General features: G+C 40.7%; 4 protein-coding genes and 1 pseudogene across 9 annotated transcripts; 2 read left to right on the top strand and 3 right to left on the bottom strand.

Annotated features, from left to right (window-relative positions):
- Window positions 1-15,528: 15,528 nt before the first annotated feature.
- Window positions 15,529-15,982, bottom strand: LOC118621826 (60S ribosomal protein L32-like). The gene has a single exon (XM_036249229.1). The coding sequence runs from the start codon at window positions 15,980-15,982 to the stop codon at window positions 15,575-15,577; it is 408 nt and encodes a 135-aa protein (XP_036105122.1). The 3' UTR covers window positions 15,529-15,574.
- A 9,092-nt stretch (window positions 15,983-25,074) lies between these two features.
- On the top strand, window positions 25,075-51,730 carry LRP11 (LDL receptor related protein 11). Its single transcript, XM_036247966.1, has 7 exons — window positions 25,075-25,904; window positions 27,780-27,937; window positions 35,420-35,561; window positions 38,201-38,326; window positions 39,034-39,237; window positions 44,854-44,949; window positions 50,275-51,730. Exons 1-7 carry the CDS (start codon window positions 25,286-25,288, stop codon window positions 50,427-50,429), a joined length of 1,500 nt encoding a protein of 499 aa, XP_036103859.1. The 5' UTR covers window positions 25,075-25,285; the 3' UTR covers window positions 50,430-51,730.
- On the bottom strand, window positions 44,946-122,484 carry PCMT1 (protein-L-isoaspartate (D-aspartate) O-methyltransferase). Of its 6 annotated transcripts, XR_004957584.1 has the most exons (11): window positions 122,229-122,457; window positions 102,947-103,051; window positions 101,724-101,755; window positions 87,385-87,489; window positions 85,000-85,120; window positions 82,766-82,851; window positions 79,163-79,332; window positions 55,447-55,493; window positions 52,388-52,440; window positions 50,250-50,348; window positions 44,946-45,200 (listed from the first exon to the last, which is right to left on the bottom strand). XR_004957584.1 is itself a non-coding variant. In XM_036247969.1 (9 exons), the coding sequence occupies exons 2-9, from the start codon at window positions 110,748-110,750 to the stop codon at window positions 64,944-64,946; spliced, it is 723 nt and encodes a 240-aa protein (XP_036103862.1). In that variant the 5' UTR covers window positions 110,751-110,847; window positions 112,546-112,566; the 3' UTR covers window positions 64,074-64,943. The 6 variants fall into 6 exon arrangements, 3 of the variants coding, with proteins under 3 accessions (XP_036103862.1, XP_036103861.1, XP_036103860.1); XR_004957585.1 differs by lacking the exon at window positions 52,388-52,440 and having other exon boundaries at window positions 44,947-45,200; XM_036247969.1 differs by lacking the exons at window positions 44,946-45,200; window positions 50,250-50,348; window positions 52,388-52,440; window positions 55,447-55,493; window positions 122,229-122,457 and adding exons at window positions 64,074-64,956; window positions 110,660-110,847; window positions 112,546-112,566.
- A 2,425-nt stretch (window positions 122,485-124,909) lies between these two features.
- On the top strand, window positions 124,910-140,399 carry NUP43 (nucleoporin 43). Its single transcript, XM_036248371.1, has 8 exons — window positions 124,910-125,050; window positions 125,358-125,480; window positions 127,099-127,176; window positions 129,347-129,527; window positions 131,488-131,623; window positions 132,721-132,872; window positions 135,561-135,683; window positions 139,963-140,399. Exons 1-8 carry the CDS (start codon window positions 124,931-124,933, stop codon window positions 140,190-140,192), a joined length of 1,143 nt encoding a protein of 380 aa, XP_036104264.1. The 5' UTR covers window positions 124,910-124,930; the 3' UTR covers window positions 140,193-140,399.
- LOC118621092 lies at window positions 126,156-126,709 on the bottom strand (annotated as a pseudogene).
- Window positions 140,400-144,179: the final 3,780 nt, after the last annotated feature.

The raw sequence follows: 144,179 nt of genomic DNA, 5'->3' as shown, positions 1-144,179 counted from the left end.
CCTCAGACAAGGGGGATAAAGTACCACTTGGTGGAGGAAGGGGTAAGGGTCACTTCACAGATGAGAAGGCACTGGTTATAAAACTGGGTGGTGTGGAGGGAAGCAGTAATTGGTGCTGGGAAGTGGCTGGTGAAGTGAGCCTCGGAGGGGCTGCAGGTCCATAATCCACTAGCTGAGTGCCCCGGGAGGTTTAAGGGTTGAGAGAAGTGGGGATGATGGAGGATTTGGGTGGAAATGTCCTGTGAGTACAGTAGGGACATGAGATGGTCTGTGTTACTACCCTGACGAAGTACCACTGTTCTGAAGCCTGGGGTCTTTGGACAGGGGCTCCCAGTTCCCCAGAAATAAGACTTGAATCTGGGCAGGAGAGCCACCTGGGGATGACCTGTGTGTGCTTCAGCAGTTTCTTGCCACGCCTTCTTTCCCTCCTGTCTTCTTCCTTGGAGCACGTGCCCCACATCACATGTTCTCCCTACCCATGCTTTCGGTCCCTCTTCTTTCCCGAAAGGCGCAACCTGCCCCTGATGCCAGGGCAGAAATGAGCCTGAGGAGGGCACTGAGGAGGGCACTGAGGAGGGGCAGAAGGTCCAAACCACCTGAATGTTCTCCAACTGCCTTGAGTACTCCATCCCTTTCTGGAAGCTTAAGGCCCCCCACCCCTCTCTCCCCTCCACATCTCCCCTCTCCCCATTGAAGGTTCCAACCCCACACTCACCACCTTGCACCAGGAGACAGACCACTGCACAGGGGCAGTCCAGCAGCACCGCCAGAAGAACCAGGAGGACGAGAATGAACTTGGAGCGCGAGATCCCCATTTCCAGCAGGAGTCCTTAGTGTGACTCTACTTTGGCAGGTAGCGTGCCTGTTCCAAGTGCCTGGAAAAGAGCCTGGAGTGAGGTGAGCCACTGTGTCAAGGCGACTAACTGCCACTTGGGAACCATGCCATGCTGACAACCCCATAAAACCGGACCATTGTGCCACCAACCTCATCTTGAGCCACCAGGCAAGCTACTCTACCCAACACCCCCCACCCTTCTGTTGTCCTTCAACCCCAGCCCCCCACAGCCACAAACTCACCTCACCTCTCTGCCCCAGGAGCCCAAAGGAGGGGAAGGAGCAATGCCTCCTTAACCCCAGACCCGCCCAAAGGAAACTTGAGCCAGGCCCCACAGCGCGGAGACGGAGGTGGTCAGAATGTTTCCTGGGTCAGGACCCAGCAGTGCCTTGAGCCCAGAGCCTGGCCACAAGCCAGATGCCCAGGCCCTGCTACTGTCTCACAACACCGGTCCCCACCCCAATAAACTCTCACCTCACCTTGCCCTGCCTGCCCAGGAGAGGGGAAGGAGGGATGTCCCTTAAGGATGAGGAATCTAGCCCCACGGGGGCTCCATGGTGGCCCGCTCCAGCCCCACCCCGGGCCCAGAGCCCCGGAGCCGCGGCGAGCCCAGGAGCGCCTCGCCCAGAACGAAGGAACGAAAGTCCACCTGGGAACCGCAGGGAGCCCCGGAGGCGCCTGAACGCGGCTTCGCTGGTCCCCGTAGCCACTCCCCAGCGCCGGTCCCCACCCCCACACCTCCCAGCCCCCTTCTTGCCTTGCCAGCCCAGGAGAGGGGAAGGAGGGATGTCCCTTACGGAATGGCGGCTCCATGGTGGCCCGCTCTAGCCCCACCCCTGGACCCAGAGCCCAGGAACCCCCGCGCCCACCTGGGAAGGGCGGGGGAGCTGCGGAGGCGCCTGAACTTGGCCACTCCGGTCCCGCGGCCACTCCACAGCGCCGGTCCCACACCGCTTCTGGTGACACCAACCCAGGAGAGGGGAGAGATGCCTGCGCCAGACAGACCGCGCCCCAAGGGACGTGACCTGCCCCGCCCCCCGGGAAGGGCGGGGGAGCCGCGGAGGCCCCTGAACTTGGCGGCGCAGGTCCCGCGGCCACTCCACAGCGCAGGTGCCTACCCTCACAACTCCCTGCCCCCCTTCGGGCGACACCAGCCCAGGAGAGGGGAGAGATGCCTGCGCCACGCCAGACCGCGCTCCAAGGGGACGTGACCAGCCCCGCCCCCCGGCGCAGCGGAGACTTTCAGAAGTTGTGCCCTGGACCGAGCAGCGCCGTAGGGGCGAGTCCCGGCCCGTGGCCGAAGTCGTCCCCAAACACCTGCCCCCGCCCCACAAGCTCTCACCCCGCCTCTCCCAATCCGGTCCAGGAGAGGGGAAGGAGGGATGCCGCCCTAATGCCGGACAAATCTAGTCTCGTGAGAGTCTGAAGCACCGCCAGTACCCAAAGCCGCCAGGAGCCGCCAGGAGCCGCTACCTTCCAGAAGCTTCAGCCCCGCTTCACTACACAACACCGGTCCCCAGCTCTCTCACATTCTCACCACCACCACCACCACCACCACCATCCCCCCCAGCCCGCCGGCCACCTGGGCACCTGGGCACCGCGGGGTAGCAGCGAGGGAGCCTGTCCTGGAGAAGCCTGGGCCGTGCCGTCTTTACACAACTCCTGTTCCCACCCACTCCCACCCACTCTCAACCCACCTTCTAGTCGCACCAGGCCAGATGAGGGGATGAAAAGATGCCTCCCGAACACCAGACTGGAGCCCAGAGGAAAGGCGACCGGCTAGGTCCCGCCCCGGTGAAAAGTGAATCACTCAGACGTCAGCAGGGGTGTGGAGAGCGCTGTGGGACCTTTTTCGTAGCTCTGCCTGCATACGTTGGGAACCCTAGCTGCAAACACTTCTTTCACCTGCTTCCCCTCAACAATTACTGCTCCCAGCTCACCCAGTTTTATTACCCAGTTGTTTGGGGTCCCATGAATACCAGTGCCTCAAAACCTTCCTATCTGTGAAGTGACCTTAACCCCTTCCTCTACCAAGTGGCACCTTATCCCCCTTGCATGAGGACACACTAGCAAAAGCATTCTGCCCTGAAGCTAGAGCAAGTAGTACAAAAAACACATTCGTCCCAAACACATTTTGCATTTACTGAGAATGGCAACAGAATATAAAGATCATAAGTTTAGGCAAGAATCTGCAAACTTTCTGTAAAGGACAGATTGTGAATGTTACCATCTTTGCAGGTCACTTAGTATCTGTCTCTGTACACACTACACACCTCCACCTTTATGGTACAATAGCAGTCAAAGACAACATGCAAAAAAGTGGGGGCCAGATATGGCCACTGTACTACTTTGCTGACCCAACATTTAGAGTGTATAGGGTGTCACAGATATGGTGCCCTGTGCAACCTGTCTGCTGTGTGTTGAAGAGTCAGAAATGTTCCCTACTCTGCCTGTACCTTCTGAGTGGAGTGAATGTGAGAGGAAGTGGGTCCCCCACCTATGGCCCATTGCTCCACTCCTTTCTGTAGACTGGATTCCTTAGTCAAGGAGGCCTGTGAGACACTGCAGGAAGTCATAGGTGTGAGCTGAGGGTAGTGCTGGTGCAACACTTTTGATGTCATGATCTGGACCCCCTGCTTTGGCATCTTATTTGTTCCCTGTGATCCTGCTCATTTCAAAGCCCAAAGAAGCACTTCTATTTCATGACTGCTGGGCCTATCTGACCTAATGACCCTCATGATGGACAACTCTGATAGCTCACACCCAGAGGCCTCATCTTTACCAGGTCCCAGTACTTTACCAAGAGCCTCTTTAAACGATATGGATTTACATGCTACAAGTGACATGGCCTTGCTTCAGAACACTAGGGGTCTGTGTTGTGATTCTCTAGCAGGGATGCCATGAAGTCCCCATAGCACCTTGTCCTGCAACAGATACCTCTCTTGTCATAATTTTGCTGTGTCTTGTGGCCCAGGAACAAGATCCAGCCACATTCATCCATTCAAGTATTGTCTATTGCTGCTTTCATGCTATAACAGCAGAGCTGAGTAGTTGAAACAGATTTCTGGGTCTGCAAAGCCAGAAGTATTTCATATACACCCATTTATAGAAAGTCTTCAGATTAGGCTGGCAATTAAATAGAGCTAGGAAAGGGATCACATCCCCGTATCCTTAGGGTTTAAGGTTGGTACCCTTCTCTGTTATTTCATCAAGGATAAGACGCCCTGCCGGTTTGTCTCAAGAGTACAGCATCGGCCCACGGCCCAATGAGTCACAGGTTCGATTCCAGTCAAGAGCATGTATCTCCGTTGTGGTTAGTCCTCGGCCCTAGTCAGGGTAGGGCCTTGCAGGTGGCAGCCAGTTGATGTGTCCCTTTCATGTCGATGTTTCTCTCTCTCCCTTTCTCTCCTTCCCATTCTATCTAAAGATAAATTTAAAAAATCCTCAGAAGATTAAAAAAAACAAAAAAACAAAGAAATAAGATACTATTTTAACAATCTATTTGAGAAAAAGAGAAGAAAATATAAGAAGGTTGTAAGGTAATTCCAAAATGGCAGCAGAGTGAATGGAAACTACACAGAGGATCTCCCAGGACTAAACTGGATTACAACTAAAATAAAGACAAATCATCAGGAAAAAGAAACAGGAAAGCAGCTGGAGAGGATCATATAACCAGGTACACTGAATCAAGCCTGGTAGGTCTGCAGAGGCACAAGAGGGTGGACTGGGAGCCCACAGACAACAGTAGTCTTAGCTGTGAGCAGCTCTTTGGGGGTTAAAATACCAAGCCAGCTCTACAATACAGAGGGCCAGGAGAGAGCACTAAATTAGCTACAGCCACTCACCTTGGGATCTGGCAGAGGGTGGACTGGACTGGAACTGTGTGGGGACACTCAGGATTTGGAGGGCACTCAGTTTTTGCTGAGTCATGGCCACACAAACTGGTGGCCATCTTGCTCCTTCCTAGAGCTCTGGGAAGAAGCAGCAGCTCCTCCCTCGGAGATTTAATTTCTCCATCTGGACTCCATCCATCTGGACTCCTTAACAACCAGCATCTGCCCTACTCTCGGGAAATCCTCGTACAGAGCACCCGAGGAAGTTTTTCCTTCAACTAAGAACAAAAGCTCTTAAATATCACATGATCTCACTTATTTGTGGAATATAATGAACATAACAGTCTGAGGAATGGTGTAGTCCCAGGGAAGTGGAAGTGGGGTACAGACTGACAATCCCCAGAAGAGGGGGTGGGGGGAGAGATAAACCACAGAACTTATATGCATGTATGCATGAACACTGGACATGGACAACAAAGGTGGGGACAGGGTGGGGAGAGAGGGGAAGGGGGTGAATCAGTGGGGGAAAAAGGAGAAACATCTGTAAGAAAAATTAATTAATTTTAAAAATAAATAAAAACAAAAAATAAATAAAATGTGATGCATTTTTTTAATGTTTTCTTGGATAATATTCGTGTATGTTTGTATGTTTGTCATTGCTGTCTCCCAACCACAAGTGACTAAATATATGTGCTGTAAAATAATAAAGCAAAGACTAGGCAAAAAAGAAAAAGTACACACAACAACACAGAATCTATGTGATGAACCGAAAGCAGTTCTGAGAGGGAAGTTCATAGCACTACAGGCTTACCTCAAGAAACAAGAAAAATTTCTAATAGACTATCTAACCTCACAACTTAAAGAATTAAAAAGCAAACAAAAAGAAAACCCCAGAACAAGTAGAAGGAAGAAAATAGTAAAGATCAGAGCAGAAATAAATGACATAGAGACCAAAAAAACAATTCAAAGGATCAATGAAACAAAGAGCTGGTTTTTTTAAAAGATAAACAAGATTGATGGACCCTTAGCTAGACTCACCAAGAAACAAAGAGAGAGAACCCAAATACACAAAATCAGAAATGAAAGAGGAGAAGTAACAACTGACACCACAGAAATACAAAAGATCGTTAACAACTACTATGAACAATTATATGGCAACAAAGTTGACAATCTCAGCGAAATGGACAAATTTCTAGAAACACACAGTGTCCCAAAACAGGACCGGGAAGAGATAGAAAACTTGAACAGACCAATAACAACTAAGGAAATTGAAGAGGTAATCAAGACTCTCCCAGCAAACAAAAGTCCAGGCCCAGATGGCTTCACAGGGGAGTTTCACCAAACTTTCAAAAAAGAACTAACACCCATTCTCCTCGAACTATTTCAAAAAATTCAAGAAGAAGGAAGACTTCCAAACTCGTTTTATGAGGCCAGCATAATCCTAATTCCAAAACCAGATAAAGACACTACAAAGAAAGAAAACTACAGGCCAATATCCCTGATGAACATAGATGCCAAAAACCTGAACAAAATACTAGCAAATCGGATCCAGCAATATATCAAAAAATTATTCACCATGACCAAGTGGGACTCATCCCAGGGATACAAGGCTGGTACAATAGTCACAAATCATTAAATGTGATACACCACATAAATAAAATGAAAGAGAAAAACCACATGATCATATCAATAGATCCTGAAAAAGCATTCAACAAAATCAAACATTTATTTCTGATAAAAATGCTCAGCAATGTGGGAATGGAGGGATCATATCTTGACATAATAAAGGTCATATATGAAAGACCTACAGCCAACATCATACTCAATGGGCAAAAAGCATTTTCCTTAAGAACAGGAACAAGACAGGGTTGCCCACTTTGCCACTCTTATTTAACATAGTACTGGAAGTACTATGTCCTGGAAGCAATCAGACATGAAGAACAAATAAAAGGGATCCAAATTGGAAAGGAGGAAGTGAAACTGTCATTTATTCACAGATGACATGATATTATACATAGAAAACCTTAAAGACTCCATCAAAAATCTACTAGACTTAATAAATGAATTTGGCAAAGTAGCAGGATACAAAATTAATGTCTGATCACTGTGGCTAAGACTTCCAGTACTATGTTGAATAAGAGTGGTGAAAATGGTCTGGCCAGCCCTGGCCAGTTTGGCTCAGCGGTTAGAGCATCGGCCTGCGGTCCGGAGAGACCCGGGTTCGGTTTCCGCTAAGGGCACGTACCTCGGTTGCAGTTTGTCCCCGGCCCTGGTTGGTCGTGCGGGTGGCAGCCACTCGATGTGTCCCTTTCACATCGATGTTTCCCTCTCTCTCTCTTCCTCTCTCTCCCTCCCACTCTATCTGTGCAAAAAAAAAGAAAAAAGAAAAAGAAAATGGTCTGGCCAGTGTGGCCTAGTGGTTGAGGGTGGACCGACGCACCAAGAGGTCACTGATACGATTCCCAGTCAGGACACATGCCCAAGTTGTGGGCCCGATCCCCAGTGGGAGGCATGCAGGAGGCGGCCAATTGATGTTCTCTCTCATCAATGTTTGTCTCTCCCTCTTGCTCTCAGTTTCTCTCTGTAAAATCAAAAAAGGAAAAAAAAAATTTTTAAAGAGTGGTGAAAGTGGACATCCCTGTCTTGTTCCTGTTCTTAAGAGAAATGCTTTTAGTTTTTGCCCACTGAGTATGATGTTGGCTGTGGGTCTGTCATGTATGGCCTTTATTATGTTGAAGTATGATCCTCCTATTTCCACTATGCTTAGAGTTTCTATCAGCAATGAGTGTTAGATTTTGTCAAATGCTTTTTCAGCATCTATTGATATGATCATATAATTTTTATCTTTCATTTTGTTTATGTGGTGTATCACATTAATTGATTTGTGAATATTGTATCATCCTTGCATCCCTGGGATAAACCTCCCTTGGTTGTGGTGGATAATATTTTTGATATGTTACTTGATCTGAGTTGCTAATATTTTGTTGAGGATTTCAATATCTATGTTCATCAGGGATATTGGCCTGGTATTTTCTTTCTTTGTAGTGTCTTTATCTGGTTTTGGAATTAGGATTATGCTGGCCTCATAATAAAAGCTTGTAGCCCTGGCCGGTTTGGCTCGGTGGTTGGAGCGTTGGCCTGTGGTACAGAGAGACCCGGGTTCGGTTCCCGCTAAGGGCACGTACCTTGGTTGCAGTTTGTCCCCGGCCCTGGTTGGTCGTGCGGGTGGCAGCCACTCGATGTGTCTCTTCACATCAATATTTCTCTCTCTCTCTCTCTCTCTTCCTCTCTCTCCCTCCCACTTTATCTGAACAAAAAATGGAAAAATGTCCTCTGGTGAGGATATAAAAAAATAAAATAAAATAAAATAAATAAATAAAAGCTTGGAAGTCTTCCTTCCTTTTGAAGTTTTTGGAATAGTTTGAAGGGAGTGGGTGTTAGTTCTTCTTTGAATGTTTGGTAAAACTCCCCTGTGAAGCTGTTGGAGCTTGGGCTGTTGTTTGCTAAGAGAGTCTTGATTACATCTTCAACATCCTTAGTTGTTATTGGTCTGTTCAGGTTTTCTGACTCTTTCTGGTTGAGACTTGGAAGATTATATGATTCTAGAATTTTGTGAATGAGACCTTAACTTTCCAGGAGGAAAGGGAATTGGGGAGCAGGGGGAAGGCAAAAGACCAGGTTTAGAAACTAGGTGTCAATAGTAAGGATTAAAAGGTGGCTGGGCCTCCATGGACACCTGGGGCTTGGGCACTCAGGCAGCTTCTTTCTGGTACCTGAGCCTGCTGCTGAAGAACTACAGACATTCTACAAAGTACAAAATCACAAAGTTCAAACATCCAATCAGAAAATTTCTGGACATACTAAAACGCAAGAAAATGTGGGTCATAATCGAGAGAAATCAGTAGGAACTTGTGGAGGGCGGCTAAGCCAAGGTCTCTAGTTCCTGTGGTGTTTGCACGGTCTTGCCCAGGAGCCTTTAGTTCCTGGTCCCCTGTTGACCCTGCATGCTGGAAAGTCTCATGCAGAAGCATCTGCCCAAGGTTTCTTGTAAATCCTGTGTGCTGGCAAAGCCCAGGCAGAAGCGTAATGAGCCGAGGGCAAGAATGTATCAACAGACTAGACCTGAGCTCAGAGGCCAATACGAAACATCTGGGGTTTGAAGACAAAACTTTTACCCCTACCCCTTCAATTGGCTATATAGTAAACTTGCTGAGCTAACTCGGGGTCACTGTTTCTCCATCAGAGAGCAGTGTCCCACCTAGCCCCAGCTTCTCTCTATATAATGTCTCTGTGTCTTTCTTAGTCTCCCGTTGTCCCTACTCAGGCCTGGTTCTACTTGCTGTGCAGGTTGTGGACTCAGAAATCAACAAGATTTCTGCAAAAGATAATCTCATGCAAAAGATGGAAGTTCACACTGAGGCCCAGATGTTATCAGTGTGATAACAATTTGACCAAAATTGTCTTTGTGGTTAACAGACCTGAGGCTTTGTTCCTAAGATTATTTGATGCGGAATGCTTCTCCATATGGAACACAAAATTTCAAACACTACAGTTTTCAAAAAAATTGCCACAAGGGACCAGTGGTCAGCTCTGGTATTATGGAAAAAATGTATTTATGCTACATGAAAATTTTCTAACTCTGATTTCATATAAGTGTGAAGTGTCACTATTAGCAGGTACTCTCAGAACACTCAAGTATAGTCAAGATCCAGGCACTTATACAGTGGCTCATTCTGTACACAGGGAAACTCACAAGAATATGTATGTACTTGGATCCCAGAACTCAGAGATATCAAAGAGAATCTTAAGAAAAGCTGAAGTAAGTGTCCAGCCAGAGGTTCCAGCCTCCAAACAACTTTTATCAAGCATAAAGAAAGAATCAGAAAAACACAGTGAAGTAGAACTATGCAAATTTTTGCCTATTAAGTGGACACCTGGCTTTCATACTATTATTGGGGACATAGTAATAGGACTTCTGGGAAGATGCAAAAAAGAATCATCATTGTAACCCTGGAACTCACTGGCACAGCTTATTCAAATGCATGTGCTTAACTTAGTGAGACCTTCAAGGAACTTAAGGAGACCTCCAAGGAACTTAGTGAGAATATCAAAAACATTAAAAAGGACCAGTCAGAAATGAAGGATGAATTAACTGAAAAAAAGAATAATTTACCGCGAATAAATAGTAGAGTAGGTAAAGCAAAGAAGCAAACCATCAATTTGGAATATAATGAAGCAAAACACACCCAATCAGAGAGCAAAAAGAAAAAAGGAATCCAAAAAACTGAGAATAGTGTAAGTAGTCTCTGGGACAATTTCAAGCATGCCAACATTTACATCATAGGGGTGCAAGAAGGAGAAGAGAGAGAACAAGAAATTGAAGACCTATTTGAAACAATAATGACAGAAAACTTCCCTAACTTGGTGAAGGAAACAGACATACAAGTCCAGGAAGCACAGAGTCCCAAACAAGATGAACCCAAAGAGGATCACACCAAGATACATCATCATCAAAATGCCAAAGGTTAAATACAAAGAGAATCTTAGAAGCAGCAAGAGAAAAGCAGTTCGTTACCTACAAAGGAGCCCCCATAAGACTGTCAGCTCATTTCTCAAAAGAAACTTTGCAGGCCGGAAAGGAGTGGCAAGAAATATTCAAGGTGATGAAAAGCCAACGACCTACAACCAAGGCTAGTCTATCCTGCAAAACCATCATTTAGAATTGATGGACATCAATTCCCAGACAAGAAAAAGCTAAAGGAGTTCATCACCACCAAACCAGTATTATATGAAATGTTGAAGGGTCTTCTTGAAGCAGAAGAACAAAAATATGAACAATAAAATGACAAGTAATACATATCTATCAACAATTAAATCTACAAACAAAATGAGCACGCAGAACAGGAACAGACTCAGAGAACTTTTTTTTTTTTTTTTTTAATCCTCACCCAAGGACATTTTTCCATTTTTTGCTCAGGTAGAGTGGGAGGGAGAGAGAGGAACAGAGAGAGAGAAACATCGATGTGAAAGGGACACATCGAGTGGCTGCCACCCGCACAACCGACCAGGGCCGGGGACAAACTGCAACCGAGGTACGTGCCCTTAGCGGGAACCGAACCCGGGTCTCTCAGGACCACAGGCCGATGCTCTAACCGCTGAGCCAAACTGGCCAGGGCTCAGAGAACTTTTTGTTGCTTGCTAGATGGTAGGGGTTGGGGGATAGGTGAAAAAGATGAAGGAATTAAGAAGTACAAATTTGTTGTTAGACTGATGAACCTCAAAGGAAGTGGGGAGAGAGGGCAGGATGAGATAAACCAAAGAACTTCTATGCATACACAATGGACACCAAAAATAGTGTGGGGAAAGCAGGAGGGGGGCAGGATTGGAAAGGAGGGGGTCACTGGGGGAAAAAAGGGGAACATCTGTAATACATTCAACAATAAAGATGAGTTAAAAAATAAAATCAATGAAAAATAACAATAAAAAACAAATGCTGTTTTCTTATGTAAGAAGCTATACTGAAGTAGAAGTTCTATCAATTCTAAAGTTAATATTCTGAATAAATACCAATTTTTTATAATAAAGAAAGAATGAAGTTCAACACTCTCCTTACACCTACAATGGGAGGAAAATATTTTTCTCTCTACCCTTCTGAGTAATAAAGACAGATTAACAAGAGAAATACAAACAGAAATTCATTAACATATATACCTTTTGTATACATGAGAGATACTCAGGGAATGTGAGTAACTCGTGAGGTACTTAGAATTCAGGATGAAATATCTTAATAGAGAAGGGGGATTGCCTGGCCCGTGTGGCTCAGTGGTTGAGCATCGATCCATGCACCAAAAGATCACTCATTCTATTCAGATAAACCAAAGAACATGCCCAGGTTGCAGATTCAATCCCCAGTAGGGCATCAATGGTTCTCTCTCATATCAATGTTTCTTCCTCTTTCTCTAAAAATCAATAAAAATATATTTTTTATAAAAACAGGGAAGGGGGTTGTACCACTCTTAAGGCAGAATAAATTATTTTTAGGAAAGATGAATGGGCCCTTAGAAAAAGAGCTTTGAGGTAAGAGAGTTTGTGACCAAATCTGTCCGGGTATAGTATCCACTTCTACTCTCCTCTCCTGGGATGACAGTCTGTCCTCCCTGGTAGATGACACTCTCAGGAGGGGATTGATGACAACTGAGTTCATTTTGGAGGATCTATCTCTAGGCAGATACAGCTGAAAGTCTCTCCCTTCTTCTATGGTTTCCATGTGCCTACAGTTCAAAATAGTATGTCAAAGCAGCATGTTTTGGGAAGGCACATTCTGCCATCCTTCACACCATACACAAAAATGAACTCAAAATGGATCATGCATATACCTATATATATAAAATAAAACTATGAAACAATTGAAAGAAAACATAGAAGTAAATCTTTGTGATCTTGTCTGGCAAAACCTTCTTCAATACACCTATAGCACAAATGACAACAGGAAAAGTAGGTTAATTTGACTTCTTCAAAAGTTAAAATGTTTGTGCTTCAGAAAACATCATGAAAATGAAAAAACAACCTAAAGAAAGAAATCTTTTCCAGTCATGTCTCTGGTAAGGAACTGGTATCCAGAATATAGAAAGAACTCTTATACTTAATATAATGATAAGCAACTCAATTGCAAAACAGACATTTCTCCAAAGAATAACAAAAATAAACATATGAACAGATGCTCATATTATTAGCACTCAGGGAAATACAATCAAACCCACAAAGAGATAGCACTTTATACTCACTATGTGGCGATCATCAAAAAGACAGCAATGTTAGGGAGGATGTGGACAAATGGAACCCTCCTGTGTGGCTGGGCCAAGCTGCGTGAAGGAAGACCGTGTGAAGTGAAAGAGTGCACGTGTGCTGGGCACACCTGTGTGTCTGCGACTGCGGAGGTTCGAGAGTGAAAGTGAGGACGTTATGGATGAGGTGCAGGTAGAGGATGTTGCTAGCGAGGTGTTGGTGGTGACCTGCTCTGACTTGTGGCAGCCTTGGTCACAGTCACAGAGATGTGAGGGCTGTGTGCTGACGTCCTTGGGGTTTGAATAACTTGAGCCCCACCCACACCTCATGGGACTAAGCTGGGTTTTGCTCCCCGGAGACTTTGCCCAGAGACTCTAAGCAATTGCATTCTCCTCAACGCAAAGGCCAGGCCTGGACCAGCAGAGTCTAGCCCCCACCCCATCTCACCTCCACATACGCAGGGAGGGGGTGTTTCTGAAAGCGTTTCCTCCAGCCTCTCCTGGGAGCCTCTCCTTGGGCTCAGTTCTGAGTCCAGCTTCAAACCCACTGAGGAGATTTTAGGGGACAGGTTACCTTGGCAGGTTACAAAACATTATTGGCATATAATTCAAATAGTAATGACAGGGCATATTGTTCAAATAAACTTAAAACTGAAGGGCTGTTTTAAGTCTTTTAGCATATATAGGGTTTCTTACTTAGAGACCCCACAACACATACATCATATCACATTTTTAAAAACATAGATAGTCGCCCTGGCTGGTTTGGTTCAGTGGTTAGAGCATCGGCCTGCGGTCCAGAGAGACCCGGGTTTGGTTCCCACTAAGGGCACGTACCTCGGTTGCAGTTTGTCCCCAGCCCTGTTTGGGTCCTGCAGGCGACAACCACTCGATGTGTCCCTTTCACGTGGATGTTTCTCTCTCTCTTCCTCTCTCTCCCACTCTATCTGAACAAAAAAATGAAAAAATGTCCTCGGGTGAGGAGAAATAAATAAATAAATAAATAAATAAATAAAAACATAGATAGTCAATTTAATTTTTGCTGAAAAATTTGCAAAAATATTTAAATTTTCAAACTTCCAGTCAAGATGCCTGCGTAGGTAAACGTGGTACCATCCTCCCACAACCACATCAAAGTTACATCTAAACTACAGAACAACCATCATTCAGAACCGCCTGAGATCAAGCTGAATGGAAGTCCTACAACTACGGAATTAAAGCAGCAGCCACATCCAGACAGGGCGGAGGGGCGGAGGGGCGGAGGGGCGGAGGGGCGGAGGGGCGGAGGGGCGGAGGGGCGGAGGGGCGCAGAGAGTCCCAAACAAGATGAACCTCAAGAGGCCCACACCAAGACACATCATCATCAAAATGCCAAAGGTTCAAGACAAAGAGAATCTTAAAAGCAGCAAGAGAAAGGCAGTTAGTTACCTACAAGGGAGTTCCCATAAGGCTGTCAGCTTATTTCTCAAAAGAAACTTTGCAGGCCAGAAGGGAGTGGCAAGAAATATTCAGAGTGATGAAAAGCAAGAACCTACAACCAAGATTACTCTATCCTGCAAAGCTGTCATTTAGAATTGATGGCCATATAAAGAGTTTCCCAGACAAGAAAAAGTTAAAGGAATTCATCACCACCAAACCGTTATTATATGAAATGTTGAAGGGTCTTTTTGAAGAAAAAGATAAAATATATGAACAAACAAAATGGCAATGAATATGTATCTATCAGCAATGGAATCTACAAACAAAATGAACAGGCAGAACAGAAACATTCTCATAAATACAGAGAACATTTTGTTGGTTGCCAGATGGGAGGGGGGTTGGGGGAATGGGTAAAAAAGGTGAAGGGATTAAGAAGAACAAACTGGTTGCTAGACTGACAAACCTCAAAGGGAAGGGGGTTGGGGGTGGGAAGAAATAAACCAAATAACTTATATGCATAACCAATGGACACAGACAACAGTATGGGAAAAGGAGGGGGGGGGAATAGGAAGGAGGAGGTCAATGGGGGAAAAATGAGGAACATCTGTAATCCATTCAATAATAAAGATTTTAAAAAAAGAATATTTAAATTTTCAATTTTGAAGTTATCTGGCCAGGACATGTAGAAAAATTTATCAGTCCAGAGACTTAAGATTATTGCTCTTTACACACTTGTACTCTATATATATTTTACCTTAATAAAAAGGTAAAACAGCCCTGGTCAGTTTGGCTCAGCGATTAGAACGTCGGCCCGTGGACCAGAGAGACCTGAGTTCATTTCCCGCTAAGAGCATGTACCTCAGTTGCAGTTTATCCCCAGCCCCGGTTGGGGTTGTTTGGTGACAACCAATTGATATGTTTCTCTCACATCCATGTTTCTCTCTCTCTTCCTCTCTCCCTTTCGCTTTATCTGAAGATGAATGCAAAACAAAAATAAGTCCTCGGGTGAGGATTAAACACAAAAAGGTAAAACAAAAGTTATTTGGTTACATGTAAATCATTTATTTATGGTGGACTGTGATCTCTGGGCTATGATTCTGTAAATCTGGGATTTTTGCCAAGTGAGAAAATCGAACCTACACAGCACTGTCACAGGGCATGACCTTTTATAAATACTAAGATAAAAAAATCAATTAAAGAATGCATAGAGTTTAAAATAACAAGCTTATCTTGACCATTGTCCCCATTTACATACTCTTCCCTGAAATAACAAATATTAGCAGTTTGGCATGTGTTCTTTTTTTCCCATGACTTCTTCTATGCAAATCATACAAATACAAACCCAGTTTTAATTTGGTAAGATTAAAATATACACATAGTTTTGTAAAGTACTCCCTTACCTAGCAGTGTGTTTAGGACATTTTCCCACATCAGTGCATACTGATTTCAGCAATCATATGTCTAGGTCTATCCCATTTTCTTAGATTAATTATTAACAGTGCCCGCTTTTACTATCAAAAGTGGCCTAATTTGAACAATAAATTATTTGGTCTCCTAATAGAAAGCCACATCATTAATTCATAGCAGTTTATAAAGCCATGATTTTTGTCCTCATTACCCTATAAGTGAATACTTAGATAGCACCCTTTTTTTTTGGCAGAATTTTATGGCTTTATTAACACAAATACAGTGTGTACACAATCTGTCTATTCATTTTCTTCGCTGCGCAGCCTGGCATTGGGATTGGTGACTCTGGTGGCCATCTGGGCTGCTCTTTCCACAATAGCTTTGCGATTCTTTGAGGAGACGTTGTGAGCAATCTCAGCACAGTAAGATTTGTTGCACATCAGCAGCACTTCAAGCTCCTTGACGTTGTGGACCAGAAACTTACAAAAGCCACTGGGAAGCATGTGTTGTGTTTTCTTGTTGCTCCCATAACCAATGTTGGGCATCAAGATCTGGCCCTTGAATCTTCTGCACACCCTATTGTCAATACCTCTAGGTTTTCGCCAGTTCCGCTTAATTTTGACATATTGGTCTGACTGGTGCCGGATGAACTTCTTGGTCCTCTTTTTGACAATCTTGGGTTTCACAAGGGGACTGAGGGCAGCCATGGCGCCTAGTAGAAGATTGCTGCCAACTCCGTAGGCAGCACCGAGGAAGAGCGATAGCACCCTTTTTGATATTATAACACAGGCTGCAGTGAACATATGCAGTACATATATCTTTGTTCATGTGTATGAATAATTCTATAGGTTAAATTCTGTAAATCCAATTGTGAGGTTAAATGGTATATACATTTCCATTTATCATATACTATCAAATTGTTCTCTATAGAGCTATACCATTTTCTACTTACATCAACAGCACCCATGTCCCTATACCCTTACTGACCAAAACTACATATTTCATTTGGGGGGGGGGGAGGTGCCACCATTCACTTTTATTTTGTGCAGTAAATGAATCATCTAGGATACTTTAGAATGGAAATTATCATAGGGCCTTATCAATGACACTGGAGGATTCTGCCTTATACCCTTTGTCAAGGAGAACATTCTTTTTTTTTTCCCTCAATTTTTTTTCTTTATTCATTTTAGAGAAGAAAAGAGGGAGAGAGAGATAGAAACATCGATGAAAGAGAACATTGATTGGCTGCCTTCTGCATGCCCCTCACTGGGGATTGGGCCCAGCACCAGGGCATGTGCCCTGACTGGGAATCAAACCAGTGACCTCTTGGTGCATGGGCTGATGCTCAATCACTGAGCCACACAGGCCGGGCAAGGGGACCATTCTTTTTTTTTTTTATCCTCACTGAGTGTTGTAACCCAAGAGAATCAACCTCACTCGGACACAAAGTAATTTTGAATATTTGGAGCTTTATTACCTGCGTAGGGACCGCAGCCAACCTTCACAGAGGAGAACTGCAGCACCACGTAGCAAACTTTCAGCCCTTTTATAACCAGGGTTAAACAAGCACTAATTAGTAAATTTGTGACAGAGCCAGGTGTAGTACATATATTCTTAAAAAGGAGGCTTCAGGCCTGGCTGGTTTGGCTCAGCGGTTAGAGCATTGGCCTGCGGTCCCCAAGACCTGGGTTCAGTTCCTGATAAGAGCATGTACCTCAGTTGCAGTTTGTCCCCGGGCCTGGTTGGTTGTGTGGGTGGCAGTCACTCGATATGTCCCTTTCACATCGATGTTTCTCTCTCTCTCTCCTACTTTACCTGAACAAAAAAAAAAAAAAAGGAAAAAATGTCCTAAGGTGAGGATTAAAAAAAAAAAAGGAAGCTTTAGTTTCTCCTTATTTACAGCTGAAGAATGTTACTTTTCAAATTCCCAATGGAGGTCAAACTCTGGTTGATTTCTCACAGGGCTAAAGCCGCCTATAACATTCCCCACTGGTCTTATGTACAGATCAAATCTTTGATTCCTGTTGTTCATCTAATAGCAATGAGAGGCCAGGATTAATACTTTGACAGATTAGACCCTCTCTCTTATGCTGAGAGGCGCTTTCCTAGAAATAGGAGTATGAGGGGGCCTGCTAGAGCAGAGAGAAGAGTAGTGAGCCAGGGGGACCAGTTATAGCTAAGAACCTGAATACTCTCTCTCTGATGACTCCTGATCTATTAGCATATAAACAGCAAGCTTCCCCTAGTGCTGCACATAAATCACCTTGCTGCAGGAAGAGGTATGGTGGTCAGACTAAGTATGGTCTGTCCCACCGGGGTTCAAGGTTCTAAGGGTGGGGTCTCTTTAGCCAAACCCAGTCCCCTGGGTTGTATGTCTGAGTCGGGGATGGCAGAGGTTGTCCTTCAGGTCATTGAAGGAGCTGTCGAGTCTTGTCTCAAAGGAGTTGACTAGCCTGTGAGAACTTTAAGAGGTCTTGGTTATGTAATCCAGCAAGCTGTTCAGAACTAAGCTTAGATAAAATGGGCAGGGGTCGCCCGAACATAATTTCAAATGGGGATGGGGTGAGTTTCTCTAGATAAGGTGAGCAACGGGTGCGCAGTAGTGCAAAGGGCAAGAGACTTACCCAATTTTCACCCGTCTCTAAGTGTAGCTTAGTTAGTGTTTCCTTTAGAATCCTATTCATTCTTTCTACTTGTCCTGAACTCTGAGGCCTGTAAATACAATGTAATTTCCAATCCATCCCTAAGGGTTTTGCTAGTAATTGAGATATTTTGGCAATGAATGCCGGACCATTGTCGAACCCCAATGCTAAGGGAAGGCCAAATCGAGGGATGATCCCAGAGAGTAGACGCCTGATGACGATATGAGCAGATTCCCCTTTTGTGGGGAATGCTTCGGTCCATCTCAAATAAGTATCAAAGACAAGTAAATGTTTGTAGTTAAATTTTCCTGGTGTCATGTCGGTGAAGTCTAATTCTCAATGTTTCTAGGTTCTCATCCACGTTCACGGGTTCCTGAGGCTGGGGGTACTGGTGGGCCTGCGTTTACTTTTGCGCAGGCCAAGCATCTAGCAACAGCTGAAAGACTAAGAGCGCTGTGGCTGCAATGGCTCATACAGTTTGGCCAGCCAGAAGCGACAGGATCAAGTCTCTTAGAAGATAGGCCACTGGCCTTTTCCATGGCCCTAGGGTTTGGGTTAGGACTCCTTTTTCAATTCCCCTTGTTTCAGCTACCAAGAGCTGGAAAGGCTTGGTAATGTCTGGTAAGGCTAGGGCTGGAGCAGAGGTTAGGGACCTTTTGAGTTCCTCAAATACCTTTTATTCTGTCTCAGTCCAAATAAGTTCAGTGCCCTTTCCCCCAGTGCTGGAATACAGTGGTTTTGCTATTTCCGCAAAGCCTAAAATCCATGGTCGGCAATATCCAATAGTCCCTAGGAATTCCCGTACCTGTCTCTTGGTGGCTGGAGTCGGAATCCGGAGGATGGCTTCATTCCTGCTGTTCAAGAGGGACCTCGTACCTTCCTTTAGTTGGTATCCTAGGTAGGTTGCCTCCTGTGTGCATAGTTGAGCCTTTTTGGCTGATACTGGGTAACCCAGTTTCTGCAGTTCCTCTAGGATGGCTCGTGTCGCTTCTAGGTATTCCTGCAAGGAAGAGGCTGTGAGAAGGAGGTCATCTACACATTGTAGAAGGGTTCACCTGTGGATGGCTTTCTCGGAAGCTGAGGAGGTCCCTGCTGAGAGCTTCATCAAACAGCGTTGGGGAGTTCTTAAATCCTTGTGGCAGGCGGGTCCATGTCAACTGTCCAGAAAATCCCCCCTCAGGATTCGTCCATTCAAAGGCGAAGATGGGTTGGCTCAAAGGTGATAAAGGCAGGGAGAAGGCATCCTTCAGGTCCCGGACCATGTAGAAGGTCCTGGAGGGCAGTATGAGGCTCAAAAGGGTGTAAGGATTAGGCACAGTAGGATGTACGGTTTCCATCCTAACATTTACCTCACGTGAGTCCTGGACAGGGCGATAGTCTCCTGTCCATGGTTTCTTCACAGGCAATAGGGCGTGTTCCAGGCTGACTGGCAGGGCCGGAGAATACCTGCCTGTAATAGTCTTCTGATATGCTTAGCAATCCCAACCTTAGCTTTTTGGGGAATTGGATACCCATATGGGGGGTAGCTGAACTCAAGAGTTGAACAATTATTGGCAGTTGGTGTGCAGCTAAACCTGGGTGGTTAGTTTTGGCCCATACACCTGGAATTTCATCCTGCAATTTCCTTAATAGGTTCTGGTTATTTGGTCTCTCAGGGTCCCCTTCATATAGTATGTATTCCTCTGATATGGGAACTGACACCATAATTGTCTGTGGTGTCTCCCCTATAGTCAGGGTGGATTCTCCATTTGCAAAGGATATGGAGGCCTTTGGCTTCTGCAGCAGGTCCCTTCCAAGGAGAGGGTAGGGGCAGTCTGGCATGACTAGGAAGGAGTGTGTTATAGTCCCCTTACCTAGGTCAGTGATTCGTGCTCGTGTCCGAGGATAGGATTTGGGCTTCCCGGTAGCTTCTATAATGGAGGTCCGTTCAGAGGTAAGGGGTCCATGGGGCTTCTTGAGTACTGAGTAAGTGGCTCCTGTGTCAACTAGAAAATCAATAGGTGGCCCCCAACTGTCAAAGTTACCGTAGGCTCCTGAGGGCCAAGTTTGTAGGAGCCTTGGCCTCTTCATTCTTCCTCCTCCAAGAGGATGCCAGGGGAGTCATTAGCCTGTTCTCTCTCCTTCTTCATGATCCCCTTAGGGGATTCATTCTTCCAATGTCCCTTTCCTTTACAATGAGCACATTGGTCCTTGTTAAGGGGAGGCCTTCCTTTCTTTTCTTTTTGGTTTCCTTGGGGTCCATTCTTATAGCGACCTTGTGGAGTGATTTTTCTGCCCTGAGCGGCTAGTAGAATTTTAGCTAGCTGCTTTGTCTGACCTGTTATGGGATCATCCCTATTCAGGAAGACTTTTAGAGCAATTTCTAACTATTCACTAAGATTCTTTCCTTCAAATCCTTCTCTTTTGTAATTTATTTCTGATTTCTGGGGCCGACTGGGAGACAAAAGCTATGTTAACAATACGTTTATTCTCATTTGCTTCTGGGCCCAAGGGAGAATAGGTCCGGTAGGACTCAAAGTCTTTCTAGGAAGGCTGCAGGAGATTCATCCCTGCCCTGTAAAACCTCACGTATCTTATTGAAGTTTATGGGCTTCTTAGCTGCTGCCCTTAGACCCCTAAGCAGAGACTGGCGATAATGGTGTAAGGCCTCCTGCCCTGTGTTGGAGTTGGGATCTCAGTTAGGGGAAAGTGTGGGGAGTTGTTCCTCTATTTCTTGGCAGTGCGATTGGGTGTCCCCTTCCCCCTCCCCCAAAAGGCTTTTCGCGGCTTCCCTATATATTCTCCCTCTCTCTTCTGACGTAAATAACGTCTGCAAAACATGTTGACAATCGTCCCATGTAGGTTGATGGGTATGGAAAATAGTCTCCATCAAGATTAATTCTTGGGGCTTCTCCAAAAAGGAGGGGTTTTGGTGCCTCCAATTGTATAAATCACTAGTTGGAAAAGGGACATAGATATAACGCTGTCCTGGAGGCGCCCCTGGCTGTGGGGCACCTCACGGAGAGGCAACAGTGGGACCGAAGAGTCTGGGATTTCTTCCCTTTTACTGTAAGGGGTCCATGGGGCTTCTTGAGTACTAAGTGGCCCCTGTATTAACTAGAAAATCAATAGCTGGCCCCCAACTGTCAAAGTTACCGTAGGCTCCTGAGGGCAGGTATGTGGGGGACCATCTGTATGTGGGGGACCATCTAAATTCGGGGGAGGAGCCGATTGATGGGCCTCAGGAGGTCCCTGTGGATAAGGGGGAGGATTTAGTAGCCCCTGGATCGGGTCCCCAGGGTCCTCCAGCAACACCGGGTAGAGTCTATTCTGAGGGCGTGGCTCTGGCGGCAGACCCTCGGGGTTTTTCGAGCCCTTTGAGGGTTGCTCAGGAGGCACTTCCCCTTTTGGTCTCAGCGGGGCTCGCATAATAGTGCGGCCCCCAATTTTGGCTTTCATTTCTTTCCCCTCCATTTTTGAGGGTGCTAAGCACTTTCTTAGATAGCCCGGTTTGTCATGGGCTATATCTATCCACACATCTATATATACTTGTTGGTCGGGGTGTGGGACCTTATATATCATAGCTCTAATAAGGAGAGGTCAAATGACCCCTCAGGTGGCCAGTCTACACCAAACGACGGCCATTCTAATTCACACAGGGTCCTGAGGACGCCTGGATCCGCTGGCTGCCCGTGGTCACAGGAGCGCTTAAAGAATCAGAGAAGTTATTCAGCATGCATTGGAGCGGGGTTCGGGCCTTCGAGTCTTGCCCCATTCTGTAGGAAGAAAAGTAGCTGGCACACAACAACAACACAAGGACAGACAATAACAGACAGTGAACGCCCACTTTCATTCATACACCAGATGAATCCGCAAGAGGATTCCCAGAAGTCAGGGAACAGCATCCCATCCCGACCAGGGTGAGGCAGTTCTGCGGCGTCCCGCCGGCCGAACACCCGATACAGCCCTCGAGGGAACAACCGAAATCAGATGGAAAGGGATGGGGTTTCCCTTACCTCCAGCCATCCCTGGACGGATCCGAAAAGCTCCTAGTCAAATGGAAAGCCAATTTGAGGCGAAGGATACGGAGGCTTCCTTCACCTAGTCGGAGAGGTCTACCCCAAAGGGAGGGGGACCTCGCGGTGATCTCGCTGGGGCCTCCAAATGTTGTAACCCAGGAGAGTCAACCTCACTTGGACACAAAGTAATTTTGAATATTTGGAGCTTTATTACCTGCACAGGGGCTACAGCACCCCGTAGCAGACTTTCAGCCCTTTTATAATTAGGGCTAAACAAGCACTAATTAGTAAACGTGTGACAGAGTTAGCCAGGTGTAGTACATACATTCTTAAAAAGGAAGCTTCAGTTTCTCCTTATTTACAGCTGAAGAACGTTACTTTTCAAATTCCCAGTGGAGGTCAAACTCTGGTTGATTTCTCATGGGGCTAAAGCCACCTATAACACTGAGGACACTTCATTTCATTTCATTTCATTTTTGTAATTATCTTCAGACCGAGTGGGAGAGGAGGAAGAGAAACATCAATGTGAGAGAGACATATCCATTGGCGGCCACCCACACGACCCAAACCAGGGAGGAGGACAAACCGCAACCCAGGTTCATGCCCTTAGCGGAAACCCATCGGGGACTCTGCTCCACCGGTGGAAGCTCTAACCGCTGAGCCAAACCGGCAGGGGCGGAGACCATTCTTTTAAAGTACAGTCCGCCCTCGTTTCGATAAATGAACTTCCCCGAGGTAGGATTCTTTATTTACATACAGTTGTCCCTAGCCACTTGAACTTTCGCAGCTTCGTGCTATCTCGGTTCTTTCAAAGTACTATACTATATTTCAAAAAACCGCCATAGAGTGCAGCCCTGAAAGTGGAATTGGGAAGTGGCAGGGACCACTGTACTGCAGTCTTAAGGTAATCCTGCTCAGTAGGAGAGGGACCACAGGTTCAGGCATTTAGTGTATGTGCTGGGCTGAGGAGCCAAGGGGCGAAGTTACTATCTGTGGGATTATGACTCAGCACCTGTGAGCCAGAATCCCGCCCAGGCGGAACCAAACGGCAGCACCGGCAGCACCGGGGGGCCTTGGTTAGCCTCCGATAGCGCGGTCCCTACCGGTGGGCCACCAAGCGCTGCGATTGGGGTTTGGTGCCCAGAGCCCCCCATCCTTGGAATCAGGAACGCGGGAAAGAGGGCCGCCCCATCGCCCCCACACGCAATGCATGTTTCTGGGGAACCTGGTGCTAAACCACTGGTAGAGAACCTGCTTCTGGGTCCGGTTTCCTACTAGCAGAGCAGAGGACCTTCACAGCGAGGTATTCCTCCTGATTTTTATTTGCCACACATGGGTGTGGGACCAGCGGTCCATTCCTCCACCCCTCCTACCAGTCTCAGCGGGCTTCTTTAATTTCTTAGTTGTAGGTCTTCCATTCAGCTTGATTTCAGGCAGTTCTGACTGATGGTTGTTCTGTAGTTTAGTTGTAAATTTGATGTGGGTTGTCCGTATCTCATTCTTATTTGAAATTGTTTCACTGTTTACAATTCAGATTAAATTTTTGTTTTTTTCATATTCATATCTTTTGTCCACTTTTTCAGTATTATTTTTCTCTTATTAACATGTAACTATTCTTTTATATTAAATGAAATATATGCTGTAAATATTTTCTCCCAGTATTTTACTTATTTTTCTGAATAGCATGGGGGAAAACAGTGCCAATTTCACAGCTATACCCACCAATATTTTGATTCTCCAAAAATGATTAAAATACATTTAACAAAGCAGTGTGTTAAACATATCTTCAAAAGTGTACATGTAGACCCCAAAACATACACAGATATTATCAACTATAGACAGGTATAGTCTACCAATTGAATATTTGTGAGTCATTTTATCAATTCTCCCAATTTTATATTAATTCCTTATTTTTTCAAAAATAAGTATTTTATTTAAAATTTGGTTATAACAAATAAATATGTATTGAATGTAAATTATTCTAGCTCCTACAAGATAAAATCTCATCTCTTTGGAGGTAGCTTTCATTAAGCTGTAAAACAAGAAAGAAAGTTTGGCTTTGATATAAACTCTGCCCTGACCCAAGTGTGGCTGGTAACTAACCACACTTGTATAGAGCAAGAGCAGAGAGCACTTTTTGGATACTTAGACAATCTAATATGGAGTCACTGTCAGCCATGACAGTTATGTCAAGCACTATGTCAAAGACTTGAGGTAATGACGTGTAAGGGACCGCACAAAATCACAAATTGGGTCACTTGGATAAAGACTCCATCTGGGGCGTTGGCCTGCGGTACAGAGAGACCCAGGTTCAGTTCCCGCTAAGGGCACGTACCTGTACCTCGGTTGCAGTTTGTCCTTGGCCCTGGTTGGTCGTGCGGGTGGCAGCCACTGGATGTGTCCCTTTCACGTCGATGTTTCTCTCTCTCTCTCTCTCTCTCTCCCTCTCTCTCCCTCCCACTCTATCTGAACAAAAAATGAAAAAATGTCCTCGGGTGAGGATAAAAAAAAAGACTCCATCTGGGGAGGGGGAAGGGGAATCAGTGGGGGGAAAAGGAGAAACATCTGTAACAAAAATTAATTAATTAATAAAAAATAAAATAAATAAATAAAGACTCCATCTGGACACCAATATGAGTGGGACCTGCACCCCTAGTGGGCAATAGGAACTCAGAGCTCCGACCACCCTGTGCTGGAGCCTGACGGTAGCACGGGTAATGCTCCGAGCCCTGCTGGACCTGCACTCCACCGGATCGGTGGCACTGCAGCCGCCAGCCTTGTGACCCAGTCCAGCCTCTCCACCTGTGAACCCGCCAGTGGCTAGGACTTTGAGCTAGGACTTGGTCTGCTCGCATTAGTGAGTAGGCTCCCCCTCGCTGTGTGTGACCCTATTGGCTTATTGGGGAGGCCTCCCCTAATAATCCTGACATTGTGGAAAGACACAAATGTGTGTGACTTTCTTCGGGATGCTCCCAGCTCAAGACAACCACACTTGGCACAGCATTCCCAGAAGCTTACTCACCGCACCCCACTCCTCCCGCCCCAGCATCGCTTTGTCCCCATGACAGAGGCGGGGGGGGGAGGGGGAGGGTGAGCGAGGAGCGTGGGGGGGAGGGGCAGGGCGGAGGGCGGGCCCCGCTGTGGCCACTGATCTTGGGCCGGGTGCTGATCTACGACGCACCCGACACCTTGCGGGCAGAGAGGCGAGGGCGCGCGGGGAAACCTTGGGAAAGCACGAGGAGCGGTGCCAGGCCCGGCCAGCAATGCCTCCGGTCGCTGCGATTTCTTCCGGCGCCCGTGCGCAATTGAGCTCGGTGCGCGTCTGAGGCTGTGGCCTCGTCTCGGCCCCCATCCTCAGCTGCCGGCCGCCATGGCCTTCGCCGCCCGGGAGAACGCGAGCTCGGAGCGCAGGCGGCCGCCGCGGCACCGGGCGCTGCGCGGGCTGCTGCTGCTCTGCCTGTGGCTGCCGAGTGGCCGCGCCGCCGCGTCGCTGTCCGAGCTGCACGCGCAGCTCTCGGGCGTGGACCAGCTGCTGGAGGAGTTCCGCCGGCAGCTGCAGCAGGAGCGGCCTCAGGAGGAGCTGGAGCTGGAGCTGCGCGCCGGCCGCGGCCCCCAGCAGGGCTGCCCGGGCCCGGGCGGCGGCGGCTACAGCGCCATGACGGACGCCATTATCCGCACCAAGGACTCCATCGCGGCGGGCGCCAGCTTCCTGCGGGCGCCCGAGGCCGTGCGGGACTGGCGGCAGTGCGTGGCGGCCTGCTGCTCCGAGCCGCGCTGCTCTGTGGCCGTGGTGGAGCTGCCCCCGCGGCCCGCGCCCCCGGCCCCCGCGCTCGGCTGCTACCTCTTCAACTGCACCGCGCGCGGCCGCAGCGTCTGCAGGTTCGCCCTGCACCGCGGCTACAGCAGCTACAGCCTCAGCCGCGCCCTGGAAGGGCAGCGAGACCCGGAAGCCATCTTCCCGGCCACCGCCCGGGCCTCGCCTCGGCTGGGTAAGCGTGCCCCGAAGGAGCTGGGGCCGGCCCGCTTGAGACCGGCTGTCCTTGCACCTGTTGGGTGGCTGCATCTGGACGACCCGCCTAGGCAGGACCGCTGGGCCCTCGGCCAAAAACATTTTTATAAGGCATGGTTTGTGTCAAGTAATTGCAAGAGCAAACTGTAGTCACATCACACATTGTTTTTCTTGTGATATTTCTATTTTGTTTTGTGTTTTGTGGTTTGGTTTGTGTTGTGTTGTGTTTTTATTCCTCCCCCGAGGATATTCCTCCATTTATCCTCAGATGGAAGGGGGCGGGCGCAGAGACAGAAAGACATAGATATGAGAGAGACACATGATTTGGTTGCCTCCTGCAGGACCGGGACCCCAGCCAGGGCTGGACCGAATCACAACCTTGACCCGAATGGAACTGGGACTCTGGTCCGTGGGCTGACGCTCTGACCGCTGAGCCAAATGGGCCAGGGCTTTGCAGTGATATTTCTGTTTCTTTGAAATATATGGACATTCCACCAGCGCTGTGGCTCAGTGGTTGAACGGGGACCCATGCACCAAGAGGTCCCCGGTTGGATTTCGGGTCAGGGCACATGCCCAGGTTGTGGGCATATCCCCAGTGGGGGGTCATGCAGGAGGAGGACCATCTATGTTCGCTCTTATGCATGTTTCTATCTCTCCCTCTCCCTTCCTCTCTCTCAAAAATCAATAAAGAAAAATATTTTAAATATATATATGGGCATTTGGGTAAGCTTACTAATAAGAAGCTTAAGTCAATTAAAATATTCACAACTGTGCTCTTAGAAATGCAGCTTCTCCCATCAGTCATCACTGAAGCAGCCCTCAGTTAAGTATTAATATTTCAGGGAGTATAAGTAGCCTTAAATTACTTAATTCCATTCTACGTCATAGGTAAATACATACTTGTTTTGCCATTTTGGGACAACTCAGAAACTCAGTGTGCTGGATTCTGTTATAAAACTTAGTTGCTAGAAGCTGTGAACTTCTTTGCCAGATGAAAAATTAGACTCCATAAAATTTCATGTAGGTTTTATTTTGTATAGCTCCAAGAACTTGCCTTAGCTTTCCAAATTTATTTCCCAGTCATTGGACACTTTATGTTACACATGTTTTAAAACCTTGTGGATAAGAAAATCTATATCAGAGGTGGATTTGTTTTTTTTTTTTTTATTATAAGTGAAAGATGACTGTTTTTATTCAAATGCAGTATTTCTTTCCAAGTTAAATGAACAAGTTGAATTTTAAGCTTCATGTCACAGATGTGTTATTAATGATCAGAAATCAAGTCAAATACACTTCACTGAGGTCATGGGTGCTACACAGACAGCTGATAGGAACTGGTGCATTGGACTCGATGTTCCAGGGTCAAGCAGTAGGACCTAACTTCAACAAATGGCAGCTGTCTCTGGTTTCTTTTCCATAGGGGAAAAGTGTATAAGTTAAAGTTTAGCTAGATTGGAAGTGGTTTCTTTTTAAGGTTTGTTTCAAGAATTTTAAAAAATAAATTCAATGAACATAATTTATAAATTAAGTGAATCTTTCACTCTAGACTCTGGAGTCTAGAGAATGAGACTACTCCAGATTTCCACATTAGAGGGCCTAGTTCACTGTCTGATACCCACAAGTTTGTTCTTGCTACTGCTCACACCTGATACTCCACACTTCTGCGTTTATTGTAGCTAAATTCCAGATTCATAATTTATTGCTATTTTATTTATTATTTAAAGGGAATACAATGAAAATCAATAAGATAGTAACTTTCAGTTGCTATGTATTTTCTTAGCAGTTAACAAGATACCTCTTAATTAATTAGAAAAAATAAGGAATCATCTCTCCTGTGAATTATTGTCTTTCACAGAAAAGGATGAGCCTCCACTTAGCAAGGCTGGACAGGATGTGGTTTTGCGTCTCCCCACAGACGGGCTGATTTTGGATGGCCGCCAGAGCACAGATGACCACGCCATCATCCACTATGAGTGGACACTGCTGCAGGGTGACCCATCAGTGGACATGAAGGTAATTCATGTCATTGTCATGAAAACTAATGTTTCAGTAAAGTAGTCTTCAGTAATGCCCTTCCACTTATGTTCCCACAATATCTGTAAGCTAGCAGAAGAGGTAGAAAACGGAGAAAGTATAAGTGTGATTGCTGAAAAATATCGTTTTGGTCTATATATTTACTTTAAACAGTGATTCTGATCATTTGTTATGAAGCTTACTTTGTCCTTGCTGCTTCTTGGTTGACTTCTCCAGAATACAAAATAACTTCCAGGAAAAAAAACTCATGCTTTGTTTTAATGACTTAGATTATTGTTTAAAATGTTGATTTCTTCTTTTCTTAGTTCAAGATCCAGGTAGAAAATTTGAAAAATACAAAGGAGTATAAAAAGGAAAATAGCAGTAGAATGAACTCATTCTTCACATGATCCCCAAAGTAATCCTTTTACCTGCTGGAGAGAATTGAGTGAGTGGTCAGGGCAGGAGGTGCTCCACCCTGATTTTCCTCAGGCTTGTCTGGGCCAGGCTGCACTTGCTGGAGGTGGGGGTGAGCTCCTTGTCAGCAGCTGCAGAGAATGAGCTCCTTGTCAGCAGCTGCAGACAGCAGTATTTCCTGCCTTGGGCAGATAAACAATCCAAAGCACTTCCTTTAGAGAAAGTGGGAAGAATTTTGTTGGTTTTGTTAGGGTTGCCACAACAAAGTACCACAGACTGGTTAAACAACTTAGGTTTATATTCTCACACTTCTGGAGGGGAGAAGTCAAGGTCAAGGTTCCACCACGGGTTGGTTTCTTCTAAGGCTTCTCTTACTGGCTTGTCGTTGGCTGTCTTCTCTTTCCTGTCTTCACATGGTGTCCCCTCTATGGGGAAGCACTGATTGATATTCTATTGAAACAAAAACAAAGGCAGTCATGGAGTCCCTCAAGACTGATTTACACACACTGATTTACTCAATGGTTATGCAGTCTTGGAACTGGGCTGGATCCTTGTTCTGTCTGGTACCCAGCCTCCCATCCATATTAGAGCCCCTTCTATGACATCCCTTCCAGGGTCTCCCACACTCTGCCTAGATATTCCCAGAGATGTGTGCTCCCAGCTTCACCTCATGTTCTATACCTTTAATCAGCTATAATTATTAGGCAAACAGGATATGCCTCCCTGTTACTTCCGTGCATTGGTGCTGGGTCTTCTCTTTGGAAAAGCACTGAACACATCTTTCTTTATTCTGTGTGACAGTCCCTTAACTCTTTGAAAAAGATGAATGTCACCACTTGGGATGTTCTTCTCAGAACTCAGTAACCCCCCCCTTTTTTTTTTATCTTCACCTGAGGACATTTTTCCACTTTTTGTTCAGATAGAGTGGGAAGGAAAGAGAGGAAGAGAGGGAGAAACATCAACGTGAAAGGGACACATCGAGTGGCTGCCACCCGCACGACCAGCCAGGGCCAGGGACAAACTGCAAGCGAGGTACGAGCCCTTAGTGGGAAACGACCCCGGGTCTCTCTGGACCGCAGGCTGACGCTCTAACTGCTGAGCCAAACCAGCCAGGGCAGTATGCCCCATTCTTTCAGATATTCCTCACATGAATTGATTTCCCTACCATCTGGATTTTCTCAGATTCATCCATATGCTTCTTAAAGTCTGACACCCCTGCTTGAACCCCATATGTCAACTGAAGATATGTGTATGTTCCCAATACAGATATCAGCTCCTGAGATCCAGACATTGTCTCTACTGCTATTAATGAAGCTTAATTTACATAAACTATATGAGTAGCTGTACCACACACATGTGGAGTTTTCCATGAACAGGAGCACCTAAAACCTGCTTCATCTTCTGCATGAACGGCTTCTCCCATCGCCTCCCCATCTTGTGTAATTGATTTATTGAACTTGAGGGCGTGCAGAACCATATGTTTACCCTTTTTACATCTCAATAGAGACAATTTTGAACTTTGAGTGTAATCCATATTTATTATCCTTCTATGCTTTGTGTCAGCTGCAAAACTCATACATACATCTCTACCAAAATCTTTGATAACTAAGGTTGATGAGGAAAGGTGCATGGATGAGTCATTGATGGTACACTAGAAAGCTCTCCTGAGATGGACACTCACTATTAAGTGGCACTTATGGGAAATATTTGTTTGAGCAGCTACTAGCTTGTCATTTATACTACTAAAAGTGCTATTCTGTAAATGATGAGTTGCATATAAGAATGTTAAATAAAAATAATGCTAATGATTCACTATTTAATGTATTGAAGATATTTATAAAGAAACAACAAAATTAGGTATTTCTTATAAACTTTTAGGGCTGACTGCTGTGCTTTTAAGAGGAAAATCTGGACCAATTCCCCAGCCAAATGTATAATCGGGATGGCAGGTAGACCTAAAGTTATAAAACCACCATCTAAGTGACAAATCTGTGATAGCACGCTCCCCAAAGAAACCCTCGTCCTACTCAGACTTCATCATAATAAAGTCATCAATGATTTGCATCTAGGCAGTGTCAGGGAATTTAAACTTATCTGTAATCCTCAGAGCAACCTCACTAGTAGCTGCATTGCCATTTTGTGGATTAAGATGGTCATAAAAAGCCGAGAAAAACTGACGAGATTACTGAGTGTCTTTCAATGGAATGCTGGGTGTTGTGGCGCAGATTTTTCATCGTTAGCATTTGTTAATTATAGAGAACAGTAATGCAAATGGTTCTTGTCCATAGAAATGCAAATAATTTTTATATAGAGATGCAATTGATTTCCTTCCTGTAGAAAGTAGATTTCAAATAGCACATTATAGCACTCATAGGCATTAATCTATTGATACACTCGTTTCAGTGCCTAATAGGCAATAATAGCAAACTTGGTTCAGCTTTGTGTCTACTAGCAACTTTATTTTAGCCTTCATGATTGCTTCTATCTGTTTAGATTCTCCTTTGAATTAGTGGAACACGTTTTTGACTCTTTCTTTAATTAACGAGTTAAAATCAGGATTTTCAAGGTAGCCTGGGTGGTTTAAGGGAGGCACAAGGCTCCAGAGAACCTCCAGTCATCTTCACAGATTAAAGGCTCACTGCATCTGTCCGATTTGTCTTGCTTTTCTGTGGACCGCGAGCTCATATTTGCGAAGAAAAGTAGATAGAAGAGCAGGCCTAGACATGTGTTCCCCTGCAGTGTCTTACTGCCACATTTGTCTCCTTGCATGTGTGTGAGGAGATGGCGTTGGATTATAACAAGGGTTATTGAATTCTTCAAACCACTGATAGGGCTCTTGTCCTGTTTGGCAAGTGAGATTAGTGGACAGGAGGCAAAAAGCTGGAAGACATTTGCATTCATTGCTTTCTTCTTACTGAAGAATTGTGTACCACATTATCTAATCACTGCTTTGTAACTAATTTACACCCAATTACCGTGTCTACTTTAGAAGAACTGTTGGAGTGAAGGGAATAGTTAGGTATTGTTTGTAGCTAAGTGTATTTAATGGTGTGCATATATGTGGGTCTGTGTGTAATTTAGTGTATATAGATAAACCATCTGCATTCCTTGACAGGAGGTTACTACCTGGAGGGATTGAGGTGAGTTAGAACAGCCGCCTGAGTGGTGCATTGGTGGTTTGCCAGAGGCCAAACCTCAAAGTCTCTAGCAGATCTTGGGCAGAGATTAGAGGCTTCTTGATTTACTACAGATAATATCTCTCTTCAAGTTACAAATTGAGTATGTTCTATGTACTTGTACGTGTGTGTATGTGTAAATATATATATTAATCCTGACACTTCAGAAATGCTTATAAAATATTTTAAGTCCTTTCCAGTGTCCTATAAAAGTGAGGAAATGTCTGAATGTCCATCTTACAGTTCTATATATTCTTAATACCTGATTTCAAGGAAAGACAGCCTTTGTTCATGAAATCAATGAAAGGAGCCAGGGAAGGGATATTTGATTCCAGTAGAGCTAAGTTTCAGGATGTTCACAGTCATTCCCATCATCTGGATCCAGCCCTGGTGCTTCCTGCATCGGAGAGGAGGAGCCCGGGAAGGCAGAGGGGGCCCAGGTCAGGGGGTGTTCTGTCCTTCAGCCAGAGCTGGAAAGGGGCTTCCCAGAGAACCGCAGGCCCACAGTTTTAGTTTGACACTGGTGTGCTGAGAGATCACAGCAGAGGCCGTGACTCACTGCCTTTGCAGGGAGCTGGGGCCCAGCGTGGTGACCACAGTGTACGACTGGGTGATTCTTCCTCCTCCCTGAACACATGGCTTCCCTGGTCTCTTCAGGTCTCCATTAACTTCCTCATCACTTCTCTTCCATGGCCCACTCAGCACCCCCTCCCCCATATCTGCTGGCCTCTGGCACCTTAGGAGTCTTTGTCTGGACTCCGGCAGGGCAGACCAGCTGGGACAGAGCTTCTCTTGCTCACACCATCTGACTCTGCAGGGCTCCGGTTAACAGTCTCCTGCGACCATCATCTGCCACCACGTTCCCTGTGGTCCCGGGGCCCAAGATGCAGTAAGTAGTAGTGTAACCTAATCCGTGCCCGAGGCAAGGCCTGCCTGATGCTGAGCCAGAGTTGGGGAGAGCGAGAGCCGGCCCTGCCACCTGGACTCAGGCACACCGTGCTTCACAGCCCGCCCTTGCCCTGTCACGGGCGCCCCTTGGCTCAGCCTGGCATCCCTGTGGCCATGGGCAGAGGTCATAACTGACCCTTTTCTTGAAACCATGGGGGCAGTGATAGAGGGAAAGTTTCCAGAAGAAGGGGCCCCAGTCCCCATGCGGACTGGGGTCTGATCACTGCAGGGACTCAGGAGACAGGGTGGGCCCCCAGCAGGGTGCTTCCGGTGGGCAGGAGAGCGCTCAGATTCCGGAGGTGTATGCAAAGTGGAGCTGACAGTTTTTCCTGACGGATGGGCGGAATGTGAGAGAAAAGAGGGTTAAATATGACCCCCAGCTTCCAAACCACAGTTCTTGCCTGGATCTCTGGTCTTCTCTGACTGTGCCCAGACTCATGGCCCCTTTCAGCTTGGTGCGTTCTTGATTCTCGGTGAGTTGCGCGCTCCAGACTCTCTTCAAGTTATCTTCTTCCCCCGGTTCTCTCTCTGCTGGCCTTTCAGGTCGTGTTCCTACTCACACAGGTGTCCCCGTTGGTACCCTCCCGTGTAGTTTGGCCAGAACATAATATAATAGTGTGGAAGTGAATACTGCCTACCATCTCTTGTTGAAAACAACCATGGACAGGTGGCCTTCTTTGCTAATTCTCTAGCTTAAAGCTTTGGCAGTGAACGTGATTGGGCAACCTGAACACTGTGGTATAACCGGAGGTCTCAGGCCTGCCGGTCTCAGTGAATGAGTCACTGTGGTTTCGAGCCCTGTCTGTAAAACAGGGTCGTGTCATTCAGCTTTAGATGAGAATCAACCAATGGAGATGGTGGACATAGTTAAGCATTTACCATATTAAGTTCTTTGCATATTAAATAGTTTTTAAATTTTATGTTATATTTACCCTATATTAAGCTCTTTTTATATTTAAAAATATTGCCCTGGCTGATTGGGCTCAGCAGTTAGAGCGTCGGCCCGTGAACCAAGTGGACTGAAGGGCCTCAGGTTTGATTCCTAGTCAAGGGCACATACCAGAGTTGCAGGTTCAATCACCATCCCCTGTCGGGATCGTGCAGGAGGCAACCAGTCGATGTGTCTCTCTCACACTGATGTCTCTCTCTTTCTTCCTTCCACTCTATCTAAAAAAATCAATGGAAAAATATCCTTGGGTGAGGATTAACCAAGGACTAAAAAAATAGGAGTATATTTTAAAAAATATATATTTTATTATATTTAAGCCCTATCTTAAGTTCTTTTTACATATTTTTCTCATTTAATCCTCATAAGGTAGGTTCACCTACCTATTCCTTTCATTTTAGAGATGAAGAAACAGATTTTGTTCGGTTAAGTGTTGTTTGTGTACAAGACCACACAGCTGGTACCTGGTAGGGCTGGCGTTGAAATCCGGGTCTGCTAGACCGGGCTCCATGCCCTCAACCACTTCACCTGCGGTTCTGCCCGTGTGATCACTGCACCCTGGGTGTGCTTGTTCAGTGTGGACTCCCAGATCCCACTCTCCAGACCCACTGACTCAGACTGAGGCTGGGCCTGGAAATCTGGACCTTAACAGGAGCTCTGGGTGATACTTGAGCAGCCTAAGGTGTGACAGCCACTGTACCTTCTTTATTGCTGCTAAACAATTATAAAGCATCTGCTCATGTGTACTTAGTTCTGACAAATGCTCTAAGGTTATGTGCAGGAGTCCAAATTCTAGCATTTCATCAATAAAAACAAGCAGGTGGGTTATTTCAAGTCCATTACTGCATCAATGTAATAAATGTATAAGATCCAGAATGCATTAGTAGAGAATAATTTAAGTGGAAAGGGGTCTTTTTAAAAGTTGGATATTAAGCAGTTAATATCATTGGGAAGGCTTAAAAAACAGTCTTTAGATTGAGCATCCAGAAATGATTCCCCAAATCACAGCACAGAACGAGGCCACCGAAGCGTTTGCTGTCGCCACGGCCAGGCAGGTGCTTTCTTGTGAGGCGAGCAGAGGATCGAGGTGGTGTGTCCAGGGAGTGAACAGACACCCCTGAGGGTGATCAGCAAGGAATAGTTCAGGGAACTCAGACACAGAAAGAGAAGACAGAGAAGTAGGGAGTTTAGAAGACAGGAGTGGCCAACATTAAATACAGTAAGAGGGCCAGTTTTATTTTTTTTAAAAAGACAAGATGAATAAGTATTGTTGACTTTGACCCTAGGTGACCCTCGCAAGGTCAGTCAGTGAGTTCTCCCAGCACAGTTTCTGGAGACTTGTGGAGACAGAAGCCAGGTGGGTGGGATAAACAGTAACTGGAAAAGGAACGAGGGAAGCAGCATGGACTGCCTCTCAAGAAGCTGAGTTGAAATGGAAAGGAAATAACACTGTCTCCACAAGATCTGGGGAGTGTTTATTTGTTGTCATTTTGTTCATTAGGTCAAGGGAAGCTTAAGTCTCGTAATAGCAGAGAGGTCTTAGTGGGAAGAGATGAAGGACTAGGTGGAGAGTGAGAAGAAGACAGCTCATCTAGTGACTGGAGGAAAGGAGGTGACAGTGGTACAGATACAGTCACCACGGTTGTGAATGGCGGAGCTGTAATTGTAGGTCCTAATTGTCTTCCTGATGTACATGAGGTTGCCTGCTGAGAAGGAAGGACTGGATATTGGATGTGGAGCTGTGAAAAGGTACAGGTTTGAAACTATGGTTTTTGATGACAAGTGAAGGAATGTCAGTCAGGGGTATTGTCAGCCCAGATAACACTGGGAATTGGAAATTCAAAGTAGGGCCAAGCTGCCCAAATGGTGTACACTTCAGGATTCCGCAGCTGTGGACCAGCAGTGGCGAGGCAGGTCGTGGGGCCGCTGCTGGCCGACACTGACATGCAGTTCACGTCTCCTAAGCTAATGTGATGTTTCCTGTTTGTGTGGCAGGTGCCTCAGTCAGGAACCCTGAAGTTGTCCCACTTACAGGAAGGAAGGTACACCTTCCAGCTCACTGTGACAGACACTGCTGGGCAGAGGAACTCCGACAATGTCTCGGTGACCGTGCTTCCCTCGGCCTTCTCCACAGGAGGTGAGAAGAAAGTTTTCCCATCCTGTTCTCAACAGCCAGCACACCGGACTATTTACAGAAGGATGTTATCAGATTGGCATTTTATATTCTAACTATGTATCTGAAAAGGAAACCTCGGTACCCAAGTTTACTGAGTAAACTGTTAAATGAATTGGAAAAAGAAAAAAAAGAAAGAAATGAAGGAAGGAGATTCTAGAATCTTAAGGACTTGGCCTTCCCGGGGGATCAGAGCACAAGCAGCAGTCAGACTTTGGGCGGCTGACTGCAAGGAAAGCGGGGTGAGTGGACACGGACAGGCCGGGCACCACGCGGCTGCCCAATGCGGCTCTGGGAGGCAGGGACGTCGGTGGGGCCATCTGCCCAGCCCCAATTCGAGCAGGCCCTGTTAATTCATTGCAGCTGCCCAGGGTCTGATACTTAGAACATGTTTGGGTGCCTTCATGTGCATCGGAAACGTGGCACTGGCTCCAGCCAGTCACTCCCCAGCACAGGACTGCTGGGCCCAGAGGGCTCTGCTCCTGGGTGGAGTGCTGGCCTGGAAGAAAAGTGCTGATGGGAAGAAGACAGAGAAACCTTGTCACCCCTACAGAATTTAGAAAAGGATTGCCTTGTACAGCTGAGGTGCGTGGGAGGGAGAAAGGCCTGTGCTGATCCAAGTAGACGGCTAACACTTCACCTGCCACTTGTTTGCCCTGCTGTATTTACTCAGGCCAATTTGTACAATGGTACTTTATGCAAAGGTAAATTGTACATTGCTGGCCTTTCTCCAACATGATGATAAAATGTATTTGAAGTGGCAGACAGTTATGTGAATGACTTGATTGCTGAAAGGCCTCTTGGGTATAGGCCTAATGTAACTTTATACATAAAATAATGCTATAATACTACCTGCACTCTTGAGTCACTCAGTAGTTAGATTGAAATAACATACTATGAATTAAAGTTAATAAAACATCATGTAGAGACATTGAAAACCAGAGATGGGGATCAAGAGGTATTTCTCATTAATGACCCAGCTGAGTGGTAACCAAGGGTGGCACCTTCTGGGGTAAACAGACAAGCACATACCCCTGCTTATGTGAAAATAACTTGGTACAGTTTTGGATAGAGGGGATATATGTTTTCAAGCTTTGGGGAAAATAATCTATTTAAAGAGCAAGCCAGCAAACACTTCCAGTAAGATCTAGATCGATGGTCTCCAAATTAGGATCCTCCACAAATGGTGAAGACATTTTTAAGATGGAAAAGAAGACACCAGGATTTATGTTTTGTGAATTTTTAATCATCTTCTTTAAGTTCTCAGTATATTTTATAACATGCATATGTTAGCACAGTGGTACATGCATGCTATTTATTAGGAGATTTGTGTTCACCAATATATGATTGATCAGGATGCATGGTCACAAAGGTTTAGAGATCACCAATCCAGAAATTATAAATATGGATCTATCTTCAAAACTACCAAGGAAGAAGTAAAATCTTGACATATTTAGTATTTTTACACGATGAACTTGAAACTGTGAGCAGTAGTGTGTCCTGCTTGGTGTCCACTGAGTCCCCTTCCCTTTTCCTCCTAGCTCCTTCCCCACGGGAAATGCAGATTCTTTCTAGGCCCAAGTCCACAGTCACAACTGCGGGCTTTTGCTTCCCTTTCTTTCTCGGGAGCTTTAACCACCATTTCCTTTCTTTACCCTCTTCTTCCTCTGGCATCAATTTATCTTCCAGTTTCCTTGCAGTCAGATGGACTCCTTTGCCAGTCTTTAAATTTAAATGCTTCCCAGTGGAGCCAGGATTTCCCTTGAGCATGTATACTATGCTCAGCCATTAGTCTCAGTGGAATATCAATTACCAGTCCCATGGCCTGAGAGAATGTCTAATCCATCTTTTCCCTGGAAAATTGTGGAGCTCCTTGGGATATGCTTCTAGCCCGAAATCTTTCTTCTACATTCCCAGTGTCAGTAATTCCCCCAGTTGTTATGTAGCTAAATCTAGTAGAGTTGGCTTACTCTGTAGTTAGGGAATGCCTTTTAAGAAAATACATTGTAGTTCCTGTGAATTGTACTGTGGATTAAAAAACTCCTAAGAGCTCCAAAAAGGAAACAATTTCATTATTTAAAGAATAGTATGTAAAGATTCCGTTATTCCATACAGCACCAAGGAGGTGTGGTAATAAACAAATAGAGTTCAATAGTAAAAAGTTAATCTCAGTAAAAATCATTATGTAAGAAACTCGAATGTAAGTCATAGCGTGTATACAACGGTGTGTCGAACCCACGTGCCATGCAGGGGTATAGCCGAGGAGATGATGGGAGGAAGGAGCCAAGCAGGGTGAGACACCTGAGTGAGGAAGCCAGAGCTGCTGCTGCTGCTCTTGTCTCACCTCGTGGGCAGTGTTGGCTTGGAGAACAGTGCTAAAATGAAGCCCAAGGTGATTCCTGAGAATCAAGTCAGGGGGCCCCAGAAGAGACCCCACCCCCCAACTTTTCTAGAACCCATTGCTCCAGCTTTGTTAAGCGTTTTTTTACTATCTGGATCTCTCCGCCCACATGCATTTCATCGTACGTTTAGTCTCTGTTCATCTTGATACGGTGCAAGTCAACTGTCCTGCACTCTTGTGACCTGAGTCTTGTTTTAAACAGGATGCTTGAAGGTTTGCTCACGCTACCACTTCTTTTGTGACAACGGCTGTTGCATTGACATCACACTGGCTTGCGATGGAGTAGAGCAGTGTCCTGACGGATCTGATGAAGCTTTCTGTCAAAATTGTGAGTCAGCTGCATGGCGTTAGGGGGTATTCTCATAATGACGTGCAGAGTCAGTATAGCTTCTTTTCTGCCCAGTGTCAGGTATAACTTTATGTGAACAAGCTTTGTCTTAAATTAAGCAGCATTTATTATGAGTGTCTAATGCTAGTTACAAAGTAGGTCAAATGTTTTATATTGCTTACATTTTTTAAAAATTATTTTCAGTTTTCCAAAAGATTCTTTACCATCCTAAAAATGCTCTATAATACCTGCTTTTAAAAAACAGAAGTGAGTTAACATTTGCTTTTGATATATTTTTATTTATTTATTTTTTTAGAAAATTTATGACATACCAGGCAGGGTATGGCTAAATTATCTGCAAAGCAATCTTAGGTTGCATACATAAACTTGCACCATGGTAAAGAAGGAAAGTTGCAGAATGTTAATGAAGTGCTGGCTTGAGGAAGGATGAAGAATCTTATAGCCTACGATTTATAAGTTTTGTCTTTGTCAATTTATATGTGATGTTTAGAAAGTTAATTATTGGAAGGATAGAGATTACTCATTTGAAAACAAGAGAAAGAAGGTTTTTATGGGGCTCTGATATGTCCTAAATAGATAGATGATTATTTCCAAATATCCATGACTTCAAATCTACTGAAAATTTAGTGGTTGTAGTTAAAGTTCAGAAAAGAAACTCAACAACTAACTAGCCCTTCACACTTCAGTGAGCCTTGACCGGAAGACGGTAACTCACAGGGCAACTGCCCAGCCCAGAACCACAGGACCGAGCCAGGAGGCAGCAGGGGGCTTTTGGGGGAAGTCTCAGAAAGCCACCACCCCAGACTGGCCACCTGCATTACCAGATACGGAGAAGAGCAATCATTCCACCTTTTGGGGACCAAAGATTCAAACTGATCCTGTGATACCAGGTAAGGACTTGAGACAAGTTCTTCACAGTCTCATTTTCTATAGTGACACTTGGCTCAAAATTAAAGTTATGTTTGAAGAGTGTTAAATATCTTAAAAGAAAGAGAATTAAAATGAAGAATTTGGACAAAATAAAAAATAAAACCTGACATTTGCACTGATTAGTTATAATAAGAAACACGAACTAAATATATTCATACCTAGATGCACACTCCAGAGGTATTAATAAACTTATTAGTAAATAATTTAGAGTTAGAAAGTTTTAACACCCATATTAAGGAAACTATGCCCTAAGTGTTAAATTTTAGGTTATTTTGAGATGAAACAGTATAACCCCTATGTATTCCTATAAATCCTCTTGACACTAAGCAAGTGAAAGTAAATATGTCATGTTGAAATGGTTGCATGTACTAGTTAGTGATTCAGTGTTATGCCTCCAATTTAACCAAATCTGTAAATTTTAAGTTTTAAAATAAGGCTAATAAGATTTTTTTTGTTAATCCTCACCAAGGATATTTTTTCCATTGATTTTTAGAGAGAGTGGAGGGGAGGGATTAGGGAAAGAGAGAGTGAGAGAAACATCAGTGTGAGAGAGACACATTGATTGATGGCCTCCTGCACCCACCCCGATTTAACCTGAAACCCAGACACATGCCCTGGATCAGGAATCATACTCTAGACCCTTTAGTGTGCAGGTCAATGCTCTAACTACTGAGGCACACCGGACAGGGCAAGGCTAATAAGATTTTAGGTGCATTTACACTGTTGAAGCATTACAGGATTATATCACTTTAAATTTTCCTCCCTCCCTTCCTTTTTCTTCAGATAGAGTAGGAAGGAGAGAGAGGAAGAGAGAGAGATATCCATGTGAGAGAGACACATAGACTTTCTGCCTCCTGCACTACCCCCACCAGCGCCAGGAACCGAACTGCAATTGAGGCATGTGCCCTTGACCAGAATTGAACCCGAGACTCTTTGGTCCACAGGCCGATGCTCTAAATGCTGAGCCAAACTGGCCAGGGCTTACATTTCTTTTTTACACATTTATGTTTGCATGATTGTATGACATATGAGACCAGAAATATCACATTTATATATGCTTTTGTGAATATTTTTTCATTACTCAAACTCTATTAAATTGAAATGTCACTATTTTAATAACTTTATGAAAAATTTTTGTTGATTGCAGAGGATGTAGAAGAGATGCAAATAATAAAAAAGGAAATTAAAATATTACCCTTTACTACAAAGAAATTTTAATGTTTTGATCCATTTGCTTCCAATAATTTGTTCATCTACTTTGTAGATTTTAAATGCCTTCCTACAAATATGTTTGCAAAACTTTCATACAGGGTCTTTATTTTTTATTTTTTAGAATTAAATGTTTCTTTTATTTATATTTTTTACAAAGGGAGAAGGAGAGAGAGAAACATCTATCAGCTGCCTCTTGCACACCCCCTACTGGGGATCAAGCCCATAGTCTGGGCATCTACCCTGACCAGGAATTGAACCACTGACCTCCTGGTGCATGGGAGGACACTGGCAAGCAGGGCCTTTTATTCTGAGTTCAGGTTAAGTACACTTCAGATGTTTTGGTCAATTTCTTGTTGATACTGCACCTAATGGGCAAATCAGTCATTCCAGCCCTGCCTAGTCCATTTTTTCTACATGAAGAGGACAGCTACCTAAGAAACCAAGTCAGAGGAGACCAGTTGTTTTTGGCAGGAGGGATGAAGAGCTGATGGAGAGAACTGAGTTTTTAGAAGCCAGGGTGGATGAACTCTTGCTATGTCACTGTGGTAGAGAGGCTTATGTGAGCATGAATGAATTCAATAAAGACAGAATGGAGATCAGAGGCCAGGTCTTCTGAATTTAGCTCTGCCTTTAGAACCTTGAGAGATAAGTTGCTTCATATCTCTAGACCTTAGTTTCCACATCAGTTAATAAGAGATTTCAACCAGATGACCTAAGGCCCCATGCAGCACTGAGAGTATTTCCAGTATGCTAAGTAGCTGAGGTTCATACAGCACTCTGTCAGCCTCATCCATGCTGGATATTGCTCAGTTGATCCTGTCACTGGAAAGGGCCTTGGATCATGGCAGTCTGCCCAAGCACAGTCTGGAATATGTGAGTTCTTGACTTCACGCAGGAAAGATTTAACAATATGCATCCAGGTCATTTTGAGAGTATGCTAATTAAAGCTGGGGACAGTGAAACAAAGGAAAGGCTTAAAATAGAAGCAACAGGAGTGAGTCTAGACTGGGCTGCCTAGACTCAGAGACAGGTTCAGGGGTTAGCTCTGGACAACTTGCCACTGCCCGCTGCCCCCCTGGTTGCAAGTCTCATGGGGACCCTTGGAGCTTAGGAGAAAGAAAGCAAAAGGGGGGCATGGAGTTGCTCAAGAGAGAGTGCACACTGGGTCCTAAGTCTTAAGGTTTTTATCTGTTTTCTAAAGGTGGGAGTTTTAGGATAGGTCTCGGGAAGGGTCTCAACAGTATATGCAACAGCTTTCCAGGTGTGTCCTTTAATATGCTGATGAATCAAAATGAGCATATAGGGGAGTTTGGGATTATTCTGCGGTCAACTTCACTGCTTTCCATTTATCTTGGCTTTGTCTGGCTCTAATTGTTTTTTGCTGTTTATTCCCCTGACTGCATCTGTGCTGGGGTTTGGCTGGCACTCATGGCACCAGCTGGGTCTCTGTTCTCTCCCCCTGACCAGGGTGATTTAAGCTACTCACTCTCAGGGTAGGGAGGAGAGGTGTAAACCATCTGCTCCTAAGTGTCCTTAGTTAAGGAAGATAAGATCTTGTGATTTATTAGCAGGCAGTTAATTGCTTGGCCTCCTTTAACTATTTGTCTTAGTTTCCTTTGTTCTACTTGCTAAGGAATTTCCTAGCTTCTCACTGTCCTCCCTCAGTGCTAACACCTGGGGAGTGAGGACTCAGCCTCAGAATCATTTTGAAAATAATGTTGCAGGCTGCCACTACCAGTAGATGGAAGTTGCCACCCAATTTGAATATAGTTGCAATCTCTGTTTTTTGTATTAAGCCTTTGACTTGGGCTATGAAGATATAAGGAATGGAGTTTGAGATTCAGAGAGACTGAATATATAGTTATTTATAATATAGATAGTTTTTTCCTAATTATTAAAGTGATATGTGTTTACTATAGAAAATTTGGAGAATACAGGAAAACATTTAACTTATCCAGCAAACCTCACCATTAACATTGTTACATTTTCTTCTGGTTACTTTTATTTATACACGTACAGCACACATTTATTTACTTTTAACAAAATTAGGATATTACTTTTACAAAACTTTCCTTTTTCTTACGAGCATTTTTATGTGTTATTAAATATCCATCAAAAACATAATGTTTGAAAATCCAGGGTAAAGAAAGTGGGAAGAGAAGAACAGAACTTTGAAAATGTTAGAAAGGGCCCTCACAGCACGTGCCTTTTGTTTAGACAGCGCCCCCCACCCCCCTCTGTTATCCCTAAGACCACCAGACAAGAATCCCCAGCTTCCAATTTCATGTGAGTTTAAATGATGTATAGTCAGCATAACAAATAGATTAAAAAATACAATATTGTTGCCCTGGCCAGTTTGGCTCAGCAGTTAGAGCATTAGCCTGCTGACCAGAGAGTCTCAGGTTCAATTCTGGTCAAGGGCACGTACCTTGGTTGCGGCTTGTCCCGGGCCCTGCTCAAGGTCGTGTGGGAGGCAACCAGTAGATGTGTCCCTCTCACATCGATGTTTCTCTCTCCCTCCCTCCCTCCCTCCCTCCCTCTCACTCTCTCTGAAGATAAAATAGAAAAATATCCTCGGGTGAGAATTAAAAATATATATATATAGTATGGTTCATGACCTATGCCTGAGTTTTACAAGGATCATCAGCTAGTACAATAAATATGGACAAGTTCAATTTTCCACTGCCTCCTTCCCCCACAGATATGTTGTAAGGATAAAAAAAAAAACTTAATTCATTGTAAACTTGCTGAAGCACTAATAAGATGAATACTAATAATGTTGTACAGAAAGTAATGAGAGGCAGTTTTTCACCTATCACGTTGGCAAAGGTGAAAAGGTTTAATAATGAGTGCATATGAGAGCCCAGAGAAGCAGGTCCCATGCACTTCCGGTGGGATTAACTTTACAGTTTTCCAGTATCCAGGTGATTTGTGATCCTTAGTAAGTTCATGTGTATTTCTTAGTACAATTACCAAATAAATTTATATGGGCCCTTTATTTTTATTTTTTTTATCCTTATCCGAGGACATTTTTGCATATATCTTCAGTTAGAGTGGGAAGGAGAGAGGGAGGGAGAGAAAGAGAAATATCGATGTGTCTCTCTCACATCAACTGGTTGCCACCCACATGATCCCAACCAGGGCCAGTGACAAACTACAACCGAGGTACGTGCCCTTAGCGGGAACCAAACCCAGGTCTCTCTGGACCGCAGACCGACACTCTAACCGCTGAGCCAAACCGGCCAGGGCTATGTGGGCCCTTTAAATAGTCTTATTTCAGTTGCAGGTGTAATGAACATTTCTGTTGATGACATATGAGTAAAGAATTTAAATTTAGATCTACACAGAAAAAATTTTTTTTGTTTCTCTGTGAAATTTCTCATTTCAGCAGATCATTTCTAATTCATGGACATTAATTAAGCATTTTATTTCCCAAAAATCACACTTGAAATCTCACCACAGCATGAGGGTAACTTTACTAACTCAATTATTATGTTGTCAGTGTAATGAGCACACAAATATACAGATTACTAGAAAGGAAAGGATAGAATGGCATGGCCATTACTCATCAGAACCTGGGATGAGTGTTCTAAGATTTGTCTTTCTTAGGATCTCCTCTCAGTAGTATAGCAGAATAGAATGGTTAAACAAGGAACACTGTGTCATTGAATCAGAAGTGCTTGTTTCCACCACCAAGCAGTTAGACACACCTGAATTTAAACCCAGCCTGGTGGCCCACTTACTGCTCGAATGGACCTGAGCAAGTGCTGAGCCTCTCTGAGTGTAACCTGAAAACAGGATCAGGGTGAGAAAATAGCATGTCTGTGTGCCTTTTGTATACTGTATACAGTCGGCCCTCATTTATTGCGGTTAATCAGTTCCAGACTCTACCCGCAATAAATGAATTTCCGCGAAGTAGGATTCTTTATTTATACACTGTCCTCCCTGCCACTTCTCGCTTCTTCGCAGCTTCACTCTGTCATGGTTTTTTTGGGGAAAAAAAGTCGAAGCACAAAGTAGTGAGGGATAACTGTACTCTGTTCATTTTTATAAAGAAAAAGCTTTCCGGACTGTTTCTGCTTCCTCTTGTGTGAAGTTCAGAGACTACCGTTGACTCCTCCGCAGAGTTCTTTCCTTCCTTGTCTGGGGTGGGGGGGAGTCCTGGCACCAAGTGCTTGTTCCCCTTTCTGTGTCCTCTGGTTTTGTGTCAGCCACACTCTGTTCTGTTCGGTCACATGAGTTATCTAGTGTGTTAGTGTCAAGCGTAGGCCTGTGTTTATTAGAGAAATAGATGCTGTAGTTTCATGTCTGTTTTCTAAAGTTTTTGATGTACCCACAATATGTGTTCTACTTATTTCCCACAGATAGTGGTTCCTCGGGGAAGAACAGAAAAGAGGAAAGTTACATTTTTGAGTCCAAGAGCAATCGAGGAGGAGGGGAACACCCGGCCCCAGAAATAGGTAAATACATACCTTGGAAATTCATTGCAGAGTATAAAGAGGGGCGGGATCACATACCCTCTAGTTGAGGATATTGGATAAAGCTTTAGCTCAGACAAGGGCAGTGATCTGTGGGTCAGCACTGTATTCTCATCTCTTATGTCAAGCTTCACCTCCGTGCTCTCATACTGGTCACCTCACATCTTTGGACCTCAGCTTCCTCTTTTATAAGTTGATTGGACTATCACTGCAGTGCCCTCCAGGTGTAACTTCTGTGAAAAGAATAATATTCATGGCATAGTGGTGAAGAGCACAGTCCCTAGAATCAGATGCCAAGGTTCAGATCCTCACTACACCACTGAACTCTGTGACCTTGGGCAGGTTCTCTCTCTGGATCTCAATTTCCTCATGAGTAAGACGGAGGTAATACCTGTACCTGTCCCCACAGAGCTGTTAGGGAGAATAAATGGACAGTTAGTATAAAGCATTTAGCACAGTGCTTGGCTCATACAATGCTCCGTGTAAGTGATAGTTATTATGATTGAGTTATTTATGATACAAGAGTAAAGGTCTTAAGAGTACCCTGTTCTCTCTCCAAGTGTTCTGGTGACAAAGACAGAAGACAATAGGAACAGGGAAACTGTGTAGGAGGTAGAGGGAATATTTAGTAAATGGAAGAAAAGTATCATAATTCCACAATTTTGGTTGTTTTTAACTAGAAAGAAAACACTTCCTACATAGTCCTGTAGAAATTCAGACTTTAGTCTTAAATCCCACAAACTAATTAGTGAAAATTTAGGAGAACCAGATATGATTCTTAAATTTTAGATCTAAATTGAGAAAACTTTGTTTTTACCTTAGAGTGTTCTTTGTAATATCTGGACAATTTTAAAGTATAACCTTTGAACAATAGATGGCCAAAATATTCCAGATATCAAACACCTAGATGTTGCCCAGTCTGCTGTCCTGCGGGACTTAGCCTGTCCCAATATATTTGAATAAAAGCCACTCCCAGTGATACGAATAGAATACCCCATTCACCCCCTTAGCTGGTTTTTGAGAAAACCATCATGATGTAGTTTAAAGAAAATTTAGAAAATTTTAAATCGCAGAGTGCTCAAACTAAAAACATTGAGAAGTACTTAGAAGTTGAGGATCATTTTCAGTATTCTAGCAAGTACTTTATGGGAGATTTCATTTTCCTTGTCATCAAAGCATTAAACAGGAATCAGATTTGACAGTTCAGCAACCTCATATCTGACTTAGCAAATAGAAAATTCCCCTAGATTGTATGTCTGTGTTATTGTTACCCTCTACCCTAAACACTGGTGCCCATCCTTAAATAAGCCATACACGTTTAGAACGGCACTCTTTAATCATCCTCCTGCCCTGAGCAAGCAGAGGTTGACCCAGGTCTGTCTTTTGTCCTATTCTTTTGTACCATTTCCAACCTCCATGGCTAGTACAGGACAGTGCAGGGGAACTGATCCTTCGTGGCCCGTAGCCGTTTCAAAACTGCCTTCTCGGGGCGGCCATTAGATACTAGTAGCTGAAGGCCAAGCTGTCAGCATGGAGAAATTCTGCAGTGATTCTTTTTTTGTTTGTTTTAATAAATCATTTTTTAAATAATTTATTTTAAAGAGAGGAAGGGAAAGAAGAGAGAGAGAGAGAGAAACATCGATTGGTTGCCTCCTGTGTGCACCCTGACCGGGGACTGAAGTCACAACCTCGGTATATGCCTTGATTGGGAATCGAACCCACAACCTTTTGTTGTATGGGGCGATGCTCCAACCAACTGAGCCACGCTGGCCAGGGCTCTGCAGTGATTCTTGAGTCCTCCAGAGGGGCTGGTGGTGTGTGGAATGCATGAGCCAGCTCTAGAGTCAAATTCTAGACCGTTGGTTTATCACAGATTTTTATTTTTCACAGTTCTCTATGGGAATACCAGCCTCACCCAAAACTTTGTTTGGTACCCAACAGTCACTAACACAACTTCTACATCCCCTCCTCCTGTGCCCAGACACTTCCAGACAGAATCATCAGGAATTTTACCTGGGATTCTACAAATACACCATTAGTAGTGTATGTCCTTGGCTCCAGGTCCTCATCTTGAAGAGGAGGCCACTGTACCTGGAACCAATCTATCAGGAGTAAACTTCCTCAGCTGCCTGCCCCCAAATGTAAACCCTGGTCTGTTTGCACCCACACTCTCTTCCTTTCCTCCAGTACTAAAGGAGATGTCCCCTCTCCCAAGGCCGGCCTCTCCCCCAACCTTGATGCAGCCCCTTTATCTTCTCAGGCACATTTCTCCCTCATTTATTAACCCTCCTGTGGTTTTAATCTGTTCCTCTACTGGCTCATTCCCCCAGCAGCTGCAGACACATTCAGATCTCTCTCGATACCATGGTGTCCCTCAGTCATCAATCTCCCTATGAATGAATTTCCAATGCTAAGCCCCATGGCCTCCCTAGGCTTCACCTCACACGACCTCCTTAGCATCTGATCCAGCTGAGCACTTTTCTCTGGAAACAGTCTCTTCCTCCTGCTTCCCTGACTCCCTTCTCTCTTGGTTGGCCTACCATTTCTCCAAACTTTTCCCTTCTTTTTGTTCCTGTCCTTGTGCCTGCCCTCTTAAATAGTGGGGTTTCTTAGGGCCTTGTTCCTGACCCCCCTTTCTTCCTTTCTCTCTGGCAATCTCTCACCCACTTTCGTGGCTGCAACAACCACCTTGATGGTAAAGGCTCCCACATATTTAGGCTCAAATAATCCATGAGCCTAATAGAAAACGCTACCTGGGACACCTCTTGGAATCTCAATTAGAAAATGTCAAAATAGCCCTGGCCGGTTTGGCTCAGTGGTTAGAGCGTCGGCCTGCGGTCCGAAGAGACCCGGGTTCGGTTCCCGCTAAGGGCACGTACTTGTCCCTGGCCCTGGTTGGTCGTGCGGGTGGCAGCCACTCGATGTGTCCCTTTCACATCGATGTTTCTCTCTCTCTCCCTTTCTCTCCCTCCCACTCTATCTGTACAAAAATTGGAAAAAAAAAAAGAAAATGTCAAAATATAAACTTATTTCCCCTGCCCACCCACAAAGCTCCATCTACAACCAGATCACTCAAGCTGACTCCATGAACCACACACACGGACCACTGCTCTTACACCTGTACTTCTTATTGCAGGTCTTCACTTAAACGTCTGTCTACCCAGACTGAGTACTGAAATAATACCCCTTTACCTTTTGGAGCAGTACCGGACCATAGTGGTCCTGGAGCTGCACTGTCTGGGGCTGTGTCCTAGCTCCACCACTTACCATACAGACTTAGATGAGTCATTTAATTCCCCATGCCTTGGTTTCCTCTTTTGTAAAATGGGATAAGAATTCTACAAACTCGTGGTGGTTGTGAGAGTTAAATGAGTGAAGCAACAGAACACTAAGGACAGTCGTTGGCATTAGCTTATTATCTTTGATGACCAGCACTTAGCTCAGTGTTGGGTACCTGGCTGTTAATTAATGCAGAAGGAATGAATAAATGAATGAACGAAAAGGTTACAGAGTCGGCTTATGCAATGGAGACTTTTGTTCCTGTAGTTCCACTATCTCATCTGCAAGACTGAGCTGACTACAGAGTAGGTCAGACTGAAAATAGAGCCTCCTGAGCTTGACAAGACTGATCTGGTTTTCTACAGGTTTGACTTTTTTAGATTCCATATATAAGTGATGTCATATAGTAATGGTCTAACTGTCTTATCTCACTTAGTAAATAAGCCATCAAGAGCTAATGCATGGTGTAATGAATACAGACAATAATGTACTATAATGATGTAATGATAAATATTGCTTCAGTGGCAATTATATTACAATATATAAATGAAAGTAACAGGCTGCATACCTTAAGTTTATAAAATGTAACATATCAAATTAATCAGACTTTTTAAAAAGTCTGTTCCTTCCAGACTCCTGCAAGCCTCCCGCAGGGGTGGGGAACGTCTGGCCCGCGGGCCACATAAGGCCCATGAAATCAATACCAGCTCACATCACATGCCTCACCAGATTAGCCTGACCAAATATAGCAGGCTAATTTTTAAGTTGATAATTTTGATACGCCCCGAATGATGTTATAAATATCCAAATGGCCCTCTGCAGAAAAAAGGTTCCCCACCCCTGCAGGGTTGCTTCTAGTCTAGTGTATAGGAACAACCCAACCCCCACAGGAAAACCATGTGAAGGAGAATTCAATCCACCCCCCTCAACTACCCCTAAAATTTAGCCAAAATTACACCAGCATATTTTGAAGTTAGTTTTCAACCATGGCTCTACTGTCTGAAAGTAGGTTCCCTGGATTTAGAAAAGGAAATGAAAAACTTAAATACCTAACCAGAACAAGAAATCAGGGGTTAGTCCATACTTAAGAGAATGATCATGTGTGAACCCAGAAATGTCACCTATGACTGCAATGAAAAGCTTCTTGATGTCACAGTGTCTTTACAGTTGTCTGTTGACAGGGTGTCTGTTACAGCGGATATGAGGCTGATCTGACTACAAGATTTGTACCACTGAGCCCTGGCCGGTTTGGCTCAGCGGTTAGAGCGTCGGCCTGCGGTCCGGAGAGACCCGGGTTCGGTTCCCGCTAAGGGCACGTACTTCGGTTGCAGTTTGTCCCCGGCCCTGGTTGGTTGTGCGGGTGGCAGCCACTCGATGTGTCCCTTTCACATCGATGTTTCTCTCTCTCTCTCTCTCTTCTTCTCTCTCCCTCCCACTCTATCTGTACAAAAAATGGAGAAATGTCCTCGGGTGAGGATTAAAAAAAAAAAAAAAGATTTGTACCACTGAGGCCATCAAATTCTATAGAAACCTGGTAGAGAATCTGGGTATAAAGAAGTCTGGGTTTCCCTGGCTGGTGTGACTCAGTTGGTTGAGTTTCCTCTTATGCACCAAAAGGTCACCAGTTCCAATTCCTGCTCAGGGCACATGCCTGGGTTGTGGGCTCGATCCCCAGTAGTGGCTGTGCAGGAGGCAGCCGGTCAACGTTTTTCTCTCTCACATTGATGTCTCTCTCTCTCTCTCTCCCTGTCCTTTCCTCTCTCTTTCTCCAAAATCAATAAAAACATGTTTGTTTTTTAAAAGAAGTCTGGGTTTGAGATCCGGACCTGCCATCCAAGACCTATATGCTCTTCGGCCAATTAATCTCTCGGCACCTCAGTTAATCTGCAAAATGGTGGTGATACAGGTGTCTGCTTCAGTGAGTTCTTCAGATGAAATGAAATAGTGAATGCAAAGTGCTTATCAATGGCAAGTTGTAGCTGCCGCTGCTGGCGGTCACTGACCTCCCCTCTGCACTGCCGTTCGCAGGTGCGGTGCTGCCTCTGGCGCTGGGTTTGGCCGTCACTGCACTGCTGCTGCTCATGGTCGCCTGCCGGCTGCGCCTGTTGAAGCAGAAACTTAAAAAAGCTCGTCCCATTACATCGGAGGAATCGGACTACCTCATCAATGGGATGTATCTGTAATAAGTATACCTTAAATGGCGGGGAAAGGACATATTTCACTTATAATTTATACATATACTGCATTTGGGAGCTTGAGAACTTGTTTTTAGCTGGGCTAAGACAAGTATGGAAAACCCAGAAGGTTCTGTAAGCCCCAAACCTTTGTTCTTATTTATTTTAGAAAGGTTTTCCTTGAGAAGTATGTGAAATATTTTGAAATTTAGAGGAGTCCATATGGTTAAACACTTACAGATCTAATTCTGATTTACGTACACTGTCCCTGAAAATAGATACTTGTAGTTAGCCAAGACACAAGATGTGGGATCTCAGGAGGCGGCCTTGGCCGGGCAGTGTCAATAACCTGTCAATAACCGTCGACTTCGTGGAAGCCCGCCACGGGCCCTGGCACCCCGAACCTCCTCCTGCACGGCTCCCCGTCCTGGGGCCCTCCTGGTCCTCACTGCAAACTTCCACGCGCTCCTTTCTCGCCCCTTCAAAACCTGCTTCTCAGAACGGATCGCAAGTGAGTTGTATCCTCAGTGAGATGTTATCTGTGGCTATCTAAATTATAACCTTACGAACAGGTCATGGTGTCTCAGGGAAGGTGAATGTGCGTTCTGTCCAACGCCTCTGACATGTCATGTAGGTGGCTGCCTCGTTAGGCTGACCCTTGGGAGAAAAAACTCAGACTGAATTACAAATAGCTCTAACATGATTATGAATCAATACAGGAAATCAAGGTGGAATCTGGCAGGTCAAAAATGTAACCAACTTAGCTGAGGGCAAAGCGAGCAAGGACTATCGGTACTTTCTGGAACGTACTCCACACTGCTTGCTGTGCAGAACACAGCAGCTCATTTCATAGTCATCCATTTTCAACATTAGTCTGTGTTGATGGGAGAGGAAAATGCATTTAAATAGAAAAGCAGAACATTGAGTGGATTTCTGGGTGCCGCTTTTGTAATGTCAGATGTTTACGTATCAGCAGGCTCTTTCATCCACTGGAATTGCAGTTTTTCCCATCATTTATTTAATGCTATAAAATGTTACATGTGCAGTGAGCTAATGGCAGGCTATGTAGTCCCAGAGCATAAAACAGTTTTGCACAAATTACTCTTTACAGAAAACCAGCATCTAGTTTAGCATCTCTTTTTTTTTTCTGCTAGGATTTTAAAGGCAAATTATTCCCATCATCACCTAATGCCAGAATTATACATTTTCTAGAAATTATTCTTTGGGGGGGCTATATAGTGGGGTGCGTGTCTACACTCACATGGTGTTCCTATTTACATAATGGGGGTTTTATTTTGTTGTTTTTTATCGTGACAAATCTTTTAAATTTCCTAGATACTCTAAGGACACATATTTTCAGACTGAACCTGAGACAGGTTGTTCCTTTAGCAAAGAGCTTAATTTGGGTTGGAAATATAACCAAATACTTCAACAAATGGGAAGTTCTAGAAAAACAGATATTGGTTATTTTTATTTCCTGAAAAATTCAAGCATTTTATTGACAGTTTAGAATTGAGCAAAGGTTTAAATTTCTCCTCAAGGGCTGTGGAGAGAAATGACTGAATGAACCTAAGATGTCTGTACTCTATGTGACGCCGTGGCCCTTTGTTTTCTATGGAAGGATGTCACCTACAGCCATACCCAATAAAATCAAAACTATTGAGGCATGTCTTTCAGCACTTGTTTTATACATGAAGAAATGAGACACAATTTAGTACTGCTATGATGTTGAAATACTTAAGATATCCCGTGTACAGTAGTCCTTTAATAAATTGTATTTTATTCTTAAGCCTTTACAACTTTTTAATATAATCATACGTTGCCCATATTTACTATCTTACCTGGATTTAATCATACCAACCCTAGTTTACAAAGAGGGAAATTAAGGATTGGAGAAGCAGAATCAGGATCTTCAAAATATTTACATTGTCAGATGGACTGAACAGGACTTTTTAAAGTCATCTTACCTGTTGATTATGTGATTGAAGGAGTTCTGCACCTCAGACAATTTAAAAATAACCTTAAAGGGAAAGTTGTCCACAAGTTACCTCAGACATGTCCTTGTGTTTCACATCTGTTTTCCTGAGAAAAGACCCACTGACATCTTTCCAAAAACGTAAATCTTTCCTTCAATCTCAGCACAAGCAGACTAGAGCTACCCTCCGCCTCCACAAGCTTTTTCATGTTTCAAGTCACCCAGGTATCATGTGTTCTCCTCCATGGGACATAACAGCGTTTCCGTGTTCCTCCCACGGACTTCAGAACCTGTGGCCTGCTTCGGGTCCCCTTTCCCACTAACCTGCACCTCCTGCAGCCCCGGGGCGTCACGGAGCACTGCACCGGGTTTCTCCCCGGCATATACGTAGAGGTGCTTTTGCTGTTCAAGGCAGGCCTTGTTGATGAATTAACTGGATTTCACCTGTATAAACACCAGTGTGGTGTGCCCCCAAACACAGGTCCGTCCTTTTCTCCACATGTTCCGTCCACATCATATTGATGGTGGAACATAAGCATCTGAGCCCGAGATTCTGCAATTTGGGGGTCTCTGTTAAATTACATTATCCCTGAACAATTTCACATTTTGGGTTTTGCTGCCTTTGGGATTATACTACTTTGTTACTAGCAGAATTACTCCAATTATTCTAGGTTTCCTACAACTGTTGGTATTAAAATTGAATGACAATTTCTAACAATAAACCACCCAAGCCAAATTCAAAGAGGGAAAAGCTTAGTTTGCTATTCACAAATGATCTATCTCCCTGGCTTTTTCCGCAACTATATTGCTGACTTATTCTTGGGTACTGGCCCCAAGCTCTTTTGCCCCACTCGATTGTGTTCTCAAGATGAATGCATTTTTTCAGTTACTTTAATGGCAAATACTCATAGATTCTTTGGCTAAATATGAAACCATTAAGGATAAAAATAAGGTTAGACACCCCAAAGTTAAATGTGTTCAGGAATGGATTAAATTATTAGGACTGAGCCTTCTACATTTGCTTTATTTAAGTCTGTCTGCTTCCTACTTATTTTAATTCTCAGATCACATCAGTTTTTTAATGTTGTATGTTACCACACTGTAAAGTGGAGAGATCAACTTTCAGTATCACTCAACTAAAGATCTTTTTTTTTTTATCCTCACCCGAGGACATTTTTCCATTTTTTTTTTCAGACAGAGAGGAAGGGGGAGAGAGGGAGAAAGAGAGAGAAAAACATCAACGTGAAAGGGACACATCGAGTGGCCGCCACCCACCTGACCAACCAGGGCCGGGGACAAACTGCAACTGAGGTATGTGCCCTTAGCGGGAACCGAACCCGGACCTCTCTGGACCACAGGCCGACGCTCCAACCGCTGAGCCAAACCGGCCAGGGAAAAGATCTTTTTATAAAGTCTCAAAACTTAGAAAACTTCTCAAAGCAAATTTTAATACAAAGATTATTTTAGCCCTGGCCGGGTTGGCTCAGTAGTTAGGAGCACTGACCCGTGGACCAAAGAGTTGCAGGTTCGATTCGCAGTCTAGGGAACCCATCTTGGTTGCAGTTTTCTCCCTGGTCTGGTCGGGGTCATGTGAGAGGCAGCCCATTATGTGTCTCTCCCACATCTCCCCTCCCCCCCCTCCTGCCCTCCTACTCTATCTATAAAAAAATCAGTGGAAAAATATAGTTGGGTGAGGATTTAAAAAAAATTTTAACTTTTACAAATAGCTTAAGGAAAATTGTGTTGAGTATATTGACTTTTTAAAAATGTTCTTTCCAAAATATCAACAAGAAAATGCCAGCTTTAAATGATATATTAGACCAGGTGGATTTAATTGATATTTTCAGAGCATTACACCCTCAAACTTCAGGATATACATTTTTTCAAGTGCACAGGGAACAGCATAGGTTAGGCCATAAAACAAGCCTCCATAAATTCCAGATGGAAATCATTTCAAGCATTTTGTCTGACCACATGGTATGAACTAGAAATCAATTACAAAAATAAAACTGAAAAACACAAACATATGGAGGCTAAATAACATGTTACTAAACAGTGAATGGGTTAACAATAAGATCAAGGAAGAAATCAAAAGATACCTTGAGACAAAGGAAAATGAAAACACAACGACCCAAAATCTTTGGGACACACTGAAATCAGTCGTAAGAGGATAATTCATAGCATTACAGGCCTACCTAAAGAAACAAAAATCGCCCTGGCCGGTTTGGCTCAGCGGCTAGAGCATCGACCTGTGGTCTGGAGAGACCCGGGTTCGGTTCCCGCTAAGGGCATGTACCTTGGTTGCAGTTTGTCCCCGGCCCTGGTTGGTTGTGCAGGTGGCAGCCACTCGATGTGTCCCTTTCACGTTGATGTTTCTCTCTCTCTCTCTCTCCCTCCCACTCTATCTGTACAAAAAAATGGAAAAATGTCCTCGGTGAGGATTAAAAAAAAAAAAAAGAAACAATAAAAATCTCAAAAATCACTTAAATGAACTAGAAAAAGAACAACAAAGCCCAAAATATGCAGAAAAGGTTATAATAATGATCAGAGCAGAAATACATAAAATAGAATCTAAAATAACAAAACAAAAGATCAATGAAATCAAGAGCTGGTTCTTTGAAAAGGTAAACAAAATTGATAAACCTTTAACCAGACTCCTCAAGAAAAAGAGAGAGGGCCCAAATAAAATCCTAGAAACATACAAACTCCCAAGACTGAATCAAGAGGAAACAAAAAATCTGAACAGACCAATAAAAAAGCAGTAATAAAAAAACTCCAATAAAAGTCTGGGACTGGATCGTTTCACAGGTAAATTTTACCAAACATTCAAAGAACTAACACCTATTCTCAAACCATTCCAAAAATTCAAGAGGAAGGCAGACTCTCAAGCTCATTTTATGAGGACATTGTTATCCTGATTCTAAAACCAGATGAAGACATTACAAAGAAAGAAAATTATAGGCCAGTATCCCTGATGAATATAGATGCAGAAATCCTCAACAAAATATTAGCAAACCAAAATTTAGCAATACATCCAAAAGGATCACATACCATGATCAAGTGGAATTGTCCCCTGAAATGCAAGGATGGTTCAGCACCTGCAAATCAATTAATGTGATTACTCCGTGTAAACAAAAAAACAGATAAAAATCATGTGGCCATTTCAATAGATGCAGAAAAGCATTTGACAAAATTCAGCACCTATTCATGATAAAAACTCTCAACAAAGTGGGAATAGAAAGAACACAGCTCAGCCCTGGCCGGTTTGGCTCAGCGGTTAGAGCGTCGACCTGCGGTCCTGAGAGACCCGGGTTCGGTTCCCGCTGAGGGCATGTACCTCGGTTGCGGTTTGTCCCCGGCCCTGGTCGGTCGTGCGGGTGGCAGCCACTCGATGTGTTCCTTTCACATCGATGTTTCTCTCTCTCTCTCTGTTCCTCTCTCTCCCTCCCACTCTACCTGAACAAAAAATGGGAAAGTTGCCCTGGCCGGTTTGGCTCAGCGGTTGGAGCGTCGGCCTGCGGTCCGGAGAGACCCGGGTTCGGTTCCCGCTAAGGGCACGTACCTCGGTTGCAGTTTGTCCCCGGCCCTGGTTGGTTGTGCGGGTGGCAGCCACTCGATGTGTCCCTTCACGTCGATGTTTCTCTCTCTCTCTCTCCCTTCCTCTCTCTCCCTCCCACTCTATCTGTACAAAAAATGGAAAAATATCCTCGGGTGAGGATAAAAAAAAAAAAAAAAAAAAAAAAATGGGAAAGTGTCCTCGGGTGAGGATAAAAAAAAAAAAAAAAATGGGAAAGTGTCCTCGGGTGAGGATTAAAAAAATAAAAATAATAAAGAACACAGCTCAATGTAATAAAGGCCAATATGACAAACCTACAGTAACATCATACTCAATGGGGAAAAACTAAGAGCATTTCCCTTAAGATCAGGAACAAGACAGGGATGTTCACTTTCACAACACTTATTCAACATAGTACTGGAAGTCCTAGCCATAGCAGTCAGACAAGGAAAATAAAAGGCATCTAAATTAAAAAAGAAGTAAAACTACCATTATTTGCAGATGGCATAATACTGTATAAAGAGAACCCTAAAGATTCCACCCCAAAAATTTACTAGAACTGACAAATAAATTCAGTAAAGTAGCAGGATACAAAATAAATATCCAGAAATTGGTTGCATTTTTATACACCAATAATGAGCTGTCAGAAAGGGAAACTCAGAAAACAATCTGATTTCCAATTGCATTTAAAAAACCCCACCTAGGAATAAATTTAATCATGGATGTACAATACCTGTACTCAGAAAATTATGACACTGAAGAAAGAAATCAAAGAAGATACTAATAAATGGAAGATACACTATGCTAATGGACTGAAAAAACTAACCATTAAAGTGTCCATACTACCCAAAGCAATTTTTAAAAATATTTTTTCTGATCTTTTCTTTTTATTTTGTATTTTTGTTACAGATGTTTCTCCTTTTCTCCCCACTGACACCCTCCTCCCATTCCCACCCCCACCCCTGCCGCTCTGTCCCCAGCATTGTTGTCTATGTCCATGGTTACACATATATATGCATGTAAGTTCTGTGGTTTATCTCTTTCCTCCGCTCCCCCATCCTCCTATTCTGAAGTTTGTCAGTCTGTACCCTACTCTGTGTCTCTCGTTCTATTTTGTTCATTATATTCCACAAATAAGTGAGATCATGTGATATTTGTCTTTCTCTGATTGGCTTATTTCGCCTAGGATAATATTTTCCAGGTCCCTCCATGTCATCTAAAAGGATAAGAGATCTTTTCTTACAGCTGCATAGTATTTCCATTGTGTATATTTACCATAGCTTTTTTTCTTCAGCTTTTATTTTTGTTACAGATGTTTCTACCCCCCCCCCCCCCCCAGCATTGTTGTCTGTGTCCATTGGTTACACATGCATGCATATAAGTTCTTTGGTTTATCTCACCCATCCCCCTTGCCGCCCTCCCCTGAGATCTGTCAGTCTGAACCGTACTCCTTTCTATGTCTCTGGGTCTGTTTTGTTCATCAGCTTATTTTGTTCATTATATTCCACAAATAAGTGAGATCATGTGGTATTTCTTTCTCTGATTGGCTTATTTCACTTAGCATAATGCTCTCCAGGTCCCTCCATGTAGTCTCAAAGGATAAGAGATCCCTTTCTTACAGCTGCATATTACTCCATTGTGCATATGTACGGACAGCTTTTTTATCCACTCATCTACTGATGGACACTTGGGCTGTTTCCAGATCTTAGCAATTATAAATAGTGCTGCTGTGAACATAGGGGTACTTATATTCCTTTTGATTGGTGTTTCAGGCTTCTTAGGGTATATTCCTAGAAGTGGGATCACTGGGTCAAATGGCAGTTCAATTTTTAATTTTTTGAGGTAACACCATTATTATTGTTTTCCACAGTGACTGCACTAGTCTGCATTCCCACCAGCGGTGCACTAGAGCCCCCTTTTCTCTACACCCTCGCCAGCACTGGTTGTTTGATGATTTGTTGATGGCGGCCATTCTGGCAGGTGTGAGGGGATATCTCATAGTTGTTTTAATTTGCATCTCTCTAATGATTAGTGATGCTGAGCATTTTTTCATATGTCTCTTGGCCATTTGTATATCCTGTTTGGAGAGGTGTCTATTTAGGTCCTCTGCCCATTTTTAATTGGATTATTTGTCTTCTTTTTGTTGAGTTGTATGAGTACTGTATATATTTTGGAAATTAACCCCTTATCTGATGTATGGCTAGCAAGTATGCTCTCCCATATCTTCCCTTTCCATTTTGATGTTTGTTTCTTTTGCTGTGCAGAAGCTTTTTAGTTTGATGTACTCCCATGTGTTCATTTTTCCCTTTGTTTCTCTTGCCTTAGGCATTGTTGTATCAGTAAAAATTCTGCTGTGTGTGATGTCTAAAATTTTGTTGCTTACATTTTCTTCCAGGATTGTTATGGATTCATGAGTCACATTTAAGTCTTTTATCCATTTTGAGTTTATTCTTGTGTATGGTGCAAGTTGGTGGTCTAGCTTCATTTTTTTGCATGTACGTGTCCAATTTTCCCAAAACCATTTATTGAAGAGGCTGTCTTTACTCCACTATATGCTCTTGTCTGCTACCTTTGTCAAATATTAATTGAGCATAATGACTTCGGTCAATTTCTGGGTTCTCTGTTCTGTTCTATTGATCTATATGCCTGTTCTTGTGCCAGTACCAGGCTGTTTTGATTACAATGGCTCCAAAGCAGTTTGTAATTCAACACAACTCCTATCAAAATACCAATGGTGCCCGGCCAGTGTGACTCACTGATTGAGCATCGACCCATGCACCAATACCCAGTCAGGACACATGCCCAGGTTGTGGGCCCAATCCCCAGTGGAGGGCATGCAGGAGGCAGCCAATCCATGTTCTCTCTCATTGATGTTTCTCTCTCTCCCTCTCCCTTCCTCTCTCTCCAAAATCAATGAAGAAAAAAATAACAATGGTGTTTTTCACAGAACTAGAACAAATAATCAAAAACTTTGTATAGAAACACAAAAGACCCAAATAGCAAAAACAGTCTTATCACACTGTATTATACGGCTATAGTATTCAAAGCAGCATGGCATAAAAACAGACACACAGATCAACAGAACCCAACTGAGAGCCAAGAATTAAATCCACACCTTTATAGCCAATTAACCTATGACAAAGGAATATACAATGGAGTAAAGACAGTCTATTCAATAAATGGTGTTGGGAAAATTAGAATACATGAAAAAAGGAAACAATGTCACCTTCTTACATCATATACAAGAATAAATCAAAATGGGTTGAACCCTTAAATGTAAGACCTGAAACCATAAAACTCCTAGGAGAGAACATAGGCAGTAAAATTGAGAACATTTCTCTTAGCCATATTTTTTCTGATGTATCTCCTGGCAAAGGAAACAAAAGGAAAAATAAACAAATGGGACTACATCAAACTAAGATTTTGCACAGCAAGGAAAACCATCAACAAAATTAAAGGACAACCCACAGAATGGAAGAACATATTCACCAATGGTACATCAGATAAGGGGTCAATATCCAAAATGTACAAACAACTCATACAACTCAACACCAAAAAAAAAACAAACAACAACTAAAAAGTGGGTTTAAGACCTGAACAGACACTTCTCCAAAGAGGACATACAGATGGCCAATAGACATATGATAATATGCTCAACATCACTAGCCATCAGAGAGATGCAAATCAAAACCACGATGAGATACCACCTCACACCTATTAGATGGCTATCATCAATATATCAACAAACAAGTGTTGACAAGGGTGTAGAGAAAAGGGAACCTCAGTGCACTGTTGGTGGGAATGCAGATTGGTGCAACTACTATGGAAAACAGTGTGGAGGTTCCTCAAAAAGTTAAAATGTAACTTTCTTATGACCTAGCAATTCCACCTCTGGGTATATTATTCAAAGAAAGCCAAAACACTAATTTGAAAGAATATATGCACCCCCATGTTCATTGCAGCATTATCTACAAGAGCCAAGATACAGCAGCAATCCAAGTGCCCATCAATAGATGGGTGGACAAAAAGTTGTGGGACATATATATATATATACACAATGGAATATTGCTCAGCCATAAAAATGAAAACCTTACTATTTGCTACAGCATGGATAGACCTAGAGGGTATTATGCTAGGTGAAATAAGCCAAAAACAAATGTCCTACGATATCACTGATATGTGGAATTTAAAGAACAAAATAAACAAAACGAAACATGTATAGATACAGAGAACAAACTGATGGAGGCCAGGGAGGAAGGGTATTGAGGGTCAGGTAAAAAGTGATGGTATTAAGAAGTACTAATTGGTAGTAACAAAACAGGCATGGTGATATAAAGTAAAGCACAGGGACTACAGTTAACAATACTGTAATAACTATCTATGGTGTCAGGTGGATACTTGAATTATCGGAGGGAACTCTTTGTAACCTATATGAATGTCTATCCTGCGCTGAACACTAAAACTAATACAAAAAAAAAAATGTCGAATGCAAACAGTAATCAAATTAAAATTTTGAAATGTTAACTTTCATTTTCACACATTATTTCATATGATTGAAGACCCAAAAGTCCAAATAAATCAAAAGGCAGTGTTCTTATATTTAAACAAAGCAGTTTCACAATGAAAGAGATTTACATAAGCCTCTAAATGTATTATCTAGAGATTCATGTATAGAATAAAGAAATCAGAACCATGAACTATGTTATCTGAGACCATGCCTTCAATTTTTTTGCAAGCCCTTAAAGACACCCCTACCTCTAACTTCCTGGCCTGCTTTACCCAACTCTGTTGCCTACAACCTAATCGCTCAGTGGAGCAGAGATCCTAAAGAAGGGCAGGTCTTTTTACTCAGAAAACACCTTTTTTAGAATTAGTTTTAAACTGATACAATAGGGATAACATGGAAATTCGGCAAGCTCTTTGATCCATAATGTAATTTCTGATAAAATCCTGACAGGATAATCACCAAAAAAACCTAAGTAAACAAATAGTGCTGGCAAAAGAGATTACTGCAGGTGATATGATTTCCTTGGGAGGTCAAATGTACAGGTGGGAGTTCAAATACAAATGTCCTCTGCTGCCCCTGCTGGCAAAAGAGATTACTGCAGGTGATGTGATTCCTTGGGAGGTCAAATGTACAGGTGGGAGTTCAAATACAAATGTCCTCTGCTGCCCCTGCTGGCAAAAGAAATTACTGCAGGTGATGTGATTTCCTTGGGAGGTCAAGTGTACAGGTGGGAGTTCAAATACAAATGTCCTCAGCTGCCCCTGGATTGCTGTCATTTACACTTAAAATGTTCTCAGTATTAGCCATCACTTGCCCTTTGAACAACAAAAAAAACCAAAAACATTTTTCTTTCTGTGATGCCCATTCTATTGGGTCCCTCCAGCAGAGTGACAGTGAGTTCTTCCTTCCCATCCAGCAGCCCTAGAATTAGAACTTCCTCTCATGTAGGGAAAGAAAAGGAAAGAGAAGGGGAGGGAAAGGAAAAAGGGCAGAGAGGGAGGAAGGGGTTCACCAGCCCAGTACAGCACTCTTTGGGGACTAAGTCAAATGTTTCTCTTCTCACCAAGCAAGAGTGCTTTGGTCCTGGCCCAAATAACAAAGTCAGTTAAAAAGATGAAGCCCAATGTGGGCAACCAGCAACTACGGTTGTAGCAATATTAGATGGATTAAGGATAAAGAAATTATCGGACTTGTTTTTCTTTTTATTATATAACACTACACAAGCACAAATTTCTTTGAGCCCCATGGGCCAGTTTTCTTCAAGCAGAACGTTTTTACTGGCACTGTATTGGAGCCACTCTTTAAGAACAATGGGGACAAAACCTTGTCACTTCCTGAAAAGTAATAGGAGAAATCAAGAGACATGAATCTGAAGTCTGATCAGAACTTGTTTTACTGAATGTAGTTCTTTAATAACACAGTAAGTTAGAAATGATGAATTATACCCTGCAGAAGTTTTAGCACTTACCTAAAACAAGTTAACTGGCTTTTTGAACCCCATTTAGAACATTTTGTAAAGTTACCCATGTTTAGCCCGGCCGGTGTGGCTCAGTGGTTGAGCATTGACCCATGCAAGAGGTCACTGGTCCAATTCCCGGTCAGGGTACATGCCCAGGTTGTGGGCCAAATCCCCAGTGGGGGTATGCAGAAGGTGTCCAATCAATGTTCTCACTCATTAATGTTTCTCTCTCTCTCTCTCCTTCTCCCTTCCTCTCTCTCTAAAATCAATAAAGAAAAAAAAATTTAATTACCCATGTTTATTTTATTTTATTTACAATACAAGTTAGTGTTCAATTGCCATAAACATGAGTTCTTTTAATGCCATACAAGCTACTGGAAATTTATTAACATTTAGCTGAAAACCAGAAACACCTAACTCTCTAATGAAAAAATATTAAGAAGCCTTATTTCTTGACCAACAATCAGGGGACAAGAATGACTTCAAATAATTCACGAGTACTAACTTATTACTAAAAAAATGTTATTCTATTTTAAAACACATTGAATTTTTAAGATGCTTTAGTATACGTTACCTTATAGTTAATTTAAAAAGTATAATCAAGATTTTTTGAACATTTATTTTTGTTTTAAACCAAGGCAATGGGAATTTAGGCCTTTAGTAAAATCAAATCTGTAACAAGGCCTTGTTTCAATAGGATCTCACTAGAGTGAAGTTTTTACAGATATTTTTATGGTTGCCTTTCATATTATGTAAAGGACTCGTACTAAGAAAAAATGAAATGCTAAAATATAGCATAGTAGCAAAGACTAAAGAGATTTCTTATCTCTGATCGACACATATGTAAATTCAACTGTAGTTCTTAAAGCTAAAGTTCATTATTTCCATCTCTACCCATTTATTGATGATCCCTTAAAATCCATTCCTGTTTATTCAATATTTAAAATTTTAATTCATAAAAGTAAAAAAGTCCAAGAGCAATGTTTGGCATAGTATTTGTCAATACCAATCGGGTGACACTTTGTTCTATCAGATTTATAAACTGTCCCCTCAACGAGACTGCAAACTCATTGAGAGTAAGGGCCTTTATCTATCCCAAGACCTAACATAGGGATTTACATACCCTGGTAATGGCAATGAAGGATATAGACTAGGGATAAGATTAAGAATTAATTTAAGTCCTAAAGAATACTTAACCTTTGAAACTAAGTCAAATGAGGGTTCATGGCCTATGTCCAGAAACAACACCAACAGCAGCAAACTGAAGCCAATAGTGAACTGAGACCCACAAGTTTTGGCCACCAACTAATGCTAGTTTCCTGTGCCTAAGACCCTGCCCCCAAAGAGACACTAGTGATGCATGCACAATTTTTTAAAGTAACTTTTAAAGAAGAAATGCCTCGCACCCACACTGAGCATCTACTTGCCAGAATCACACACTTGGGCACAGCAGATGAAGGGCTTGGGGGGGGGGGGGGGCGGCGCTAGCTCCAGAACCCATATTGCTCTGAGTTCTAGAGCCCTGAGAAAAACTAAGATCCCACAATAAAAGCTATAAAACCACAACATTTAAAAAGATTCCAAAGTGCTACTGTCTTCTTAGAAATTCATTTACAGTCATTATATTAATAAAGGCTTTATAGGTGAGAGATGTGTTTTGGTAAATTTATCCTCAACCCAGTTCTTCCCTGACATTCAGTCAATTTATTTGTTTACTCATTCTGCATTTATTGTACATCTCCAAGAGGACAAGCCCTGGGTTAGGCAAAGGAAAGTAACAAGTGTATGTAGTTTTTGTCTTTTAAAAAACATAGTCACATTCATTCTACAAATGTACAGCTGAATTAATGCCATCAACCTACTCATATTTCACAAGATGGAGCATCAGAGAAACATTTTTTTTTTTAATCCTCACCCGAGGACATTTTTCCATTTTTTGTTCAGATAGAGTGGGAAGGAGAGCAAGGAAGAGAGAGAGAAAGAGAGACATCGATGTGAAAGGGATACATCGAGTGGCTGCCTCCCGCATGACCCAACCAGGGCCGGGGACAAACTGCAGCTGAGGTACATGCCCTTAGCGGGAACCGAACCCAGGTCTCTCTGGACCATAGGCTGACGTTCTAACTGCTGAGCCAAACCAGCCAGGGCATGAGAAACAACTTTTTTTCCTCTGTGATCTTAGTCAGCATTCTGTACCTGGTGGACATGCTGTTCTTTCTTCTACATTCAAACACCACCAATGCCTCTTTTACTTTTAACTTTATTTGGCAAAGCAGCACTGCATAAACTGTTCAATAACTGGGACACAGCTTACACAGCATGTTAAATTCATATACATTATCAGCAGCAAATTAGAAACAGAAGAAATAATACTGAGCTACAAGTCTCCTATAATTTTTTAAAGAGAGAAAGGAAGAACTATGTCAGTTATGTCCAAGCTGAACTGCTGAGTGTTAAGGGACATCACCTTCCATCTTCTTAAATTTTAATATTTACAATTGCTTAGTTTTAAGGTAACAAAACAGCTGATTGTATCTACAACATGCTATTCTATGACACCACATCAAAAGCTTTAGAAAGAAAGCTCATCTCTATTTTCGTAGTAGCATCTAACAGACATCCAAAAGTCAAAAATCTTGTGAATGGTGGTGTTATCTGATACACAAAAACAATCTTAAAAATTAATATTGGAACAGAATTAAGTGTCTAAGCAAAGAAAAACCACTCCTCCAAATCAACTCACAAACTAAGTTCTCCATTTTGCAGAACCTTTGTTTAACATTTTAAAGTAAAATGTGGGCATGTTAAAGTAAGAACAAATGTATACTTTGCATCCTTCCTCTACCAATTTGTCTTTTGTGCCTCTTTGAAAAATTAGAAACCCTATACAACCACACATTTTCATGCTGAAAAAATAGTGTAACAAAGTTCAAAACAAGCTGTGATGCTGTTGGTTTTCAAAAGCTTTGAGGACTGAGATGAGCAATCCACTGTAATATTATGTACTGGTCAAGCTGATGTTGCTTTTACAGTTCGTCCCTGGGGGGAAAAAAAGAGAAATAGGTAAGTAGGAGCTACATACCGTAAAAAATTGACTTTCTAATAGTTTAGATACAACTATTAAATCAGTAAAAATACACTGATCCCCAAGCAATATTTTTGTTTTACAAAAGAGCAAACAGTCCCACGTCCAAGCAAAAATGGGAATCAGCCATTTCAAACGTCTCTCATGCGAATCTAGAATGAAGTATGAAATCTAAAGGGCCTGAATTCTTTTCTTTTTAATTCTAAAGATAACTTTCTTCCTTTAAGACCAAAAATTCAGATAAATTACTTTTAGATCTAGGACCTTGCTAATACTATTTATTGTAAAATGATGACTTGAGTATTTAAGAGTTCAAATAAATTTTTACAGTTACAGTCACAGAATTGGACAAAAATTTAAGCCTTTTGCTTACAGTATCTGTTAGCAAATGTTGAGTGGCTCAATCTCAATCCAAACTCTGGGGGGAAAAGCATCATCTGTAGGTATAATATACCTGTCAGCTGATTCATAAGGCAGCTTTATCAGCTCCAAAAGAAACCATTCACTCAGGCAGGTGTAGCGCTATACAGCAACTCCAGTGAGAGGAAGGGAGGAACAAAAGTGCAATCTAAAGTAAGTGGTATGGGATGTAAATTATACCTCAATAAAACTGTTAAAAGTGAAAAAATAAAGCTACCCAAAAAGCCTAAAAGCTTCATATCTGAGGGTAATCTGAGTGACAAAACATTGTTAAACACTCAAGTACTTCAGGGGTAAAGAAGTTTGATGTTTGCAACAAATCTCAAATGATTCAGAAAAAACATATTACATATATGGATATACAGAGAGGAAAAGAGAAAGCAAATGTGGAAAAAATCTTAATAATTAGTGACTCTGGATGACGAGATTCAGGAGTTCTTTGTTCTATTCTTACAACCTTTCTGTAATAAAACGGTTTTAAAAAGTCGTTAAATCTGAAAGGAAGGTAAATAAAGAGCTAAAATTTCCCAGGTAAGTGGTGAATTAAGGAATTATCAGATAATGTTTTATTTTTTAAATACATTTTGTAAATTGTACAAGAAAATATTTTTTACATTACTTTTCCCACAAGCTACCTTTGTCATAGAGTACTAGATTATCTTTTAAACAATAGTCAATTTTAGTTCCACTTAATATATTCTTCTAAATAATTTAAGTACTATATTTCTCATAGAACAGCTTTTACTTAAAACCATGCAGCATTAAAATATTTATGAGCACTTGCAAAGTGCTGGTTATAAATTAAATTCACTTGTGCTTTTTATATATGAATTGAAGATACTTTTATTGTTTTTTAAATAACTTACCACATTTTATTTTACCTGTTACAAGGCACTAAGGTTATCATAAATAAATATCCTTATTGCCCAACAACATAGCACAACATTTCCAAATATCCTCTCCATTTAGAAAAAAAACTTTTTTTTAAAGAAAAAGGATTAAAAACTCTCAACAAACTGGGTATAGAGGGAACGTACCTCAACATAATAAAGGCCATATATGACAAGCCCACAGCTAACATCATACTCAACGGTGAAAAGCTGAAAGCTTTTCCTCTAAGATCAGGAACAAGACAAGGATGCCCACTCTTGCCACTTTTATTCAACATAGTACTGGAAATCCTAGCCAGAGCAATTAGGCAAGAAAAAGAAATAAAAGGCATCAAAATCGGAAAAGAAGTAATAAAACTGTCTCTTTTTGTAGACGACAAATTATATATAGAAAACCCTAAATCCTCCACCAGAAAAATGTTAGAATAAACTCATTCAATAAAGTTGCAGGATACAAAATCAATATACAAAAAAAAAAAATCAGTTGTATTTCAATACACTAATAATGAACTATCAAAAAAAGATATTAAGAAAACAGTCCCATTTGAAATCACATCAAAAAGAATAAAATACCTAGGAATATATTTAACCAATGAAGTGAAAGATCTATACACTGAAAACTATAAGACATTGAAGAAGACATAAATAAATGGAAAAATAATCCATGCTCATGGATTAGAAGAATTAATATTGTTAAAATATCCATATAGCCCTGGCTAGTGTGGCTCAATGGATAGAGCGTCAGCCCTCCACCTGAAGGGTTGTGGGTTCTATTCCTGGTCAAGGACACACACCTGGGTTGCAGGTTCCCTGGCCCTGGTCAGGGCACGTGCAGGAGGCAACCAATCGATGTTTCTCTCTCACATTGTTTTCTCTCTCTCTCTCCCCTCCCTCACTTCCACTCTCTCTAAAATTCAATGGAAAAAATATCCTCCGGTGAGGATTAAAAACAAAAAAGTGTGTGTGTGTGTGTGTGTGTGTGTGTGTGTATAATCTCCACACCATCCAAAGCAATCTACTAATTCAATGCAATCCCCATCATAATCCCAACAGCATTTTCCACAGAAATAAAACAAACACTCCTAAAATTTGTATAGAACCACAAAAACCCCAAAGCAATAATATTAGAAAGAAAAACATAGTGGAGACATCACACTCCTGATTTTAAACTATATTACAAAGTCACAGTTATTACAAAAGGATATTAGCATAAGAACACATGGATCAATGGAAAAGAACAGAAAGCTCTGAAATAAACCCACATATATATGGTCAATTAATTAAAAGGCCAAGAATAAATTGTGAAAAAATAACAGTGTCTTCAATAAATAATGCTGGGAAAACTGGACAGCCATATGAAAAAGAATGAAACTGGACCCCTATCTTACACCATACAAGCACAACAAAAACCCTCAAACTGGACTCAACATTTGAACACTGGACCTGAACCATAAAACTAAACTTATTGTGGTAATCATTTTAGAATATAAACATATTTCAAAGTATTATTTTGTACACTTAAAACTAACATAACACGCCCAGCTGGTGTGGCTCAGTGGTTGAGCATCGACCCATGCACCAAGAGGTCACCGGTTCGATTCCTGGTCAGGGCACATGCCCAGGTTGTGGGCCAAATCCCCAGTTGGGGGCATGCAGGAGGCGGCCAATCAATGTTCTTTCTCATTGATGTTTCTATCTCTCTCTCTCCCTCTTCCTTCCTTTCTCTCTAAAATCAATAAAGGGGGAGGGGGAACTAAAACAACACTGTAGGTCAATTATATCTCAATAAAACCAGAAAAAATCATTTGTAAAAAAAAATGTTTAATGATAGAATGTTGATAACTTTTTATGCAATGAAAAAAGATGACAAAATAATGCTACTGTATGCTCTCTGGATTACAAAAGAGATGTACATAGACCTATGGATATAAGAGTAAAACATTTTTAAATATTAACAGTTTTTAATCTCTGGGTTTTGGGATTTAGGGTGATTTTTACTCTATTCTTTGTACTTTTTTCTCTTTTTTATGATGCACATGCATTACTTTAGTGTCAGTAACAGTAATGTTAAAAACAAATAAAAAGGAATGTATAGCACTAAAATAAAAAAATTATATAGACTTGAATTTTAACATTTAGGTACCAAGGAAATCTAAAAATTTGTTGCCCGTGCATGTATAACTTTGTCACATTCTAATACTCCAAAATCTATGTAACTTTCAAGTTATTAATTTTTCTTAATGTTCAAAGTTCTACATTATCATATCTTTCTTTGTCTGACTTAAATATATAGCTCATTTACAATAAAAAGTAGAATGTCCTAAATTTCTAGAAAGTCTCTCAAAACTGCCATATATGTGCTAAATATTTTCATTAGGTTAATAATTGTATACATTTATTATTTTGTTATAAAATATATTATCACAGTGGAAATTCAGTTCTGGAACTTAATTTGCTCCAGAAGGCTGTTTGAGAAGCTATTTGTTTAAAAACTAAATCATTTTTTCCCATTAGAAATAATGTAGATAGTTGGCCCCAGCTGATAGGACCTATAATATCTCCAGATATTAGAAGTGAATTAGAAGACAGGGTAGAAAAAAAACACCCAATCAGAGAACCAAAAAGAAAAAGACAATTACAAAACAGGAGGACAGTTTAAGAGAACTGTGGGACAACATGAAACAACACCATAGGAGTACCAGAAGATGAAGAAAGTGAGCAAGTGTTAGAGAATCTGTTTGAAGAAATAGTGGGGAAAACTTCCCTACCTTGGTGAAGGAAAAAGGCACACAAGTTCAGATAGTACAGAGAGTAACAAGTAAGAAGAACCCAAAGAAGCTCACACCAAGACACATAATAATTAAAATGCCAAAAATTAAAGACAAAGAAAGAATCTTAAAGGCAGCAAGAGAAAAGCAACGAGTAATCTACAAAGGAGCTCCCATAAGGCTGTCAGCTGATTTCTCAACAGAAGCACTACAGGCCAGAAGGGAATGGCATGAAGTATTCAAGGTAATGAAAAACAAGGATCTGAAACCAAGACTAATCTATCCAGCAAGGCTATCATTCAAAATAGAAGGTGAAATAAAGCGCTTACCAGACAAAAAAAGGCTAAAGGAATATATTATTACCACCAAGCCAACACTACAAGAAATGTTAAAGGGACTGCAGTAATAAGCAGAACAGAGAGAAAAATACAGGCATTATAAATAAAAATGGCCATAAATAAGTACATATCAATAATAATCTTAAACGTAAATTAATTGAGTGCTCCAATCAAAAGACAAAGTAGTTGAATGGATAAGAAAGCATGACCCATATACATGCTGTCTATAAGAGATCCACCTTAGAACAAAAAATTCACACAGGATGAAAGTGAAGGGACGAGAAAAAAATTTTCCAAGCAGCCCTGGCCATTTTGTTCAGTGGTTAGAGCATCAGCCCGCGGACCTGAGAGTCCCAGGTTCGGTTCCCGCTAAGGAAATGTACCTCAGTTGCAGTTTGTCCCCGGCCCTGGTTGGGGTCGTGTGGGTGGCAATCACTTTATGTGTCTCTCTCACATCGATGTTTTTCTCTCTCTCTTCCCCCCTCTCTCCCTCTCACTCTATCTGAAGATAAATGCAAAAAAATCCTCTTGTGAGGATAAAAAAAATTTTTTTCCCCCAAGCAAATGGACATGAAAAAAGCTGGGATAGTAATACTCATATCTGATAAAATATACTTCAAAATGAAGGCTATAACAAGAAACAAAAAAGGTCATTATAATATTAAAGGGATCACTCCAAGAAGAAGATATAACCTTGGTTAAAAATGTATGCACCCAATATAGGAGCACCAAAATATATTTAAAAACTTCTGGAGGACTTCAAGGGAGAGATCAACAGCAATACAATCATAGAAGGGGACTTCAACACCCCACTGACATCACTGGATAGATCCTCTCGACCAGTGGTTCTCAACCTTCCTAATGCCAGGACCCTTTAATACAGTTCCTCATGTTGTGGTGAACCCCAACCATAAAATCATTTTTGTTGCTACTTCATAACTGCAATTTTGCTACTGTTATGAATCGCCATCAGAAATATGTATTTTCCAATGGTCTTAGGTGACCCCTGTAAAAGGGTTGTTTGACCCACAAAGGGGTCACAACCCACAGGTTGAGAACTGCTGCTCTAGACAAAAAATTAACAAGGAAACAAAGACCCTAAACAACGCCCTGCATCAGACGGATTTAATTGATATTTACAGAGAATTATACCACAAAACTGCAGAATATACATTCTTCTCAAGTGCACACAGGAAATTCTCAAAGACAGACCACATGTTAGGACACAAACTAAGTCTCTACAAGTTTAAGATTGAAATCATATCAAATATCTTCTTAGTTCACAATGGCATGAAACTAGAAATCAATTACAATAGAAACAGAAACATTTAAATGCATGGAGGCTAAATAGCATGATATTAAACAATGAATGGGTTACCAATGAGATCAAGGAATAAAAAACTTCCTGGAAACCAATGAAAACGAACACACAACAACACAAAATCTATGGGACACAGTGATAGCAGTCCTGAGAAGGAAGTTCATACCGTTACAGGCCTACCTCAAGAAACAAGAAAAATTTCTAATAAAACTATCTAACCCTACAACTCAAATAGTTAAAAGGAGAAAAGAAAAACCCAGAGATAGTAGAAGGAAGGAAACAATAAAAATAACAGCAAAAGTAAATGACATAGAGACTAAAAAATAAAAAATCAATGAAACTAAGACCTGGTTTTTTTAAAAGATAAGCAAGCCCTGGTCAGTTTGGCTCAGCGGTTGGAGTGTTGGCCCACGGACCAAAGAGTCAGGTTCAATTCCGGTCAAGGGCATATACCCCGGTTGTGGTTCCGTTCCTGGCCCCAGATGGGGTCATGTAGGAGGCAACTACTCAATATGTCTCTCTCTCTCTCTTACCCTTCTTCCCTCCCTTCCATTCTATCTAAAAAAAAAATCAGTGGAAAAATATCTTTGGGTGAGGAAAAAAAAAAAAAAAAGGATGCACAAGATTGATGACCCTTTAGCCATGAGGACATTAATAAAGTGCTTATGGAATGAGAACCCTGAAACATCTTCAGTTTTGCAAACCACAGGTTAACTTATTCTACTGACTCTTACAGTTATTAAAAACAAAAATAAGCCCAGCCAGTGGGGCTCAGTGGATTGAGCATCATCCCATGGACTGAGAGGTCCTGGTTCAATTCCAGGTCAGGGCACATGCCTGGGTTGTGGACTCCATCCCCAGTGAGGGGTGTGCGGGAGGCAGCCAATTAGTTTTTCTCACTCTAATGTTTCAATCTCTCTCTCCCTTCCTCTCTCTAAAAACAAAAATCAATAAAAAACAAAATGAACTCAGAAGATTAACAAAATATTGTTTCTACACATATAAAATATACTTATGTAAAATAAATTAAAAATTTTAAAGTATTAAGAGTTTATGAAGCAACCAATACAATTATTACACATCCTTAGTCTTGAACATAATACCACAGATTCTAGGTCTATGACCTACTTATCTGGCATTCTCTCCTTTTATTAATCCATTAAATTAAAAGTGACATTTTCCCAAGCATAAGGAGACATAAGCTGAAATTTAGGTTTTGGGGTTTATTTGGCAGTTGAATTTTTAAAGATTTTTAAACTTCATTTCTAGAGAGAGAGGGAGAGAGAGAAACATCTATGTGAGAGTGAAACATAGATCATCTGCTTCCTGCACGCCCCTCACTGGAGATCCAGCCCGAAAGCTGGGCATGCTCCCTGACCAGGAATCCAACCGGCAACCTTTGGGAGGATGCCCAACCAACTGGGATGATGCCCAACCGAGCCACACTGGCAAGGGCATATTTGGCCATAGAATTTTATATGCCCAATATTTCCTTTTTTTAAAATAGTTTCTATCGCCCTGGCCAGTTTGGCTCAGCGGTTAAAGCGTCCACCTGTGGTCCGGAGAGACCCGGGTTCGGTTCCCGCTAAGGGCACGTACTTCGGTTGCAGTTTGTCCCCGGCCCTGGTTGGTTGTGCGGGTGGCAGCCACTCGATGTGTCCCTTCATGTCGATGTTTCTCTCTCTCTCTCTCTCCCTTCCTCTCTCTCCCTCCCACTCTATCTGTACAAAAAATGGAAAAATATCCTCGGGTGAGGATAAAAAAAAATGCTTAAAATAGTTTCTATCACATCTCCTCGGCAAATACCAGATCTCATGTTCTCAGAACACTGCAAATAGCTCTGGATTCTCCATAAGAGAAGGATGGAAAGCTGGCGAGAAACAGAAGGTACTAGGTACTAGGATAAGTTGCTAAATTAAGCCCTAAGAAAATCTGAAGGAACAAATCATCTAGCCTGGCAAGAAACTAAGGAGCTTTTTCAACAATGATTCGCAAATGTGGGATGGGCACTTAAGAGACTATGAGAGACTTTTTAACCACATCCTAGCTTTACTATCACTGCCTTAATTCAGGCCGCCAGCTTTTCACCCCTGCTGGCTACAACCACACCGTTACTGACTCTAGCCTTGTCCCTTTCCAATCTACTCTACACCACAGCCAATTATGTTTCCAAAATGTAGCTCTGATCACTGCCTGGCTTGAACTTTTTAATTGCTCTCTACCATCCTCAAGCAAAGTCTAAACACATTACCCCCAGGCCCTGGCCGGTTTGGCTCAGCGGTTAGAGCGTCAGCCGGTGGTCCAGAGAGACCCGGGTTCGGTTCCCGCTAAAGGCATGTACCTTGGTTGCAGTTTGTCCCCGGCCCTGGTTGGGTCATGCAGATGGCAACCATTCGATGTGTCCCTTTCACGTCGATGTTTCTCTCTCCCTCTGTCACTCCCACTCTATCTGAACAAAATAGTGAAAGATGTCCTTGGGTGAGGATAAATAAATAAATAAACAAACAAACACACACATTACCTTCTATGGCAGTGATTTTCAACTGGTGTGCCGCAAGAATTTTTAAAACATGAAATACTTGACTATTCAGTCAGGGGCACTAACCTCCTTTCCCTTAGATTGTCAAATAAAAATTTAAAAAACACCAATAGCCAAAACAATAGCCATCTCTGTGAATAAGTCAAAATTATACCTATTTTTTGTCAGATTGGCAAATATATTTTTTGGTGTGCTGCAGATTTTAGTAATTAGTTTTTGTGCACCACGGGATGAAAAAGAATAAAAAAGGATAAAAATTGCTACTCTATAGGTATACCTTGGAGATAATGTAGGTTTGGGTCCAGACAACTATAATAAAGCGAATATCACAATAAAGTGAGTCACACATTTTTCTCCCCAGTGCATATACAGTAGTTATGTTTATACTGTAGTCTATTAAGTATACAATACTAGTATTATGTCTAAAAAATGTACATACATTAAAAAACATCTCGTTGTTAATAAAGGCTAACCATCACTGAGCCCTCCAGAGTTATGACCTTTTTTCTGGTAGAGTCTTGCCTCAATGCTGATGGCTGCTGACTGGTCAAGTGGTGGTTGTTAAAGACTGGGGTGGCTGTAGCAACTTCTTAAAATAAGAACAATGAAGTCTGACAAAACAATGGACTCTTCCTTTTCACAAACAATCTCTCTGTAGCACATGATGCCATTTGATAGCATTTCACCCAAAAAACTTCTTTCAAAGTTGAAGTCAATCATCTTCAACCCTGCCACTACTTTATCAAATAAGTTTATGCAATATTCTAAATTCTTTGTTGTCATTTCAACAGTCTTCATAGCATCTTCACAAGGTGTAGACTCCATCTCAAGAAACCACTTTCTTTGCTCATCCATAAGAACTCCTAATCCATTAAAATTTTATCATGATATTGCAGTAATTCAGTCACACGTCCAGGCTCCACTTCCAATTCTAGTTCTGATGCTATTTCCACTACATCTGAAGTTACTTCCTGCACTGAAGTCTTGAACCCTTCAAAGTCATTCATGAGAGTAGGAATCAACTTCTTCCAAATTCCTGTTTATGTGGGTATTTTGACCTCTTACCATAAATCATGAATGTTCTTAATGGCATCTATAATAGTGAATACTTTCCAGGTTTTCAATTAAATTTGCCCAGATCCAACAGAGGAATCACTATCTGTGTCAACTATAGCCTTACAAATGTATTTCTTAAATAATAAGACTTGAAAGTTGAAATTACTCCTTAGTCCACGGGCTGCAGAATGGATGTTATGTTAATAGGCATGCAAACAATATCAATCTTGTATATCTTCATCAGAGCTCTTAAATGACCAGAGGCATTGTCAATGAACAGTAATATTTTCAAAGAAATCTTTTTTTTCTGAGCAGTAGGTCTCAATGGTGGGCTTAAAATACTTAGTAAACCATGTTGTAAACAGATGTGCTATCATCCAGGCTTTGTTGTTCCATTTACAGAGTATAGGCAAAGGAGATTCAGTATAATTCTTAAGGGCCCTAGGATTTTCAGATGGTAAATGAGCACTGGTTTCAACTTGGTCACCAGTTGCATTAAGCCCCTCACAAGAGAGTCAGCCTGTCCTTTGAAGATTTGAAGCCAGGCACTGATTTCCACTCTCTAGCTGTGACAGTCTTAGATGGTACCTTCTTCCAATATAAGGAAGGCTGTTTGGTCTACATTGAAAATCTGTTACTTAGTGTAGCCACCTTCATTAATCATCCCAGCTAGATCTCCCGCATTACTTACTGCAGCACCTACAACAGCACGTGCTGCTTCACCGTGCCCTTTCATGTTATGGAGATGCCTTCTTCTCTCCTTAAACATCATAAACCAACATCTACTAGTTTCAAACTTCGTCTGCAGCTTCCTCACCTCCTTCAGTCTTCAAAGAACTGAAGTGATTTAGAAACTTCCCCTGGATTAGGCTTTGGTTTAAGAGAACGTGGCTGGTTTGTTTTTTTATATACAGACCCCTAAAACTTTCTCCATATCAGCAAAAGGCTGTTTTACTTTCTTATCATTCATGTGTTTACAAGAGTAGCACTTTTAATTTCCTTCAAGAACTTTTCCTTTGCATTCACAACTTGGCTAACTTGGTGCAAAAAATCTAGCTTTCAGACTGTCTCAGCTTTCAACATGCCTTCCTCATTAAGCTTAATCATTTCTAGCTTTTTGCCCTGGCCGGTTTGGCTCAGCGGTTAGAGCGTCGGCCTGCGGTCCAGAGATACCCGGGTTCGGTTCCCGCTAAGGGCATGTACCTGGATTGCAGTTTGTCCCTGGCCCTGGTTGGGTCATGTGGGTGGCAGCCACTCGATGTGTCCCTTTCATGTCGATGTTTCTCTCTCTCTCTTCCTCCACTCTATCTGAATAAAAAATTTTAAAAAAATGTCCTCGGGTGAGGATAAAAAAAAAAAATCATTTCTAGCTTTTAATTTAAAGTGAGAGACATGCAATTCTTTCTTTCATTTGAACACTTAGAGGCCATCATTGTAGGTTTATTGATTGTCTTAATTTCAATATTCATGTGTCTTAAGGAGAGGGAGAGAGATGGGGGAACAGCTGGTTGGTGGAGCAGTCAGAACAGAATCAACAGTTAGCAATTAAGTTAATCATCTTATATGGGTATAGCTCATGGCACCCCAAAACTATTACATCAAAAATCACTGATCCTAGATCACCATAACAAATACAGTAATAAAAAAGTCTGAAATATTTCGAGAATTACTGAAATGTGACACAGAGACACAAAGTGAGCAAATGCTGTTGGAAAAATGGCACCAACTGACTTGCTCAACCCGGGGTTGCCACAAACATTCAATTTGTAAAGTAACAGTATCTTCAAAGTGCAATAAAGTGAATCCATAATCAAATGAGGTATGCCTGCAATTGCCCATTGTCTTCATCTTTGGATTTTTTGGGTCTCCCACATGACTGTAAGTTCCACAAGAATGGTCAGTTCCAAAGTCATAGCTATGTATTCCTGAACTAGTACAGTGCCAAGTACAGTGGGCACACACATACTTATTGAATTAATGAATGTATTAAGAAGGTCCTGAAACTAAAAAATATTTAACAACAAAACAAATTATTCTTGGTGTCCCTGGTCCCTGGGTATGTCAACTTCCTTTACTTGTTCCCATAACCTTTCCCACATTCCTTTAAATAGTCCCTTCATTAAAATCAATTCAATATCTTAGCTGAATACTTTGTTTCCTGCCTGGATCCTGGATAGTTTATGAACACAAATAGAAATAGCAGACTAATGGTCTCTTAAGATTTTAAGTTAACTGTTATGTTTTACCCTTTCAAACATCCTATTTTCCAGTAGTTTTCATAGTCTGAAAATTTTTTTAAATTGATTTTTAGAGAGGGACAAAAGGAGAGAGAGGGAGAGTGAAACATCGATGTGAGAGATACATCATCAGTTGCCTCTCATACATGCCCCAACTGGGGATCAAACCTCCAATCTAGGTAAGTGCCCTGATCGGGAATTGAACCCATGACCTTCCAGTGATTGGATAAAGCTCCAACCAGTTCAGCCACACCAGCCAGGGCAAAAATTTTTTTTAATATAGCAGTTGTCTTTTTTACAATTTTGTTTTACCTTTATATTCTTTAAACTCATATTCTTTAAAATTTAAGATTCGGAATTAAGTAACTGATTATCTTTGTAATTGGAACTACATCTTTGGATGCTGAACAAATAGAAAATTTACAATAAAAAGAATTCAAAAGTCCTACTAGTACAACAAGAGAAATGTTTCCAATGATGCATACATGTAAAATTGTTCCATGTTTTAAAAAGCTGAAGGCCAAAAAAAAAAAACAAGTATATATACATTTAAATATTTGGTAACTGACCAAATAATTAGCCATAATTTAAAAATTATTCTAAACTTAATATAAATTGTTTAGTTTTATCAGGGGTGAATACAGGTATTATGGAAGCCTAAAGCTTATATAGTGGGAGGGGAAACCTCTTTATGAAGAGGAATAAAAAGGAAAACTAAAAACAAGACTATTCATATAATATTAGGTATAAGGCCAGGAAGGACCCTAAGCAAGTAAAGGCCCTGAAGTTTAAGTTTCATAAGCTTTATTAAAAATTCACCTCTGGTTATCAAAACAAAACACCTTTTGTCTTTCATTAAATTATAGGTAGAATGCTTAATAATACTAATATTTATTGTATATAAAAAGAAAAATTTCAGTGATATGTTTGCCCCCTTTATACAATAACAGTCATACAATTATATAATGGTATAACCATACTAGAAGCAAAGTGAAGGACAGCTGTAATTACTTGTTAATAACCACCTCTGATTCTAACTAACAAGACTGAAAATTTTTAGTGTTTTTTTTTTTTTTTAGAAGTGACTGCGCTCCAGATCAGAATTCAAAGAAAATAACTTTATTACTACATTAGGTGAAGAATAAAATGCAATTTCTAACAAGATATCCTAGAAACAGCCAATCAGAATTTAGTTAAAAGTAAAACTCAGTTTGAACAAACTGAGTTACATTCATTACCATTTTTGCAATTAAACATTCATTCGAAAACAAAATTGAAAGATCTATAAAACTTATAGTCACACCCTGGCCGGTTTGGCTCAGTGGTTAGAGCATCGGCCTGTGGACCAGAGAGACCCGGGTTCGGTTCTCACTAGGGGCATGTACCTCGGTTGCAGTTTGTCCCTGGCCTTGGTTGGGTTGTGCGGGTGGCAGCCACTCGATGTGTCCCTTTCACGTCGATGTTTCTCTCTCTCTCTCTTCCTCTCTCACCCTCCCACTCTATCTGAACAAAAAAATGGAAGAATGTCCTCCGGTGAGGATAAAAACAACAACAACAACAACAAAAACTTACAGTCACTATGTTACTTATTAAGAAAATAATTATCTTAAAATAAATACCTGTCAAATAAAAATAGGTTTTAAAACAAGGAAACTGTAAAACCTTTCTTATTTTGGCATTTGATTCCAAGTGGTCTCAGCTAATGTCACTTTTACTTACTGATAGCACCCCTCCCCTTGGGAGGGAGTGGGGAAAGAAGAAAGAGGAAGAAATCTTGGCTTCAAAGAAAATATTCAGAGTATGCTGAGACATACAACAAAACGGGCGTCATAATGAGCCATGCTGTGCCGGAGACTGTGCTGCATGCTGCTGGACCTTTGGGTGGGTTTGTGAGACCTGGGCACTCCCTTTGAGCTTAGAGACTCCCCACCCTTCCCCAGGAACTTAAAGTAGGTTAAAAAACTGGCTGGCCCATTCTACAGAATGGCAATAAGTTTGTTAGGCTGGTTCTGAAACAACAGCTGAATATAAAACAGGCACAGGATGTCAGACATCTACGAACTTGACTGAAATAGAAATCAAGCTGAGAGGAAGAATGTCCTCTCCGGGATTCTGACACCTTGGAAAACTGGGACAAGAATAACTTCTCCCTTCTTTCTCTTTACAGCAATGCTACAACAGAGACTGAACTGGGGCACGAAATGATGGCTCCTTCTCTTCAAACTAAAGCCTTTGCTTCCATGCCCATACAGCAGCTGTAAAAATGATTTGTAATTATAGAATCAGAGTGGCTGATGATAAAATCTCCTATGACAGTACTAACCTGTGGCTGAAAGCCTCTGTAAAAAAATTACCTTTGTGCCAACCAAGTCTCACCCTCCCTTCCCCAAAGATGTGAGTTAAACCAAAAGAAGGGCAGACCATGCAAAAATTTTCTACATTTTTAATGTAGTGAATTTCTGATGTTAAAATGGAGTGGCATAAAAGTAATAACCAAAAAAGCAGCTCTTGCAGTCTAATGTCTTAAAATCCACACCCTTTCACCTTGCATGTGTGGAAGAAGAAAGAGCAGAAGATAAAATCACTTCCACCTGGACCACTGCTTTTCTTTATCTGTTAAAGGCACGTATATCACTCCCATCAGAGGTTTCATTTTGACACTGCCATCCTGTAGCTTGTCGTACTGCTCCAGCATCTGATTGCCACCTGCAGGACCGACTGGCAATATCAATCTTCCACCAGGCTTCAATTGGTCTATTAGCTAAAAGAAAAAGAAGACAACACATACACACCAAGTTATAGATTTTGTATTAATAGTCATTTTACTTGTCTATAGACAGCATTCATTGTCCATGGGATTGAGTTGTTTCTAAATGTTAAGGTTTATAATGAAAAACAGCAGACTGCTTCTCTCTACCCCAATCTTGCTTCCTAAATCCAGTCATTTTAACCCTTTTAGCTTGTTTTCCATTCCTTACGTTTTTATTTGGAAGTGTTTATTTCTAAAGGATGACTTTTATTTTTTTAAGTTGAGATATAATTGACATATTATATTACTTTTAGGCACACAACATAACAATTTGATATATTATGTTGCAAAATGATTACCACATTTTAAGTTTAACTGACATCCATCACCACAAAGTTACAATTTTTTTCTTGTGATGAGAATTTTAAAGATGTGTACTCTTAGCAACTTTCAAATGTACAATTTAGAATTAACTGTAGTCACATTTAATTTTTTATTTCAAATTACATTATAGATGAGGACTGAGCTCTCTTACATATATTCTTCTTCCCCCAATCCAACCAATATCATAATTTTTTATTTAAATCACTTTCAGTTGTGACTGTGTAAATACAATATGCATCTGAGCCAAGAGGTAGTCAATGATTGTTTCCTTTCTTATACAATAGTTGTTTCCCTGCAGTTAAAAACTGAAGCTTTTGCCCTGGCCAGTTTGGCTCAGCGGTTAGAGCGTCAGCCTGCGGTCCGGAGAGACCCGGGTTCGGTTCCCGCTAAGGGCACGTACTTTGGTTGCAGTTTGTCCCCGGCTTTGGTTGGTCGTGCGGGTGGCAGCCACTCGATGTGTCCCTTCACGTCGATGTTTCTCTCTCTCTCTCCCTTCCTCTCCCTCCCTCCCATTCTATCTGTACAAAAAAATGGAAAAAATATCCTTGGGTGAGGATTAAAAAACAAAACAAACAAACAAAAAAAAACTGAAGCTTTTTATTTTTTTTACTCAGATTTCCTTTTAACTGTTTCTAAACCTTTGGACGTTCCAACATCTTCTCAATGAAATTTTTAGTTAAACCTATCTAATTAGTGTGTTTTCTTTTTTTGGGTAGACTTTTCTAGTGCCTTCTTCCACCTGCTCCAAATCTAGCCTGGTGATTCTCTAGGTCTGCTGCACAGCTTTCATCCTGGGACTTCTCTTCACAGTAATACCGAGAACTGTCATCACCTCTCACCCGAAGATGTTCTACCTTCCCAGATACCATGGCATCCTAGTTTTAGTTTTTCCTACTGTCTCTCTCCTTCCTCATTTTTTACTGATATGATTAAAGCAACTCCTCCATAAGTATTCTGTGAGTGCATAGAATATTTTTAAAGAGAGTGGTTGAGATTTGCAAATCAAAAACTATCTTTATTCTACATATTTGGCAATACGTGTGGGTACAGAATTCAAGACTGGAAATAATTTTCAGTTCTGAACTATGATGGTTTCTTCCCCTGCCCTTGATTCTAATGCTGCTATTCTGTAGTTGGATGCTTTCTGATTACCAATCCTTAACATATTATCAATTTTGTTTTTCTGGAAACTTTTAGAATCTTCTCTTTGTACTTAGTGTTCTGAAATTTCATAGTAATATTGTGGTTATTTTATCCTTTTTCTTCTTTTAAAAATCCACTGTACTGTACACTCAATAGATCTTTTCAAACTATAGAATCATGGCTTTCAGTTCCTGGCAATTTTCTTATTTAGGACTTAGGGCTAATTGTTCCTTAGAATTTCAAGCTGCTGCCCCTCTTTTCAGACCCAGGCCTCATCTCTAATTTCCCAGGTCCTGACGCCTCCCATATCTAAGCCTTTTCAGAGGTCTGCAGAGCAAACTGCTTCTGCATTGATAGTAGCCTCTGTGGTCTCTTTGGTTTTGCTTCCTCCACCCTCCCGAGTCTGTTTTCTATCTTCATACTCCATAGAGTTCAGGACTGCATGTATAATCTCCTTGACAGTTGAACATAGAGTCTGAGTTCCTGTTTCTTGTTTTTCTAGTTGTTTTGGGGTGACATCCAAGAGGAGCATAAGCATCTTTATACTCTGTCATCTTAAAACTGAAAAACCCCTTCAGCATGTGTATAAGACCCCTATAATACTTAGAAGTGCTACTATATTTAAAATCATATTGGGCTAATGCTAAAAATGTCCTTCAAGATCATTTCAAGGTCTTAGTGGAGAAAATGAGTCCTGCACCCAAGCCTCTTCATTTAGAAACAGTTATAGTTCAGATTTTAATTGTTTGTACTAGGCTGCCAATATTCTTTTTTAAGTTAAAACACACACACACACACACCTGTTCATGTGTTCATATAAAAAAATTATTTCAGCTATTCATTTTTAACTTGTACACTTTTCTCTCTCTCTTTTTTTGACTTGTATACTTTTCTACATCATGTTACTACTTCAATTAAAATGTGTTGAAAACCCCTGGTTTAGCCTTTTGAAAAAACAACAGATAACAGAGGCATAGAAAATAAGTGATTTTCCCAAAGTCATTTAGCCAGTAATTAGCAAGTCAATGATTAGAACAAATTTCCCAAATTCCATCTTCTCATAACTGATCTAAACACACAAAAAGAACCCTTTCCAGGTTGGGGAGTGGATGAGACTGGGCAGAAAAGACAATGTCACTAGTTATCTAGTCAAGAACTATGTAAAACTCCTATGTAATAGAAACCTAAAGTCCTTAACCAAGGATTATTAAGGGCCAACATAAGCTTATCAGAGTTTTACAAAGTGAAAAATCAATTTTGTACTTAATATATTTTCTTGACTATACTACAATATACAATACTGGAATATCCTTCCCTCTCATTGCAATGATGCAAATTCTCCTATTCTGAAGATCAGTTCCAGCTCCATTCCAGTATGAAGTCTCCTTGACCACACTATGCAAAATTCTTTTGCTACTTTGAACTCCTACAGTAGGGTTTTCTTTTTCATTTAATATATCTCCTGTGCTAATCATATGATATGACATCACTAATTTTCCTGTTATATGTATGATACATCTCTTCTAGGAGATAAGCTTTGTGAGGGTAAAATGTATGACAAATACTTCCTGGTCTCTCCCAGGCACCTAACAGTCTTGTATATTCTGGTATTTAACGAAATGAATACCAGAATATCAGGTCATGAACTCCAGAGGGACTTCCCCAATTCCACTGGTACACAAGTTCTTTGCTATATCAAACACTATTTCAAAAGACAGCCAGGAGCTGTGACTTAGTAATCTTGATGTCATTTATACAACTGTTTGCATATGGGAAAAAAATTACCTACTAACTGTAACTAAAATGCATGACATAAAAATCTAGTTATATTTTGAACATCATCTAGAAGTCATTTCTCTACAAATCTTTGAGAGTTTTAGTTGAATGAAGTACACAAACACAGAAAGAAACAACTCACTGCCTGGGGCACAACTGGGGCTGCAGCGCCTACATGAATAGCATCATAAGGGGCTTCTTCAGCATATCCCATTCTTCCATCCCCCACTGAAAGAAAAAAATTATGCTTTCAATACTTGTCCAGACAGAACTACCTAGTGCAAACACTTTAAAGCAGGGAAAGGATGTTTTTTAAAAAAATAAATGATGCTGGGACAACTGAATATGCATATGGAAAAAATATATACTTGGACCCCCTACACCTAATCCATACACAAAAATCAATGTCAGGAAAATCAAAGACCTAAATGTGAAAAGCTAAAATAATAAAGCTTCAGAGAAATAATAGAGAAGAATATCTTCATGACTTTAGAGTAGTCTTAAGAAGGACACAGAAAGCACTGGAAAAAATTAAGTAAAATTAAGTAAAATTAAGAATTTCTATTTATCAAAATAAGTACCAATATGAGAGTGAAAAGGCATGCCACAGAGTGGAAAAAGATATTTATAATACGCATAAATAGTCAAAGGGCTAGTTTCTAGAAGTTCTACAAATCAAAGAAAAATATAAACAACTCAATATCTGAACAGGCATTTCACAAAAAAAGATACCGAAATGCTAATACACTTACCAAGTGGGCAAAAGAAAAATCTAATAATACCAAATGTTGGTAGACATGTAGAGCAATAGGAACCCTGATACATTGCTGATGGGAATGTAAATTGGTTCAATCACTTTAAAAAATAGTTTTGCAATATCTGTGGTAATCCTGTGAACCTATAATAACACTCCTACAGAAGTGACTGCTTGCATGATGAGTATATATATGTTTGAATCTGGACTTGGGTACACATATGTTCACAGCAGCATTGTGAATATCCCCAAATTAGAAACAATCCAAAATATCCATCTACAGTAGAATTAACAAATTTTGGTGATGTTTTTACACTGGAATGCTATACAGCAATAAAAATAAACTGTATGCAAAAAGATGGGTGAATCTTGGCAACATAATATTGAATGAGAGAAGTCATTCATCATAGAATGTATACTGCATGGTTTCATTTACCTAAAGTTCAAAATTAAATGAAACATTGTTTTTGGAAGTACAATTAGGTAGTAAATGCACAGAAGTAATGATTCTGGTTACCACTAGGGAGAAGGGAGGGAGTTATAATGAGGAAAAAGGAAGCTGAGGACTTCCAAGGTATGAATAATGTTTCATTTAGTGATCAGTCTGATGATTAAACAGATATTTATTAAGCTTTACATTTATATTTTATGCATTTTTAACATTTATTTTTCACAATACAAAATGTGTTCCTAGCCTATCCGGTGTGGCTCAGTGGTTGAGTATCCACCCATACACTAGGAGGTCACTGACTTAATTCCAGGTCAAGGCACATGCCCAGGTTGTGGGCCCAATCTCCAGTGGGGGGCATGCAGAAGACGGCCAGTTGATGTTCTTGCTCATCGATGTTTCTGTCTGTCTCTCTCTCTCTCCCTTCCTCTCTCTCTAAAAATCAATAAAGAAACAAACAAACAAACAAAAAATAACCCACAAAATGTGTCCCTATGAAAATATGTCCATTGTATATTGCTCACTGGAAAAAGGCAAACTATAGGACAATATGTGTTGTTCAATTTATTCATACATATATTTATATGTCTAGAAAACTTAAAATGGAAAAGGAGGGGCTTTCCTTTATATTTTACACATCTCTCTATTGTTCACATTTTTTTATAATGAACACTTGTATTACTTTGGTATTACTTCCTAAAAAGCAATGAAGAAATGCCCAGCTGGTATAGCTCAGTGGATTGAGCATCGTCCCATGGACTGAGAGGTCCTGGTTCGATTCCTGGTCAGGGCACATGACCGGGTTGCGGGTTCAATCCCCAGTAGGGGGCGTGCAGGAGGCAGCCAATGGATGTTTCTCTCTTACATTGATGTTTTTATCTCTCTCTCCCTTCCTCTTTCTCTAAAAAATCAATAAAAACATATTGAAAAAAAGAAAAAGCAATGAAGAAAGAACTCAACATGGGCACTTTCTGAAATAGTTAACAGTCACGTCACCCATGGTCAAGGAAGAACTAATATAACATTTTTAAGTATTGTTTTTCTTACTTAGTACTTAAAAGTGAATGTTTTAAAAATGCAGTACTTAGCTCTGAGTATTATTTAACTTGCATGGGGACCTTCTGAAAATAAAAATTCTCCAGAGACAAAATTTTTTAAGTTTTCTGATACTCACCAACCAGCTTCACTCTCCCTGAAGACAAAAGTGTTGGATCGTCCTTTCTGACATTATTTATTGAGTCGTCTACTAGCTCTTTAATGTGGTCAATTCCTACAACTTTTCCACTAGCTCCAACCTGGAAATGAGAATAATTCAATAGCTCACTGGTCTAAATCCATCTTTCTAAAGTAACATTGAAGTGTTTCCTTATATAAAGTCACATTTTGCAATAAGAAATGAAGATAATCCAGTTTATTATACATTATTTATCAATTACAACTTTCTCAATTATGAATAATTATAATTCAGTAAATAAAAAGCTAGAATAAATTATAAAAACTTGTAACACTAGGAAAAATGCTATCATTCTTCAATTTATAATTTTTAAATCCAGGACCATGATGGAGGACTTAATTGCCAATATTAAATGGTAGTTAATGCAATCATTTTTTACTCAAATAATACCTAGATGTGTGACATTAAGTATTAAAATGTTACAGCTCTGGCCAGGTGGTTCAGTTGGAGCATTTCCTGTACACCAAAAAGGTTGTGGGATTGATCCCAGTTGGGGTGCATATGGGAGGCAACTGATTGATGTTTCTCTCTCTCTCTCCCTACCTCTAAAATCAATAAACATATCCTCAGGTGAGGATTTAAAAAAAAACAAACCCTGTATAACATTTTATAGGGATTTAAATAATTTTATAGGGATTCTACACCTGATTCTACTGCCATTGTGTGGAAAGTATAAAATACAAAGGCCCCAAATATAAATATTAATTATAAAAAATTTTAACACAATCAAGACTTTGATGTCAGATTATACATCTAAGTTTCATTTCTTACTTACAACTATATAACCTTAACAAATTATCCTATAAATCAGATTCCTCAGCTTTATAAAATGAGGAGTAAAAGGTACATACCTCATAAATGATGAGAGGATTAAGTAAGAGAATACATGAAAAGCATTTAGAACACCGACTAGCACGTGCTAAATGTGTAAAAAATATTAACTTAAATTATCATTTTTAAAAAGATAACACAGAAATTTAGATTTTTAAAAAATAAATTTTTCTCTGGAACAATAAATATGTCAAGTATAGAAAATATCTCACTAAATATTCTTTTTTTAATCCTCACCTGAGGACATTTTTCCATTTTTTGTTTAGATAGGGAGGGAGGGAGGGAGGGAGAGAGAGAGAGAGAGAAAGAAACAGAGAGAGAGAGAGAGAGAAACATCGACATGAAAGAGACACATTGAGTGGTTGCCACCTGCACGACCCAACCAGGGCCGGGGACAAACTGCAACTGAGGTACGTGCCCTTAGCGGTAACTGAACCTGGGGTCTCTCTGGACCACAGGCCGACGCTCTAACCGCTGAGCCAAACCAGCCAGGGCTCACTAAATATTATTTCTAAGCTTTGAAAACAAAAATCCCTGACTTCCCATTAGTGAGGGCTTAACTTCTACAAAATAAGTAAAAAATACTGAACAGAACTATCTGAATCCTTATTATGTACCAGATACTGTTCTGGATGCTTAAGATATGTCAAGGAAAAAAAATCAGACTAAAATTCCCATATCCTTGGAATTTACATGCTGGTGGTCTACTGATTATAATTTGTAGCAAGTTAAATGGATTCTAGTCCAAGATGGATCTATAAATCCCAATTTAACTAAGCCAGAACCTTCCAATCTAGCCTCCAGGGACATGATTTTTCATAATTAACTCGATTTATCTGAGCACAGACGAAACTTTCCTCAAGGTGCCTGAGTGGGTCTCCAGACTTATACTTTGGGGGTCATTTACTAAATAAGCCTGTGGTAATATAAGTTGAAGTATAACAAACAAGGCATTTTTCTAAGAGTACTTTTCTTAACGTAAAGGAATCTCTACCCTCATTCCTAATAAGCCTGCAGGAGCGTTTAGGTATCAGACTCTCTATTATTTTCTGCCACATGAAAACTTGGAAGAATATAGTCTGGGAGCTACTGGATACCATCTTGTGATGACAAGAGAAGAGTTCATCTGATAATGAAGACAACATGTGGAGAAAAGCAAAGCAAAACAAAACCAAGAACCACACAGAATACATTGTCAATAACATCTTCTGGATCCAGCAACACAAGAAGCTAGATATACCTTAAGATGGTTCCATTATATAAATGAAATAAATTCCCTTTTAGCTCTGCCAGTTTGGGCAGAATGTTCTGTCACTTACAACAACAATAATTTTTTAAAAAATCTAGTGATACACATTCCAACTGCTATCTTGGTAGAATTTTTTTAAAAAAACCTTCAGAAACTGCTAATGAAATAAATATACAGTCAAATCAGATGCAGCACATGTAGAACTATGCTTCTGTTGGGGCAAGAATGAAACATAAAGGTCTCACCATACGTGCAAAACATGCGGTAAGGATTCCACTTCCAGATCCTACATCAAGAGCTTTAGCTCCTTCATGCAATTGATCAAAGAGAAGTTCTAGTGCATATGCGTGCTGCCAAAAGAAAATAAAGCAAATATTCAATTTTTTCAAGGATATAAAGTATATATACCATGGCATATAAATAAAATTGCCAACTTCATAACAATGTTACTACTACTGTCATCTACCTAGGCAATGAAAACATTATATAATAATACCACACAGGAATTACATAAGAAAATTATTGTTGTTTAAATTCTTACATTTAGTTAAAATGTTTCAGTAATTTATCTCCAGTGTGTGAATTTTTAAAATTTAATTAATTCAAAGTCAAAAGTTATAAAAGGATTTACAGTGAAAAGTCTCTATCCCACCTCGTTCCAATTATCCCCATTCCCCAACCAGTTTCTCTCCCAAAAGCAATCAATATTACCAGTTTCTTATTATTCCTTCCAGACATATGCATTCTATGTATATACAAGCGAATGCAGATGTATTTTTTTTCATTTATTATATCCTGAAGAAACTTTTTTTTTTCATCCTCACCCAAGGACATTTTTGCATGTATCTTCAGACAGAGCAGGAGAGAGAGAGGGAGAAAGAGAGAGAGAGAAACATCGATGTGAGAAAGACAAATCGAGTGTCTGCCACCCACATGACCCCAATCGGGGCCAGTGACAAACTGCAATCAAGGTACATGCCCTTAGCGGGAACTGAACCCGAGACTCTCTGGTCTGCGGGCCCACGGTCTAACTGCTGAGCCAAACTGGCTAAAGCCTGAAGAAACATTTTATCAATACTTAAACAGCTTGTTCATTCTTTTCTTATGGCCGAGGAGTATATTCTTGTATGGATGTATTAAACATCCCTAATGAGATATATTTAAGTTAATTCCAATCTCATATACTTTTTAAGATTATTTTATTTCATGTTATATCTGTAAGATAATATAATAATCTTATAAAGAATATCTAGCCCTGGCCAGTTTGGCTCAATGGTTAGAGCATTCGCCGGAGGACCAGAGAGTCCTGGGTTCGGTTCCCGCTAAGGGCATGTACCTTAATTGCAGTTTGTCCCCAGCTCTGGTTGGGGTCATGTGGGTGGCAACCAGTCAAGATGTCTCTCTCACATTGATGTTTCTCTCTCTTCCTCCTCTTTCCCTCCCACTCTATCTGAATGCAAAAATGTCCTTGAGGGAGGATTAAAAAATATATATCTATAGGATAAATTCCTAGAAGTGGAATTGAGGGGGCCAAAGGATATATATCTGTTTATATATGTTTACAGTATATATAAATTATAAATCAAATAAAATAATAACAGTTAGGCTTTGAACCAAACCAAGAAGTAAAGCCTTCTCTATCTTCTTTATAAACTTACATTTCAGTGCTTTTCTAAAATATGAGGTTAGAACTAATAAATGTTATCTCAAAAGCTGTCTTTGTGTGTTCACTAAAAATCACCACATCCTGTAGCAATAAAACATTCACTACCAGAATATGGTTGGTAAAAATACACATCCATGAATCCATAGTAATAATAAGACATACATACATAATTGGAGAAAAAGGGGAAATTGTTCCCAACTAATAAACACAGATGAAATGACAAACTTAGAAAATCACCATTTGGTAACCATTTCAGTGACAAATGATTCAGGCAGAAATTATAAGTGAATGCTAAAGCCAGTGGATTATCATTCGAGAAGTAACAGGATATTTACATAATATCAAAGTGTTTGCCCAAGACACTATTATAAAAGGGAAAACTAAAACTTTACAGTGGAGTTCAGAAGAAAATTTCTCAGTGGAGAAACCTAGTTGACACTACCTTAATTAGATGATCAGGTTAACATCATCAATGGGACACAAAGAGATCACATGACATGAGCTAAAAAAAATCACTTCTGGGATATTGTAGGCAAAATGCATAGCCTATATCTAATCATGAGAACACAGCAGATAAACCTAAATTAAGAGACATTCTTCAAAATAACTGCCCTGTATTCATAAAAAATTTCAAGACTGTAAAAGAAAAGATTGACCCCTGGCAGGTTTGGCTCAGTAGTTAAGAGTATCAGCCTGTGGACTGAAGGGTCTCGGTTTCAATTCCGATCAAGGGCACCTACCTGTGTTGCAGGTTGGATTCCAGGCCCTGGTCAGGGTCATGTGGGACGCAATTAATTGATGTGTCTCTCTCTCACTCTCTCTCTCCCCCTCCTCCCTCCCACTCTATCAAAAAAAAAAAAAAATTAATGGAAAAATAGCCTCAGGTGGGAATTAATAAACAAGCAGAAAAAGGATTAAGGCCCTGGCCCGGTGGCTCAGGTGGTTGGAGCATGCTCCCATGCACCAGAAGGTCTGAGGGTTGGATTCCAGGTCAGGGCAAATATCTAAGTTGTGGGTTCAATTCCAGTGGGATGCTTATGGGAGGCAATCAATTGATGTTTCTCTTTCTCTCTCTCTCCCTCCCTCCCTCCCTCTCTAAAATCAATTTAAAAATGATTGAGGAACTGTTCCAAATGAAAGAAGACTAAAAAGACATGACCAGTGAATGAAACTCCTGATCTGCAATTTTCTTTTCCTATAAAGAACATTACCAGAGCAATTAATGAAATCTAAGTAAGGTTTGTACCTTGGACTAACAGTGTTGTATTAATGTTAACTTCATGATTTTGATAACTACTGTGATTAAGAGAATTCCTATTTTTAAAGGTAAAAAGTATTCTGCCTGCAAATAACTCCCCAAGTTCATAAAGAAAGAAATATATATATATATTTGTATATATATATGTATGTTGTGTATATAGAGAAAGAGAGAGAGAAAGAGGAAGAGGGAAGAAGGGGGAAGAGAAAGAAGTAATAAATGATAAAGCAAATATGGTAAAATGATAATATTCAAAGGAATATGGGTAAAAAGTATATGAAAATTATTTGTATTCTTAATTTCTGAAAGTCTAATTCTGTTAAAATAAAAAATGTTTTTAATCATCAGAAACAAGTAATGTTCATAATGGAGGCTAGACTGGAAACTCCCTATTTGGAAAACAAATGTAGGTGATAAAAGCCAGAATACTGGTTTCTCTGAAGACATGTGCCTAGTAAAGGGCATGAGGGAACTTTGTAGGGTACCAGAAATGTTCTCTATTTTGACCTGGAGAGTGGTTATAAATAGGTACAAATATAAACATTCATCACGCTGTACACTTACAATCTGTACACTTTACTGTGTGTATATTATAGCTTAATGAAAAAAAATTAAGATTATTTATTCTAATCATTCAAATGATAGATTATGTACATCCTGCTGTGATGCAACAGGAAAAACCATTATGGAGTGTTCTTGGGGGAAAAAAAAAAGGAACAAGTTAAATACCACTAGGAAACAACCACATTCAGAATATGGGAAATTCTATAGGACAAATGAACGAGTTTTGTCAATAAATAAATGGCAAAAGAAAGGGCCTATTAACATTTTAAAAGACTAAAAAGATTAGATAGATGCAATGTACGCACCTTGTTTGGATTCTAATTTTTTAATTTACTTATTCTCACCGGAGGATATTTTTCCATTGACTATCAGGTAGCATGGGAGGGAGAAAAAAGGGAGAGAGGGAGAGAGAGAGAGATACATCGATGTGAAAGAGACACATTGATTGGTTGCCTCCTACATGACCCCAGCCAGGGCCAAGGATCAAACTGCAACCAAAGTACATGCTCTTGGCTGGAATCGAACCCTCAACTCTTTGGTCCTTGGACCAATGCTCTAACCTCTAAGCCAAACTGGCCAGGGCTGAATCCTAATTTAAGAAAATCACTATAAAAAAATTTTTTTTAAATACCTGGAAAAGTTTGAACATGGACTAGAGTAAGGTACTGTAGTTGTTTCTAAAGTGTTTCAGATTTATACTAAAGTATTTCAGGATAAAATAATATTATGTTTGAAATTTGCTTTAAAATAGTTCAGCAAAAAGAAATCATATAGATTCTCTTGTGAAAGAGATTCTTTTCTCAAGAGTGAAAACCACCCGTACTATGAAAGAGTTCTGGACTCCATGGTTCTGAATTTATTAGCCTGATGACGACACTGGAACTTATTTTTAGCTCATTGTTTCTCATAAAACAGTTGTTCCTATTCTGCCTTCTCCACATAAGTATCATTGTGAATATAACTCATGATGTATTAAAAAAGTACTTTATAAGTTCTAAAGGACTGACAAATGAAATGTATAATGTTAAACTAAGAAAAAGTCAACCATTACTGCACAATGACTTGATGCTGCTACTCTTTAAGGTACTTCATTGCCATTTACAAAGGTAAAATGAACAAGTATTTGATTTTTAACTTGTATTTGGTCCTTGGTGTTTTGGTAAACTCTGTCTTAGGAAATCTTGTTCAATGAGTGGTAGCTTCCCTCCTTTGCTTGATTAGAGAATGAAATGACTTGGTTAGTCAAAAAAAGCTGGTTAACGCCCTCCTTTCCCTTTTCTCCTATTACCCTGTCCCATTGCTTCCCTTTCTAAACAGGTTAATCCTATAGCCATTAAGCTGGGCTAAGCAAAGTAGTTGCCCATACCCAGGTGGCCGAGAGGGTAGATGCTGCCCAGTTAGAAGCAGGGTCAGGAGGGCATCTGTGCTCACACTGGGGAATGGACTGAAACAAGAGTCAGAAACCCAAGCTAGATGAGTGTTTCTGTACACACGGTTGATCACTGCCAGGTACCAAAAGCTGAAATAGTGGAGACGGGAGAATGTGTGGGATAGAGGAAGACAGTGATAGCAGTGGGGAAATGGTTACATACAAGAGGATTGATTAAAAAATAAATACAGTGAGGAAAATGGAACCAGTTTTCTCACTGTCAAAAAAGAAAGTTAAATATAGAAAAGGATTAGACAGGAAACCACAAAACCATACTAATACAAATAAGGAACAGACATTTATATGATCTCAGAGTAACCCCTCACAAGGTAATTAATTGTAAAAGCCAATTAGAGCCCTGGCCGTTTGGTTCAGCAGTTAGAGCATCGGCCCTCGGACCAATGAGTTGGTTCAATTACAGTCAAGGGCACATACCTTGGTTGCGGTTCGTCCCTGGCCCTGGTTAGGTCGTGGGGGAGGCAACTGGTCGATGTGTCTCTGTCACATCGATGTTTCTCTCTCCCTCCCTCCCACTCTACCTAATGATAAATGGCAAAATATCATCAGGTGTTAAAAAAGGCGATTAGAGCCCTGGCCGGTTTGGCTCAGCGGTTAGAGCGTCAGTCTGCAGACCAGAAAGGCCCGGGTTCGGTTCCTGCTAAGGGCATGTACCTCTGTTGCAGTTTGTCCCTGGCCCTGGTTGGGGTCGTGTGGGTGGCAATCACTCGATATGTCTCTCTCTCTCATGTCGATGTTTCTCCTCTCTTTCTCCCTCTTTCCCTCCCGCTTTATCTGAAGATAAAATGCAAAAAAGTCCTCAGGTGAGGATAAAAAGAACCCCCCCCAAAAAAAACAACAAAAAAAAGACAATTAGAGTAACTAACTCTACAGTGGAAAAGACTGGCAGAAACCACATTAATCAAGTGACTGCCATATCTTTAGAAATGGGACAAATCAAAATTGTACACTGACAGTGATATTCCTACCAAAAAGCCACAACCTGAATCTAATCAAGAGGAAAAATGAGACAACCCTAACTGAAGGACATCAACAAAGTAACTGGCCTGAAATCTTCACATGAAAGTCAAAGAAAGCTAAGGAACTGTTCCAGACTGAAGGAGACTGAAGGAGGGGTGATTTTGCTGGACCCTCTGCTACACTGAGGGCATCACAGGGACAAGTGAAACAACTTGAAAGGAGTTTGAAGATTAAATAGTAGCAGCGTACCAATGTTCATGTCCTAGTTTTGGTGGTTATATATTATAGTTACATAGGTTATATTGCATATTTCCTTTTTTTAAGGAAGTACACCCTAAAGTATTCAAGGTAATAGGGTGTCATTTTACCAACTTACTCTTAAGGAGTAGAGCAAGTTTCTTGATATTGTACTTTGGAGCTTTTCTGAAGTCTGAGATTATTTCAAATTTAACTTTATTGCCCTGGCTGGGTAGCTCAGTTGATGCTCAGTTGATGAGCATCATCCTGATAAGCCAAAGTTGGGGGTTGGATCCCCAATCAGGGCACATCCAACCATCAACCAACCAATGAATGCATAAATAAGTGGAACAAATCAATTTCTCTCTCTCTCTCTCTCTCTCTCTCTCTCTCTTTCTCCAAATTCAATAAAAATAAGATATCGATTTAAAAAGAGACATCATGCCCAGCCAGGGTGGCTCAGTGGACTGAGTGCCATCCCATGGAATGAGAGGTCCTCAGTTCAATTCCCAGTCAGGGCATAGGCCCAGGTTTCAGGCTACATCCCCAGTAGGGGGCGTGCAGGAGGCAGCCGATCAATCTTCTCTCTCACATTGATGTTTCTATCTCTCTCTAAAATATCAATAAAAATATATTTTAAAAAATAACAATGGACATCATGAGAGGTTGCTTCCCCGTATGTCTCTGGTGCCTTTCCAAGCTGCCTCCCCACTCTGGAGCCTGGAGGGAGAGGGTCCGAGGATAAAGTAGAAGCGAGACAAGAACTCCATCTCCTGGGTCCACCTCCCTCCTCCCACCCCAGTGGACTCTGAACTGAACCAGCCTACTCTCCAGATGTGGAGGAAGAAGATGGCCAATGACTTCAAATGATGCTGAGTAATGAGAAGGAAGGAGAGAACCTCCTTGGGGAGATGCAGAATATGACCGCTAGAGATGCAATTTTTTGCACTTCCTCATTAGCTTCCTGACATTCAACATCCTCCATGAAAAGTCATCTTCCAGGGTAAAATAAAAACAAATGACTCTGGGTCTTTAGAGCCCTGGAGAACCCTGAAAATAAAGATTACATGCTTGTTGGGAAAGGGGAGGGGCTTTCACTGAGACTTGTGTGCATGATGTCACAATCAGCTTTCAAACCAAGAAGGATGCATGATTGCTTCCATCAGGGGTTGAAATATTATTCTCCAAGGGCTAGGAGAGATATATTCTAAGAGGTAATTAGAACTGGTTGAAATACAGGGCTGTAAATGAGGGACTGATGAGATTTTACAAAAAACAGATCATAACTCAACCTTCTAATAATTTTTTCTTTGGAGAAGGTCAGCAAAGCTATTAACAAGGGAAGTGGGCATACGGAGTTCTCCATCCCAGCCTGTAACTGAACTTCGAACAAAGTACCTTCGTCAGGACTCAGACTCTAATTACTTGAGCTGACTGTCTTTGCTCAGGAGCAAATGCTGAGGGGCTCAATGGGCAGCCAAGCTTCTGATTGCCCTTCTGCACCTCCCTAGCTCTCTTCCCCAAAGGGATAGGAACAAAGATGCTGACAGGTTCATTTTTCCAGGCACCATGGCCAAAAATAGAGCAAATTATTACAAAGATTAAAGTCCCCCAGATCCTAGTAGCATTTTCCACACTGAAAAAAGGAGATGAGATTTAACAGTGCCTCTGTCATCCTGTCCTCTGCCCTGAGACATGGGTAACATGTCAACAGAGACCGTGTGGCCATAGCAGGATTTAAAAGGGCAACATCCCCAGTGCACCCATTTGGAAACATAAAGCTGGATAATTAAACAAAAACAAAAACAAAATAGACATCATGATACTTTACTCCTAAATACTTCAGCATGCATCTGCCACAAATATAAACATACACACACACACCAGGACATCTTCCTTCACAACCACATCACCATTATCACCATGCTCAAGAAAATCATCAATTTAGATCATACAACACATGTACCATACTCAAATTTCCTCTTTTGTCCTCAAAATGTCCTTTACGGCTGTTCCCCCCCAATCCATTCAAAGTTCATGCACTGCCTCTGCCAATCTAGAATATTCTCTACCCCAACTCTCCTCCATCTCCACTTCTCTGTTCTTCCACTCCTTTAAGGACTCCCATCTGGTTGTCCTACATAATGCCCCATATTCTAGATGTGTCAGTTTCCTCAGGTTAGATTCAGATCAAAGACTTTTTATCAAGAGCACCACACAGGGCTTGCATCCCACTCATCACTTTAGGAAGCACATGTTGGGCAATCTCAACACTGGACTTGCCAAGCTCAGCCACTCGTAAATCACTTTCTTTTCAAGGCCTATCCTTATCTTTGTAATTAACAATATATAATCATTTGAGACTATATGGATATTTTCATTCCCCAACCACCTTTCCTTTTTTTTTTTTTCTTTTTTTATCCTCACCTGAAGACATTTGCGTATTTATCTTCAGATAGAGCGGGAGGGAGAGAGGGAAGAAGAGAGAGAGAGAAACATCAATGTAGGAGAGACACATCGAATGATTGCCTTGCGTACGACCACGACCAGGGCTCCAACCAGGGCTGGGGACAAACTGCAACCAAGGTACGTGCCCTTAGTGGGAACCAAACCAAGGCTGATGCTCTAACCACTGAGCTAAACCGGCCAGGGCTCAACCACCTTTCTTTTAATAGTTTTAGATTAACTGATGGTTCAATTATCAATTATCACATTGATAATTACAAAACAGTGATTTATTTATTTTTAATATAAATAAATTTTTTTTAATAATTCCTCACCTAAGGAATGCTTTTATTGATTTTAGAAAGAGAGGGAAACATTGATATAAGAATGGAACATCAATCAGTTGCCTCTCACATGTGCCCCATCTGGGGATCAAACCTGCAACCTGGGTATGTATCCTGACAGAAAATCGAACCTGCAACTTTTGGCATACAGGACTATGCTCCAACTGACTAAGGCACACTGGCCAGAGATACAAAATAGTTATTTTAAAATTCTATTACTCCTTTCACATTTATTAATTGCATTATTCTGTCTTTCACTTTTTTCTGTATTTTTAAAAAAAATTTCTATGGACTCATAGATTTTTTGTTGTTGTTCAGATAGAGCGGGAGGGAGAGAGAGAGAGAAACATCGACGTGTAAGGTACACATCAAGTGGCTGCCACCCACATAACCCAACCAGGGCTGGGGACAAACAGCAACCGAGGTACGTGTCCTTAGTGGGAACCGAACCCGGGTCTCTCTGGACCGCAGGCGGACGTTCTAACCACTGAGCCAAACCGGCCAGGGCTGGACTCAAAGATTTTTATTTCTTAATTCACTGTGTTACTATCCATTGTCTTCATTATCTATCATTTTTTTATTCTTAACTTGTCTCCAATGTGGTCTCTGGAAGTCTCTTCAAACCTGCTCCTATGTCCTTCTGACATTACCCCACTTGCCTTTGAGTACTTCCTCACTTTCCAATATTCAGTCACTTCTCCAAGGAGCTCTAGTCTTTTTTAGAGAGAAATGGTATTTAGAATTCACTACCTGGATACTGAGTGTGCTCACTGCTACCAGGATGCCATTTTAACAGGTTGGTTTTAAACTCTTGTCCACTGTATATATCACAATTTTAATTAAGACTTTGTAAAATATCTTAGGGTTGTAGTTACTTCCAAGCCTGTAATTTTAAAGTTCATTAAACGAAGATGTCATTTCTCTTTGCTCCTCAATTTCTGTTTCTCTTTTAATATTTTTAAGATCTACATAATAAATGATACAACAGGTCGCCGGTTTAATTTTCAGTCATGGCACATGCCCAGGTCACAGGCCCAATTCCTGGTGGGGCATGCACGAAGCAACAATTAATGTTCTTTCTCATCAATGTTTCTATCTCTCTCTCCCTCTCCTTCCTCTCTCTCTAAAAAATCAAGAAAAAAAAATGTCTTAAAAAAAAAAAAAAAAAGAAACACAGGTTACTCAGAAAATGTAAATGATTAAAAATGCATCCTGTCTGGAAGGAAATTCTGACACAAGCTATGACATGGATAAACCTTGAGGACATTATGCCATGTGAAATAAACCAGTTACAAGAAACAAATATTTATGATTCCACTTATGAGATACCAAGGGTAGTCAAATTCACAGAAAAAGAAAATAGAATGGTGCATGCCAGGGCTGAGAGGAACAGGAAATAGGGAATTATTTTTAAATAGGTATAGTGCTTTAGTTTTGCAAGATGAAAAGAGTCCTGGAGAAGGGTTGCACAAAAGTCAATGCACATAACATTACTGTACATTTAAAAATGGTTAAGATGGTAAATTTTATGCTATGCACATTATATCACAATAAAAAAATTTTAAATGCATCCTTTTCAACAATTAAAAGATAAATAACTCAACTAAGAAATGGAAAGAAATAGATATTTCTCCAAAGGAGATATACAAATGGTCAATAAACACATGAAAAGATGCTCAACATTATCATCATCAGGGAAATGCAAATCAAACCCAGAATGAAATACAGTACAACTTCACAGTTACACGGATGAATAAAATAAATAAAGCATACAATCACAAGTACTGACAAGGAAATGGAGAAATTGGAAACCTTGTACATTGCTGGTGGGATTGTAAAATGGTGCAGCAACCTTGGGAAAAAGTTTGGCCATTCCTCAAAATGTTAAACATAGAATTCCATACACCATATCATATTCCAAGTATATACCCAAGAGAATTGAAAATATATGCATACACAAAAACCTGTACATTAATGTTCACAGTAGCATAAATCATAGTAGCTACAAAATGGGAACAACCCAAATGTCCATCAGCTGACAAATGAATAAACAAAATGTGGTATATCTGTGAATGTAATATTATACAGCAATAAAAATAAATTAAGTATAATGCATGCTACAACATAGAAAACCTTGAAAATATTGTGCAAAATATAAAAACCCAGTCACAAAAGACTATATATTGTATGATTCTATTTATGTGACATGTCTAGAATAGACAAAGAAACAAAAGACAGATTAGTAGTTGCCAGGACCTGGGCAGAATGAGGGATGAAAATGAACTGCTATTGGGTACAGGGTTCCTTTCTGAGGTGATGAAAATGTCCTGAAATTAGGTAGTAGTGATGTTTACACAACTCTGGAATGGACTAGAACCCATAGAACTGCATACTTTAAATGTTATTTTTTGTTATTATAAATAACGTGCCAATGACTATTTTAAATGGGTGAATTTTATAGTATGTGAATTATATCTTAATAAAACCGTTATTTTTTGTTTAAAAAAAAATGCATCCTTTGCCCATAGGGTTACTGCCATGTTTTGTTTGGCAGTGAACTAGACTAGTGTCTAACTCAGCACCAAATTTCAAAGGGAAAAAAGCAAATCATATAGTATTTCCCTCAATATCTAAAAACATACTCCTCCAGTCAATTTCCCAAACAGGCTGCATACCAATTCTCCAAAAACACTTGTAGGGTTAAGTGAATGCTTCTATGTAAACCTTCCATTTTAGGTAGTAATTCAAACTGCCGGCAGAAATTTTAAGACTATAACATTTTTAAAATACCATTAATTTATTTAAATAGGTAATGTATAATAAAGCCATTCCTGTTCCATGGCTTAAAAAAAAAAAAAGACGACAAAGAAATTGATAACATACAGAGGATGCAGAGTGCAACGCACATCTCACTTTCACTCCTGGCCCCTCTAAGTCATCCAACTCTCTAGCTCAGAAGAAGTATGTGTTAGTCTTATGCCTATAGGAAGACATGTGTCCACAAGTGATATATTTGTGGGTTTGTATATAAAAAAAATACTCTAAATACCCTTCTGTACTTTACTTTTATACTTATTGTTTCCTGAAGATCTTGCCATATTCATACCCACAGAGCTTCCTCACTTAAAAGCTTCACAGTATTTCACTGTATGGATATACTATAATTTATTAACCATCCACTATTAGCAGATGATTAGTGAATATTATTATTTTTGTTATTATAAATAATGTGCCAATGACTATCTTTAAGTCATTTTACATTTGTACAAATACATTATGGTATAAATATCTTGAAACAAAACTGGAGAGTCTAAGGTATATTCCCCATTTAACAGATTGCCAAATTGCCTTCCAACATTATCAATGTACTCTCCCACCAAAAAAAAGTATGTGACTCTCAGTTTCCAACACAAGGTATCAAACTTTTTGGTGTTTTTATTAACTCTCACCCGAGGATACTTTTCCATTGATTTTAGATAGAAAGGAATGGAAGAAGAAAGAGAGAGGGAGAAAAACATCAACGTGAGAGACACACATTGATTGGCTGCCTCCTGCACAACCCCAACAAGGGCTGGGGATCAAACCTGCAACCCAGGTACATGCCCTTGACCTGGAATTGAACCCACAATGCTTCGGTCTGAGGGCCAATGCTCTAACCACTAAGCCACACCAGCCAGGGCAAGGTATCAAAACTTTTTAAAAATTTTTAATTTTTCAATTACAGTTGACATTCAATATTACATTAGTTCAGATGTACAGTATGGACATTACTAAGTGATCCCCAATAACAAGGTATCAAACTTTTTAACCTGATGATCTATCTCGTAGTTGAAAAATGGTATTTCACTGTAGTACTAATTACGTTCAGCAATTTACTAAACGTATGTGAAGATGACATCTTTTTATTTGTTTATATGTCAATGCCATTTGTATTTCTTCTTCTATGAACTATCATTCTTGTGCTTTACCCATTTTCTTTTGGGCTTACTGGTCTTTTACTTCTTACTTTGCAGGCTACATACATACACGGATATGTGAAAATTTGACCTATGCTTTTTAAAAAAATTTTTTTTATTTTCACCCGAGGACATTTTTCACTCCTAGCCCCCTCTAAGTCATCCAACTCTCTAGCTCAGAAGAGAGTATTGTTCAGATAGAGTGGGAGGGGGAGAGAGGAAGAGACAGAGAGAGAGAAACATCGACATGAAAGGGACACATCAAGTGGCTGCCACCCACACAACCAAGCAGGGCCGGGGACAAACTGCAACCAAGGTATGTGCCCTTAGCGGGAACCGAATCTGGGTCTCTCTGGACCACGGGCCGACGCTCTAACCACTGAGCAAAACTGGCCAGGGCTATGCTTTTTTTTAAAACCTGTGCTGTCTTATGTATTACAAATATTTCCCTCAGTTTTCTTCTTTTGATTTTGTTTATAACATTATTTCTCTCTGCAGAAACCCCAAATTTTTGTGTTGCAAAAATAAGTTAGGCTTTTTTTTTTAATCCTCACCCGAGGACATTCCTCCATCTTTGTTCAGGTAGAGTGGGAGGGAGAGAGAGGAAGAGAGAGAGAGAGAGAGAGAGAAACATCAACACGAAATGGACACATCGAGTGGCCGCTTCCCGCACGACCCCAACCGGGGCAGAGGACAAACCGCAACCGAGGTACATGCCCTTAGTGGGAACCGAACCCAGGTCTCTCCAGACCACAGGCCGACGCTCCAACCGCTGAGCCAAACTGGCCAGGGCAGGCTTTTTCTTGAAAGTCAGGTTTTCTTAATGGCTTCTTAGTCTTTTGTCATGTTTTAAAAATAAAAATAAAAAGTCTTTTCTATTCTATGTTTATAAGTAATTTTCCAATATTTTTCTTCTAGTATAATTATCAGTTCATTATAAAAGTGTAGAATGTACTTTCTTATAGAGAAGGCTCTAAGCATCGGCCTGCGGACCAGAGAGTCCTGGGTTCGGTTCCTGCTAAAGGCACATACCTCCAGTTGCAGTTTGTCCCCACCCTGGTTGGGGTCATGTGGGTGGCAACCACTTGATGTGTCTCTCTCACATTGATGTTTCTCTCTCTCTCTTCCCCCAACCCGTCCTGCTCTATCTGAAGATGAGTGCAAAAATGTCCTCGGGTGAGGATTAAAAAAAAAAGAAGGCTCTAAGTTTAAATAAGAGCTTCTTCAACCTCAAATACTTGCAGAGAATCAGAAAAGCTATTTTCCTTTTCACCAAAATCAACAGAGTACTCATAACTGAGAGTTAAAACCCCAAAAAATTCCCAACAGATTAGAAGTGCTAGATAACTTCAAATAGGTCCTTCTGAAAGTTATATAGCTGTAGAGCTGCTATACTTGACCCGTACCTAATGAATTTTCCAAATAAAACCTGAAATAATATTCACTTTGAGATTTCTATATGATATGCCCATTATTTAAAATATTATCTCCCTTAATTAAATAAATACCCTTTTATATCCAATTTTTACACAATTAGATATTAATGACAACCATCAAAATTTTAATGACTGTTTCTACCAAGGAGTTTCTTCTTTATAACTAAAAGTTTAAAATTGTCTTTAACCCATTTTTACCAAAGAAAATGATTTTAAAAGAAAACTGTGATCATGTGATCCATTAGTACCCAAATGACCAAAGTTAACTTACCATGTGTGGAGCACTGATTGTTGCTTGGAAACCTGCAAAAGAAGAACAGAACTACTGATACATTCAGCTGTAAAATCATACTAAATACTCCATGCCATTCCTTTTCTAACATCTATAAATTACTTTTCATAATAATTTTCATTTTTATGATCACAAGAAAACAAAACTTTTATTTTGTACTTTAATGTCATGCAGCAGTTAAAATTAGGAAATCCATTCATGCCAAAGGCTACTGTGCTCTTCCAGTACAACAGGCCCACTACTTTTAAAGATCTTCTCCTGTATAGTTGGTTAAGAAAGGAAGAATTTCAGTAAGTTGAGTTGATAAATTTATGACTTGTTTTCACTTTAGATTTATAAAAATAAGCTTCCATATAATAGGTATGCAAAATCTTTGCAAAATTAAACTGCTTCATATTTTTGGCAAGTTAAAAATAAACTACAGCAACCAGCAAAGTAGCTTAAGAGACTAATAAACCACTTCAGTTTACTTTTTTTATACTACTTATCACCTGATGTAAATTCACACAATCTTTTCTTAGTTTTTAGCTTTTCATTTTTTTCTTCCAGGGCTGTTTTCTCTAAACGTATTTACCTGCTTCTGCATCTGAAGCAATTTTCACTGAGCGGTGGTAGCAGGTGCCTTCGGGGTTCAGAAGCTCCCCAGGATCTTCTCTGCTGACTGTCACAGTGCTTCAAAAGAAGAAAGCATGGCAGCTGGCCGACAGAGTCCTGAGGCATTTCTAAGCCTCAAAGGCGCCCACTGCCAAGGCTCAGCAGTTCAGCAAAAAACCTGCTTCAGGAGAAGGAGTTAAATATGGAACTTTCTAAAATCAAGCACAAGTCAAAAAATTCAGGGCAAGTGAAGCAGAGAAGTCGGAAAGAATTTAAGAACACTTATTTCCTTTAATACTGATTATTAAAATTGATGTTAATGAAAAAAACCAAACTTAGTCAACATTAAGGCCCTGAAAGAAAACTCAGCACTCAGCTTAAACTGTAAATTTTTATTAAAAGTATATTTTAAGAAAAATTGTTTTAAAAATTCTTTATATATATGAGAAAATAGAAAAGTTACTTCACATACATATAACATTTTATTTAAAAGGCATAAAATTGAAACCAGCAAGGTAATAATATCTGTGCTCCTGTCTGTTTTTACTTACAAAAATTATAGAGTAAATGAGTGAAAAATGTGACATTTTCAGAAATCCAAAGCTTACCTATTGATTGTGGAGAATCCATATAAGGGTTACACTTTGCATAGTGTGAGCGGTCTGTAGCCAACATTACTTCAAATACTTTATCTGTCTTGATGATTCCATTTTCTGAAATGAATGAGGCAATAATTTTAGGCTGGGAATAAGATTATCAGATGTATTTTAGAATAATTATTTTGGCTTCACTGTAGAGACTGAATGGGAAGAGAATAAGATTGGAAGTTGTCACAATGGTCTATGTAATCACAACCTGGTCTTTACTGATGACAGTAAGAATGAAGAAAAATAGAAGGATTTGAGTCATATTTGGAAGATAAGGGTGGGACAAAAGTAGGTTTCCAATTGTTCATATGAAAAATAATACAATAAGCAATAATAACACAAGAATGTTTCACATACTTACAATCGTAAACCTACTTTGCCCCACCCTGTATATACCTGACTAAATTTGGAAGAGAGAGAGAGGGTAATGGTTGAGATGCTGATGTCATATGTAGATTTGAGAAATCCTGGAGAAGGTCAGAGTTAAGGAGGAAAAGGATAACTGATTTATTCAGTTAGAGACTATGGATCACACAAATGGAGATATTCAATAGTCAGTTGAACATATGGATCTGAGGCTCGGGAAGGAGATCTAGGAGAGATACAGATTTCTAGTTACATAGACGGCAACTGAAGCAACGAAAGTGAACTAAAGTTCAGAAAAGATCACACAGAGAAAAAAAACAAATGTAAACATTTAAGAGAGATGCAAAGGAAGTGGAGCCTTCCAAGATTATGACAAGAAGCAACCACAGAGGTGGATACAAATTAAGCAAATAAACTGACAGAATCCAAGAGAAACAAATTTTTCTAAATGTAAAGCAAGGTCAATAACATATATATTTGGTTCCCCACCTATCAATTTTTTAACATTAAATATAGTATGTTAAACTCCAATAACCTCATGGTACCATGCATATAGTTAATTTTTCAATAAAGCCTTTAACTCATTTTTTTTCAATAAAATCCTTATTCACTCAATATGTTTTTTTGTTTGTCTGTCCTAACTCAAGCAGTCAGACAGCAGAAGTTCTTCACTCAATATGTTAACTGACTATCTAATACATACCAGACTCAGTGCTACATGCTTAGGATTATAAAAATAAACAAGATAGCATAGCTTCTGTATTCAAAGATCTAAAATCTGTAGGATTAAATGTATCAACGGGACTTTAACCATTCAGAAATAAAGTTTTCACCAAAATAGGTTTTGCTAAAAACTATTAAATTTTGCAATTAAAATAGGTGAATGATATGGTATGGAATTATACCTGAGAAAAACTGCTTTAAAAACATTAGCGGAATAAAGGACCTATTCGCAGAAAACTACAGGTCATTGAAAAAAGAAATAGAGGAAGATATAAAAAAGTGGAAGCACATACCCTGTTCATGGATTGGAAGAATTAACATCATTAAAATGTCCATATTACCCAAAGCAACCTATAGATTCAATGCAATCCCCATCAAAATACCAATGGCATACTTCACAGAATTAGAAGAAGTACTTCAAAAGTTCACATGGAACCAAAAAAGACCTCGAATAGCCACAGCAATCTTGAAAAGGAAGAACAAAGTTGGAGGGATCACATTACCAGATTTCAGGTTATACTACAAAGCCACTGTAATCAAAACAGCCTGGTACTGGCACAAGAACAGGCATATAGACCAGTGGAACAGAACAGAGAACCCAGAAATTGACCCAAGGCAATATGCTCAATTAATATTTGACAAAGGTGGCAAGAGCATACAGTGGAGTAAGGACAGCCTCTTTAATAAATGGTGCTGGGAAAATTGGACAGCTACATGCAGAAAAATGAAACTAGAGGGTGCCAATGGGGTAAAAAGGTAAAATATCTGTAACAAAAAAATAAATAAAAAATTCATAAAAAAAATAAATAAATAAAGGATTGTCTATTCTAAGAAAAAAAAAGAAACTAGACCATCAACTTACACCCTACACAAGAATAAACTCAAAATGGATAAAAGACTTAAATGTGACTCATGAATCCATAAAAATCCTAGAAGAAACTGTAGGCAACAAAATTTCAGACATCATACGCAGCAGAATTTTCACTGATATATCACCTAAGGCAATAGAAACAAAGGAGAAAATGAACACATGGGACTACATCAAACTCAAAAGCTTCTGCACAGCGAAAGATACAATCATCAAAACGGAAAGGCTACCCACTGTATGCAAGGGCATAACTGCCAATGATATATCAGATAAGGGGTTAATTTCCAATATATAGAGAGTGCTCATACAATTCCACAAAAGGAAGACAAAGAACCCAATTAAAAAATGGGCAGAGGAACTAAATAGACACCTCTCCAAACAGGACATACAAATGGCTAAGAGACATATGAAGAAATGCTCATCATCAATAATCATCAGAGAGATGCAAATAAAAAAAACAATGAGGTATCACCGCCATCAACAAATCATCAAACAACAAGTGTTGGCGAGGGTGTGGAGAAAAGGGGACTCTAGTACACTGCTGGTGGGAATGCAGACTGGTGCAGCCACTATGGAAAACAATATGGTGTTGCCTCAAAAAACTAAAAATTGAACTTCCATTTGACCCAGTGATCCCACTTCTAGGAATATACCCTAAAAAGCCTGAAACACCAATCAGAAAGAATATATATACCCCCATGTTTATAGCAGCACTATTTACAATAGATAAGATCTGGAAACAGCCCGAGTGTCCATCAGTAGACGAATGGATAAAAAAGCAGTGGTACATATACACAGTGGAGTACTATGCAGTTGTAAGAAAGAAAGATCTCTCATCCTTTGAGACTACATGGAGGGACCTGGAAAGTATTATCCTAAGTGAAACAAGCCAGACAGAGAAAGACAAGTTTCATATGATCTCACTTATTTGTGGAATATCATGAACATAACAGTCTGAGGAATGGGGTAGTCCCAGAGACGTGGAAGTGGGGTACAGACTGACAATCCCCAGAAGAGGGGGTGGTGGGGGAGAGATAAACCACAGAAATTATATGCATGTATGCATGAACACTGGACATGGACAACAAACTGGGGACAGGGCAGGGAGGGAGAAGGAGGGGGGAACCAGTGGGGGGGGGAGGGGAAACATCTGTAGCAAAAATTAATTTATAAAAAATTAATTAAAAAAATAAAAAATAAAAATATTAGTGGGACTAAAGGTGGCAACCACAAGAAGCATTATTTCTGGGGGACAATCAGGTAAACAGGGAAAGGATGGTGCCTCGAGGTGGCAATGAAGTAGAAGAAGGATGAAAATTAAGGATCCTGCAGAAACAAAAGAGTAACAAGATACGTCAATTCTTCCCCTTTTCCACCACTACTATCTATAGCATCCATCATTCATTAAAGAAACTGCAAGTCACCATACTGACAGAAGTTGCTCTTGAACTATAAAAGTGGAATAAAAAAAAAACTCCATTCAAAGCTACTGAAAACAAAAAGCAAATAAAAACATTTCCATTGATTAAACAGAATCTAATATTTAAAACTATATTCCAAGAAAACATAGCAGAAAGTAAAAGTATTACCAAAAACAATCAACTTCAAGACATCCACCAATAAAACTATCAGACTTTACAGGCAAGAAAAATATCTTCAAAGCCTCAAACCAAAAAATTAAATTACCTAATAGGGGTAAAAAATAAATTAGGCAATCAGGTGTCAACCACCAACATTCAAAGAAAAGCAACAATATTGCCCTGGCCGGTTTGGCTCAGCGGTTACAGCATTGGCCTGTGGACCAGAGAGTCCTGGATTCGATTCCTGCTAAGGGCACACACCTTGGTTGCAGTTTGTCCCCAGCCCCGGTTGGGGTCGTATGGGTGGCAACCACTCGATGTGTCTCTCTCATCGAGTTGCAAAATATATTCCGCAAATACATGAGAACATGTGGTACTTGTCTTTTTCTGACTGTTTTATTTTGCTTAGCATAATACTGTCCAGGTCACTCCATGTTGTCTCACAGGGCATGTTGTCTTACATGCAAAAAAATAAAACTAGATCATCGACTTAAACCATATACAAGAATAAACTCAAAATGGATAAAGACTTGAATGTAAGTTGTGAAACTATAAAAATCCTAGAAGAAAATGTAGGCAGCAAAAATCTCAGACATCACACGTAGCAGAATTTTGACAGATACATTGCCTAGGGCAAGAGAAACAATGGAAAAATTAATAAATGGGACTACATCAAACTAAAAAGCTTCTGCACAGCAAAAAAAATCAGAATTGAGATGAAAAGGAAACCCACTGTATGGGAGAACATACTTGTCAATGATACTGTGGATGAGGGGTTAATTTCTAAAATATATAAAGTACTTATACAACTCAACAAAAGACAAAGAATCCAATTAAAAAATGGGCAGAGGACCTGAATGGACACTTCTCCAAAGAGGATACAAATGGCCAAGAGATATATGAAAAAATGCTCAATGTCACTAATCAGAGAGATGCAAATTTAAACAACTATGAGGTATCACCTTACACCTGCCAGAATGGATGCCATCAACAAATCATCAAACAACCAGTGCTGGCGAGGGTGTAGAGAAAAGGGGGCTCTAGTACACCGCTGGGGGGAATGCACACTGGTACAGCCACTATGGAAAACAATAGGTGTTTCCTCAAAAAATTAAAGATGAAACTGCCATTTGACCCAGTGATCCCATTTCTAGGAATATATCCTAAGAAGCATGAAATACCTATCAGTAAGAATGTATGCACTCTTACGTTCATAGCAGCATTATTTACAATAGCTAAGATCTGGAAATAGCCCAAGAGTCCATCAGTAGATGAGTGGATAAAAAAACTGTGGTACATTTACACAATGAAATACTATGCAACCGTAAGAAAGAAAGATCTCTTACCCTGTGAGACAACATGGAGTGACCTGGACAGTATTATGCTAAGCAAAATAAAACAGAAAAAGACAAGTACCACATGTTCTCATTTATTTACGTAATATAATAAACAAAAAAGATCCAGAGACATGGAAGTAGGAAACAAATTGACAAACCTCAGAGGGAAGAGGGGAGGGGGCGGGAAGAGATAAACCAAACCAAAGAACTTCTTATGCATAACCAATAGGCACAGACAACAGTGTGGTGAAGGTGGGGGGAGGAGGGATAAAGGAGGGATATCTGTAATACTTTCAATCATAAAGATACATTTTTAAGAAAGAAAAAGAGCAAGAATGAAGCTGCAGCCCTGGCTGGTTTGGCTCAGCGGTTGGAGCGTCGGCCTGCAGTCCGGAGAGACCCGAGTTCGGTTCCCGCTAAGGGCATGTACCTCAGTTGCAGTCTGTCCCTGACCCTGGTTGGGTCGTGCGGGTGGCAACCACTCAATGTGTCCCTTTCACGTCGATGTTTCTCTCTCTCTCTCCCTCCTTCCCACTCTATCTGAACAAAAAATGAAAAAATGTCCTCAGGTGAGGATAAAAAAAAAAGAATGAAGCTGCATTTTCAAGAAATTCAAGGAAGGTGCAAGACAACAATAAGAAGGAGTAAATGACTGATACAGCCAACATAGATGAATCTCAAGAGCACTAATCTCAGTGAAAGAAGACAGACAAGAAGACTATACACTACATGAGTCCAATTATATCAAATTCTAGAAAAGTAGAAACTATAGTGGCAGAAGGCCAACCTGTGGTTGCTAGGGGTTGCGGGTGAAAAGATGAGATCAATTGCAAAGGGGTGAAATACATTTTCTATATCAGACATCAGCAAATGTCTATAAAGGTCAAAAGAGTAAATATTTTAGGCTTTGCAGGCCATATAGTTTCTATTGCAACTACTCAACTCTGTTGATGTACTGTAAGAACAGCCACAGACAACACTAAATGAAAGGCCAAGGCTGTGTTAAAACAAATCTTTATTTCCAAAAATAGACAGCAGGCTATATTTGGCTTGTGGGTTGTAGTTTGCTGACCCCTGTTCTATTACCATCAGTGTGCTAGTTAAGACTATATTCCTTTGTCAAATTTTTAATATTGTAACCTTAAAATCTGGTGAATTTTCATATAAATTCTACCTCAAACCCAGCTGGTATAGCTCAGTGGATTGAGCATTGTCCCATGGACTGATATGTCCCCAGTTCAATTCCGTCAGGACCCATGCCTGGGTTTCAGGCTCAATCCCTAGTAGGGGGCATGCAGGAGGCAGCTAATCAATATTTTTCTCTCACATTGATATTTCTATCTCTCCCTCTCCCTTCCTCTCTCTAAAAAAAATCAATAAAAAGATATCTATAATAAATAAACAAATAAAAATAAATTCTATCTCAATAAAGCTGATTTTTAATGTAAATGTAAGCCAAAGATTTTATACTCAGTCAAGCTGTCCTTCAAATATTAAGGTTATAGAAAAACACATTTTGCATGTGCAAGAATTCAGGGAATGCTGTACATATGAGCCCTTCCTGAGGAATCTTCTAGAAGATGTGCTTCATCTAATCAAGAGATAACTAGAGAGATATATCAGCAAAAGACACGTATACAGTTGTACAGCAAACATTAAAATAACGGGAAGACATGGGTGGAATAATAATACTTAAATGTCACATGTTCTGACAAAGTAGAAAGAATGCAACTGAAAACAATGGGAGGAGCAAAAAGGGCAAAAGTAGAATTAGATCACTGTCATGTAGGTAATAGGAGGAATCAAAGGACACCATTTAATACTGACTGACCAGATAGGAAACAGTTAAGAAAAAGGTAGGTTAAAGACACTATAAAAGTATAAATACAAACCCTCCAAATAACAAAGTATTTTTTAAAATTAGCAAACAAAGCAGGCACAACAAATAGAGAAACACTGTAAATAGTCATAGACTGGCAAGCACCAACTTATATCATCTTTCCATTTTAAAATATTATAAGTTTTAGACTAAGTAACCCAAATAGAAAATATTATTTCTACACAACTGAGCTTAAGGAAGCTACCTGAAAAGCTATTAAAATAAAACAGTAAAAGCATTTTTTAAGTTTTAAAATCAGAGTAATAATAACAGAGATATCATTTACTGAATATTTACCAGATGCCAGACAAAATCCTAAGAACATTACATATACTGTCTCTTTTAAGCTATGAATTTACGGACTATGAACTATGAAACAATCTTACATTGTCTCTAACAATGTGATAAAGTAAGCACTATTATTACTACATTTTACAGATGATGAAATTGAGTTTAGATAAGAGACTAAGTTGTTCAAAATGACACAGCAAATAAGGCCATTCAAAATGATGTTAGACTCCTATTAACCACTTCCCTGTACCGCTACTGACATATTCAAATAGCTTAGTGACTTCTACTAATTCATTTCCCAAAATAATTCTTGAGTGGTTTATTAGCCCTGAACTCAATTCAAATTCCAGAGAGGTGATTCATAGACTCTCCAGGTCACAGGGGCCTTAGAAGCCATCAAATCTAACTTCATAAATCAGTACTAGGATCTCTAATTGAGGAGTTCCACTTATGTGAAACAGCCCTTTAGACCACTCTAATTATCAGAACACTTTCCTGTATTAAAATGAAATCTCCTTCTTTATAACTCACACGAACCCTTAGTGCTGCTCTATCTGAAACCACAAAGGATATACTAATAGGAAAAAATAAAGAGAAAAATATATATATTGAATTTTCTATCCAGCCAACCTTTTTTACACATCTGAAGACATACCATGATCACTTCAATCTTTCTCTCTTTCAGGTTAAGCAGTCTCACTAAAAAATCCCAATTATTCATCAGTTTTTAAAACCATCATCATATTCACTTATTCATTCCTCTCCAGATGGATACTTGAAGTGACATCTAAAATCAAACACATTGCTGCCAGCATATTCTAGAAATCCAAGTAAATTAAAGAGATTATTACTTCTCTTAAGCGAGATACTATACTTCTATCAAAAGCATGTGAGATTCATTGGCTGCTTTCTTAGTCTATAGAGGTATATGGAATTTACTAAAACCCCTAAATGGTTTCTAAAAGCATGTCACCAGTCATCTATTAAAAAGCTGAACACATCAAGGTTCAGAATAAGCTTTATTAGGCCATTATTAGGTGTTGTCCAAATTTTTCAACACAATGTTATTTATTTTTGCTCACAATTCCGTATTTTGAAAGATACCTCAACCAAGCTACAAATTATTTAGTAAGTTATTAAATAATTTTCCTATATTAAGTAGTCTGACATATACAACTGCCAGTGTCCTGAATATTTCTGGCAAACAGCAAAGTAATTTAATGTTTCACTCTGTGTGTATAGTCTTAATTATGAGTAAACATGCAATTACCATTAGACTTTCTGAAATAGTGAACAGCTTTAGAACCACCCATACCCAATCTTCTTGTACCCTAGGGATCAATGACTCTAATTAAATAATTATAATAATGATTAATGTTGGCCAAAATATGAAACTGGTCCAAATGAGAAGTTAGTAGAATTCAAAAGGAGAGTGCAATAAGCTATAAGCCAAATAGTAAAACACCTTAAAAAAGTAGAGCCATGTCTGGCCGATGTGGCTCAGTGGTGAGCATCAACCCATGCACCAAGAGGTTGCCGGTTCGATTCCTGATCAGGACGCGTGCCCAGGTTGTGGGCCCAATCCCCAGTGGGGGGCATGCAGGAGGCGGCCAATCGATGTTCTCTCTCTCTCTCTCCCTCTCACTTCCTCTCTAGGATCAATAAAGGAAAAAAAACAAAAACAAAAACTAAAAAAAAAAAAAATTAGAGCCATGTTAAGAAAGTATCTGTTTCTTTCATCTTGAGGGGTAAGGAAGGGTATAGAGGAAGATTAATTCCAAGAAAAAAAACAAAAACACTACACAAGAATCATGACTTAGATATGAAGAAAATAAAAAATGGCACAATTTCAAGCAACTGATGAAATGTAAAAAAAAATTCTGACAGTTCTTCTTCAACAATGGATCTTTCATATTAGACAATAATAGCAGGGAATAAAGTGTTGACACAATCATATAATTAATTAATGACAGTTATTGATTTTTAGCACTTAAAATCAACAAAGTACAAAAAAAATTTATTTACAGCTCAGAACAAAATGTAAATGTTTGACAATGTTAGAGCTACTAATTAGTTGGAAAATGAAAGAGATCCCTAATAACCTTTCTACAAAGTAGAGAGGTTAAGAAGTAGTGTCAGTTTATAAATTATGTAACAAGCAATTGAGGTTGCTCTGGCCAGTTGCTCAGTGGTTAGAGCACTGGCTCGTGGACCAAAGAGACTCGAGTTCGATTTCAGTTTCAGTTTCAGTCAAGGGCACATACCTCAGTTGCAGGTTCGATCTCTGCCCTAGTTGGGGTAGTTTGGGAGGCAACCAATTGATGTGTCTCTCTCACTTCAATGTTTCTTTCGCTCCCTCCCTCCCTCCCTCCCTCCCACTCTACCTGAAAATCAATGGAAAAATATCCTTGGGTGAGGATTTTTAAAAAAGGGCCCTAGTTGGTTTGGTTCAGCAGTTAGAGCGTCAGCCCGTGGACCAGAGAGACCTGGGTTCAGTTCCCGCTAAGGGCATGTACCTCGGTTGCAATTTGTCCCCGGCCCCGGTTGGGGTCGTGTGGGTGGCGACCAGCCAATGTTTCTCTCTCTCTCTCTCTTCCTCTCTCCCGCCCGCTCTATCTGGAAAAAAAAAAAAAAGGAAGAAAATTGAGGTTAACGTATATTACTCAAAGTATCACAATGGTAATGACAAAAGAGGAAGCAAAAATTATGAAATAACTATATGGGGAGAGGGTAGGTTTACTGGGTATACTCATCGTCTTAGGAGAAGATCAATAAGATGATGTATAAAGTTGATAAAACAAAAAATAGCAGTATAAGCATGTGAAACATGATTTAAGAGACATGAAGATAACCACAAGAACCAAAAACAGTTAAAAATGGTTCACTCTAAACCAGTGGTCAACCTTCCTAATGCTGCAAACCTTTAATACAGTTCCTCATGTTGTGGTGACCCCCAACCATAAAATTATTTTCATTGCTACTTCATAACTGTAATATTTCTACTGTTATGTCTTAGGCGACCCCTGTGAAAGGGTCGTTCAACCCCCAAAGGGGTCGCGACCCACAGGTTGGGTCTAAACAATGAGTCTGGGGGTGGGTAAGAACACAGCACATAATTGGTATTTTTTCATCACAAGCCCTTCTCTATATTTTATCTTTTAACCATGTATATATATTACTTAACTAAAATTAATCTTTTAATTCTTCTAACCTTATCATAGATAGTGTTTATACAGATGTACTACTACAATGTGTATGCACGCACATGTGTGAGCGTCCTCCAATCAACAAGCTGTAGGTGCAGGGACTCCTTTTCTTTCACAGTAGAATTTTAATAGGGTGCATTATCTAGTTATGTGTTATCTTACAATTAAGTTCTTGCCAACGGAACATATGCAGAGTTATGTATGCAACTTCCACATTATACCCTTCAAAGAAATGGGAGATTTTCTCTTTCCCCAATTTTCTCCCCACCAGCTGGAGTATGGAAACGATAGGGGTAAACCACCTTCGCTCTTGCAGATAAGGGAAAGACTTTAGGAAGTGCAACAAGACAGAAGTAGCCCAGGTCCTCAACACCATGGACCCACCAGAGTAGCCATAAACTGCTTACACTTGGATTGTTACAGGAAACAGAAACAGATAGAGCTATTGTTACATTTTTTAATTGATTTGAGAAAGAGAGAGAGGAAGGGAGGGAGGGGGAGGGAGGGGAGAGAGAGGGGGGGGAGAGAGAGAGAGAGAGAGAGAGAGAGAGAGAGAGAGAATAAAACATCCATTTGTTGTTCCAGTTATTTATTCACTCACTGGTTGATTCTTATGCCCTAACTGCGATCAAACCTGCAACTTTGGTGTATCAGGATGATGCTATAAACAACTGAGCTACCTGGCCAGGGAAAGCTATTGTTATTTTGGTCTTTGTTCTAGCAGCCAAACAGATTACACTAGGAAAATCAGTATAATGTGTAGAAAGGATCTGAGGGAAGGACAGCTGAACGTGATAACCAGTCAGACACTTGGAGGTATATTACTAAGAACCTAGGCTAGGAGAGTATCAATGAAAATAAGGTGAAGGGGATGGCTACAAAAGGCCATCTGTAAGAACTACAGTAAGTTGTGGAATACTGTCGTTTCATTAAACATCGTTTTAGTAACGTTGATGAGGGAAAAAAAATCAATTCCTGGCCAAGACCACTGTCGGTGTGGAGTTTGCACGTTCTACCAATGTCTGCATGGGTTTTCCCTGGGTACTCTGTCTCCTCCTCCCACATCCCAAAGATGTACACATTAGGTTCACCGGTGTATCTATCCCAGTCTTTGTGGGTGTGGGTGTGTATGTGCCCTGTGTTGGAAGGGAGTCTGTGTGTGTGTTGGCGGGGGGGGGGGGGGGGGGGGGGGGGGGTCGGCTTTCTGAACTGCCAGGAGAGGCTCCAGCTATCTAGGACCCTGAACTGGAAGAGGGTGGGACAATAATGATCTTGCTTGTTTTTTTTTTTTTTATCCTCACTTGAGGACATTTTTCTATTTTTTGTTCAGGTAGAGTGGGAGGGAGAGAGAGGAAGAGAGAGAGAAACATCGATGTGAAAGGGACACATCGAGTGGCTGCCACCCGCACGACCAACCAGGGCCGGGGACAAACTGCAACCGAGGTACGTGCCCTTAGCGGGAACTGAACCCGGGACTCTCGGGACCGCAGGCAGACGCTCTAACCGCTGAGCCAAACCGGCCAGGGCTGATCTTGCTTGTTTTTAATGTTTCTTAAATATATGTATAACTCAGCTCTGGCTGGTATGGCTCAATTGGCTGGGCATTGCCCTGTGCACTGAAGGGTGGCCAGTTTGATTTCTAGTTAGGACACAGGCCGGGGCTGCGCCATTTGGTCTTGTCAGGGTGCATGTGGGAGGCAACCAATCTATGTCTCTGTCTCTTTCTCTTTCGCTCTCACTCTCTTTCCCTTCCTCTCTCTCTAAAAAAGTCAATAAAAACTTATTAATAAATATGGCCCGGCTGGTGTGGCTCAGTGGTTGAGTGTCGACCCATGCACCAAGAGGTCACTGGTTCGATTCCCAGTCAGGGCACATGCCCAGGTTCTGGGCCCAATCCCCAGTTGGGGACATGCAGGAGGCAGCCAATCAATGTTCTATTTTGCCGATGTTTCTATCTCTCTCTCCCTCTTCCTTCCTCTCTCTCTAAAAATCAATAAAGAAATAAAATTTTAAATAAAAAAAATAAATAAGTATGTATGTATAGTTCGCATTTATCTTTGCATTTATCTCAAGGTTTAATAGATATTTTGGGAGTCTTTAGAAGTTTGGTGATGTTTTTGTGGGCATAAATATATCATAGAAACTTAATTCTTGTTTATATCAATTAGTTTATGATAAAATTGGTTTCACTGTATGTTGTATTACTTAAAGTCGCAGTTTCCAAGAACCTATAGATGATGTTAAGTGAGGACTTACTGTATTGAGTTAATTTGGTGACAGTCTGAATTAATAACTACTCCAAGATTTTTGATCTGGGAGAATAGAAGTGAAAGCTACACTGACAGAAACAAAAAAGAAGAGAGCCTGTGTTGGTATAAAGCACTAAAAACACAGGTAAAAAAAAAAAGCTGCAGGTGGATTTCGAGCCACATAGAAACTTTATCTAAGCCTGTTACAAAGTTACATCTCAATAAAAGAAATGTTACCTTACAACATTAGTTTATATGACTTGAACAGTTGTTAATCATCTACTCTATATTTCTTCTGACTATCACATGAGAGGAAAAACAACAAATGAACAGTCACCTTTTACTTTCTATCTAGAACGATTAGATAGAGTTTGAGACACTCAATACAGGAAGTCCGAAAGGCATTAGTTTTAAATTCACACTATACTCAAAGAAGAATTTTTTGTGATGGCAAGTTATGATAAACATATCACCTAGGTACTAGAGATTATTTAAAAATACATCTTTCTCTACTTGGCTGGTGTGGCTCAGTGGACTGAGTGTCATTCCATGCACCAAGAGGTTGCTGGCTTGATCCCCAGTCAGGGCATATGCCTGGGTTTCAGGCAGGAGGCAGCCAATCAATGTTTCTCATCCATGTTTCTATCTCTCTCTCCCTCACCCTTCCTCTCTATCTAAAATTCAATAAAAATAAATAAATAAATAAAAAATAAATAAATAAAATTCAATAAAAACATGTTAAAAAATACATCTTTCTCTAAATTGTTATCACTTAGTAAAAGAGTAACTATAAAGTTAACTATTTTGACACTATTTCCAAAGGAGAATGTTCCCTGGACTCCTCACAAACTAAAATATTATGGGAAACTCTAAAATATAGATAACCAAATATTAACTCTGTGGCTCTCCTAAAACACACACACACATGATTTCATATAATCCATGATGCAATTAAATTACAGAATCTTGGATTTGGAAGCATCTTTAGAGATCTAGTGTGTAGTCAAAGCTGATGACAAATCTCTTCTATAATATCCCTTACAGTTTAATGGTCAACCATTCTTTGCTTTAACATATTCAGTAACAGAAAGCACTGTATTTCAAAGCCAACTCTTTGATTGTTAGGATTGCTTTGTGAATACTTCCACAATGAGCCAAAAATCTGCCTCCTATTTGTTCTGGTTTGATCTCTGCTACATGACATTTCTCAAAATATTTAAACACCAGTGCTCTCTAAGCTTTCTCATTGCTAAACCAAACAACCTCAATCCCATTAAATCATTATATAAAATGCTGACACCCTTGTCATCTTGATCACCCTTGTCTGATAATCTTTGGTGTTTAACTGCTACTCTTAACACATTCTGGCCAGAGCTAAAATATAGATAACCAAATATTAACAACAATACTAACAAAAATATGTGGAACGGCACAATGGAACTAAGAGCACATTAAATATAATGTAATATAATCTATAACAAATCATATAAATTAAATCTTATTCAACGCACTGTAATTTTACTTACTAGTATATAACCATAATACTGACTTTAAATAAATTAAAATGAGAGCCCTAACCAGTGTGGCCTAGTTGGTTGGAGCATCGTCCTGTATACCAAAAAGTTGCAGGTTCAGTTCTCAGTCAGGGCACATAACTAGGTTTTGGGTTTGGTTTCTGGTGAGGATGTGTAGGGGAGGAGGCAACCAATTGATGTTTCTCTCTCTTTCTCCCTTCCTTTCTCTCTAAAAATCAATGAAAACATAGCCTAAGGTGAGGAATTTTCAAAAAATTAGTTAAAATTAGTATTTTCTGGATTCTAAATGAGGCCCCAATTTCTAAAAACAGTTCCTTAGAATTTTATTAGCTGGCTATATTTGGTCCTTGAGTGCACATAATCAAACTAATAGAATATTATCTTTTCCACAGTTATGCTACTAGTGGTTAACAAATGATACTTTAAATAGAATTTTGAAATAATTACAATTTATTTGCAGAAATAAGGATATAAATTATAATTCTTACATATTCAAATACCTACTAAAGGTATCCACTTAAATGTTTTATAAGCTTCTCAAATCTAACATTCCCCAAAATAAACTGTTTTCCCACACTTCCTTGCACCCCACCCCCAACACACGCACACACAAAATCCCTGCTGCTCACTCATTTATTATTTCCAACCCAGAAAATGGCTAATCACTACAAGTTGCCCAGGCCTAAAACCTTGTTGTCATATCTTTGACTGCAATCTTTCTCCCACACCCCAAATCCAAATCTAGCACTTGCTATTTTCTCTGCCTGGAATGCTCAGCTCCCAGCTCTATCTGCATGGCTTAAATTTCTTCCCCTCCACCAAATCTTTGCTCAAATGACACTGTAGTGAGGCCTCCTCCCCAACAACTGCAAACCTAATACCCTACACTCCCTATCCTCCTTCCCTTTATCACTTATCATGTGACATATATTTTATTTGTCTGCTTCATTAGAAGTAAGCTATGAGAGAGAACGGATGTGTGATTTGTTCACTGCTGTATCCCTAATGCCTGACATATAGTAGACAGTCAAACATCAGTTGACTGAAATGACACATTCTATATACATTACAGTATATGCACAAAATAACACAATCAAGGATGCAAAGGAAATGTAAGTAGAAATAATTGATGTGTTAGGGCAGTGGACTGAATTTTTTTTAGGTAAAAGACAACTGTTAGCATTGTTTTAAGTGGTCGTTACAGCATTTAAAGTCTGTTAGTTAAGAGTTAACCTTCCACAAACATTCTGGTTTGGACACCCCTGCTTTAGGAGACCACCTCTCTCAATCTCATCCACTCCTGCCTCCCTCTCTTTTCCTCAAATTTACCATAGCTTGAAATTACCCCCATAAAGGTAGAACATAAACTTCAATATAAACATTATTTAAATTGTCATATTCCCTAGATTAAACAGGCTCACAGTTGTTTTACATTGGTTTATTTCATGAGCACGCTATCAGCCCATAATTATAAAATAACTAGTTTTCATTTTTACAGACTTACACTAATATGGTAACCATTACCTATATGTGATTATTTAATTGTTAATTTAAATAGCACAAAAATCCAGTTCTTCAGTGGTACGGATCACATTTCAAATGCTCAATGCCACATGTATCTCCTGGTTAGGTATTGAACAGCACAGATACATTACACAGAACTCTATGTATGGGGCAGGACTACTATAGACTTTTTTCCTAAAATTTTATTTTAAAGTATAAAACTTATTCAGTTGAAACACTGGCAGAGTTTAATCTTGTAATTTTCAATTCTCTACGCACGATTCTCCATGCCAGAGATTCTCAAAGCGTAGTCGGTCCCTGGACCAGAAGCAGCATTACTTAGGAACCCGTTAGAAATACAGTTGAACCTGCAACAACATGGCGGTTACGGCCGCTGATACACTCCCACTCCCACTCCCCCCCCCCCCCGCCCCCGCTGAAAATCTGTGTATAGCTTTGACTCCTCCAAAACCTAACTACAGTTGTTCTTCAGTGTCCACGGGGGATTAATTCCAGAAACCCTTTCAAATACCAAAATCCGTGATGCTTTGCTCAAGTCCCTTATATAACATGGCACAGAATAATGCATACAGTGAGTCCCGCATCCTCGGATTCACAACCTCGGATGGAAAAGACTGCTTTCAATCAGCGCTCTGCAAATGCCAAATCAGGGAGGAGGGGCTGCCAGTGCATTTACTGAAAAAAAAAATCTATTTATAAGTCGACCCATTAAGTTCAAACCTCTGTTGTCCAATGGTCAACTGTATAAATTCTTAAGCCTCAGCAATCTGCCTTAATTGGTTTTTAACGAACTCTCCAGGTGATCCAGGAGATTTTGAAGCATGCTTATTAAGTTCTAGACCACTGTTCTAAGTTTCTCTAGAGCAGTTGTCATAATATACGATATGAGGTATTACAAGATATACCATCACAGTATAAAATACTCTATAAATGGTATATCAGCTATGAACTCATACACAATCATGCTTCTAATGTCTTATAAAAGAAAAACTCAGTATTTTCAACTATTATATTAAAACGAAACCAATCATGAACTGTATTTCGTTAAAATAAATTAACACTAATTTGTTTCCTCTTCCATTTTGCAGTTCCCTTTTCACTTCCTATTAACATAATCATATTTTAATTTTTTTCTAAAAATTTTATTAGAAGTTTTTAAGTTAGGAAAAATATACAACAATGGAATAATCAGAAAAAAGGGAGTTTTCAAATTTTGTGCCAACTGAAAATTTTTTTTTTTTTTTTTATCCTCACCCGAGGATATTTTTCCATTTTTTGTACAGATAGAGTGGGAGGGAGAGAGAGGAACAGAGAGAGAGAGAGAGAAGCATCAATGTGAAGGGACACATCAAGTGGCTGCCACCCGCACAACCAACCAGGGTTGGTCCAGGGACAAACTGCAACCGAAGTACGTGCCCTTAGCGGGAACCGAACCCGGGTCTCTCCGGACCGCAGGCCGACGCTCTAACCGCTGAGCCAAACTGGCCAGGGCCCAACTGAAAATTTTAAATGAACAAATATTACTTTTATAATAAACTAATATATAAAAATCAAATATATTAGCTAGAATTACTTAAACAAGAAGTTGAAATGAAGGTTGCACAAGTGTTGTAAAACAGGCTAAGCTATTACAGTACTCTAACTCCCTCTTACCATACATCTAATACAAAATTAAATATATGCAATATCAACATGTATATTAAATATTTCTAGTCAAATTTGCTGATAGAAAACATCCTCAGAAATTTCAACTAAGAATAGTAATGCAATACATTAAAGTGATTCTGAAACCAGAGGAAAAGATCTATTCTTGGCTTACTACAAATTTGGCTCAAAAAAGAGAGACATTAAAAGCCTGATAGATTACAAATTTCTGCCACAACCAAGTGTCTACTAAGATAACTTACCAGTGGAAAATTACTTAATCGCAGTTTATGTATAGAATGTTTCAGGTGTGAATATTGCAATAGCAAGCAGATCGTTTAAAGAAATTTTATAAAAATGTTTATAACATATTGAGCATATGTGCATGGGGAACTTAAATCACACTTAATACTGCCTCAGCATATAAATGTCCACTTTCAATCAAATATCCTTCCACAAAATGAATACTGACAATGTTTGGCAGAATTTTAACATCTAAAACATTCTTCATTACTAAACACCAAGGCCACAATTTCCAAGTTTTAAATATGCTTTTTTTTTTTTTTTTTAAAGTAAAATGGTTAATATTAAGTTCTGTGTGCCGGATAGTGTTAATTATTTCTCTCTCTCATCTTGGTAGTCCTAGCACAGATCCAAGAATATAATGTACATTCAATTGGAATTTATGGAAAAAAAGGGGGGATGAGTAATAAGTTCTTTAAGTGGATTCATATATATATTTTTAAAAGTCCCAAAGATTGTCGGCTGGTGTGGCTCAGTTGATAGAGCGTCCTCCCGTGGATTGAGAGGTCCCAGTTCCTGGTGGGGACACATGCCTGGGTTTTGGGCTCCATCCCCAGTAGGGAACTTGCAAGAGGCAGCACATCTATGTTTCTCTCTCACATCGACGTTTCTATCTCTCTCCCCCCCTTTCTCAAAAAATCAATAAAAACATATTTTTTAAAAACTCCCAAAGATTACAAATTGAATTAGGAAACATGACAAATACACGAAAAGCCAAATAACCTATGACAATTAAAAATACCACGTGTCAGGACATGATAATTTGCAAAGTTAGTGACAAAGAGTGAATTAAATTCTGACCAGAGTGAGCATATTACAGACTGCAGTCTTCCAGGTTTCCTGACCAGACGGCGACACCGTATTTCGATTTAAAAAAAGAAAGTGACACAGCACTCGTCCCACCCTAAAATTATCATCAGAAGAAGGAACACAATAACTAAAGAGAATGATATAAAGAAACTTCCATACTAGGCTATCAAAGCACATGGTAGTCCTGAAAGAAGTTAGAATACACAATAGTTTATGTATCCCGGGCTCTCTAAAGGCTCCTGAAATACAAGTCTCTCAGGACAGCATCCCCTGATTTTTCCTCCTCCGCCCCCGGCCCCCACGAAGCTTTCCACTGGACAGCCGCCCCAGAAATTTCTACCAGCATCCGCAATGACAATACTCTCATCTTCCCCTCCCTTCCCTCGACTGTATCAGACCAAGGCATCTCCCTCCAGAGGAAAAAACGGAGGGCGGGGGAGGGAGGCTAGAGAGAGAGCTTGCAGCGAGGTCGATTATGGAGAAGGAAGGTGAGAAGACGCGAGGGGCCAGGGTGGAGTTCCCTCAGTTCCAGTCCAGTCTCTTAGAGGGCCTGGCCAACCCGCACCCCGAGTGCACGCCCATCGCCCGCCGAACCCGAACCAGCAGCCGGCGGACTCGAATGACAGCCCCACCACTTGTGCCGCGCCCGCTCCCCACAGGCTCCCGGGGAGACGCCTGCCCCTGCCCCTGCCCCACCAGCAACGGAGGCGAGCTCTTTCTCTCCCCTTCCAGTCCACGACGCCGATGAGTGACAGGTCCCGGGGGACGCGATCGCCAGCGCATGCCGTTCGGGACTGCTGGTACAACCCGGCGCCGAAGCCCTCCACCGGCACGGCAGGGTGGACAGAACATTCTGGACGGCCCAGGAGAACCGGGTCGAGGCCTGGCCTGCCCCAGTTGCCCCACACCCGGCGGGGGTGGCACTTACTGCGGAGATTGTGGATTAGCTCCGAGTGGCTGGCGCCGCCGGATTTCCAGGCCATCGCTAAGCACACCCGGAGCAGGTACAGGACCACCTTCAGCGCGGCGACAGTGCCTAGCAGTTTCCCCAAGAGTGAGACCACCTCCCACACGGTCACCACCCCGCTCGCGTCCCCGCTGTTGCTGCCGCTGTGACTGCCGTCGCCACCACTGCCGCCACTGCGCGCTCCCGGCATCCCCCGCGACACGCATGCGCTCTGTGACGCCGCGCGGTCTGGGGTGCGGCTGGGTGGGGCCGAAGGCGGGGGTGGGCAGGAGCCCCACGGCTCACACCGGAGGCTGCTGCGGCGACGGGGATCGGATGGGAGGCTAGGTAGACTCTGCGCCTCCGGCGCTGCCGTGTGTCCCTTTATGAGGATTCGGGCTGCACACCGCCTCCTCGCTGGGTTTGCCCTGCGGCCGGGCGGGGCGGTCCCCGGCGAGGTCGGTCGTGTGCCTGGCTGCGGCTCTGATCACTCAGCGCGGTGGCGGGATGGCGGCGGGGCCCATCTGGTTCCTCTGCTGCCGGTGGCTCCGTAGTCGCCAATGGGTCAGCTGTTGCGAGCGGCGGATCTGCTCCTATAGCTGTCCAGATTGTTAGATGGTGGGCTTCCTCCGTCCTGCCTCACCCAACCCTGTTGATTAATATTTAGGTCGGTTAGAGTCCGAGTCAGAGCTCCCTGTGGTGGAGCCTGAATAATCTTAATACAAGCACCGGAGGGCAAAGGCCTTATCTAACCCGAGTTCTCCAGCCTTTGGCTTTGCGTCAAGTACATCAGTGTTTGGTTAGCAGAGACTTTTGAGACCCTGGTTTGTTCTCAACTCTAAAGCACAAATTCAGAGAGTGGAAGAATACCATGACATATGGGCGGGCGGGGGAACACGTGGGGAATACATTACTTGTTAAAACAATACAGATGGTTAAAAATACCACAGTATCCTATGTCGAATGTGTTATTCTCCCAACACAAGTGTGCGTGTTCAGCAAATTAAGCCTCACAAATCCTACCGTTAGACTTCACACGCGCTTTATAGCTGTCATCTGTGCAAGACAATGGAAAGCCGAAAAGGAACATGCCTGTCACATCCAACTTGCTGACTCCTAATCAGAACTGAGGCTAACAGAATCCAGTCATCATTTAGTCCAATAAACTTTCAAGGAATAAAAAGATATGTCAAAAAAAAGATGTCAAGCCCTGGCCAGTTTGGTTCAGCGTTTAGAGCGTCTGCCTGCGGTCTAGAGAGACCGGGTTCCCTTCCCCGCTAAAGGCATGTACCTCGGTTGCAGTTTGTCCCCGACCCTGGTTGGATCGTGGGGAAGGCAACCACTCGATGTGTCCCTTTCACGCCTATGTTTCTCTTCCTCCCACTCTATCTGAACAAAAAATGGAAAAATTTCCTCAGGTGAGGATTAAAAAAAAAAAAAAAAAAAAAAGATATGTCAAGACATCTGCATCAGCAGCAACTTCCAAATCCTAGTTCTCATGAGATTTTGTCATATGTGATACTCAGCCTATTCGAGATATACATTACTATTTTCTGGGTTTCTATGACCATAAATGAAACCACACTCAAAACAGTGTTCATTATTTCAATATTAGTAATAAAACTGTCAATTTGGGACTAATAGTTATTCATTTAATCTCTCTGCTGTTTCTTGATGGTCTTCCATTTAAAACAAAACAAAACAAATTCTCAAGCCTCAGTAAAACCTGATATCTCTCTAAAGCTGACAACACACCGTTATGATATCGTATAAAGAAGATTTAAAAAATAAGGTAAGTCATACCTCTTGTATGCAATAGGATCTGCATTCTAATTGGGGAATCTGCATCAAAAGAAAACTAGCAACAGAGGGCAAAATTTAAGTGCTATTAGTAGTTTAAATATCAAGTGCTATGTTTATTTAGATCATGGGCTAATCAGGAAAAGATGGGAAGGAACTGGTTCTGGAAAAATGGGTAGGATTCTGAGAAGAAATAAATAAAAGGATATTATAGGTGTAATCAAAAGCACTAGAGAACCTACAGCACGGACTTCTGGGCTGTCAACGCTACATATCAAACTCATTCATATTGAGGAAAGTTACACAGCTAGGCTACAGTCGTCAAAATTAACACTGGAGTCTTCAGAATTCCAACTCCAGGCACTGACAGTGTGTGTTCACAACTTGGAAGCAAAGGACGTATCTGGCAGACAATGAGGGAGAGGTTTAGAATAATAAGTTGGTGTGTTATGGGATGTACTTCTGTAAGAAGTTAAAGACTTAGACTCTTCCATGCGCCGTGAAATGCAAAACTAAATGCTCAGGTGTGGCTCCTAGGTGGTTTCTCTTACATTGATTTTGTTTTATTTTTGCTCTTAAATTTGTTTATATTGCACAAATGCATTGTGCCAATGTGACTATTCTGATTTTGCAAATCAAGAGCAGATCTTACGGTACAAGGACCTGTATACTGTTGCCTCTGCTCATAAACTCTTTGGAGAGGAAGGGCATCTCAACTTCCTCCACTTAGGGCTGGTGGTACCCGCACAGGGGCGCAATCGAATTGGCTCTCCGCAGCCACCGTCGGCCTCCTGAGGTCCGTCCAATAAGGGCTCCGCGGGAAGAGGCGGGACTGAGAGGCGCGCGCTGTGCTTCTTGCAGTATTTCCCGCGGTTGATTTCGGCATGGAGGAAATTTATGCTAAGTTTGTGTCTCAGAAAATCAGCAAAACCCGCTGGCGACCGGTACCTTCCGGGAGTTTGCAGACCGCGGAGACCTTCGCTACAGGCTCCTGGGACAATGAGGTACCCCCCACTCCCAGGCCGGGGAGTCCCTGCCTCCTCGCTGCCTCCCAGAACCGCGCCCCCAGGCCCCGCGCGCGAATCTCTCGCGTTCTAGAGCCTGTCGCTTTTTTTCGTCCCCCGAGCCCTATATCTCTGAGCCATCGATGGTGTTCCTGAGCCTGGAATCTCGTTGTGTTCAAACTGTCCCCATACTAGCACCATTATTCTGAGATGCTTTTAAAGCAAGGTTGCTTAAAGGCAACACACATTTTTATTTTCCAGAGTTTAACGTACATTTCATCTCAAGATAAAACTTTGTGTTTTATAGGAAAATTATATTTCACTGTGGTCTATTGGAGATTTAGGGAACCTGGACTCTGATGGAGGGTTTGAAGGAGACCATCAGTTACTGTGCGGTACCCGGCACTATGGTGATGTTATGGATTTACAAGTAAGTCTGTGTCATATCCAAAAAAGGACCTTAAAGTTTGTCTAGACTCACCCCGGGTTTACAGGAAACTGAGTTCCTACAGGTTATGGTTTTCAAACATATAACAGAATCAGGGCTGGGGCAGGGGATACGGATGTAATCTTAGTTGTTTAAAAAAAACCAAAATACTATTAATTGGCTGACTAATGTGTGCCAAGCACTGTTTTGGGAACTTTGCATAAGTTGACTTAATTATCATTACATGCTTGTGAATTATTGTTGTCTCAGTTTTATCAGTGAGAAAACTGGCACTAAGATCTTTTGGCCCTAGTAAAAGTTTACCTAGGTTTAGACAGTTTAACTTGGCTAAGGTCTCAAAGCCACGAGTAAATGGTGGGATGGAATTACATTTTTATTTTTTATCCTCACCTGAGGACATTTTTCCATTTTTTGTTCAGATAGAGTGGGAGGGAGGGAGAGAGAGAGAGAGAAACATCGATGTGAAAGGGACACATCGAGTGGCTGCCTCCCACACGACCAACCAAGGCTAGGGACAAACTGCAGGCGAGGTACACGCCCTTAGCGGGAACCGAACCTGAGTCTCTCTGGACTGCAGGCCAACGCTCTAACCACTGAGCAAAACCGGCCAGGGTGGAATTACATCTTTTTTTTATTAGTCTTTATTTTATGCTGAATTTACTCCCGGACCATAAGTTTTTGTTTCTTCAGTTTCTTCTGGGATATCTTTTTCTTCTATGCAAGCTCCTCTTCTGATTTAGGAACAATCTGCTCTTTCTCAGTGAGGATCATCTCAATGTGTCAGGGAGAGTTCATGTATGGGTTAATCCACCCATGAGCTCTGTAAGTTTTACAGCGCATCTTGGGAGCTTTGTTTACCTGGATGTGCTCAATAACTAGAGAATCTACATCTAAACCCTGAAGTTCAGCATTGCTCTCTGCATCTTTAAGCATGTGCAGCAAAAACTCAACACTCTTTTTGGGCCACCGACCCTGTGTCCAGCCCCACTGTTTTGCCTGGGCACACCTACCAACTGCACCATTGTAACAACGGAAAGGCACACATTGCTTCTGTAAAGTGACATCCTTCAGATACTTGGTGGCTTTTTGAATATGCATACCTTTGATGGCCTGGGCAGTTTCCCGATTGTTCTTAAAGTGAACACGAAGATTTGAACCTCTTGACTTGCATGATTTTGTGGGTTTTCTGGGTTAAGTGAATAGCGAACCATTTTCAAAGGTAACCTCTGGCTGCTTTCGGGGGAAAAAGCGGAATTACATTTTTAAATCCTGGTCTGTGTGACTTGAAAGTCTCTGCATTTTCTTCTATAGAAAGTCGCCTAACTGTGGGAATGATACTTTTCTAAAGCTTTATAGTAGTGGTGCAAAATTAATTAAATCCATTATAGTTGAATTACTTTAGGGGAAAAAAATAGTTATTCACAAAAACACTTATTTCAATAGGAGTTTTGACTTCAAATCTATCATCACATTTTATTTGCTTAGCATTTATAAGCTCTTTGCATTTAAATATTTTTATTACTGCTAATTAATTTAAACAGATGTGCTTCCCCCCTACTGATATTTCTGAATCTATAATAAACAGAAGTTTTCTACTTAGTTTTTTGACCAGGAAAGAATTGTAGCTGCTTCATCAACAGGATGCGTAACGATTTTCCTTCACCATCCAAATAACCAGGTAAAGAAATTTTGTTTGAAAACTGAATTTGTATTTTAATTATTATTATTTTTTTTTTATCCTCATCCGAGGACATTTTTTCATTTTTTGTTCAGATAAAGTGGGAGGGAGAGAGAGGAAGAGACAGAGAGAGAGAAAGAGAAGCATCGACGTGAAAGGGACACATCGAGTGGCTGCCTCCCACACGAGCCAACCAGGGCCGGGGACAAACTGCAACCGAGGTATGTGCCCTTAGCGAGAACCAAACACGGGTCTCTCTGGACCACAGGCCAACCCCTTAACCGCTGAGCCAAACTGGCCAGGGCATATTTTAATTATTTTTAGGTAGGCTTAAAGAATACTGTACTTAATAGTAACACAAATAATAAAATCTTATAGTCTCAAAACATGGAGGAGAAAAATATTGTTATATTACCCATCTTTTAGTAGATTAATTCTAAAACTGTGTTTACGTAAACTTTTATTGAAATTGGGATATCTCTTAAATTCTGTTAGTTTAGACCTAACATAGTATTCTGGCAAGTAATTTTTCTGTAATTCTCTCTTGTAAGTTCTTATTCTGCTCTTTGAAGAAAAAGCACCTTCTAGTTTCAGGTATCATGAGAGAGAACAGGAACGTCTACCTTGCTTTTGTGGCTAGAACCTCGGTTTTATTTAGAAGAGAGGATACTCTGAAGACTTGACATTTTTTCGTTTTTTAGAAATGAATTTATTGGGATGACATTGGTTAATAAGATTATGTGGGTTTTAGGGGTACAATTCTACAATACATCATTTGTACATTGTATTGTATGTTCACCACCCCAAGTCAGTGAAGTCTCCTCCCATCCGCATTGACATTTTTTCAATGCCTTTCTTATGTGCTAAAGCCCAAGACTGCTAACCTTCACTGCATAGTGGTGAGGGCAATCCTTTACAATAGCCCCACTGGTAGTAGCAGTTTTAAGTTGATGGAAGAGAGTGCTTATTTAGATTTTGGATTTAATAAAGGTCCCCTTGCCCTGGCCAGTATGGCTCAGCAGTTAAAGCATCAGCCCGTGGACCAAAGGGTCATGAGTTCAATTCCAGTCAAGGTTACATACCTGGGTTGCAGGGTCTATCTCCCGTCTATGGGTTGTGTGGGAGGCAACCAATAATTGTGTCTCTCTTACATCGTTGTTTCTCTCTCTCTCTCTCTTTCTCTCTCTCTCCCACCCCCTTTCTTCCTCTCCCCCCCCCTCCCTTTTTTCCTTCCACTCTGTCTAAAAATCAGTGGGAAAATATCCTCAGGTGAAGATTTAAAAAAATTTTTTTTTCTAAAGGTCACCTTGCTTATAAGCATGCCTAGTAAATATAAGACCAAGATCTTTTTATATATTTACTTACTTATTTTTAAATATATTTTTATTGATTTTTTTTAGAGCGCGAGGAAGGGGGAGAGAGATAGAAACATTGATCAATGTACTCCTCCTACTGGAAATCGAGCCTGCAACCCAGGCATGTGCCCTGACTGGGAATTGAACCAGGACCTCTCAGTCCATGGGACAACGCACAATCCACTGAGCCACACCAGCCAGGCTAAGACCAAAATCTTAATTGTTGTTCTTCATGGAGTCATTTAGAAAGTGCTATTGTGATTTATTTCTTAGATGTAGACTAATTCCCTGAAGAATTTAAAGTTGATTTTGAACACACAACTACCTGATACCTCAAAACCATTTCTTTAGTTTGAGATAAGTCTGGGATATTTTTGAACAATATTCCTTTAGAATCTAATCCAGTATATACAGATCTTTGATTAGGATCTAGACTTTTGTATTTGGAAATACAAAGGAAAAAGTATAGAATTATTCTTTTCCTAGAAGGGCGTGAGACAGTTTTAAAACACGCCCGGCCGGTGTGGCTCAGTGGTTGAGCGTTGACCCATGCACCAACAGGTCGCCAGTTCGATTCCTGGTCAGGGCACATGCCCAGGTTGTGGGCCAAAACCCCAGTGGGGGGCATGCAGGAGGCAGCCAATCAATGTTCTCTCTCATCAATGTTCTGTCTCTCCCTCCCTTCCACTTTCTCTCTAAAAAAAATAAATTAATAAAGAAAAAAATTTTAAAAATAATAAAACTTTAGTTGGGGAAAAGTGCTAGTTTTTTAGAACTCTGCGTTGATTAGTTATATCCTCATTCCTGACCCCTAGACTCTGTCAGCCAGCCAGCAGTGGACCACAGCTCACCACCACACGGGTCCTGGCAGTTCTTCCTATAGCAGTGCACCGTGCACAGGCGTTGTGTGCAGCAGCCCAGAGATTGTCACAGTTGGAGAAGATGGTCGAATAAATCTCTTCAGAGTTGATCACAAGGAAGCTGTGAGAACTATAGGTAAGAAAAATCTATATATATATTTTGGTTCTTCACATAGGAAATGAGTACCTACCTTGTACTAAGTAGATACAGTGCTAGGTGTTTGAGGAATAGAGAAATACACAAAGCAGAATCCCTTTATTAAGACAATATGTTGATAAGTCATGTATGACTGAGTGACTGCAAAGGAGAGAAAAATTGTTTATTTGGCTGGAGTGGGTTATTGGATAAAGAATTGAAGGGCAGGTGGCAATTAATTTAATCAAGGTTCTAGATCATAAATAGCTAAAAGATGGCACACCCGACAAAGAGAATAGTGTGGAGGCAGGATAAAGCCATTTAGAGAGTAACCGAAAATGTAATTTGACCTGATTTTAGATATTTATATAGAAGAGGTGAGAGATGAAGCAAGGAAGCTAAATTGGGGGCAGGTTATGAAAAGTCTAATGCACAGCCATTGAGGTTACATTTTGTTGGGTGGACAACTAAGGAGCTGGGGAAAATTTTTGAGTAAGTGGGTGATATGCTCCATGTCGTGCTTTAAAAGGATTATTCTAGTGTAATTCTCTACTGTGTTTCACAAAGACTTGCCTGAGGAGATTTTTAATAGTTCACCAAACTAGACCTGAATCAGAACCTCTATGGATTGAGCTCATGAATTATGATTTTTAGTTCTGAGTGGCATCACTTGTTTAAGGACCATTGCCTGGTGGCAGTTTGGAGGAAGGTGACAAAAGTCTATAATTATATGCTAACTTATGTGGTCTAAGCTTAAACACTTATGAAGAAGGAAAGGGCCATTATAACAATCAGGAAGGTTTTCATAGAGGAGAGAGTCTGAGAATAAAGTTGAATATATTTGAGATGAGTCAGCAGAATAATACATCAGAATGAGCTCTGTAGGAAGCAATGGGTTTTGACCCAATAGAATAAATGGAGGTTCTGGGTTAAGCACTAATCAGAAATAAATCTGCATGTAGAAGGAGCTTGAGCAGCTGTCCCAGAAATGGAGAATAATAATTATAAGTGGAAACAGAAATACATATGTGAAAACTCAGCCTATCCTTGGAAAATAGTTTAGGTGTCCTGTGATAGTTACCTATCAAAGGAGAGTTCATTTTAACGTGTGTATTTTGTGTGTGTGTGTGTGTGTGTGTGTGTATGTGTGTATGTGTATATATATATATAATTTTTTTTTTTTTTTTTTTTTTTTTGGTATGTGCCCCTAGCGGGAACCAAACCCAGGACTCATGGGTCCACAGGCCAATGCTCCCAACTGCTGAGCCAAACCGGCCAGGGCTGTATTTTTTTTTTTTTTATCCTCACTTGAGGACATTTTTCCATTTTTTGTTCAGGTAGAGTGGGAGGGAGAGAGGAACAGAGAGAGAGAGAGAAACATCGATGTGAAAGGAACACATCGAGTGGCTGCCACCCGCACAACCGACCAGGGCTGGGGACAAACTGCAACCGAGGTACGCGCCCTTAGCGGGAACCGAACCCGGGTCTCTCGGGACCGCAGACCGACGCTCTAACCGCTGAACCAAACCGGCCAGGGCCGAGGACGTTTTTTGATATTTTGTTCAGATAGAGGGGGAGAGAGAGAGAGAGAGAGAGAGAGAGAGAGAGAGAGAGAAACATCGACATGAAAGAGACACATCAAGTGGTTGCCACAAACACAACCCAACCTGGGCCAGGGACAAACTGCAACCGAGGTACGTGCCCTTAGCAGGAACTGAACCCCGGTCTCTCTAGACCGCAGGCCTACGCTCTAACCGCTGAGCCAAAACGGCCAGGGCCAGGGCTGTATATTTTTAATAGACATTAAACTGTGACCTATTTAAAATTTCACCTGTAATATTTCAATTAAAAATAATGCATTTTTAAAATAAGAATCAGAATATAAAGAACATGAATTAAGATTTTTATGGCACAGGGGGATGGACCCATTAACACACACTACTGTTTTCTTAATTTGTAGACAATGCTGATAGCAGTACACTCCATGCTGTAACTTTCCTTCGAACTCCTGAGATTCTTACAGTAAATTCAATTGGACAGTTGAAAATATGGGATTTCAGACAACAAGGAAATGAGCCCTCTCAGATATTTTCACTGTAAGTTTTTTGTTGTTAATCCTCACCTGAAGATATTTTTCCATTGATTTTTAGATACAGTGGAGAGAGGGAGGTGGTGAGAGAGAGAGAGGAGAACATAGATGTGAGAGAGACACATAGATTGGCTGCCTCTGGCACGACCACGCCTGGGGCTGGGATCGAACCTGCCACCCAGGTACGTGCCCTTGACTGGGAGTTGAACCCAAGAGTCTAGTCCGAAGGCTGACACTAACTGCTGAGCCAAATTAGCCAGGGCAAACTGTATGTTTTGATTTGTAATTTTAGTAGTGTAATGCAAAATTAATTTGTTTAATTATAGCAATTGACTTTAAACCATATTGTATTTTAATTGCATTCTAAGAAAATAATTTCTATTTAAGTTTGGTAAAGCAAGTATAATTTGATGGTTTGCTACTACCAGCCTGCATTTAGTAAGTATGTGCTGTCTTAATTCAGAGCTTTTATCTCTGAAGTTTGTATTATTTAATGGGGAACTTATTTTTGCTCATCAAATGATTCTATTATAGTGAGTATAATACACTCTAGCTATACTATGAGTGGGAGAAAAATAAAATCCAAGATTTTTTTTCTTTATTCTTTACCCAAGGATATGTTTTGTATTGATTTTTAGAGAGAGAAATGTGAGAGAGATATTGATCAGTTTCCTTCTGTATGCTCCCCGATTAGGGATCAAACTTGCAACTCAGATATGTGTCCTAATAGGTATCAAACCGAAAGCCTTTTGGTGCACGGGACAATGCTCAGCCAACTGAGTCACTCTGGCGGGCAGTATATCATGTTTTTAAAAGCCAAGAAATGAAAATGTGTTTTACACATCATACCATCAGATTATCTTGCTTCCTATGCCTTGCAAATTGAAGAGAAAATGAATAACTTTGGCCCTAACACCTTCCCTTCCCAAATTCTAATATTTAGAAGTATATTTAATATAGTCAATTTTTGGACATGATTTAAATTTATCCAGCAGCTCTAGCCACAAAGATATAATTTAGTTACTAGAATAAAACCTGTTTCATAGATTATGCAAAGATAAAGTATACTTTACAACATGTTTGTTATTGTTTCTCCCATAAAAGGACTGGTGACCGAGTGCCACTGCACTGTGTTGATAGACATCCCAACCAGCAGCATGTTGTGGCTACTGGTGGCCAGGATGGAATGTTGAGTATTTGGGATGTTAGACAAGGTACTATGCCTGTGTCTCTGCTGAAGGCTCATGAAGCTGAAAGTAAGTGTTATGGAAATAGATGAGTTTCTGTTCAGTGAGTTATATGATATATTATAAGCAGCTCTCCATAACGGTACATGTGGATTGGTTTGCATCATAGCTTTTGGCTGAATTGTATAAATTTATAATAATTAACTTATCCCTTTTTATTTGACATTTAAGTTCTTTTTTTTTTTAATCCTCATTTGAGGATATTTTTCCCGTTTATCTTTAGAGAGTGGGGGGTGTGGAACATCTATGTGAGAGAGACACATCGATTGGTTGCCTCCCGCATGACCCTGACCAGGGCCAGGGATGAACTGCAACCGAGGTATGTGCCCTCGGCTGGAATCGAACCTGTGACTCTTTGGTCTATGGGCCGACACTCTAACCACTGAGCCAAACCAGCAAGGGCTGTTTATTGATTTTCAAACAGAGAGAGAGAGAAAGAAAGAGAAACAAACATCGATGTGAGAGAGAAACATAGATTGGTTGCCTTCTGCACACGTCCTGAGCAGGGATCAGACCCACAATCTTTCTTGGTGTATGGGACTACGCTCCAACCAACTGAGCCTCCAGGCCAGGGCTTGTCTTTCTTTATTTTACAGGAACAGTAGATACAGTCATTCCTCGCCACTTCGTGCTTCGACTTCATTCTTGTGGTTTTTCAAATATATTCATTAAAAAGTTGATCAAGACAGTGAAAATGATACAGTGTGCACTCGGTTGTCTGAGTCAATTATGCACCCCTATATTACAATTAAAATTAAAATTACTGTACATTTGGACTGTAGGCCTATGTATTCGAGCACCCCAGGAATCCTTCAACACCAGGTGAAACCGCTAGAGTCTGGAACTGATTAACCGCGATAAACGAGGGACGACTGTATTGGTTTTTGTCTGTCTGTTGGTTTGTCTTCTGATATTGGTGGGGAATTTTTGGCTGGACAGAAATTTTCATATGACCATTATTTGTCTTCGATATCATGAATGGATTATGGTTTAAAATTCTGACTTGAGAGAAGTTTCTTTTAATGCGTGAATAAAAGTACAGAAGAGCAAACATTATTACCAGTATTGTAACTTCTGTTTAATAAGTTTCACATTATTACCTTGGAAAGATAAATGACTTATAAGATTATATTTAAGATAAAGTAAATATAAGGATAGAACATTTTTTTCCCTCTCTCTTTTATAGCTATGTCCAGAAAAAAATGAATAAAAAGGAATAGGGTGTGCCCTCATAGGGTCTGATGTTGGCTAACCCAGTGGTAGTAGAATTACAAATTTTATATCTCTTCTTACCAGTCCCTTTTTACTATCAGCCTGTATTATTGTAGTAAACACAAACATGTGGTGGATTGTAATGTATTACTTTGAATTCATCCGGGCTCTTTTCTAGAAATGAAATAAGGTGTTTTATAGAGGTTTATATTCTAATTTGAAAATAAATAAATACTTAAGAATCTAGATTTGGGCATTAGCTTGTGGCTCTACAGGTTGTTTTGTTTCGCTTTGTTTTGATGAAACAGTGTGAATGCACTTTATACAGGTACTCACCCAAAACACATTCCTTTTCTGCTAAAGAAGGTGACCTTTTTGTGTTTTGTGACATGATATTTAATTGTAACTGTCAGAATGAAAATTGCCAGCTTGCAAACATGTGCCTTGTACTTTTTGTTACACCTCAGGCACTTTCTATGCTGCCTCTTTAAGATCACCTAACCCAGAATCACAGAACCCTTGTTCACAGACCTGTTTTATCTGCATGCTGCAGAGAACTTCCTAAGGCACCCTGGCCACTCACTGGCTCCCAGATGTCTTTTGGCACACAACGGTCCCTTAAAGTTTAGAGCTTGAGGAGTCCTCAATTTCAAATTGGTTTTTTAAAAGCCCTCCATCTCAAACAGACCCTAGATTCTTGCAGCATTTCTAGGTTTTTGGTTTGGTAGAAGCTAGTTGCTATTTCTGTGATACAGAACAGAAGTATCCAGAGTCCAGGCATGAGTCAAATTGGACTCAGCCTCTTAGAATTTCACTTGTATATTACTTTTATGGTCTTCTCTCTCAGTCTTTCCAATAACATAACCTGCATATGTTAATTGAAAATGAGAACTTAAACCAATTAAAAAATTTTTTTTCTTTTTTTATCCTCACCCGAGGACCTTTTTCCATTTTTTTGTTCAGATAGAGTGGGGAGGGAGGGGGAGAGAGAGAGAGGGACATCGACGTGAAAGGGACACATCGAGTGGTTGCCACCTGTACAACCCAACCAGAGCTGGAAACAAACTGTAACCGAGGTACGTTCCTTTAGCGGGAACCGAACCTGGGTCTCTCTGGACTGCAGGCCAACGCTCTACCGCTGAGCAAAACCGGCCAGGGCCCAATTTAAAAATTTTTTTCAGAATTATCCTATTGCCATACTTTTACATTAAAAAAATGTAATAAGTCAAATGATTAGCATTTATTTTGATTCTTTTGCTGGCGTAATACACATGTAGATTTACTTGGCTTTTTTATCCTATCTACATGTTATAGCCTTTTGGAGAGTTATGGTATGGTTCAATTCTGAAGCTTTTGATTTTTATCACAGATTTGGGGTTTGAAGGTGTGTGATGGAAGTTAATGAAACATGATGCCTAGAGATAGGGCTTTAATGCTCATTCAACTAATCAGCACAGCATAAGCATCTTGGTTCTTTTCTTTTAGTGTGGGAAGTTCACTTTCACCCATCCAACCCAGATCATCTATTTACCTGTTCCGAAGATGGATCCCTGTGGCATTGGGATGCCTCCACAGATGTGTCTGAAAAATCATCACTCTTTCACCAGGGTAAAAAGTTTCAATGAAGATTCTCGTGTGTAATTTTATTATACTTTTAAATACCAGATTAGAAATTCTCCGATTTTTCACATTAAATGTTGCCATTCTCCTGCCACAGGATAAATTCTAGTATTTTAGAGGTTGAACTCTGCCAGCTACTTACTGCTATATTGCTGTTGACTGGAGATGCTATAAGCTGGTTGACTTTGGATAACTGGGGATTTTGTTTGTGAGTTCATTGTCCTGAGCCCTCATGTCATAGGATAGGCATTAACAACTCTTATATATTATATTACCATGGGTGTGTGGCAAGGCAAAAGTTGATCTTTTATGTATTATGGTACTGATTTCTCAGGCTAAAAGGCCTTGTTTCCTGATTAAAGACAGAGGTAAGTAAAGGTCAGCCAAAAACCATACACTTGTAATCAAGGGGTATTTTGTTTTGTTTTTGGCATTTTCTAAGCTTCCTGTTTTTGAGTTTGTCTGTTATTCCAAAATTCATTTATTTGTTCATTCAGCAAATTTTTTTCAAATAGTGCTAGGCATTATTCTAGGTGTTGGAGCTTACAACAGTGAGTAGAACTAAAATTCTCTGCACACATAAAGCGAATATTTTAGCAAACAGTAAATAAATAGGTAATGTTTCAGTAAAGGTCCTGTCAGAATAACAGAAACTATCCTAGATTTAAAATGGAATTGGTTTCACATGTTAGAAGGGCTTAAAAGAGCCCTGGCCGGTTTGGCTTAGTAGTTAAAGCATCGGCCAGCAGACCAGAGAGTCCTGGGTTCAGTTCCTGCTAAGGGCACGTACCTCGGATGTAGTTTGTCCCTGGCCCCGGTTGGGGTCGTGTGGATGGCATCCAGTCAATGTGTCTCTCGTGTTGATGTTTTTCTCTCTCTTCCTCCCTCTTTCCCTCCCGCTCTATCTGAAGGTAAAGGCAAAAATGTCCTCGGGTGAGGATAAAAAAATAAAATAAAGAAGGGCTTAGAAGAACAAAAGGGAAGCGGAGGGAAGTGGGAAGAGCAAATAGAAAGAAAAAGTAAAGCCTAGAAATAAAAGATTTAATACCTCTGCTGCTGCAGCATTGGAAGTGCTGTCAGAGTTGGTTCTGGATCAGGAGAAAACGTGTCACCTTGGCCAGAGTTGGAATTACTGCCAGTATTGTTGCCAGAAACCGGGAGTTTGTGCCCTTATTCACCTTCCAATCACCCACAGTAGTACCTCCCATTGGCAGGGGCCCCCTGGAAGCAGATGACAAGGGAGCCTGGAAAATGGAGTTTGCCCCTATAATACATGGTAGAGCATGAAAACAGGGAAAGGGGAGTAAGAGCAAAAAGGAAAAAAGCTGGGCCAAACACACTGCTAACTGTGAAGAAGAGTGAAGCAGAGTAGAGGATAAAAAATTAAGGGGGAAGGGATGCTCTACTATAAGGAGCAGAGACCTGACAGAAGTACGAGTCACATGAAAGCATTCCAGGAGAAGGAAACAGTAAATACTAAGGACCCGAGACAGGCAGAAAACAGCAAGAAGGCTAGTATGGCTGCAGTGAGCGGGATGTGGGAGTGGTGGGGGATTAGGAGAGGTAGCTGAGAAAGGACCATGATGAGGACTTCATTTATTTATTTTTCTTTATTGATTTTAGAGAGAGAGGAAGGGAGAGGGAGAGAAAGTTAGAAACATCAATGAAAGAGAACATTGACTAGCCGCCTCCTGCATGCCCCCCACTGGGGATCGGGCCCACAATCTGGGCATGTGCCCTGACCAGGAATCGAACCAGCGACCTCTTGGTGCATGGGTCGAAGTTCAACCACTGAACCACACCGGCTGGGCCATGATAAGGACTTTAGATTTCATTTTAAGGGTGATAGAAAGCCATCTGAAAATTTTGAGTAGGGGAGTGTCATCATCTGACTTATGTTCCCAAAATATCACTGTGACTACTGTATGGAAAATGGACTATGGGGAGAGGGATATAAAAGTGGAAGCAGGGAGACCAGGTAGGAGATTTATCACAGTGGTTCTAATAAAGTTAGTTTCATAGTATGCAAGTGTAATGTAAAATATAGGAGCAGTAAAAGATGAAAAACCAAGGGGGAATCTGAAACGTCTCCAGAAAAAGGTGTGGAGAAGAATGGATTGAATAGAGCATGTAGCATGTTTATGCTAGCTTTATTTATGGAGCAACTAATAACTTCATCCAAGGATTAACTAAGCACTTGGTTTTTACTTCCTCCTCTGCCCCCACTATCTAACATTTGAAATTGTACTGTTTGAAGAACCTTTGTTAGGCTAGAAATAAAACCATTTACTATATTCTATGTCTAGTATTGCAAGGCACTGTGAAAAGGTGAAATTTTTTTCTTTTTTTTTTAATCTTCACCTGAGGATATTTTTCTCTTTATCTTCAGATAGCGTGGGAGAGAGGGAGAGAGAGGAAAAGAGAGAAACACTGACGTGAGAGGGACACATGGACTGGTTGCCTCTCACACGACCTGACCAGGGCAGGGCACAAACCACAACTGAGGTGTGAGCCCTTGGCCGGAATTGAACCTGAGAGTCATTGTCCATGGGCCAGTGCGCTAACCACTGAGCAACCAGCCAGGGCATGTGTAACTTACTAAAAAATAGTTATAGAGAAAAGAGCATGGAAAGTTAAATCATAAGAAATGTATAACTAGTAAAATGAGTAGTACATACAATGCTGAGGGTTCCCAGAAGGGAGAGAGAAGGATGAACTGTTGTCACCTTCAAATGCTTAAAGAAGGAAGTTGAGATGAGCTATCAAGAATTAACAAGATTTGGCCCTGGCCGGTTTGGCTCAGCAGTTGGAGTATCAGCCTGCAGACCAGAGAGTCCTGGGTTCAATTTCCGCTGGGCCCTAGCGGCTAGGGCCATGTACCAAAAAAAAAGAATTAACAAGATTTAAACCTCACTCTTCATTTAGCTTGAAGACATCAGGCACTTTGCCTTGGATTCCCAGCTCTTAAGCACAGAGCCTGGCACATAGTTACTCAGCCATATATATATATTTTTTCTTTATAAATTTTTAGAGAGAGGGGGAGGGAGAGTGTGAGAGAGAGAAACATCGATGAAACAACATCAATTGGCCATCTCCTGCATGCCCCCCACAGGGAATCGGGCCCACATCCTGGGCGTGTGCCCTGACCGGGAAATGAACTGGCGACCTCTTGGTGCATGGGTCAACGCTCAACCACTGAGCTACACTGGTTTGGCTCAGCCATTTTTTAAAATAAATTAAATCTGTCTTTATTGATCCGGCAGAAAGTTGAGGTGGAAAGAATACTTCAAATAATGGCTTAAACTGAAATATACTGCTTCTGTCTCATTTCTATATTAAATACAAAGTACTGTTAGAGATAAAGGTTTATAATCTGGTAGTCTAAAATTCTACTTATAAGAACAATTACCTAAAATAAAGGGTAAAAATAGATTTAAAGCGCCCTGGCCAGTTTGGCTCAGCGGTTAGAGCGTCGGCCTGCGGTCCGGAGAGACCCGGGTTCGGTTTCCGCTAAGGGCACGTACTTCGGTTGCAGTTTGTCCCCGGCCCTGGTTGGTCGTGCGGGTGGCAGCCACTCGATGTGTCCCTTCACGTCGATGTTTCTCTCTCTCTCTCTCCCTTCCTCTCTCTCCCTCCCACTCTATCTGTACAAAAAATGGAAAAATATCCTCCGGTGAGGATAAAAAAAAAAAAAAAGATTTAAAGCAAGTTGACTATATTTTATTTTTTCCTTATTTATTCTACTTTTCTTCTGACCATTTGGCTGTGTGTCTGACACTTTCCATTAAAGAATGAACAGAAAGACAGGGTCAATGTAAATCTGCTTTGCCTGAATATCAAGTTTGACATCCATATTATTCCCTGGAAATCTGAGTATTTAGTGTCACCGAGTAAGCCTTTGGTCAGAAATGGTGATATGTGGTACTGGAGCAATCAGCCTAGTATTCTGAGAATTAAGCAAGTTTAAGTCATTGCCTTTTAAAAATATCAATAGAGCCTAGCTGGCGTAGCTCAGTGGATTGAGCATTGACCCATGGACTGAGAGATCCCAGCTGATTCCCTGTCAGGGCACATTCCTGGGCTCGATCCCCAGTAGGGGGCCCATCGATGTTTCTCTCTCACATCATTGTTTCTCTCTCCCTTCCTTTCTCTAAAAAAATCAATAAAAACTTATTAAGATATATATGTATCAGTAGGCTTTTGGATGTTCACTAATATAAAATTAGTCTTGAATGTTTCTTTCCCCTCCCCCCTTTTTTTCTCTCAGGAGGAAGAAATAGTACTATTTTGTCTCATAGCATTAGTAACCAGGCTAATGTTCACCAGTCTCTTATAAGCTCCTGGCTCAGCACTGATCCTGCAAAAGACCGCATTGAGATCACAAGCTTGCTTCCCAACAGGACTTTGTCTGTGAACAGTTTGGATGTTTTAGGTCCTTGTCTTGTTTGTGGAACCGATGCAGAAGCAATTTATGTTACTAGACAACTTTTTTCATGAAAATACTATAATTATAAGATTTCAGATAAAAACATACAGTTAGCCTTTCAAATTCCAACTTCTGTGCAAATTTTTATTATTGCAAAATGTGAAATTTGCAGGGGTAGCATCAGTAAACTATTGTTAATGGCAGTTCCCAGTTTTGGATTTTGTTAGTTGGATATTCCCCTAACAGTTGCAAAATCTGATAGGTGACTGATGGCAAAAGAGTGTGGACTTGTGGAAGAACATCAGAGGGATCCTTGTGTTGATGAATGCACTGCCTTCAAACAGACTCTCCTGGAGAGCACATGGAAGCTGCTCTTTATTTTTGATATTGTGAGGCTCATATCACCAATGTGTTCCTATGCTTTTTATCAACAGTATGTGGCAGTGTTAATGTTTTATTCTTTTTATTATAAATATTTTCTTCGATCCTTTTACATTTTATTTCTTTAATAATTTTTTTTCCGCCCTGGCTGGTTTGGCTCAGCGGTTAGAGCGTCCGCCTGCGGTCCGGAGAGACCCGGGTTCGGTTCCCGCTAAGGGCATGTACCTCAGTTGCAGTTTGTCCCCGGCCCTGGTTGGTCGTGCGGGTGGCAGCCACTCGATGTGTCCCTTTCACGTCGATGTTTCCCTCTCTCTCTCTTCCTCTCTCTCCCTCCCACTCTGTCTGTACAAAAAAATGGAAAAATGTCCTCGGATGAGGATTTAAAAAATAATAATAATAATAATAATTTTTTTTCCGTTATTGACTTTTAGAGAGAGAGGAAGGGAGAGGGAGAGAGAAACATCAATGAGAGAGAACATTGATTGGCCACCTCCTGCATGCCTCCCATTGGGGATTGGGCCCTCCATCTGGGCATGTGCCCTGACCGGGAATCGAGCCAGTGACCACTTAGTGCATGGGTTGACGCTCAACCACTGAGCCACACCGGCCGGGCATACTTCTTATAAACTTTTCCAGAAAGAATTGAGTAGAACAGAAAACTAGCTAATTTTTTTTTTAAGGTGAAAATGTTTTAACAGGTTCCTTTATTAGAGTATGTTGAACAGAACTATCAAACTGCTTATATCCAACTTTATTTTTCTTGAAAAGAAAAATACATTTTTCCTAAGGATTTTGCTTTTGTTTAGTTTTATAGTGTAGTCCAAAATTGCTAAACTGGACTTTGTGCAGTAAAATAGAATTCAACATTGATAAGTGAGCCAACTTCCAAACTAAAATTTGATAGGTAACATGTATGAGACTAGTGTCACGGTGAGGTAAGAGTAAAGAATTTTGCCATCTTTTGCCTTATTCAGAATGTTAATTATGACCTACCACAGTGTTTTAAGATATTAGTAAGACATTGTCTTTCCATAGTTTGTTAGATTAAATGCATTATTGAAGTGTGTTTTCTTGACTTTGTAATTCCAATAATAGTAATTATGTTCAAGTTTTACTTTTCTCTCCTAATAATTTTCAGTTTTTTTCATGCTACCTTATCTCAGGGGTTTTTGTTTTTGTCAGCATTTACAAATGAAGTAAGTACATATATGCATAGTTGGCTTTAAAATGTTTCATGAAAGATAATTAGTAATTTTGAATTCCAAAGAATCAGAAGGAAAGAAAATGTTGCTGATAGAAAATTTTAATGTTTATGATTTTATTGCTGTGTCCAATTTTTAAGATTTTCTGTTATTAAAAAGCTAATTCATTACAGAAAATATTAGTAAAAAATGTTAAGTATTTATAATCTCAGACAATAGTCTTTCATATCATTTTTATCTATCAATGTGTAGAATTTACTTTGTGAAAATGAACTATACATATTTGTAGATACACATTCCCTATAAGTAAACACATGGGTTCTATCGTATAAACATAGCTATGAATATTCCTTTGATTTTATATTTCCATTTATATGAATGTCTTGCTACAGCCTAAGCTACAGTGTCCCTCTTCACTGAGTACAAGCACCCATTATAATTAGCAAGCTAACATCCTTGCTGAGTCGAATATCCTAGATCCCTGGTGGCACATTTTCCATGTACAGTGAATCGCAAGCTTGTGCCTCCGCTTTCATCTTCATTATCTGCTGCTGAAACGTTCGAAGGTTTCATACATGTTAGCACCGTACTCAGTTTCCAGCAGCAATGCATACAAATTCCCTTGGTCGTTATAGTGAATAATAGTAGAAGGAAGGAGCCAGACATCTAGGCGTAGAGTATTAGCTTGGACTGGAAACATTTCTAAGTTTGAAACTTCGCTTTGATATAAGGGTATTTATAACCATATGTAAAAGAAAGTACATTTGAACAGTGTTACATTCAATATATTTAATAAGAAACATAAGCTCTATGTAGTATAAATAAAGCCCTAATATATGAGTTTGCTCATTGTCACTTACTGCCTTTATTCATTAAACTATCAAACAGCTTTTTTTGAGGACTGCAGGATCTCAGGGGTGGAAGGCACTTTGGAAGGCATCTCCAACCTAAATCTAATCATCCTTTCCACAGCATTCCTAACAAATTCTTATCTGTATATGAAAATAGCCTATGCAGCCTCTCCTCATTTGGACGGCTCTAGTTGATCCAACCATGATGGCAGTGTTTTAATGTGTGAGTGGGACTGAAAACGATACTGTAAAAAAAAGCTAGAATAGTGTTATTGTGGGTTAATAAAATGATCCTGTGAAAGCCCATCCATTTATTGAATTTGCATTATGTTGGGGGACTTTACCATAAAGTTTCACTAAATAAATGAGTTTTTGTATAGTAAATTAAAATAGGTTTCCATTTGTCTTCTTTCTTCAGGAGCCACAAAAAAATTTAATTCCCCTCATATTCAGAACCACATATTACAGCTACTTTGGGGTAAAACTTCTTAATCTATGTCTTCAGTGGTTTCTTGTGGGCAAGGTTCCCTTCCTAGCCTTTCTTGCCCTACTTGGCAAGATCCTGCTTACCCTTCTGGAGTCCTTTTAGTTGTCTTTTTCTCAAGAAAGCCTTTGCTGGCCTCTGACAATCTGGGCTAAATTGTACTGTTTCTAAAGCCCATTGTGCAGAGTTTATATTGGGCTTAGAGCAGTGTGTTAAGCAGCCCGTCTCCCGCTACTGGACCACAAGCTTAAGAGCAGAGCCCATGTCTTAGTGTTGTATTGACAGTATTCAATACAATATCTGGTGCACAGTTAAGCACTGATTTGATACAAACTGAACTAAATTCACAATCTTGTATCCCCTGTAAAAAATACTCCCATTTTCGGCATGCTCTCCCTCCTGGGAGCATGCCCACATCTTCTTCCCCCGCAGACATGCGTCTCCTAAACTCTAGGACCCCACAAGACTTGCAACCAGGAGGGCAATAGGCAGTGGCAGCTCATTTCCGGCTAACCCCCTGGACCTGTCTCCAAGGACCCCTTTTCTCTGACTTCTCAGTGAGCCAAAGCAGCTCAGCCTAAGTTTATTTCTTTTCTATAACGTTTCTGGAGAGCCAAATCAGCCCTTTCTAATCTCTCTCCTGTTGCTTCTTCTATCGTAAGCCCTTTCTTGTTTCACTGTTCCCAGCTTTAATAAACATTCTGTAAAAAAAAAAACAAAAAAACAAAACTCTTCAAAGTCCAGCTTTAAAGTGTGACTTTCAAAATGAACACTTTTCTAGGTGGTGTCTGCCTCTCTTGAGAATATGATAGGAATCTTACCCTGATTTTTAATACAATACCCTTTTGTAATGCTGTCTTAGTTCATTTTAATAATTATGACATTTTTTCAATTAGACTGCTGACTGGTTGAATTTAAACCCTTAAGTTTTCATACATGATACTCCTAAGTCATACTTCCCATATTGAGTTAATGCAGATGGGCTTTTTTTTTTTCTTCATTGATTTTTTAGAGAGAGAGGAGGGGAGAGGGAGAGAGAGAAACATCAATGAGAGAAAGAACAGATTGGCTGTCCCCTGCATGTCCCCAACTGGTGATTGGGCCCATAACCTGGGCATGTGCCCTGACCTGAAATCGAAC

This window comes from Molossus molossus, unplaced genomic scaffold (assembly GCF_014108415.1).
Source record: "Molossus molossus isolate mMolMol1 unplaced genomic scaffold, mMolMol1.p scaffold_m16_p_8, whole genome shotgun sequence".
NCBI classification, from domain to species: Eukaryota; Metazoa; Chordata; class Mammalia; order Chiroptera; family Molossidae; genus Molossus; species Molossus molossus.
This window is presented reverse-complemented; position numbering and strand designations above follow the sequence as displayed.

Coding starts and splice junctions, on each gene's coding strand:
- NUP43 (XM_036248371.1), top strand. CDS start 124,931: ATGGAGGAAATTTATGCTAAGTTTGTGTCTCAGAAAATCAGCAAAACC. Junction 125,051..125,357: donor CAGGCTCCTGGGACAATGAG/GTACCCCCCACT, acceptor TGTGTTTTATAG/GAAAATTATATTTCACTGTG. Junction 132,873..135,560: donor GAAGGCTCATGAAGCTGAAA/GTAAGTGTTATG, acceptor CTTTTCTTTTAG/TGTGGGAAGTTCACTTTCAC.
- PCMT1 (XM_036247967.1), bottom strand. CDS start 122,457: ATGCCGGGAGCGCGCAGTGGCGGCAGTGGTGGCGACGGCAGTCACAGC. Junction 101,756..102,946: donor GGATTCTCCACAATCAATAG/GTAAGCTTTGGA, acceptor CTTCTTTTGCAG/GTTTCCAAGCAACAATCAGT. Junction 87,490..101,723: donor CAATCAGTGCTCCACACATG/GTAAGTTAACTT, acceptor TTCTTTTGGCAG/CACGCATATGCACTAGAACT.
- LRP11 (XM_036247966.1), top strand. CDS start 25,286: ATGGCCTTCGCCGCCCGGGAGAACGCGAGCTCGGAGCGCAGGCGGCCG. Junction 27,938..35,419: donor ACCCATCAGTGGACATGAAG/GTAATTCATGTC, acceptor TTTGTGTGGCAG/GTGCCTCAGTCAGGAACCCT. Junction 39,238..44,853: donor AACTGATCCTGTGATACCAG/GTAAGGACTTGA, acceptor TATTTCCCACAG/ATAGTGGTTCCTCGGGGAAG.
- LOC118621826 (XM_036249229.1), bottom strand. CDS start 15,982: ATGGCTGCCCTCAGTCCCCTTGTGAAACCCAAGATTGTCAAAAAGAGG.